Source organism: Caloenas nicobarica, chromosome 15, assembly GCF_036013445.1.
Source record: "Caloenas nicobarica isolate bCalNic1 chromosome 15, bCalNic1.hap1, whole genome shotgun sequence".
Taxonomy (NCBI): domain Eukaryota; kingdom Metazoa; phylum Chordata; class Aves; order Columbiformes; family Columbidae; genus Caloenas; species Caloenas nicobarica.
In genome coordinates, this window is record NC_088259.1 from 15,496,581 (window position 1) to 15,618,476 (window position 121,896).

Consider the following 121,896-nt stretch of genomic DNA (forward strand, 5'->3'; position numbering starts at 1 on the left):
GATACCAATTCTGGCAGTTTCCTCTTCTGGAACTCCAGTGTTTCATGTGTAACACAATGTCAGTCACCAGCAAACTAGGGAAAATTTATGGTACCGTTCCTTCAGGTGTTGCCCAAGATGCGGTAGAATCCATTGCCTACTGCAGAGGACCTACCAGGCAGCTCTTACCCCACTATGAATGGCCAAAATGAACTGACAAGAGTCAAGGTATTATATCCTTATGAAGAACTTTTGAAGAAAATTATGGGAATTGGTTTTGCCCACTTTTCAGGCTAATTTTGGCTTACTGATCCCTGATGGCCTTGAGTGTGTCCCTCTAGAGAACAACTTCGCCCATCTGCTCACAGCCTGAAACCAGGCAGGAGGGCAGCACACAGGATGTGTCCTCCAGTCCAAAATTGTTCTCCAGACAAAAAAGCAGAGGAATTTATGGTGAGGAAAGGCAGAAAGAGAGGAGGATTATGTCTAGGCAGAGGCATCATCATGTTGTAGATACTGTGAGCAGCAAATGTAGCTGCTGAAAGGCATTATGGACCAAAGACCTGGGGAATTACAGCGTATGACAACCAGTGCTCCTCCAGCAAAGCACCTTCTCTCCCATCAGTGCAACACAAGCTGTTACAAGCACATGTACTCGGGGGCAATCAGCCCTTCGTGCTTTCTTTTACACAGCTTTAAATGCTGTTAGAAGTATTTCTGTCGTTTACTGCTACTCAATAAAGTTTTATCTTGTGAAAGTCATGATTTATTTACTCCATCGCACAGAACAGACGTGCACTCTCCCACATCAGCACCCCTTTACCAGATTCATAAAATGTGTTAACAATTCATTTAAAATTCATATACAAGCCGAGTACAGTTCCTTCACAAAGCTGCACCAAGTAATATAAAGCAGCACGTGCCCTGACATATGGCACACTGTCAACTTATGCTCTTAAGGTTTCCCTCAGCTGTACACACTTCAGTGTGCTTTTGTAATTGCTCTCGTGTCCAGACAGCCAAATGGCATCTTTCCATTTTCTAGTTATCACCCAGCTTTTGCTAATTTTCCTGCCCAACTATTAGGAAAACACAGGTGGTGAGAGTAGCTGGTTTAGAGAGGGACTGCCCAAGAGTTTCTCTCCAGCCTTTTAGTTTATCAACTGCCTGTTTAACAGGGAGCCTTCACCTGCTCAGACGAGATGTAGCTTTTCACTGGTCTGTGTGAGCTACACAAGCAAAAAGGTAAGGTAAGAATCAAAATGAGGGTTTCTATCCCTGCGTGCCCCTCTGGGAAAATCATCTTTGCCTGTAGCTCTTCTAACAGTCCTCCTTCTGAAAGGTGCAATCATTGTGTGGCTTCAGTGACCTTTCACTAATGGCTGTGAAATATCTCTGGTTATTCCCTTTCCCCAGTATATTCCGTTTTACTGCGGCGTACCTGCTCACAGCACTGCTCTTTTCATTTTCCAGCATCGAGGGACCCTGGCTCTGAAGCTGAACAAGGAACATCTCACCTCCAGGCTCCTCACAGCAAGATGTGCCACTTTCAACCTCATCCAGGCAAAGAAGACTTGTGGGAACACAACCTCAGACTTTGTCATCCTCTGGTATCTCTTCATATTTGCATAATTTCCAACCCAGCAAGAAGTGAGGGATCTGCAATGTCCCCGCAGTGTGCTTTTTCCTTCTCGTCCTATTTTAAAAGGGCCGTGCACTGGGAAAAACAGCCTGATGTTTGTGAATTCCGGAGGGAAAACTATTGGCAATTTTGTGCCCACCTAAACAGTAATTATACAATTTTGGGGCATCACTTTTAGGTCCCAAGTGTGTGTTTCAGGCCCTAACTGTCCTTGAAAAGAGCCCCCCGCTGGGCAGCTCTGCTCTGTGTGAAGTTAGGAAGAGTCCTTGCTGCATTCCTCACAATGTTGCTACACACATTTGTGCAATATTTGGCTTATTTGTGCAACATAATTAATGAAACATGTCTCATTGGCACCAGCATCCCTAGGGACCCTAAAGCAAATGGGAGCCTTTGTAGCCTTAAAGGGTCTTAAAAGCAGAAAATATTTACCACAAGTTTATTACACCAAGCTTTACTGGTAATAAATTAGCAGCCTGTAGACGTGTCCTTTTCTTGAGGATCTGGCATAAATCTTTTAGAAAAATACAGTAACAATTTACAATTTTCATAGCGCCTTTCAATCTTTCCATTCACAAGCTGCTGATACACTTTGTTGCCAAAACCTCTAAGTTTGGTAAGGTGTCCATTCCTAAGGCAGGGGCTCCTGTCCATATGTAATTCTCAGAAAGTCCATCAAATTCATCAAGTCTCATACAGTGCTTACAGGCACATGTGAGCAAAACCCCACACGTAACACCGTCATGTTATTCCTTTTCCCGTAGCCTCTGATCTGTGACACTGGAAGTATTTTAAAGACATTGACTCAGAGTCTCAGTAATTGAGCTGGGGCTGGCTGATAGGTCCATTCTGTCCCTACATCTGCAGTTTAGGTTATGTGACCTTACCGTGCTGTTTCAAAACCACAAAACACTGCAGGGGGGTGGGGGGTGGTGTTTACAGATTTGCACACCCCTTACACTGCACCATTGTATGGTAAATTATATTGGAGCCTCTCCTGAGCTCATTAACAAAAGCCCATTGTTTGAGGGTGTTATATATCCCACGTGCTCTGCCTGGGAGTTATATTTGTGTCATGAAAGTGTTGGCGAGTTCACGAGAACTGTTTTCTAGTATTTCTGTTTGGATTTTTAATGACATTTGTGCAGGTGCACAGCTTAAAAAAAAAAGGGGGGGGGGGCTCTTTCCTCAGTCTACAGAGTTGTTCCAAAATTCAGCTGTAACAACAGCTATTCCCAGAGATAATTTTTAGCAGTGATCTCAAAATTTTGTGTCGCATCATCTAGTATTATTCAGTTTTATTTATTAAGGATGTGTTTTAATATCTTTCCATTAAATGGCATATATAGGTAGGAGATAGCTTGTACAGTTCAGTGACAGCTAAATCAAGTCCAAGGCAATTGCACTTGAGGATGTGTTTAGATATTAATATGTTCATCTTTTCAGTGTAAATGCTCTCTTAAGTTATTAAATGATTAAGTTTTATTGCAGGATCAAGCCTTATGTGCCAGGCAGTATATTCCTCCCTGTATTTGACATAACCTGATAACTACGCAAAAGGTCTAAAATCTGTGGACCGGCATCATGGCAGAAAGGGCTTAGAGTAAACCCCGTTACACCTTTCCCAGCTCCTACCCCAAGCTGGCTCTCCATCCTTTGGGTTTTGTGTATGTGTGTTTTAAGGCTGGACCAGTTCCCTGAACTGGATGACAGACGGATTTCACAACTAGATGGGCCAGCACAGGAAGGACTGTGGTGCATGGAACAAGCAACGTGGAGGGAGTCCTGGATTGTTGGAAACCACAATTGCCTCAAAACTCGCCGTACCATGAATCCACAGATAAGGTTAGTCATAGACCGAGACGTGCAGCTGATGACCGACCCCATGGGAGGATTGCTTCCCAGCAGCATTGTGCAAGGGGCTGATACTCTGTCTTCCTAAATCCTGGAGGGCTGAAGCTTATTTAGACAACAAACAAGGCCTGGTTGGAGTTCACCATGCAGGATTGTCCCTCTAATATCATTCAGCTGTGTATGTATTTCATTGCAAAGAAAACATATCTATGACTTCTATGAGGTTCCTTCATCAGTGCCCATTATATTAGTGCTAAATATTTGTTTGACTTATACATGTTAAAAGAAGTGCATTGGGCAGGATTCTGAATAAATGCAAATCAGAGGTGGATCATCTAAAATATTTGGAGTTATAGGCACAAGCAGGATCCGAGTCAAGCCACTTGTCCTAATTTCTGTCACAAACACTAACTCTTTATAAATCATTAATTTCCCAGACTGTTTATTATCCAGGGGAAGTAACAAAACAGTAGTATCACATAACACATCCTAAGAATGCCTTATTCGTTTTAAGAGCAAATAAAACTAAATAGCACCAAGTTGTTAGCGATGTAGCCTATGAGACTAAGTAGTAATACAAAAAGGGGACCTTGATCAGGCTAAGGCTGCAAAATAAACAGAGAAATTCATTAGGAAAAAAAAAAAAAACAAGGTTGGAGAAGAGTGACTTCACATAGACTATCTTCACGTAGATATTCTTTGTTTACTACCACGTGGAAATGGCCTTTGTGTATTACATGGTGGGGCTTTCATGGGGACGCCACTGCAGTGCTATTAGAGTGCGAATGGTTTCCACAGCTGCTCCCTCAGCTGCCTTTCTCACAGGAATAATCTAACACCTATCCTCAGGCAGAGAACAGAGCAGAGCCACCGTTTCAAAAAATAATCATCAAAATTAATTACTCCACCGAGAAAGCAAACTTTTTGCTGTTTTGTTAGCACAGCTCCTCCTCTAATGTGTTTGTCATATGTCACCCAGGAGCCTCTTGTGATGAAGTAACAACATTAATTCCCATCTGAAGATGAGGCAGAGTGAGAATGATGTTTCTCTTTGCTGTGACTTCACGGCAGTTCACCTTCCCGCGCAGCACCGGCTCCAGATCCTGCAGATCCTGCCCTGGGGAGAGGATGCTACAGCCAAGGCACGAAAATGCAATCACGCACCTTGTTCCAAAATATCATGGCAGGGTTGCAAGCAGGAAGATGAGGGTTAGATAAAATAGGTGGAAATTCTAATTTATTTGGTAACCTTTCAATGGATAGTACTGACAGCTGAGAAATCTGCAGTTATTTATTCCTTGCAGGTTTGCTAATACAACAGTGCCAGAAACTGGACTGGTTTGGTACTCTTGAACCTCACCAGCACAAAACATTTTGGCTTTTTGTCAATTCAGCCTCAATCAATTTGCAGTTTTGCTAGGAAAAAGTCATTTTCTGGCCAGTATTACTGAGTTTATATTGAGCTGGCATTTTTGCTGGCCTTATTTGTCAGTAAAGTATCGTACTTCTAAAAGTGATGTTAGCAAAACCATAATCCAGGCCTCACACGTTATTTTGGTCCAGATGTTATTTATTTTCATCTCTTAAAGTTCCAAAATACCATATATTTACAGTTGCCTTTAAAGTTATTGTTAGTTACAAAGTATTAGAAACATAGTTTATAAAATGCATAATTAAATTAATCTTTACCATACTTATTTTACATTACACAGGAAACATTTTCATCTGATGAATACCATGGACACATAATTAGTACTTTATATCATCAACTAGATTATAACTTACACTGTCCACCCCGACTCCAAAAATCCTTGCAGATTTTAATTAAAATGCTGCACATTATTTGGATGAAAGCATTTGAATTCAATTATTATTATTCAGTGCGGATTTGTGCCTTTATATAGGTTAGATGTGGTAGCAGTTTTAAAACAGAAGTTTAGTGGAGGTCTCAAATTAGGCATTTGCTTCTATATTTAGGCATCTACCACATTGAAAATGCTGAACATCTGAGTTTTCTAGCTGAGGTTTGCTCAAGGTAGGGTTTAGTGGGAATCAAGACTGGAAGATAAAAGTAAAGGGAAACTAATTCTGAGGTATTTCTGAATTTCAGTGGCAACTGGGCATCTGACCCGCTCAGACTCTATTGAAGGCCTTCTTACGTGCCTATCTGTACCTTTCAATGCCCAAATACCTTTCAAATCTGGCAGGACACTTTGGATAAATGTTTAACAGTAAACCCAATAAAATCCCCTTGTTCTCTTTGATTTGTTCTTTCCACTGCCTGAGAGAATTTTAGATATTTTTGGCACCGAGACATCCCCCGAAGGAGATCTGCCCTTTTTAATTTTAGCTGAAGATCACAGAATCATAGAATCCCAGGATGTCAGGGGTTGGAAGGGACCTCGGAAGCTCATCCAGCCCAATCCCCCGCCGCAGCAGGAACACCCAGCTGAGGTTACACAGAAGGTGTCCAGGCGGGTTGGAATGTCTGCAGAGAAGGAGACTCCACAACCCCCCTGGGCAGCCTGGGCCAATGTTCCATCACCCTCACGGAGAAGAAGTTTCTTCTCAAATTTAAGTGGAACCTCTTGTGCTCCAGCTTGAACCCATTACCCCTTGTCTCACTGTTGGTTGTCACCGAGAAGAGCCTGGCTCCCTCCTCGTGACACCCACCCTTTACGTACTTATAAACAATAATGAGGTCACCCCTCAGTCTCCTCCAAGCTAAAGAGACGCAGCTCCCTCAGCCTTTCAAGCTAGACGTGGTTGCAATTTAAAGGCATTTTGAAAACGGGACCCTGGAATTAGCCATGCGGTTCTATATTTAGGCGTCTCCCAGATTGCAACCCGGAACGGCAGGCCGGGGCACGGATGCGGCGCGGTTCCTGGCTCGGGCCTGCGCAGGGCTGCGGCGGGAGCAGGCAGGCCATCCATTCTCCTATTACAGGCCATTCCTGTGTTTATACCATCTTGTTTAGCTTACTCCTAATGCACATCCTAAGACGTACCTCTAATACACATCCTAAGACATGTTTATGAAAATTCTTTATAAGCAAAATATTTTACTTCCATTGAGTAAGTTCAGATACAGAACAGCCTCAGCACTACGGGCTGGTTCAACTGCTCTCTTGCTCTCTCCCTGTGCATCTTTTATTTAAAAATTCAGTCTTCAGCCCACCCACATTACCACAGCAAGACCCAATAATTGGAACATATAGATTCTCGGCCAATCTTGTGCTGTTCTTGCTAACATCTTTGCAAGCAGTAATTATTCTTCAGAAGATTAAATATTACTTAGAGCTGCAGAAGGTAAGTTGTTAGCTGGAGAATGAGCAACTGGGCTTTGGACTTATTTGGGGTTTAATTCTTTAAATGCTTCTTTAGAGCAGATGCTGGATCCTTTTATGAAGGACATATTCCCAAGGTGTGATCCTCCGCTGCCCGCTAATTGGGAAATCTGTTACATCGAATGGGCTCGAATCAATGGCATCATTGAACCGGCTGAACATTGAAACCATGCCTTGGTCTTCAAAAAATTTTGAACGTTTACAGAACCCCCTGATTCAGTTCGCGGGTGCTCAGCACTTCTGAAAATCAGGCAATAAGCTTTTAAAGATTAAACAATAGCTGGACTCCAGCAGGAAGTAAAATCATTTAAAATTTGAAGAGACACACATAAAAAGGGGACATGACATTCAAGATATATTTTATTATATTAGACAGCAGATTCATAGGAAATGCTTTTTCAGTGCAGTGATTTATTGCACTGTGGGACTCATGGCCACTGAGACAAGGATTTTAAAAGTTTCATGCACAGACTGGATGACAGAACTATCTTTGTTTAACTGTTATTGCTAATGGCGTTTCTGCAAGGGTTGTTTAACCTCAGGCTTCAGGCTCTAATCTATACTCTGATTTTCAGGTTAAGACAAAACCTAATGTGGTGGCTGATTATCTTGCACAATCTTTTACACCATCTTCCCTGAGCATCGAATGATATCCAGTATCTAAAGCAGTTATTGAATGAGATGGGCACCTCCTCCTCCCCCTAGTTTACTCCCACATAGTAATTTCTGCTTTCCTAAAATGAAGTTTTGGTGTTCAGACCCTGCAGGAAGGGTACTGTGCAAATGCCTTGCAGACAGAGTCTGTTTCTAGAAGACAGAGGTGATGAGCTCTACAAGCACAGCAATAACCAGCTACTTAGATAAAAGTTTTCTTCCCTGGATGTTATGATTTGTCCCCAGAGTCTTACTCCACCCAGGCCTGATCCCACATGCCCTAATCTCAGATTTATCAGGATTCAGGTGGGTGCCACTTCCACACCACTGAACTCAGCCTTCTCCTGCATTATTTATGTTTATTATTTCCTGGGAAAAAAAAAAATTACATGCTTTTTAAACTCATAAATGTAATGAATCAAAGGCAATTTGGCAAATCTGGTTTATGGCTAGAGGCCCACCGTGGATCTGCCCACTGAGTTAAAGTCATTCTTGCTGAGGAATCTTTCTGCCTCTGAAGAATCTGTCACTTGGAGCCAATCGATCATGATGACATCTCATATTTCCCCAGCCCCAGAATGCAGGTTTCCTTCTATTTGATCGTTACTTCACTTCCTGCCATCTATCTTCCTTGAGATTTCTTTTCCTTATTTCTAATACCTCTTCCAAATTGTATCTCCACAATATATTTATCTGCTGTGATCATCAGACTAAAAACAGAAAGAGACTGAAGCTTATATTCCCAGCAGGCTGAAATCTGATTTCCCGTGCCTGTTTTATTCACGTATCATTGATAGTATCTGGAAAAATGAATATGCACTGGGTTTGGATGAATAAATTTCATATAAGAGTGAGATAAACACAGCATTATGCCTCATAGGTATTTGGAGAAAAAAAAAATTAGCTTCAATTACTCCAAAAACTCCAAAATCATCTGAAAGTCCTCTGAGATTTATATATATAGACAGAGATATATATATACACATACACACACACACTGGATATATATATATATACTGGAGATATATATATATACTGGAAAAGTTCTGTTTACTTTCTGGGGGTTTGTGACCTTAGGGCGAACCCCACAGAGACCCTACATTTTCAAGCTTTTCTTTATTATTACATGTTTTAAGATTACTTTACAGATCTGCAGAAGAAAGACTTCTCTTACAACCATTTGTTTCTCTAGGAACTTCAGTTCTAAATGAAACATCAAATTTCGTGGGAGTTAGTAACCTGAAGCCAAAGAGTTCGTATCAAGAAACCGCTTGATGTGAACATTGAGTGCTCTGAATAGTAGTCATTCATTTTCAGAAGGGCCATCAGCTGGCTATGTAATAGTAGATTCCCAGAATTATGGAAGTTTGCATAAATATCTCCTCAAACAGGCACTAGTGAATTAAAACTTCTCTTTTCTTGCATATGCATGGATGGAGCTTCCGTAATATTTAACAGATCACATATAATGACTTGTAAGTCTTGGTTAAATAAAATCAGTTTTTCTTGACTAAATGTTGAAAGCAGGGGAGGAGTAGCTGATGGGGCACCAGGGGCCAGAGCCTCAGCTGCGACCTGTTACCCTGCAGCTGTGGGAGCCCATTGACACCCACCCATTGCACCCCAGGAACAAGCCAGAGGCTGGAGGATACAGATGGGAGAAGATGCTGCTCTCTGGTGATGGAGTCATGGCTCAGAGGAAGAGCTGGACACCCTGCTCCTTAGGATTTGTGAAGATTGAACAGGTGAACTTACAGATTATTTTTGTCCTTCCTCTCTTGTATTACAGTAGCATGCTTTGGCTAGGCTGGGTGCTAGTGGGCTAGTAAATCAGCACCTTCAGGATTTTTCACTAGTGCAAGTTCATTGCAGAGTTATGGCAGAAATTGGAGAGAGGCTGCAACACCCCTCCCTGGGACAAGCAAATGTGGTGTTTGTGCTGCGACATGACCAAGCTTTTCCTTGTTCCATGAAGTTTCAAGTCCTTCTTAAGTCTTTATCTGCATGAAGGCTTATTTTGGAGTCACTGCTCCTGATTAATTCTCTGTAAATACCTAAATATTTGAAAAGCTGCTTAACCTTGGGGAAAACCCCCGGTGATTCATTGCAAAGTGGGGAACGGTATTTTTAAAGGCAAAAAAGTTATGCCCATACTATACAAATCCACAACTTGAGCTAAATCCACTCTATCCCAGGAAACTCTATCCTGAGTTACTCATTCAGAGTGTTTATTCCAAGAGGCTGTTTGTTTGTGTATGGCTGCCCCAGGCTATTGCAGCAAAATTCTTTGCGCTGAAGCAACTCCATTCATACAGGTAGGGCCTGAAATAATACACAGTGAGGCAACGTGTGGCTCATCAGTATTAGCCAGTAACTGCAGATGTAAACCCCAACCAATCTGAATTCAGTTATTTTTACACATCACCCTAGTAATGCAATTAAAATTAGAGAGAAACAAAGCTGGAGGGAGAAACTCCCATCGTTTATAGTTACACCATGCATTCAACAGACCTCCCCCTTTTCTGGAAAAGTTACAGAATGTATTAATTGAGCTTTAGGGTGGCTGATAATTACAGAATTGCAGACTAATTTCCCCTTTCCTAGAGGTGAAGATACATTGGTGGCAAATAAAAAAAAAATTAAAAAAAAAACCAAAAAAAACCCAAAACAACCAAACCTGTACAGCCTTCTCAAAAGTAGAAATCACTCCTGCACACACAAGACCTGATCCTGTGCAGGGTTTTATTAGTGAGAACCCGATAAAAGGGAGAAACCTGGCTGGTGCAGGTGTTGCGGACGGCAGGAGGCTGCAGCCCATGGCTGTGTGGTCCAGCCCCACACATTGCCCCTCCTCACCGGATGGACCCACAAGCATTTTTTGTGGCTGTGGTGCGAGAAAATTATCCAGCTGAGCTAGCAACTTTTTTTTTTTTTTCTTACTGGATTATTTTTCAGCCAGCGCAGCATAAAAAGAACAAAAGAGAGGTGGGAGCAGAGGCTGTTTTAGCCATGATGCTGTTTAGTACAGATGCTCAAAGGTCATAAAACTAAACTGGGAGGCTTTGGCTTCGTGAAGATGAAAACCCTATCTAAAGACAGGGTGCCACCATCCTGCCTCTTCCCATTCCTGGCTGGAAATTGGGATGGCAGAAGTAGGTATTTTGGCTCATCCCAAACTGTAACTTCACCCTGAGGGAAAACGCTAGGTCTCCTGATTGTAAACCACTTGGTCTTTGTCATCTTCTGTTTAAACAGTCCTGGGTGTACTGACTGCCCAAAATCAATAGCAAGGGGGGAAATGAGAGTGATAGACTGCTCGTGATTATTGTAGGTGGCGACACTACTTCTGAGAGAAGCATCAGCATTCAAAATACAAGCTGTTCAGCCTTGATTTCACCATTACTCACACTGAGGTCAGACAACCACTCTCTTATGAAGCCAGTCGGGGAGAACCAGCATTCGGTGGGTGAGGTTGCGCCATCTCGGCACCAACTTCTTCTGTCACTGTGTCATACAGAGGTAACACCCTGCACCTTGATGCCGCATGATCAGGTCTTTCAACCCCCAGGCAAAGACTTCATACTTTCCCTGACATGGCTGTAGGGATGATAAATATACATGTGTTGCTAAAGATTACTTGAGATGGTCTCTGAAAACCTGAGTTCTTCCCAACCTTTTGCCTTTCCCAAAATAATAAAAAATATCTCTCAGCCATCTTAAAACCTATTGGGAAGCCTATAGCTTCAGACTCAAATGGCAACTTGAAAAGGTTTGTAGCAAACAAGTCTGCAAATGTATTTAGTGTATGAAAAATGATTTTCTAAAAAACATACAAGATGTTCTATTTCACCTAATTTTCTGTATTGATTTGTGGCATCATCTTCTTCCTTCTCTTTTTCTTCTTTTAATGCATTTCTATTTCTTCCAAACACACAAAAAACCTGTTTCTTTTACAAAACAGAACAAAGAAGTTTTCCGTCCCAATCAGTAATTTTGTTTTCTTTTGTAATTGTAAAAAGAAACTCCTGAAAAATCAATATATTGTTGCCAAGTCATACACAACCGGGAATGGAGCAAGCTTAGTAAATAAAGGAAATTGTGATTTTTTTTCCTCTCTTTGGTCACCTTTAGTACATGCAAGGTGACTGCCAATCTCTTCAGTGCTTCTGGTTTGCTCCCCTGCCCATTCTATCCTTCCTTCTCCCCGAAAATTTAACAGCTAATCTCAGGGATGAAAAGAGAAGTTTCAAAAGAATTGTTCTTGGAGTCAAAATTCCTGATGTCCTAAATTACAGCAACCCCCACCCCGAAGTGATTGGCTCCTTGAAGTAATCTGACCCCGCTCAATTAACTAGCACAGAGATAAAGATTGCTCATGCTAAAGTTGTCACATAACACCAGGCTTAGAAATTGGAAAATCTCAAGTAAGAGACAGATACCTTTTCGGCTGTATCAATACTTTCAACGTACATCAATATTTGGATACAATTTACTTTCTTGATGTGCAAAATTGAGTGAATTTATGCACCTAAACCTAACGAGAAGGGCTTCTTGTCGAATAACCACTTTAATTAAAATGTATAAGGGAGCATTTACCAGCTGAAGCTTTGAGAGAGCTAGGATCTGCTTTTTTGAAGGCACAACTGTCGTCTGCAAAATATACACACAGAGTTTTGAAGCTCAGATGTGAGCTGCTTACAAATCCAAGAGAGGCAGAAAAATATGTTTTACCAACTTGATTTGCACCTGCAATTAAACAGACACACAAGCTAAGCTAATTTACACTGAGACTTAATTGCAAGCATAAATCTTATGTATACAAATGACATATAAATAAAACCTCTCCTAGATATCCGTGATCTGCTACACAAAGGAGCCAAGAGTCCCATATCTCTTTTTTTTTTTTTCATAGTTATAGGTCTGACTTTGGGACACAGAATTACTTTAATGCATTTGTCGTCTTCCCTGAAAACACCTAACTGTGGGATGCCAAAAAAATAAATCAGGATCAAATTTGTCCTGGAGTACCTTTAAACAGAGATGCTGTTAACAATTAATCAGCAAAAAGAGTGTGGGGAAACACAAGCACATGGGCTACAATTTATTAACTGTAATTCCAGCTTGTTTGAACAGCCTGTAAAGGTGCTTTGCTGCTCTTGAGTTTTTGTGGAGGGAGCCAAGATGGAGTGTTACAAGGAATGGATCAAGGGATTATAGATTTGCTGAGGCCATCTTTATCATCTAGACAATATTTCATGTGTGGAAGGTACTTTGAGACCCCAGGGGTGAGCATGTGCCAGTGGACCAGCGTTCTTTACGTGAGTGGCAAGTTTTTGATGAAGAACAAAGGAGAAGGTAAAAAAAAAAGGAACTTCCAAAAATGAAAAAAACAACCCAAATTGGCTGTTTCCCCTGAAAATACCTCTCACATAACAAATTATTTCCATATAAACTTGAATGTGTGGGGGCTTTTGAGAAGCCTAGATAAGGAGATCAAATGAAGCTAAGATGTAGAAGGCTCAAAAGAGCTAAAGTCACTTTATGCCTGGACCAGAACAGAACACCCTCTCAATAACGTTGCTATCTTTATGGAGGCAAACGTTGAAACAGGACTAGGTATTCTGAGGGGTGAATTTTAATTTTCGTTTTGTCACATGGCTGGTCAGTTAAGAGGCTGCTGGATTTTTTTTTCTCTTCCACAAAATGTATTCTCTAGGTTTTTCCTACTTGAGTTATGAGTCTGCTGTTATTCTGATAAGCCTGTTTACGGTGTGACCTACTTAACCAGAGCTCCGGTGGCTGGAGGCTCACAGTGGTGCAAAGACTAAAGGCCACAAACAGGAAAAGATATCATATGAAAAAAAAGAAAAAAAAAAAAGTTTTCAGGCTTTTGTCCTTTATATACTGCAAGGTGTCAAGCACTGAACCAGCACCGAGACCATTGTTCAACCAACTGCCCTTTTCAAATGGAAATGTCTGCAAAAGCCATGTCAGCAAAAGGAATTCTTTGCTTAAACTGTGGCTCCTAGCTTATGTCCTACAATAAAACCTGAGGCCTGTTAGTCCATACTTAGGACTTGTTACTAGGTTTTAAAGCTCCTTTCAGGCACAGTTTTAGCCTAATCTGGCTGTATCGCTACCATGGGCAAGATTATGAAGCTGCAAGGTTATGTTGCCTTTGACTTGTGAATGTATGTCAGAAGTCTGGTTTATAGTTTCCACCAGTGCAATTGTCTTTTAAAAAACATCTTTCTACAGAAGGCACTGGAGCGATACAGGACTATCTACATCCCCACAGGAAACAGGACCAAGGATTTCCAAGGGTCTGTTGATTTTTTTCCAGCTTTCTTGCTCTGAAGATTTATTTCCTTTGAAGTGTCTCAAATAGGGTAGTATCCAATTATATTTGTAATCCCAATCTAATTCAATCAGGGACTCCAATTATAGCTGATCTGTTTCTTAATCTAGTTAAAGTCTGTAAAGCAGACTGCACCTTAGCTAACATAACTAAATTAACATTAAAGTTGTTGAACACTTGTAATCAGGGATAACTAAGTTACAGCCAGAACTAGCTGAAAAGTGGGAGGTTTGCAAGGGAAAGGGGCTGATCTGCATTTAGTGTTGAGACCCTGCATCAGTTCCACTTGCAGCTAACTCTCTGACAAGCTTCTAATTAGACGGGGCCTTTAAAAGTACTTTTGGGCTGAGCTTTATCTAGTTGTGTTCTTCCTGTCAAACGCTTCATCCAAGCTCCTCCAGCAGTGGGCTCAGGACCACTAATGCTGTGCCACTTGCACAACAAGTGCATCATCTTGAAACTTTGGAGCAAGTGGCCCAGAAGCTGCTGGGCATCTTATTGCGTGGCCATGGCACATCTGGAGCAACCGGACACCCAGGTCTTGCACAAATCCACCCTCACTTGTGCACCTCTGTGAAAAAGCCTTCCCCAAAGAGCTTCCATGCAGTCACGGTGAAGGACAGCGGACAGATGACACACATGGTGATCCACTGCGGTTATGGTGCATCGTTTATACTGCTACAGGGAATAATTGCACAGTGTTAAGGGTCTTGTAGGTATAAAAGCAGACAGATTGTAAAAGAGTTGCAAGGAGAACTGTACAGACAGTGATAGCTCTGCTGGCCAGCTGTGCGGCATCAGAGTGACTTTAGAAAACACATCACTCTAGTTAACTAATCAATGTTAAAACCAACAGGTCTTAAAACATTTTGATCAGTGTGGATGAAACAAGTGAGCTTCGCAGGTGGGTTGTGGGCTTTTCTTTTGGTGGTTTGGGCTTTTTTTTAAATTATAGCAGAACGGGCTGGCTGGAGGGACCTTGGCCAAAAAAAACCAGCAAAGGTGTCCGATTGTGTTTAATCATACTTGGGTGAAGTTGTTAAATTTAATTAGTTCTGTCCCAAGTGCGAGTTGCTCAGTTTCAATACATTTACCCACCAATTCCAGGCTCCCTCTTTCAGTTTCTAGGGCTGATGACTTAAGCTGCCTTGATGAAGACTAAAGTCAGTTTTAACTACTTTGGGAGACAATGTATGAACTAACACTCAACAATCATTTCCTTTGTTTGAAGAGAAAATTGAGTAGCAATACTGTCTCTTGCTGAAAGTGGTGTCTGACAGCAGGAACACCTTGTAGAAAATGTCAGTCTGCCCTGGTTTGGCCCGAACTTTCTAATCTGACTTAAGACTTCTTTAGAAAGGCATATGCATTCTCTTAAATACGCTAATATGGCTACATGGCTATACAGCATCCAAACTGAATAAACACCCAGGGTTTTGTAGTATTATAACAGTAGTTCGAATTTTTGGTTATGAATCTTGTTGTGTAAAGAAATTAAAATGTAATTTTTTAGTTGTCCAATCTAAGTAGAGGGACCGAATAATATCAAAAGTGTAGTCTTAACTTCAGTGGGCTCATTCTGTGGTGGCCCTTCAGCATCTGTACGAAAAGCTAGACAAAATCCCTTTAATCATTAATTCAAAAGAATGGTATCGGAAATTTCATCAAAACTGGAGACACGCATTTAAATCAAAGGGTTCCTTTAAAGAATAATACGGCATGCTGCTGTCTTTGAGTCTTGGTCAAGAATTGATCTGTGGGAAAGTTTGAACAAGGAGAAGGAAGGGATCACTTTCTTCCAAACTTTACTTTCAGTACAAGAATCAAAAATTATGAAAATAGGCTACTACTCACAGTAAATTTTTCAGATGTTCCAGAGTGATCATAGCATTATATCCTCTCCATTTCCCTCTTAATTCCTGGCATAAAGAGTAGAGTACTAAGATAATTTAAAATATTTAAGTCATCATTTTGCAACTAAGCTAATATTTTTAAAAAAGACAATTAATAGGTTTCTGTCCTTTTTTCTTTCAGGCTCTCACTGGGATAATTTTGTGTTGACTTCACTCTATTCACAGTTTTAAGTGTTAATGTTTTGGTTTGATTTTTCCTTATCGCCTTCCAACCATAATAGTTGAAGATGGGGGGTTTGGAGATTTTCCATTTGTTAATTTTTGTTATTTTTTTTAACTAAAAGCTGAGCTATCAAAGACCAGATGACACCTCCAAAACCTGCTAGTGCTCTGAATCTCCACTAACAATTGGTTGTCAGTCCTTCATTAGGTATGGCATGAACCAAATTCACCCACGTGGAAACTAGCCAAGTTTAGGAAGGGGATATAACTGATAAAAGTAATTGGAAAAACTGCTGTAGCAAAAGAAAGTTAATTAGGTCTACAATGTAAAAAAATCTTATTAATCATAGTCATGAAAGCAGAAAATGAGAGCTAATTTTGCTAAGTAAAAGACCCCTGCTAAGTGGTATTTTGACATCTGAAAATAATTCAATTTCGATCTCGGTTCTTCACTGACACGAACAAGGAAATTCATAACTCTCTCTCGGAGCTGTTGTTTCAAGCCGTCTCTGCACAGGCTCTTGCAGACCGCTCGAGCCCAGCGAGCAGTTCTGTCGTGCAGCCACCATGAGCAGAGACCTGGGAAGAGACCTTTTGGAACCAAGCTCGGTCCTGTGCTAGGACAGGCAATGTGTTCCATGTGTCTTTCATGAGCTGCCTTTTAGGATAACATAATGGCACACTGTATTGACAAATTGATTATGAAGCAATACTACGTGCAAATAAATTGTGGTTATCTGAGATTATAAAGATAGAGGGGAGGTTGTCCTAACTTGTTACCTACTAAGTCGTATGTAGTATTGCCATCTGATTAAATATTTCACCATCACATTCAGATATGGTTTGGTATTCACTTAAAAAATTATACCTCATTATCAAAACCCATTAGACTAGTTCCTAATTATGAAGGAGATTTCCCATCAGCAGATGTCAGCGCCGATGCTCTGGAGATGGGCTGGGGCTCACAGCAGTGACTCTGAGACTCCGGCACACCACTGCTGGCTCTGTGTCTCCCTTGTAAAAAGGGACAATAATTAGACATCTCCAAAGGCTCCATTACAGCTTAGTGCTAAACAAAAGGTTTGTGTACCTTGTCTGGAAGGAAACGATCTCACAGGATTCCTGTTACTATCTGTGATATATCATTGGGTCATGAAATTCAGTAAAGACAGCACTGCAATGACAAGTGACACCTCTGATCTTATGTTTATTCAGAAGCAAGTAAGTGTTTGAACATGAACAAATATTGCAGAGTAGGGGAATGCTATTCACTTAACACACAGTTAATCCACCCCTTAAGATACTTGGTTTGTATTCTTGGGCAAAGCTGGATTTCTCATTCTCCAGACTGCATCTGCTGTCTAATACCAGATATTACATGAGGACACTTTTCATGCTGGGAGAAATAGAACTGAATAGTGTTTACTCTTGCCTAGATGAAACACTTGGGCATTTTAACAAACCAGAGATTTGTTTGTTTACCTGCCTAGCCCACATGCCTCTCATTCCTCCTGGCTGGGGAGCCAGTTGGTGGTTCTTTCAAAAAGTTACAATTCCTATGTTATTCCTCTGCTCACTTGGGAGAGCTAAGGCTTGAAATTAAGTTGCTTCCTGCATCTTCCATCAGAGGCATCCTTGGTAAAACGCAGCTCAGAATTCATGGGACTCAGAGGTCCATCAGTTGCTTTAGCAGTACCATTATGAAAGTGGTACTTCCATAGCATTTATAAAACCCTAGAATTGGCAGCATTGTCAGCCTCAGTACAAGAGGCTGCGTTTACAAGACGGAGGCTAAATATGACTTTTTACTTGTTACACACCCGTACTGTAATGGAGGTGTGAGGGTCTTGGCACCCCAAAACTCCTCTTCCATTCTTCAGTCCCATCATCAATGGCTAAATATTGTTCTTAAAAACATAATAATGCAAAATAATGTATTTTCTTCACCGTAATCCCTGCTAACAGAGCTGGAGTGAACATTGGGTGTAGGGCAACCAGATGACGAAGCAGAGTCACAACCACTAAAGCAACAGGGCTTGCTCCTGTCAGAAAGATTCAGAACAATAAAAGTGGCTGCTCACACTTAACAGCTAGTTATTAATTAATAACAGTTCTTTGATGTTGTTACATGGACATTGTGTTTGTTTAGAGATGGGAGGAAAATATGAAGTTCTGTTAATAGCTTCATTGCAGCTCATTACTGTTTTGCTTAATATTTTGGTTCTTAAATATTTAGGTCTGAGTGTTCAAGGGAGTTCAGTGTCTAAATCCCTTTAGGAGGTTCAAAAGAATTAGCATCAAATATATAAAACCTAGAAGGAAATTCAGGAGAGTTTCTAAATTTAACCTAAAGCTTACTCATGAACAGGTGTGCCCCTTAATTATATTGGCCAGCAAACACATATGAAGTAGGACCATTGCTCTAGTGAGGGTGGATGTGTTTGCATTAACAATTCCCACACGGAAGGTACTTAAGCTATATTGTGGCTCTATTAACTGCAGTTGTACTAAAAGCATCACTAGGTCAAGATGCAAGTTGTTCCCTGAGCAGTGGGCTGAGGAAGTCTGTTTTAAACATTTGTGCTCCATCATTCTCCCACTCCTTGGTCCAATGTCCGCAGCCTGTTTGGGTGACTGGTGCCAGCGTGTGTGTGCAGATCTGAAGGGTCTGATGGGTCACCAGTGTGAATGTTCTATCTGGCTTGCTGGCTGCCATGTGGGTGAGATTTGAAGCATAATTCTTTCTTTCAATGAGAACATTAGTTCGGATCTTTTTTCCTTACCCAGATGCTGATTTTCACACAATTTGCACGAACTCAAGTATTGGAAACTGCTTTGCTACTATCAGGTTTGACTGAAGTGAGTAGTGGGTTCAAAAGTCATTTGGAAGATGGATGGACAGACCACGTAACCCTTAATTTCTTATAAAGCTGGAAAAAATATGTCCCTTAACAACCATAGTTGTAATGGTATAAGAAAACTGTTTAAAGAGAGTGTCCTGATTATGGATTTAGTTAGAGTCTAGTCTGGAGGAGTCATAAGTACTTACCGACATGAAATTTAACATACTTTTTAACCACTTCTGAATTTGAATGTATGTGTCTTTGCATTCAATCTTGATTAACTGGCCCAACAATTAATGTTAATTACTCTGATTTACATTGCCTACAGAGCTATGGTCCACCTCATATCAACAAAGGTGAGGCTTCCTAAACATGTTCCAATAGGGTAACATTCAAGTCATCCTCCATGTAGTGGAGAGAAGCCCTGAGCGCTGACACTGGGAGATTCATCTTGTGATGAGCTGCAGTAAGGTACAGGGGGAAGAATAAGGAAAGCGAACTGGCGTGCCTCAAAGTTTATTAAGACTTCTTTTCCCTTCTTCAAGCTATAAAGGTGTATGTAGCACAGTGCAACTTGCGAAAAGGTATTTTTATTTACATTTAAATTCTGAATTTAGAAAAGGGATGAACTAAGTTTTAAATTTGTGTGTTTTTTCCAGCAATAAACTGAGTTGGTCAGAGTAGGACAGCACAGGATATAAGATAATGTTCTTTACCTTGTTGAGGGTAAGTGTGCATAGGGGAGATATATACGCATGCATATACAAACACGTATATATACATATTATATATCTCCCCACAAACATGCTTATCAGATTTTCCATAGTCAGAATAATTTTGCAATGACATTCCTGGAGACAGGAATTTCCCAGCCTGGGCAGCGCTGCGGTTCCTGCCGCTGGCAACAGCATCTTGCGGCAATGAGTTCCACGTGCTCCTAACGCACCGCGTTATAAAACTTTCCTTTTATCAGCGTGGAGGGTGGGGCTGGGCCGCTGCTGGAAGGATGCCTATCAAGAGTGATGCCTCGGCTCTGTTGGTGGCAGAAGATTGTTCCTCTGGACTTTTCTTAAAAAAATAAATAAATGTCAAGCCAGAAAAGGAAGCCTGCTATTCTTCAAATCCAGAAGCTGTAATCATGCTAATCCATATGATTGTGCCGAAGCCAAGTAGCATGCCTTTTGCATATGATGTAATCATTCAGGGTAGCCTATTTATAACCACCACGGGCTGGGAACACCTTCCCAGAAAAATAGAATCAGAACAGTTTTCCCTTGGTCACATTCCTCGTCTTCCTCTCTGTATTTTTTGGTCAGTTGTGCTCTTTCTCCTACTTTTGCTGTCTTCACAGCCTTAAATACAGCAATGGCCCTTGCTCTTTTTTTTTTTTTTCATTTTAAACTAACACTTTTCACGTGTTCTATTCTTTCAGTGTGCTAGAGCCATACCGAGTGAAATCCCAGCCTTCTGAAATCAATACAAAAACTTCCATTGATTTCATATAATATATTCTTTTAAATTCAGTACAAATGCTCCACATGAGTTGTCCATTCTAAATATGGATCTGCTGTACAGAGATGTCTGTGTCTCAGCTTGATACGTAAACCAGCATGTTTAATAAATTCGCTGGTGTGGGTTGGTAGCATTATGTGTAATAAATGAAAATCTCTTGGTTATGCTGAGCATTTCAAGTGTAAAAGGAGAAAATTCGTCAATGTAAATATCTATCTGTGGATCAATTGGTATCAATCTTGTTTAACAGTCTATTTCCTCAGGACACACTTTGGAAACAAAGAGCATTTCAAACTGCCAGTTAAACAAACAAAAATAGAGAAGCTCTTTGGGCAACATGGGGGTGGAATAATCACCAGATTAAAATGGTCAGTTATTTTAAATACCCGTTAATCTCTTCTATTTAATATTAGTAAACACAGAGTTGCTCTTGATGTAACATGTCCATTAAAGTGTATCAAGTGTGGGGGTCTGTAAAACCATTATTTGCTTGCAGAGGAAAGGGCAAGGAAAGTGGTCTGAAAAACAAAATTTGTCCCAACTTCTGTGCTCAATAATTGTCCAAGGAGGAGGACGATAGATTCTGCTTGGCAAGATTTTTTTTCTAAGATTTGTATTATCCTTAGCTAAATAAAACCCCTTAAGAGACACTATAAAAACAAAACAAAACCCCAAGAGGATGTATAACTAATTAGATCATGATGCACTGTTTACCTTGGTCTACAATGTTAAAATCTTTCCGTGGCTGTCCCATGCAAACTACAGCTCCCCCATCTTCAAGCATCACACACACACAAAAAAAAAGAAAAGATGATCCTGGGCAGTGCTATGGACACTTGGCATAACTGTCTTTACAGGCATGAACTTTAGAATATAAATGTTGTATAAACCCCAGGGTTTTTGCAAGGTAAAGATGTTAGTAAAGTAACTGATAAAATGAGACTGTGTGTTGTGCAATGTTCTGTGGCAATCACGTGGCCTCATTAGGCACCATCGCTTCCTCCCTCCTGTCTAGTAAGATTTGGGTTTTCCACTCTACATCAGCCTTCCGACACCCCTCTATAATCTCGGCTGGATGTTTATCTTCACAGCAGCTCTGCAGTGAGGGCTATGTCGTCCTCAGTTTACAAGTGGGAAACTGAGGCACAAACCCTGGTAAATTGTTTGCTGACGAATGCAATGGTAAGTGTGTATTGAGTCTGACGTCGGCTGAATCTAGATCTTCTAAATCCTTACTCAGTGCTTTGCTCCTCCAAATCAACAAAATCATCTCTTCACCTTATCAACCTCTCTCTCCAATGTCTTCTAGCAACCCATTTCATTTTTCATAGATAGACCTAGGAGCAGGAGTGTGTTCTACATGAAAACAAAAAGCATTCATGTCTCCCAGAAAGATTTTGCAATCCGCACCTCTACATATGCAAGAAGCCTCACATTTTTGCTTAGGCAATGTCCAGCTGGCTTCAGTAGGGATCGGAGGAGAAGAGGTGACTGCTCTATAACACTCGGGGGGGTTACGGCAAAGTAAATCCAAGCCTGAGCTGGGCTGGGTCCTGCGATCCCATCCAGCCACATGGACTCTACCTCCAGTGTGGCACCAAACGCTACGGGCCACCCAGCTGGGGCTTCTGGAGGAGGATTTAAATGTGGTGCGTTATCACATGGAACCCGACAGCAGAAGAGGGGACTAAAAATGAAAATGATTCCACTATATAGTAACACAGTCAACTTAGTACAGGAAAACACTTTCAAAGTGTTGTTTCTTCACTTGCTTCAAGTTTTTCACATGAACCTTTCACATGTCTAACGTTTTTATTTGCTGTTAAAAATACCATTGGCTCAATTTTGTCGGCTTCCCAGAAAGTGAGACTTAAAAGAAGCCTTTAAACAAATGAACCAACGCCAAACATAATTACGCGCCGTCTGGATCCGCTTTTAAAGCCCCTTAACTTGCCCACACCACCAGGAGACCCCGGGCTCGTCCATTCAGACAATCAGTGCTCTTTCCTTTTCCACCTTATCTAATGACAGAGGGAAGAATTAGCATTGTCCCGGGTTTCTGCTTGCTCTAAGGGAGGGGGGGGAAAAAAAAAAAAAAAGTCTTTAAAGCACAATATAAAAAGCGCAGGTGAGATAACAAAGGTATTGTCCCTCGCCAGCCTGGCAAGTCGGGCTGCTGGCTTGTTTGTTTACTCTCCACACTGGATCGTGCCCCCTGCTGCCCCGGGAGCGCTGCCCGGGGCGGCCCCGGCCCCCGGCGCTCTCGCCTTTGTCGCCCGGGCGGGCGGGCCGGGCCGGGCAGGGACTACATCGCCCAGCGTGCCCCGCTGCGCCCGGATCAATGGACCTTATTTGAATAATCTGTGAGCCCTTGGACTCAGGCCAATCAGCTGTCAGGGACCCATGATAAATCGCAATGCATTATTGATAATCATAATTACTCTGACATGCGCATTCCGCCCAATGGGGGTAATTTCCCAACTCTAGGAATTTGTTGTGAAGAGGAAAATAATTGCTACTATTTTGCTCCCGATGCTGGTGCACCATGTCGCGACGGAAGCAGGCGAAGCCCCAGCACATCAACTCGGAGGAGCAGCCCCCAGATGCTGCAAGTGGTAAGGCGCAGGGGAAGGCGCGGAGCCGCGGCGGGTCCCAACTTTCCTGATGCGCGGAGGAGGCGGCCGGGGCGGCGAGGGGCGCTTGCCGGGGGCTTTTTCCACCCTCGTGCTTCACCCCCCGCTCCTTTCCCACCCCAGAGCCCGACCCCCAGCTCCTCTCAGGCTTTTGGGGGCATTTAAATCCCCGCGCCCCTGCGGAGCCCCAGCGCGGTGTTGTTCCGCGGGGTAGTGGGGGGCACCGGCTCCTCGTTGTTTCTCGGGGGAGTAGGGGGGGTCCCGGCGCGGAGCTGCACGAGGGGTCCCTCGCCCTGCCCGGCTGGCGGCCCCCACCGCCCCGCAGCGCCCCCCCTGCCCTGGTCCCGCGGAACCTGCGCCGGTTCCCGCGTGGGGGGCGCAGGGCTGCGCGGGCCCCGCTGCGCTCGAGGTGCAGCCTCGTGGGAGGTGAACCCCAAAGCCTCCCTGGGGCGGAAGGGATGGGGGGTGGGGGGGCGAACAGAAAGGGGGGGAGAGAGAGGAAGGAATTGCGAATAGGCTTCGCAGGGGTAGGAAGTGCCTCGAGTTTGGTTTTCCCGATCTATTTAGCACTTTCTCGGTAGTTATATGAGGATTTTTGTGGGGCTTTAAAAAAAAAAAAAAAGGCGCTCGGACTATTTTCGTTGGAGATCACAATCGCCCTGGACCTTTTGTAGCTTGACCTCCAGCCATCTTTGATTTCCGACTTCCTAAAATAACTCCGGTGAGCTAATGTGGGGTGTGCGTGAGCGCTTTGTATTTGGGCGATGTGCGAGATTTCGCTACCGCAAATCAGTGTCCCTCGTTTTAGGGAAGTTCGCAGCCCTTTGCCTTGCTTAAGGGACGAGGAAAGTATAAATTTGCGCTCAAATTAGCCCTGGGCTCCCGGTGGGGGTGGGCGTGCAGGGGAAGGGGTGGAGGGGACACTCGTTTGCCGGTGTCGCTCACGGGAGCGAGGAAGGGTCGGGGCTGCCGGGCCGTGCTCCACGGAGCAGCATCTTCCCGCGGGGGCTGCCCGGAGCTGGGCTGCGCGGGGGCTGGCGGCCCCCGGGCTCCGGTGCGGGCTTGCCCCCGCTCTGAGCGCCCTCGGTGCCGCGGAGCGGGGGCAGCTCCCGCGGTGCCCGTCCTGCTCCGAAACGAAAGTGGAGGCGGGAGGGGCACGTCCCGGGTGAGGAAGAGGAGGCTGGTGGGGACCCGACCTGGGCTGCGTTTGTTAGGAGCTGTTGTGGTCCTTGTGCCCAAACGCTTCTATACGGCCCCCAAGAACTTTTTTGGGGGTTCTCTGCCTTCCTAAGGAACTGATTTTGTGTGGGGTTTTTCCACCCCTAGAACTGATCAATACCAATGCACGTTACAGGAGCTGCTTATTCCCAGCACGCAGGAGGTTCGGGCTCTTAATTTTTTCCTCCTCCCCCCTCTCTTCTTTCAGTCGAAATGTGCAATTGTTGGGTCCGGTTAATGGTGACTTAAGAAACAGCAAGCTGGCCAGAAGGCAATAAATCCCATGTTTAATGCATGACTGTTTTCCTTTGTGCATATGGTTAGGTTGGGGGATGGAGGTGATGTTTCCACATGTAAATCTCTGCCCACTGCTGGAAAGCCACCTCCGGCTCTGCGCTGAAACAAAAGGGTTAATAACTCCTGATGCGGCCTGCTTGGGGCGGGGGAGGTGTGCAGGGAGGGGAGGATCGCTACACACCGTGCTCTCCGGGGCAATGGCCAGCTGCTTTTTTGTTGCTGCTGTTGGGGCTTCCCCCCCATTCTAACAAAACCCTGGATGAAAATCCCTCCGGGAGCCGGGGCAGCGATTACACAGGCCGAGGGGGACCTGGCGAAGCTCTGGCCCCGCCGGGGCTTTGGGGGCTTCTCCTGCCACCTTGGATGGGGGGCATCTTTAGTGGGTCGGGGGAGGCCGGTGCTGCCGTGCGCCGCCCCGCGGCCGCGCTCGCCGGGACCCTTCGCTGGGGTGCGGGGACAACGGGGGGTTCGCCCGGAGGCGGCGGCCGGTGCGGGTCCCCGCGCTGAAACCCCTTCCTGCGGGATCTGCCTTTCTGTTTTCAGAAGTAAAAATCGCGGCTGAGGCTCCGATGCCTCTTATCGCCCTCAAAATCTCCAAAATAGTCTCGATATTCACCACTCCAGGTGCGCCCGTAAATAACAAGTGATGAAGCTGCATAACAAAGTCGAAATACCGCAGAGATTTGTCTGGGACATTGAGTATATACATAATCGTAATAATAAAATCAAGCTCTTATCTCCTCTTTTGCAAGTGTTCCTTTTTTTGCAAAGCGATTTGGGACCCACCTCTGTGAACAATGCAGCGTGTTAAGAAACGGTTCTGCTAACCTGGTGATCAATTAACAGGTCAAAAAATCAGCAGGTGGTCACTGGAGAATAATACTACATACTGAAAATTAGCATTTTCACAAAGGGGTTGAAAATGCCCATTGTGCTGGATTGCTGCCATTAAATATCTGATTCATTCCTAAAAAATACAGTATCCAACTGCAACTTTTTTCTTAGGCTAATATTAGAGATTTCCTTTATTTAAATCCCCGGTTCGTGCTTTGAGCTCAGCAGAAGTGGAGAGGGGGGTGTTTAACGAGGAAAGACAAGGGGGTTTTGTGGTTTTCTTTATTTTATTTTTATTTTAGGTTTCCCGAAGCTGCCGTCGGCGGGGAGGGCGGGTGGGGCAGCATCTCCCCGGCCGTGCCCTGGACCGCGCAGCCGGGCTGTTGCAGCGGTGCGCAGGGTGAGAGGGTACCTGGGAGCTGGAGAGGGGGCGATGCCCGGCTTATTTTTCCTTTTACGTAAGTGAAACATTATATTGGTTGTAGTGATGAAGCCCTTTTTCTGGGCTCGGCGGCATGTGACGTTTTGACAGAGCTGCTGCTCTAACCTTTGCCTCCTCCTGCTTGCTGTGGGTGGTAAGTTGATGTCAGGCTTACAATTAGGACTCTCATGCAATTGACCTTGGCAGCGGGGTTTGTGCCGTTTAGCTCGCTCTTAAACACTGTACTAGTGTTAAGTGTGGTCCGGGGCCGCCGCCTTCACAGCTGTGGGAGGACCGGCCGCCGCGGAGGCAGCGCTGCCGCGCAGGTAGGGCCGCGGGCGGGTGGCCCCTGCTGCCGCTGCTGGGGGCAGCCTCTGCTTTTTGGGCGTTATTTCTGGAACCGAGTTCGGGATTTGCTTTAAAAAAAAAAAAAAAAAAATACTACTAATTATGGGTGGTGCGTGGGTTGCTGTTTGGGCTCAGGTGGATGCTGGCCGGGGGGAGGCCGCGCTCCCCGGGGTGGCCCCGCCTGGCAGCACCGCCCGGGGGCGGCCGGTTCCCCGCGGGGCCGGGCCGGGCGGGCAGCAGTGCCCTCCACCGACCGGCGCCGGGACGCGGCCGTGCTGCAGCCTCCGGGGGTGTGTGCGTGTGCGCCTGGGCAGGTAACTCGCAGACATTTTATAAAAGGGGTTTGTCACGGCTGCCCCAACCGCGGGGGGGGGGAGTTTGAAGCGCTTCGGAACGACTCGAGGAGGTCGGTGGAGCGGGGAGGGGGCGCCTGCACCGCGGCCGCCGCCAGCGCCCGTGCCCTCCAGCTCAACCTTGCCTCCGTGTTTTATTTAACACTTTTTGCTCTTCGGATGCGGGGTTTTTTCACAATATTCTGCCCATTCTCTTTGGTAGGTGGATAATCAAAATGGTGACTCAAGGGTATAAAAACAACAACAAAAAAAGAAAGCCTTGAGAGACAACCTGAAAGCACGGGAAAGCCTAATTGTTAGGTGTAACACGTTTCTGGCTCATTCTTGGGTAGAAAAATGCTGCTGATAAATATGGTGTAGAATACACCAAGTGTCTGGGATATTTCCATAAGTAGTTGTGTATTTTGCTTACCTCAAGGAGGTTATTTTTCATGGTTAAAGAAAATGTTTTAATCGGTGTTTTATAGTGGAAGAAGCGAAAAGTTGGACAGTTTATAAAGTCCTAGCTTTTCAGCTGGAAACAGGAAAAAATCGGGGAATCGCCATGCCTGAGAGCAACAGGGAGCTGATGGCAGAAGTTTTCATGACCAGGGCTGGAGTAGATACTTGCTAATCCTTCATGAGTTAATTTTAACTGGAGAAGTTCATGGTTATGTTAATTTTAAAGTTGAAATAGTTTATCAAATGTTGTCTGTGGAAAAAGTAAGCTCACCAAAGGTATTAAACTTTTGGGGGAAAAAAAAAGAGGGGGTAGCTTGAGCTCTCACCATTTCCTGCCAATTCAAGTGAAATATAATTTTATCATAGCTGAAAAAAAGAAGTCACTAATTGCTCAGATGAGTGGTCGATCAGCAGCACCCTTTTTGAAATCACATCAAAACAGACCAGATTTATTTCACTCCTCTTTTACTGGTTCCCTCAAAAAAACCCATTAATTTGAGCTGTGTGGATTTTATCAGCCTTCCTTGTCGATGACCGCCTTGTCCTACACAATAGTGGATTTTTTCCATCCATTTGCCAGTGATTCAATCTAACCCCCCTGCTGGGTTTACTGCATTCTTCTAACTTATTGGATAACTAGATGCTGAGAGATAACATTCCTGAAATTCGGGGGTGGGGAGATTAAAAAAAAAAAAAAAAAAAAAGAAAAAGTAGAAGTCCTATCCCTGGGAAGCCTTTGGAGAGGGGTAAGTGAAGTGCACAAGCAATGGTTGTGGCGGGGCTCTGTGTTTCTCGGTAAATCCTCGTACAGTGTGTGGACAGAGCTGGCCGCACAGGGAGGCTGCCTTGCAGAGAAAACCCCACGTTTTCAGACCGTTAAGTTCACGTCAGTGATAACTGCTGGGGGAGGGCAGCGCAGGGGTTTGGGTGAATGAGGTGCCCTGATTGCAGGGGCTCGGTGCCCCTTCGAGGCTGGAGAGAGGATGTAGCTAGAAATCAAGATGAAGAGTTTCAGAGAAGCTGTTGGGTTGTTTGGTTTTTTTTTTAAAGAAACAGCAAATTGCTCCTGTGTTATTCCAGCTGCTACACAATAATCAAGCATCCTGCTTCTGCTGAATGTATCTTAAAAACATGCTTTTTGAGGTAGGGGAAGCTATTATATTCTTTTCTAAGGTCGAAGGGAAAATAAGGCATGACTCTTCTCTACTTGTCATGCAGGGAATTGCATTTATTTGGAGTCCTGAGCCTTACAGACAGGGGAACTGGAAACTGAACTGTGTGAGTGTGCAGGGGCAGGGCTGCTAACCTGCTGCTGCTGAACACAGGTGCCGTCAATTTGCTGCGGTTTCTTTCTCTGAGGTGGCAACTGGTCCTTAAGACCAGGAACGTTACCCCTGGAGCTCCTCAGAATTGTGAAAATTAGGAGTGTGGAGCCTGCTGGAGTTTGGAGAAGGGAGCTTTGAATTTAGTGCGGTATTATCAGTGGAAAAGTGGGAAAATAAGAAAGTACTATCAAACGAAGGGGAGATAAATGATCAGAGGCTTTGAAAGAAAGAGTTAAAGTTGCAAGACTTGTCTAGGGGTAGTTATCCTGGAATATCTCCTTGGGGGCTGGGGAACAGTCTTTTCATGCAGACATTTCTACTCCACTCAACGTTTTGCATGGCCACCCCAGAGGTGCAAGCTACAGCGTGAAATACATCTGCTGGAGGAGGAGAGATTGTAGAAGGAAGAGCTTTGTGCTACCTAAAGTAAAACCCAAGGGGATTTTGCAACACGTGGAAACTGTATAGTTGAGCCTGGGAGACTGGAGTGTTGAAGCCCTAAATGCTAAAGGATTTGGGAAAAAGGTTTTGATGTTTTAGCCTGTTGGATGGATGGAAGTAATCAGGAAAGTAGTCAAGGAGATACCTTTCAACTCAGTGTACAGTGTAGTTATGGAAGCTTCTTGTCTTTTTTTCGACACTAGTGCTTTCTTTCCCATTGTATCTCCTCAGACTCTTGCAAAGATCGTTTAAAAACATCCATTCTTGACCTCAGATGACCCTATTTATTGACCAAGTTCTGAATCATGTACTTCTTGTCTGCAGACTAGATTGCTCTGTATATTTTTCTATAGAGTTAAATCAACTTTAGAGGCATCAATGATATTTGGGGTGGGAAATGTATGCTAAAACTATGCTTTTACTATTGTTTCCTTGTGGAAGTTGTTTGGGCAGAAGGAGGCGGAAAAAGGTTTAGTTCTCCCCATTTAGATATGAAGGATTGAAACAGTTTTGATCAAAACTGTGCTGAGAAAACCTCTCCTCCCTGTTCAAGGACTTGTAACCCTGAAATATACGTGATTAACAGAATTGCATAAATATAGATTTGGATTTATGGCTCTGGACCATAGCATAACAGGCCTCCAATTCTTAGATTTTTTTTAGTTGATCAAGTTTTGTCTTTTTAAAAAATTAACTTTCACATGCACTCTCCATCACTCAATATTTAACGGTTTAAGTTTGATTTGTTGAATATATATACAAACCCTTGTTAACCTAAGAAACGTCAACGTTTGCAATATCCTCCCTTTCAGAGCTTTTCCGCTACCCTGAAACAGTCAGTCAACAAGCTTGAGTTGTTGCTTGGACATGCTTCCCCTCCACCCTGCCATGTACAGGATATACACGTGTATCAGATGTGTGGTTCAGTTACACCTTTAAAATAAAAGCCACAAGTAGCTCCTGTGCTTGCAGAGTCTTTGGTTCCCCTTGTAAAATGGTATGGGCTAGTAATGTGGAACTGGAGCTGAGCCCCAAATGAATTACTGGACATGCAAGACCTGAAGAGAAGGGATCTTGTAACACGAGTTCTCAGTTGAGGTCTGCAGTGTGTCCCGCTGGGTGTGCGGGAGGTGACGCGCTTGGTTACTGCACCCTTGGCGCCCATCAAAATTGGACCAATTAATGTGAGTTCCAAGGCGTTTCACCTGGTGGGGGCTGTAATGCAGCCACAGTCCTGCCCGCTTCCCCTCAGCCGTATGAGCCGCAAGTTTGACCCCCTGAGCGCTCCCTCCTCCCGCGCCCCGAACGCTTGCCTGCCTCAAGCTGGGCGCGAGTTTGTTGTTTAAAGATGGCTAGACTGAGCAAAAACATCCTGTTTTGGTTTAGAATTTCTCTTAACCTCTCTTCCCGTTCTGATATATCCCTGACTTAGATTTTTTTCTTTCTGTCCGCGTGGAAATTATGCTCAGTCTAATCTGTGGGGCACTGGTGGGGGAAGAGCAGGAGTGGACCTGTAGACCAGCTTTGCTTTCCCTCCCCCTCCCTCAAAGCGGGTGAGTTGCGGATGCAGCTAAACAGGGTGTCCTGAGCCGGCCTGGAACAGCTTTGTGTGTTTTGCAAGCAGGACTTGTTGCTTTGCTCTCTAATAATCATCAGTATCAGTGTAGGCTCATACCTACATGTGGGGTTCTGTAAGTTAATCGTCTTGTCTTTGCTACTGTGGCTTTTTAGAGGTTGCTTTTTTTACGCGAGCGTGCTTTTGAAGTATTTAGAAGCTAATATTGGACTGACTTTTGCTTTTGTCAGCCCTCTTCGGTAGGAATTACTTCCGTAATGGTGGAGTGAAAGTCGTTTAATAGACCAGTGTACAAGTAAGAACTGCTCCGAAGTTCCTGTATTAACAATCTTATATGAATTTATGAGAGATGGTTAGCAAAGAATTATAACCGGAAGTACAAACACAAAATAAGCTTATGTGACGTTTTGCTTAGCGTTACGATGCTTTCTCTGTCTTCCCTTGGGCTGTGTTCCTTCTAAGGGCTTTTGCAGGGGCTATAGCTGCCTTGCTGTACTGTTCCATTTTTACTTGTATAAAGGGATTTGCGATAAACCTCTTTCCATTGAGTCTTGTTGAGATTCCTTTTACGATATTGTCTTTATTGAGAAGAGAACTGAAATGCAGATTTCTTTGGGGCTGAAAATGACTTGGCAGCTAAACAAAGAACAAGACTTCAGATTGATCTGTAAACTTGATTCCAATGTCTTGAATCTTTAACTCGCAATTTAGGTGAAGTTGGTGATCTTAAGAATAGGAAATACTCAAGTCTAAATCTAGCTATTAATAATGTGACTTTCTTTTATTTTAAGGGAGTCCACAAGACGTCCCAGGTGACAGAGATGGTGAAATGAGTTCCAAAAGGTGCCGCATGGAGGAGACTAAAATCTGTGAGAAATGCTGTGCAGAATTCTTTGATCTCTCTGAATTCCTTGAGCATAAGAAAAATTGCACTAAAAATCCACCTGTTCTTATCATGAATGACAGCGAGGGAGCAGTACCCCCTGAAAGCTTCTCTGAAGCTTCTCTAGGGAGCTTTCCAAGTGATCGAATGGATAGCAGGACACGCAAGGACATTCAGGCAAAGAGCTGCACTGGTTCTGTGGAAAAGAGGGAAGGAAAACTGGATGCTGAATCAGTGGGAGGAATGTACCTTAAAATAGAACCCCCCATCACGCCTGCGGCTCCTGGGCTAAGCTATCTACCAAAATCCAAAGTACCAAACACTAATGTGACTTTGCAGACGATACGCGGCACTAAAGTGGCTGTGAACCAGCGGACCTCCGATGCCATCTCTTCTTCGGCAACCAGTTTCAATGCTATCCCCATGATCCTGGAGCAGCTCGTGTGTTTGCAGCAGCAGCAGCTTCAGCAAATTCAGTTGACAGAGCAAATTCGCATTCAGATTGCCATGATGGCTCCCCACGCCCTGCACCCTTCCATAGCAGCTGCTACTGACCCGCTGAAAGCTCTGGGCGCTCACATGTCTCAGCAGCTCTCGGCTGCTGTTGCTTTAATCGGACAAAAAGCTGGAAGCCAGAGCCTATCACTGGAATCCTTGAAGCAAGGAAAACTACCTCATTCTAACGCTGGCGTTGCGGCTGCCGGCTCGCTGGCTGCTGGCCTTTCCTCCTCCTTCCCCTTGAAGCCGGAGGCGAGCAGAACCCTCCCCGGCTCCATTTCTCGGTTCCCAAATCCTTTGCTACCTCAGTCATCCAACTCCGTCATCTTCCAAAATCCGCTTTCTGCTGTTTCTTCTGTAATCGATTCCTCAAAGAAGGGGAAGGGAAAGCCCCCCAACATTAGCGTGTCTGAAAGCAAACCGAATGCAGAAGAGCCGTTCTTCAAACACAAGTGTAAATTCTGTGGCAAGGTCTTTGGCAACGACAGTGCCCTGCAGATTCACCTCCGTTCCCACACTGGTGAAAGACCCTACAAGTGTAACATTTGTGGTAACCGCTTCACAACCAAAGGAAACCTTAAAGTGCATTTTCAGCGCCACAAAGACAAATACCCCCATATAAAGATGAATCCTTACCCGGTTCCTGAGCACCTGGACAATGTTCCCACTAGCACTGGAATCCCGTACGGGATGTCTGTGCCGCTGGATGAGTCTAACCTAATTGTGGATAGCAAACCTGTCCTAACAACTCTGCCTACCTCTGCAGCCACCAGTGCACCTCAGACCATCTCCAGCCTAGCGGGCGTTAAGGAGCCTCTGCCTGGTACGTTCTCAAGTGACCTGCAGTCCAGGCCTTCTCCAGAAAGTGAGGGTGGCTCATCCTCGTCAGGGGTGGTCGGTCATGAATCGGGAACAGAGCAGAGCTTGAGTTCCCCGCAAGCTGCCTGCAGCGTGAGCATCTTCCGTGTCAGCGGGTCAAACGAGCAAGGCTCAGAAACATCGAAGCTCCAGCAGCTGGTTGAAAACATTGAAAAGTCCACTGCTGACCCCAACGAGTGCCTCATCTGCCACAGAGTGCTGAGCTGCCAGAGTTCACTCAAAATGCATTATCGTACTCACACTGGAGAGAGGCCGTTCAAGTGTAAAATCTGTGGCCGTGCCTTCTCCACTAAAGGGAACCTTAAAACTCATTATGGTGTCCACCGGGCCAATACTCCTTTGAAGATGCAACATTCATGTCCCATTTGTCAGAAGAAGTTTACAAATGCAGTTGTGTTGCAGCAGCATATCCGCATGCATATGGGGGGACAAATACCCAATACACCCATCCCGGAAAGCACCTGTGACAGTACCGATGTGGACCCTACTGTGGCTGAGAAGAATGGAGACGTTAGTCGCCCAGATGAGACCATGGAAAGCATAGAGATGGAAGAAGACCTGGACTCTCAGGATGGCCCTAGGAGTTCTTCAAAACCTCCTACCCCGTACGATGCACAATCAGAATCTCCAGCCACGGCAGCCGGCTTCTCTGGTATTGCAGCGCTGGAGAATCAAATGAAGATCGTCAGCTCCGCTTTGAACTTGCAGCGGCAAAGCAGCTTGAAGTCTAGTGACAATGGCTCGGCGGAAAGCGATGGCATGACAAATGATTCGTCTTCTGTGGCAGGAGATCCAGATTACCAGAACGGCAGGAGTCCTGCTGCCTCCGAGTCTGCATCGCTCCAGGCTCTGTCCCCAGCCAACAGCCAAGCTGAGAGCGTAAGGTCGAAGTCACCTAGCTTCAACAATCAAGAAGATACAGGCACGGGAAATAAATCAGAGGGTCCTGAGAATGCACCTGCAGAAATGGAAGGGGTCGTTGGTGCTTTGGATTTAACTTACGGCAATATTGGTCGAAAGGTCATTAAAGAAGAACCCGGGCTACACTTTGCAAATGGAGAATATGGTGAGTAACGTAAAATGCTGGCAGTAACTTTGGATGAGGTAGCAGAATTGGAGGAAAAACCTCCTCAGCTTTCCCCTCTTCCTCCTCCTCAGCTTTCCCCTCTTCCTCCTCCTCCAGTAGGAGAGGGAACACGCCCTGGAAAGTTCTCCTGACTGTCGGACTCCTGTTGTCTGACTGCTGTCATCTCCTGCAAGGGGGAGCATGCAAGGTCCTTAATATAAAAAAAAAAACAAAACCAAAAACCAACCAAAACAAAACACCCAAAAAACCCCCCAAAAACCACCCCAAAAAACTATACGTGCTTACCGTCTTTCATGGCCTCACCTGATGCATCCATGCTTGTGTTGCATGGAAAGCTGCTTAACCCAAGAACATGGCATTACAACTGTGGGATCTTTTGTGGGGTTTTTGAGCTCTTCAGCACTGGGGATGATGTTGATCTAAATTTTACGTGAAAGCGAGACTTTCTAACTCTGAAGCTCACCAGCAAAAGTAGAGATGAACGGACTTCTTTCAGAGCATCTTACCTAGCAAGTGTACTAGCAGCCCTGCCACCTGGCTTTGGTGGCCTTGGCAGGAATGCTCTTCAGGCACGAGCAGCTCCAAAGGCAGGGCCTCTGGTATCTTAGCCAGATTCAAGCTTGGAAGCAGAAGGAGGTTGGGATAAATGTTATCTTTGCTTTCTTTCCAGGTCGAAGTAGTATTCCAGCTGCTTTTGTCAGAGCCCCACCAGCCCTCATAAAGATGGAGATGCCCAGCGAGCGTCCCATCAGCACTAGCCATTTCCTTGGCCCACCAGCCCTTTCCCCTGGTGTCGCCCCTCTCCTCGTGCCACGACCGAAATTCTGCCGTCCCGCCAAACAGCACATCTGCACTACGTGTGGGAAGAACTTCTCCTCTGCCAGCGCCCTTCAGATTCACGAACGGACCCATACTGGTGAAAAGCCGTTTGCCTGCACCATCTGTGGGAGAGCATTCACAACGAAAGGAAACCTGAAGGTAAGTCGTCTCTTAAGTTGTGATCTCCTTTGTCAGGGAAAGTCATAGCAGAGAGGGAAAGACTATTGCTAATCTTCGTCCTGCCTTTGGGGACAAATTTGATTTTCTTTTCGTTCCTCAAATGGTTATCTTTGACTTTTGTCTCTCCTTCCTGAGTTTCTTCACACAACTGGCTAAACAGTGTACCGAGATTACCCACAGGAGTCTTTGCCACTGTCCTTTACTTTCCTTTTTGTATGATAGGAAAGGCTTAGCCCTTACTAAGGAGATTGCTTTATTTTTGTGTGGGTTTGGATGTGTCAAGACATAAACATTTCATTGACCGAATTCTACAAAATGATGCCCACAGAATACATGCGTTATGCTGCACTGCTTGAAACACCGTGCAGGACAAGGAGGGATAAAACTGAGAGGATAATCCTGAGACAGCACGAAGTGCTTGGGGATTTTGCATCTAAGCACTTGCAGAAGAAGTCCTGCAAGTCTTTCCTTATTGTAAGATTAATCCATCTGCCCGTAAGGGGCTTTCAGCTCCCTCACTCACACAGAGGCTTCTCTCTTCCCATGAGATCCTCTTCAAGCTCTTCAGTCCTCTTGCAGAAATGCTGATGGGGAGGGAAAATACTCTGCAGTTGGTGAACAGTCACTTGTAGGAACCATTAGATTACCAGTGTGTTTGTGGTGTGGAAGATTTTTAGCTCAGGTGTAACATCTCTTCCAAATTCCTTGGTGAGGTTTTTTTGGTGTTAACTAAATTTTTTTCAATGTAGTCTGTTCACAGCAAATAACGTAACTTTTCTTTTTTGGAGGGTAGAGAGGCACGTTTGCCAACATCACTGACAATAAGTGTAAAACCACAGTCCTACAAGCACTTCAGTGGTAAACTCTAGAGAGCCACGGTGATGTCAGGCAGTAGAATGACTGTATCTTACACATGCCAGGAAGAGAACAAAGACAAGAACTAGCCAGATTAAATACTTACCTGAGTGCAAGTGGCGTATACGTGACTTCTTTTGAGCAACTTGGCTGTAAGCGGAGTAGAACTTGGGTATACCATATAACGGCAGTAGTAACGATTCCCTACTTTTTTCCCCTCTGGAAGGTCCATGTAGGAACTCACATGTGGAATAACTCTGCCAGGCGGGGAAGAAGGCTTTCAATTGATAACCCCATGGCTCTGCTGGGGAATGATCCCAAGAAAGTATCTGAAATGTTTCCGAAGGATATAATGCCTCCTTCAGTGAGCATTGACCCCACTGTGTGGAATCAGTACGCAGCGGTACTCAGCAATGGCATAGCGATGAAGACTAACGAGATCTCGGTGATCCAGAGCGGCGGCTTACCGACCCTTCCAGTCACCATCGGGGGTAGCTCGTCAGTAAATACTGCTACGGTCTCCAAAACAGATGGAACCCAGTCTGGGACTGGTTCTGATACGGAGAAGGCCAGTGGTGCTGCTGCAGACAATGTGCCAAAACACCAGTTCCCTCACTTCATGGAGGAGAACAAAATTGCTGTTAGTTAAAAACTCTAGTGAAGTTGACGTACAGAAAGAACAAATATATATATACACAAACATATATTTTTAAGAGATTCCACTTCAGCCTCCTATTTTCCTATTGACGTGCAAATGATTTTATGGTTGTCTTTGTAAGAGTTGCCCAGAGTACAATCATGATATTGCTTTGCAAATAGTAAATAATAAATAAATAATAGGATTTCCTTCTATTTGGAAAGATGCGGGTCTTGCAAAGTAGTTCTTACGTGTGACTTTAATGTGTACAGCCTTACAAAAGTTTCTACAACTTGAAATTCCAAAGGTTAGAATATTTACCTCTTTGTTTAGCGTGAAATACTTGGGGGTTTTGAATAGAGTGGAAGTAACCTACTGTTGATGGAAAAGCTTCTATTTACTGATGAGAAATAAAAACTATTAATGCGGGTAAATATCCTAGAATGTCTGCCACCCTCTTAGAAATAGTTTTTCTGTTTGGATTTTTGGCTCTATGGTTTCTGAATGTACTTTTTACTATAATGGCTATTAAAACTACAAAAAAAAAATTTTTTAATTCCTTTTTTGCCTCAGAAGTTCTGTGGCAAGAAAGTTGCTGTTTTTTCTTTGATCACTGCTCGTAAGGAATTAATTCTCTGTTTTGTTGACTGCTGCTTATTTAATACTACTACTAGGACAGTCCTTCAAGTATAGTGCCAAAACTCCTACTTCCAAAGATGTGCAGTTTTTCCTAGATGTTTTATTTCGATACCAAGAGCCCCAAACAAGCATGGGTGGGTATGTATATACTTTTTTTTTTTTTTTTTTCCTCCTCTCTTGAAAGGGAAGACTTGCCTTGGGAAGTCAGGTCTAAAGGCTCTGCAAGGAATCTCAGGTGACTGTTGCAATTAGGCATGGGAACTGGTTTCCTTAGCAAGAGACTTTTTTTTTATTTTTATTTTTTTTCACTTGGGTAATTTAGATCAGTCTGTGTAAACCTGTATTTAAATATGAAGTATTAATGCTTAGGTTAAATGTTTTGTGGGTTTTTGGATGTCATTCCTACTCTGGTCATTAAGTTTCTTGGTGGTCTGTGAAATTGCATTCTACCAAAATGGTAATTAATGATCCATGTGTATTGTATGAAGGTTGCTGGCTGGTCATCTGGATTCTAAGTTATCTACCTCATTTTTTCCTTTTGTAGTTGTAGTGTCTATTTTTCTATTAATGACCACTGTAATGAACTTGAGATTCAAGCAGATGCTTCCATGCACTATCTGAAACCAAAACCTGATGTATTAGTGGAAGCACCTGAAGACTTACTGGACTGCCCTTTCACTATTCCTCTAACGTCTGTTGGAGCTGTCTGTGTGATGGGATCGAAACCGGACTGGAAAGCGAGCATGTGGTATGGAAGGACTGAACGATGGAAAGAAGTCTAGTTGTTGACTGCAGGAAATCTTCAAGTCCAGTCTCCGTTGTGGAAGGCCCCAAAAATGCAGATTACCAAAAGTCTGTGTAATGTCGTTGCACCTAATTCTTGCTTATGATCTCTGTATGCCGAGTTGTGCCTTTCCTGCTGGACTTGTAAGAACATACCAGTACCTGTTTACACTGTAAAATGGATATTGTTACATAGACCATGCAAAAGGCATCCCAGTTGTCAAGTTTCTGCATTGTGAATGTATGACTTTTAAGAACTCTGTAGTTTTGAGTATCTACTGATGCGTTTCTGTTGACATTTTGAGAATAAATTTTGGGATGGCTTTTTCACACTTAGCGCTTACATTTTTGTGGCAAAGCATTCGTCTTCCAAAGAGCAAATTCAATGGAGGCAGCATGCTGTCTCATTCCAGTGACTTTTTAAATCCATGAATCCAGGCTTAAGCTTTAGTTTGTTACTTAAAACAACAGAAAGTAGGTAGCTATGGAGGAGTCTCTAGATGAGTTTGAGAACGGTGGGTGTCTGGTATAGGGATTGGTACTTGCCAGGGATGTTGATTCCCCACACTAAAATAGAATTGCAGCAATAGGTGCAGTAATTCCTGTACTGCAATCACCCTAGAAAGGGAAAGGAATACTAAGTTACCAAATTGCCAGTACCTGATGATGCTGTGTAGAAAAATGATAAATGACTTCCCCTGAAGAGCAAAAGAAAACAGAGTTCTGAAAACAGCCCTGATACAGTGGAAAAGTGTTCAGATTCTGATCAAATAGATTTTGTGCATGGGTGGTAACAGTGGAGGAAAGTGGTGCATCCGTCTGACATCAGTGCTGCCTGCTTGTGGTGCCCCTTGTACAAGGCTCTTGAGAGTGGGAAAAAGGGCAGGAAGGAAACACTTGCTCTCTAGGCTCTACCACAAGCTCAGGAGGAATGAAAAGGGAAAAAGAGGAAAAAAAAAATATGGGGTGGAGGGGGCAGGACCAGATGTGAAGTGGTCCAGGAAGGTGGGCAAAATAGGAACAGAAGGAAAGGTACTAACACATGGTGAGTGTGCAAGAAAGTAGAAAGTTCACAACACTTCCCTTACACAGAGCATGCAGTTGTTTAAAAGCACTATAGTTCCTGGAGGCAAAATATTTGGTGCGAAAGACAACCACCCTTCTCTGCTTTGGGAAACCAAGGGATTATAATCTCAGCCACAATGAAGAGTACAGCAGCAGGTCTCTCAGTGGTGATAAATGCAAATAAACGATATGTTATGCTCACGTGGATACTGTCGCCGGCCACTGAGTTTATAACCTGCTATGAGGTTGCTCTGGGTACCTGGATGGACTTGCTGCCGGAGCTGCTCGTCTGTCTCTGCAAACTTCAGGCTGGGCTCCCGGCTGGTTCCTTACACGGGTGGTGCTGGGCACCCCGTGGAGGATGTGCTGCCCGTGCAGGGCTAACCGCAGCAACACCAGAAGCCGCGTGGTGTGAAAGAGGAGGCGTTGGGTTTACAGGAGAGGTGGACCACATCTGCTCATACTGGGAAACCTGCATTCCAGCATGGGCCAACTGTGGGTATTGTGAAAAAGTGGCCTGGCTTCAAAACCCGTGATAACAAACCTGCTCCCCACTGATAGTTTGATACCAAGCGGTATCATGATGCCATGAAAATGTGTCGGCAGCAGGAGGAAAGGAGCAGTTTTGCAAGCTGGAAGCCAACAAATCCTGCTGTCCTGGGGCTTTGCATCTTGGTGGTATCTGTTGACGTCTCCTCATCCAAAAAGCTCCTAAGGTTTGGGGTGTCTTTCTCTCTTAAACGTAAACTCTGAGCCTGTCCCATATGGGCTGAGCTCACATTACAGCTTTACCTCAAAATGCCAAACTGTAGGGCTCTGCCTGCCTTTTCATGACCACCTATAAGAATGTAATTACGTATTTAGATGTCTGCCGCCTTGAACTGTACTAGTCAGCAGGTTGGAAACCAAGAGCAGATGAGGAGGTAGGAGGAGCTTATTAAAGCATGAGCTCTGGTCTAGAAATCAAGTGACAAGAAACTGCTGGGAAACCAGGTCAACAAGGGGTTTTGGCAAATAGTTGTACAATATCCTGCAGCATAGGGTTGTTGGGGGGAATCGGGTGGGTGCAGCTGGGTCCTGCCTTGGCCGGGGGGGACAGGAGCGAAAACGAAATGGTGTTTGGCACAGAGTCAGGGCGAGGCTTTACTCGCCAGGCCACGGTGACAAGCTCTTGCTGTGCCCAGAGCTGCATCTCACAGCTCAGGGACAAGGCAGCTCCGGGCTGGAGCGCAGCAGGGTCCCCAGCTAATCATGGATCTTACCACAAAACTTGAAGAACAGGCAGGACCTATCTGACCACTGTCCCCACAGCTGTGCCGTAGGGATATTTCTGCTGGAGGCAGCTGGGGGGGACACTGTGTTTCTGCAGCGAGCAGGGCTGGGAATGAGCTGCTCTCCCGTGCGCAGGAGCTGAGCCAAAACCTTCTGAAACTCAGCATGGTGGAACTCAGCACACTGGCGAGTGTGTACAGTTTACAGTAACATTGCATATTAACAATGAAAAAAGACAGCTGATTGTCTTCTTCCCTTTGTTGATGTAAATTAGGACCAAGTTTACTGAAGCTTATATAGCTACACTGGTGTGAGAGCAGAAGCGAGCATGGTATGTGCGCTGTCTCTGCTCATTAGCCTCTCCTCTTGCCTAAAGGACTCTCCTGTTCTTATTTGTTACTGCTTACTTTGCTCATTGCATAGAGGATTCGCCTAGGCTGTTGCCTAAGTAGCATATTTACTTGTATGAGCTAAGCTAAAGGCTGGGTTACTTAAAATGTTACATTTGAACTCGAAAGCTGCACTGCTTTAAAAAAAATAAGTAAAGTACATTAGCTTTACCTTAATGTATTAGCTCTCTTCCTCTAAAGAAATCTTTCTCTTGACCTACCCATTCTGTTAAAAACTTTCCAAAAAGTCAATGGGAACTTTGAGGAGTGAGTTAGTCTGAAAACCATGTAGATAATGAGGTTCCTGGGCTGAGCTCCGTGAGGCTGATTGCCTTCCCAGCACCTGGCAGCGAGGCGGTGGGAGCCGCCCTGAGCCTGCTGATAAATACAACCTGGAGCAAAGCACAAATGACCACTGAGCTTGGATCTGTGGAGGGGAAAGGACCTGGCTGAGGTGCTTGAGCTGATGGCACAGCAGAGGGAGGCTGAAACAATGGAAAAGGGATGAGTATTGCATTATTTATTTTTTTGTGTGTGTGTTGAAAGCCGTTAAGCTTACTGCAGAGCTTGAGCTGCGTTTGGAACCAGGAAGGATGATGTCTTCTGTTTGAAAAATAACAGGCAGAAAGCCACCTTAGTGTCTGTGCGATCCCATGAGGTTACTGCTACAGTGCTGGGGCTTTCTTGGTCTCGTTTTGTCTGGTGTGCTCAGGCGAGCGGGCTCTGCTGCGCTGCGCCTCCCGCCGCCTCCCCGGCGAGTGCTCTGCCCCAGTGCTGCGTGGGTGAGCGCTGGATCCGCGCAAACGGCTTCAGCTCACATCCATCGCTGACCTAGAAAAGCGTCTGTCATTGCACAGCCCCAGCAGGACAGGAAACGGAACTCAGACACAGAGAGAAGAACTGGCAATTACACGCTCCCGCCTATTAGATTATCTATTTCATTATCGTATCTTCTGTTTTCTGCACTTTTGAGTTAATTGCTTATAAAGGGCAGGGGTTTTAGCAACATTTTGATTGCTGTTAATACCACTGATACTTGAAGCTGTGTGATTTATTGGAAATCATGCTTTTTAGTGCCTGTTATAACTGAGTCATGTGCTGGACACCCCAGCCAATCTAAAGCAGCATCCCTTGCCTTTCAAAATCCTTTATTAGCCTCTCTGGTTGTCGCATCTTGGAATCCAAAGATTAACTTCTCTGATTCGATTACTTCATGTAGAAAATGTCTTGTTTCAGAATGAGAACAGGTGGATCTCATTGTGTGCCTTGTTTTCTAGTACTTGGTTTAGGTAAAATCCAGACACTACTAAGGTTTTGTGTAAAAGTGTCTCTGTAAAGAAAACTAAAAAAAATATTCAAATTTAATTCATAGTACCTAATGTTATTTTATATATATATTTAGTCAGACGTAGAATCTAAATATATGGAGGAAAAGCAGAGGTACTGTCCATAATGTCAGCACAACACCTAGAACTACAAGAGCAAAAGGGAAGAACAGGATGAACTATGCAGACCACAACCTTGAGCAGCAATGGGCGTCGGTGCAGGGTCAGGAATACAAATCCGCTCTTGCAGTGTTCGAGTCTCTTTAACCGTGGAGTGTGGTCACTGCTGCTGTACACTCGGAAGCACGAAATCCCATCTCTGAGCTGGAGGAGCTGCAGCCTGCGGTGGGGAGGGATGCGTCCGCGTTCCTTCTCAGCCCGGTTAAGCAGGACACATTGAACAGCGGGAACAAAGCCTTTTTAAAAACAGTCTGATAGTTGTTGTGTGGAGATGTTCCTATGCTTTTGCTTGCGTAAGTTTAGGGGCAAACGTGATTCAAAGCATAAATAAGATACCTTTTTTATTAATAATCTTGTCTGTACTTCAATGAGCTCATTTAAGCTTTCAAATAATAATAATTAAAAAAAAATCTAACAAAACCAAAACAAACTGTGATCTGAGCAAAAGTCAAAGCACTTGGTTTATGAAACCATGAGAATGTGAGGACCAGACTGTGGTGTGTTACGAGCAGAAAGGTGATGCAGGAGGAATCTGTGGGGAAAATAACTGCCTGACAAATAGCTTCTGTTCTTACTGTAGTCATATAGAATCTGTCCTGAAACCTTTTATGCATATTATCTTCCTAGATCCTCAATGGCTTTGCAGTCACATGCACAGGATGGCGGAGATGCTTTTAAATCAAGTTAACTGAATTGGCTTAACAGCTCTTAACAGCCCTTCACAGTCCTGTAGATCCACTTCGAAGTTTGTTCTAGAAAAATTTGTCTCCACTCAGTCTAGATGTTCAGAATACCAAACTTTTTTTTTGACACACCTGTTGTTTTTGTGAAACCAGTTTGATTAGTTAGGTCCTTTAAGTTCATCACATATTCAGATAACTTACTGCTTTGGGGTACCTAAATCTCTGTAAGTATTAAAAGTACTCCAAGCATCTCAACTCCTGATGTTCAGACTTTGAAAAAATCAAATTTCTTCATTATCTGTTCTTCTGTCCCCCAATAAATTCTTACGGTCTTAACTGACAAAATAAGCACTTTATGTAGAGGTTTTTTTGGATAAAATTTGCAAATATAAAATGTGTAACAAATACCAATTTGCTCTCAGTTTATAGCTTTAGACTTTTATTACACGGGATATGTAACACAGAAATAAAAATCAGCACGGCGAGAATGCATAAAACAGCTGCAGCTAATAGCAAAATAATGTCAAGAGCTAACAAAATAAAAATGTGAGTTTGTTTAGAAAGCTGTACGTTTTTCTTTCTTCATTTCTTATATTTGACAGCTGTCCTAGATGAATGACAGTTTGACTGTTATTGTTTTGAAAACTAGGGACTGAAGGGTGGTTTTCTTTCTGATCTGCAGCATATAATTGTGCAAGGAAGAGAAAGATCCTATACAAATAGCACACTTCCTCAGATCAACATGAGAAGTATCTGCTGTGAAACTTCATTATGAGAATGCCAAATGTTCTCTCGATAACAGAGCCTATGGCAGTATGAGCTTTATTGTAGTTTCCCATAGCAAGTGTTGATGGATTTATGGAGGGCTTCATTAAATATAGGCTTAAAGGATATCCGCTATCGCCCACTTGTCAAAAGAAAAAATAATATCAAAGCCATCCGTGCAGATCAGAGATGCAGGTGTTAACAGTGCATTATAATCTGGTAGTGTTTAACTTGCCAATTAATTGCAGTAGTCTTGTCTGAGCTCAGGCGTTTAAAAGATAAATTTAAAAGATGAATGCGTCTTGTGTAGGCTTAGGGCTCATGTACAATGATACCACATTGCTGATGGTTCTTGCTTCGGCATCCCAGCTCACGTTTGCATTTTCTCACTAAAATGCTCCTTCCTGGCAATGACTCTGTGTGTGAGCAGCTGCTAAGCCCCAGGAATGGGCAGCTTTGGTACGTTTGCTCTTATTCTGAGGGGTGGAATGCCACAATCCGAGCCTGTTTCAGTACTGCCTTGAGAAATGGTGATGTTTCACTGCCCCAAGCCCACCTCTTTCCTTGTCGTTTGTGGGAGTGAGTCGGTAGCACGGAGAAATAAGGCGGTGTACAGGGCTGCCTGCTGCACGGTTACTGGGTGACTGTGAGTTTTCAAGCCCTTAGCAACCAAATCCCTACTCCTGCACGCTCGTCTGCCTTACAAATGGTGCAGCTGCAAACACAGCTCTGAAACAAACCTGAAAATACCATGTGCAATGGGCTACATTGGCAGACAAAGAAGGTGCATCCTGGTATTTGTAAAACATGCACTTATGAAATCAGATAATAATAGGTACAAAGAATAACGTCACAACTTTAATTGCCTGTGGAATCACAAACATTTTGTGCAAGCAGTTACATACCTGCAGTCTGAGCTATGTCCTTAGATGTCAGAATTACCTATAATTTGATACTCGTGTTTAGGGGAAAAAAAGTAAATAAACAAGATAAGTAAATGAATTTTAGAAATACATTTAGTTTTGTTCTTCCAACATATAAAAAGTCAGAATATTGTTATTATGGCCTTCTACATTGTTCATAGGGCAAAACCACTGGAGTGTCATGCATTAAAAATATTGGTCATTTATTTAGTAGCACAACTAAAATGGAAGAAAATTTATAGTATATTGTGCTAAATAGCTAATGAGTACAATTTGCAAGTTCATTGTCAAAACCACCATCCATTGTTTGAGTGGGAAACTGGCACTAGGACTTGCTCCGTGGAGGAACATAGGCACACCCCTAAATGCAGTTTATTTACGTGTTCTTTAATCGGTGGAGCTTAGAGACCTGGATGCATTTGGGGGTCAGTGAAACACATTGGAAGGCATCGCCCATGGGTGGGAAGTGGGTGTCACGGGCAGGGAGGGGAGGCAGAGCTGCCGGGACAAGGAGGTGACGCTGCTCTGTGACCTGGAGGTGCTGTGGAGAAGTGGGGGAGAAAGGCAAAATAATTAGACAGGAAGGATCGCTCCCAAAACACTGGGAACCATGACAGTAAAGGCTCATAGACGCAGAAGTTTCTGGTTTGATTTAGGTGTGCCCATAGGCTGGGCTTTGCCAGACTGGACTTTTGCTCGTCTTTGCAGACTTGACTGGCAGGACACAAGAGACTTGGGGCTATTCAGTGCATAAAACATAATCCTACTTGCAAAACAAGTGCGCTTGTGCTGTCTGCTCTGGGACAAGAGATGAAATCATTCCAATCAACAACCTGGTAGTTTTGTACAACTGTTTGCATTAAAAAGGGGAGCTCAACCTTGGACTTGCCAATAAACAATTTCTGGTTTTGAAATGGGATCTATAATGTGCAGTGATGGAAACACTGAGAGCTTTTCCCCCTGCAAGGCAGGGCGGCCTCAGGGGAGGCCAAGTGGTCCAGAATTGGTTCTGTGACAAATCATTTGGGGGGGCGAACAGGCAGGGGAATAAAACTCTGCTTGCTGTGATGTTAATTTAATCATCTGGGCAAAGAAAAGTCCTGGGAGAAAAAACATAGATAATGATTTAAAATTGTAGAAAGTAATTCAGCTCCCTTAATTAGCAGTTGTGCACTATGAATTCTGCAGCTTACAGGGCTTGTTTGTGAGCCTCAAGTTCTGTGCTTGCGAAAATTGAGCATCAGAAGAACCAAAAATGGTTTTCCTTCACTTTATTTAGGAAATCTAATTTCTCAGTCTGAGGCTAGAGGTTTTCCTCTGGGCATTCCTTCTCAATAGGCAAATGAAAATCAAAGGCTTGGAAATTAGGAGAATGCACACCTGCTGTGAACAGTGAGATCACATGTAAAATCTTTATAACAAATCTAATGCTATGCAAGAAACATGTCTAGGAGTAGGTTTAGCTCATTGGGCTACAGCCTAGTCTGGATCTTTCACAGTGATTTTTCCAGCTAAAAATTGAAAGTGTTACAATATAAGGCAGAAAATTAGAGTGCCCATAAGAGAGGCTTTGAAAGTTTTTTTTGAATCCTCAGGTGCTGCAGCATGAAGTCTGCAGTGTCACTGTCACTGGATTTCTATGACTATTTGCTAAACTCATTACCCCTGATGATGCAGATACACGTCAAGCTGGCTGCGCATCCCTCTGCTCCTCTTCCAGGATTACCGGAGCTGAAGGTCACTGTGCGGCAGTCAGTTGTTTCTCCTCCCGTGTTCTTGGATGGTACAGTTGGCCAATGTGCAGAGATGATGTGAAGTTGGTCCGTATAAAGGAGCGATGTCACCTGTTTCTGTCTGAACACAAAGATACAAAGAACCAAAAACTTGGTGCTTAAAAGAGAATGTTGGCTATTTTAAAATCCACTGCCACTTCTACCTCAAAGCAAATAACAGTGATGTTTGATAAGTTTTATTTTAATTACAGATAGAGCCTCGATGCTGGAGGCTAGGATTATCATTTCAGCCAGTTACAGCCTGAGGCCAGTGGTTTTGTGGCAACGGTGTTATCACTTGTGACAGTTTTGGTCAAGTACAACATCCTGTTAGGGTTCTTCAGTTGCTCATTTTATTACATTATCATTTGAAGCTAATTCTATCATCATATCTCTTCTCTCATTAAAAAAAAAAATCTGCAGCTGAATATGAGAAAAAATGGAGTAAATATATTTCATGAGCTGAAATGTTTGTGTGAGGAGAAGTGTTTCTATTTCTACTTCAGTTCTCCCCATAAGTGGTTAAGAACAGTAGATTGAGAAGTAAGAAATTAAAACATGGCATTACTAAATTGAAATACAGTCTAAAAGTCAGTTCTACAAAGATTTTTTGTATTAAGACTGCCCTAGCTAGAATGGCATTGAAAACAGCTGCCTCAACATTCTCAGTGCTGGTGCCTGACGCTGGTGTAACTATTAATTATGTTGCTGAAATGTCCTCATTACAAAATGTCAGGATGACTCTGCTTCAACTGTAAGGAAAAAAAAAAGTGACAATTGCAGTTTTTGTGCTGGTGTAATCCATAGTGTAACCTGAGCTATAACACAGTGAGGGCAGGAAAGAAAAGAGTGCTACCCAGAAACTCTGATGTGACCTGCTCCCGTTTGCTTTTTTTTTTTTAACATATATTCTCTGGGTTTTTTTAATGGTCTTCATTTTTCACTGGGAAAGTATAATGCTAACTATTATTTAAGATTGCCTTGAACTCATGCAAAAACGCCTCATCGTTTTTTTTAAAAAAAAAAGTCAGTTTAGTATATGCTGCTTTTCAGTATGTTAAAACTACAGGTGACTTTGAACTTACACTCAGGCTTACCCACTCATTCTCTTCTCTTGGTCGTTGTGATCACGGTATTTTAGTTCTGCAGAACTGTAGAGCAGTTTAGATTGACTATGCAGGCAGATGAGATCTGGCAGCCCAGGATTGCAGGCAGCTGTAGGGAGCAGCTACAACAACTAAACAAGACACGCGTTGTAAGTGATCTAAGTACGGCTGTGTGTAAGTAGGTATGGTGCGTCTTTGTTTAGTGACCATTCCAAGCAGATTATTGTTGTGAAGGGTTTTGCAAACTGTTTGCAAAGGGATAGGACATAAGCTGGCCATGCACTGGAAAAAGGTTCAAAGTTTGTGGTGACTGGGGCTGCAGTGTAAGGGATGTGTAGACCCAACTATTTTGTATGATCTTTATCTGCACTGGGCATTTCCTCCAACTCTGTAGGTGCACCGGTGTAAGTCGTGGTGGTTTCAAACAGGAAGAAGCTACACTGGCACGAATGACAGCCTGTACAGCAGGTCTGCTGTCCTCACTGCCGTGGCTGGGCGGGTGGTGGGAGCAAACTTAGCCGGGCAGTGCCCACAGCGGCCGGAGTGCTCTGATCAAAGCAGCAACCGTGTCAGCACCCGTGGGCACCTGCCTGCACCAGCCACTGGCACAGTGGTGCGCAGTACAGACATGACTTTGCTTACAGAAAATGTGTAACGCCCACGTTGTGATTCTTCACGATGCAAATCTGGCTGAAGAAGCCCCTGGTCCAAGCCCGTGCGCCCCCGAGGCTCTGGTACTCTCACTGGTGCTGCTTGGCTGTTCGCAGGCTGCGCTCTGCTTCCAGCTCCTGATGGGATTTGACTGAAATAAATGAATAAAGGAACTCTCCCAGACAGATGGTTTTTGTAAAAACAGTCCCTTTGCAGAGCTGATGTAGAGCACAGCCACACAGAGAGGAAAGTGTCCGAGGGGAGCAGCAAAGCAGGAGGAAGTGATTTGAGAGGGGTGGGGGCTGGATCCTCAGTGACCAGCTGTGACACTGTGACACGGGGCCACCGCCTGACTAGTTACACCAGCTGAAGCAATTTTTTCTTTGTTACTATTACTGACATTTTCTCAGTTGCTTGTTGGTTTTCTTCAGTGACTCCAACCAAGGTCCCAACAGGTGATCAGCGCAGTTTCTGGTGGCTGACCAGATACCATTACCCACGTTAGACTTCCCTACTTGTGGTTTTCTAGATGTAATTTAACATTCCACATTTTAAGAAGGATGTGTGACATGAACATTTGTGTTGACCAATTTTTCTCATGATGCTATCACTAGGAAAGTGTACTTCATTTGGACAGGATCATTGCAGTATCAGTTTCTAATCTTCCTTATGAAATACATCTTTGCCACTGGGAATTTTGTTTTTCATGTTTGAACGTCAAATAAGTTTGAGCATGAAAGGTGCATGGGTGAGCAGGGTGTGCAGTTCTTAAAGGATTCCCTTGCTTTTTTGTTTATAGCAAAGGAGAACATGAAGATATGGAGACAGCAGGAGGAAAATGCAATAGAGATAGAACAGTTGGAATGAAGCAAGATGATGATGAAGACAGAATGGCTGTCAAAGACACATTAGGCGGAGTTCAGCTGCGATGGGAATATGAAGTGACTGGTGGGAAAGACTCTGGTGGCATCCAGGAAGCCTACCTGATAAAATATCAAGGTTATCAAGCCTTCTGTAGCCCAGTGCTTTATTGGAATCTGATTTGTATACTTAGTTTTAATGAAAATTTAGTCACGGTTATTGTGAAGAAAAGCTTGAAGTCATAAACAGAAGAAAAACGCTGGAGCAATTTTTGCCTAGATTTGCAGAGGAAATCTGAATCAGGATCCAGAAAAGAGCATTGCCAGGAGTAAGTGAAGGTCACCAAGCAAGAAGGGTGTCAGCAGTGGCACTGAAAAGCACAGCCCTGTGATGTGCTTGGTGCGATGGTATAAAGAGGGAGAGACATAACCTGCACCTCTGCACTGGCTGCAAAAGACTGAGGACACGGGGGATGTGGCGTGGTCCTTTCACCTGAGGTGAAACGCAGGAGGCCATGGGTGTGGAGGTGGTGGGGGTAGGATGCCAGCGGTGCGGTGTGGCGCTGCCGAGCCCCCGGCTCCGGCGCGGCTGGGAGATGGCTGCCGGGGTGCATGGGGCACCGAGAGGAAGGGCAACCCGGCAGGACTCGGCCCGGCGCCCCAGGTGCGGGATTAAGGCAGAGCAGGTGCCGGACGGCGGGGATGCAGCAGCGGGGCCGAACCGGGCCGGGCGCCCCGGGAGGACAGGCGGAGCAGAGCGATGCGGAGCGGGCCGGGGGGCGGAGCGGAGCGCACCGGGGCGGGAGGAGCGGGCGCGGCACCTGCGTGCTGGGAGCCCGGCCCGGCAGAGCCCAGCCCAGCCCAGCCCGGCAGAGCCCGGCCCGGCAGAGCCCAGCCCGGCCCCCTCGGCGCCGCCAGACGGTGGCGGGCCGGGCCGAGCCGAGGCGCTGCTGGGAAGCGCATCCCGCCCCGCTCCGCCCCGGCAGCCGCGGCCATGACCGACAACATCCCGCTGCAGCCGGTCCGGCAGAAGAAGCGGATGGACAGCAAGCACCGCAGCGGGTGAGCTGCTCCGCCGGGCCCGTGGGCTCGGGGCCCCGCTCCTCGCCCGGCCGCTGCCTGTGTTATGGGGGGGGGGGGCGGGCGGGCGGCGCGACCCCCGGTGCCTTCGTCTCGGGGCGGCGGTGGTGGTCCCCGCCCGAGTGCCTTTGCAGGATGCTCGGGCCGGGCGGCAGCCGCGTCGCCGTAGGCTGCGCGGCCGCGGTCCGAGCGCGGCAGGAGGAGGAGGAGGATGAGCAGCGGGAGGCAGGCGGGCAGGCGCTGACAGGTTGTTCCTGACGCCATTGCCGTGGCACGCCCGGGCGGAGGGCAGGACCCTGCCGGGCGGTGCTGCGTTGCGGCTGGGGGAGAGCGGGGCCAGCCGTCAGCTGCCGGCTGGTAGCCCCTTGCGTGGGGAAAAATCAGCCTGGGCGGCCCTTATCCTCATCGTCTTCTCCATTAGAGCCCTTCAGACAAAGCCTGGGCAGCAGCGAGCGCGGCGGGTGGCGGCCGAGCCCGGCCCGCGGGTGCGGAGCAGCGGGAGCGGCCGGGCCGGCCCGGGCGAGGGGCGGGGGTGGCACCGGCCGCCTGGCACCGGCCCTGCGCCGCGTCCTGTTTGTCATCTCGCTGTTGCGCTTGGCGTGGGGCCGGAGAATTGCCGGCTGGTGCTTGAGAGAGCGCTCGGCCTGTGCTTAGGAACAGCCTTGGGCTTGTAGGTCTGTAACAAAGGTCTCTGTCTAAATGCAGGGGGCTGGGTTTAACTGTATCAGTCAAAGCAATACAGTATCTTTAACGAGGGATGTTGCAAAATCCTGAGTGTGGGATGCGTTCCTAAAGGAGATATATGTATATATTTATCCTGATATCCATCCTTGTGCGGGGAGTTAAGTAAGAAAGATAATCCTTTAATACTATTTTGGTAGGAAATTGCACCATTATCCAGACAGGTTGGTTTATACATAGTGGGGTCTACAGGGTATCCAAGTTACCTGGCTGTCAGTTATTGTGATGCTTCTTTTGTCCCTGGATAATTTGTTGTGGGTTTGTTTGGTGGGTTTTTTGTTTTGTTTTGTTTTGTTTTTTTAATGTGGTGAGTTATATAGCAAAATAAACCAAAATATCAAAGGAAATCCTGACTGTTAAAACAAGAGGAAATTGATACTTTTTTTCATTGTTTGTTATGGTTTTGGTTGATAGTTTTGATTGTATTCTTCTAGCAGAAATTGACCTACACAGTTTATTCATTATTGGTATTACTCTTTATTATGAATATTGTTTGTAGCAATATCCATGCCAGTTGATACTAAACTGGGAGGTGTGTGTGATGCAGCAAGTAATTCCCCAGCGCCCGGGTAACATGCATCACTGGGCAGGTTCCACAAGGTGCAGCCACCATGGCATTAAATTTGGTCACGTGGATCGAAAGAGATCAGGCAGAGGTAGATGCCTGAGAAATTTCTTAAAGCTTCTTGAATGATTTATTTTCCTAAAATTCTCTAATCTCCATGAAGACCCTCTTGGGTATTACGATATGGTTAGCAGTGTCTAGCAGAAATTGCCTTCATCTAACCTAAGCTACAGTTTGCTGGTTGTGGACTCTACCTGATTAGCAGTCACAGAGATGATGTTTCCAGTGTTAGCAAGAAATTTTGGCAGCAAGAAGTTGCGAGGGAAGATTGCTTAGGATTTTTCTCTATAGCAGTCTAAATAACTTGTCTTTGGGGTTTTTGTTTGGTGCGGTAACTCTGGGGATGTGACTTATCAGTAAAACAAGAGCTCCCAATATATGATAAGTAGCCTGTGATATGTTAGTAATATGATGGAATGATAGTGTGGATAACAAAGCATTAAAGTCCAGCAAATCCAAAACAATGTTATAAACCAAAGGAGAAATCAGCCAGCAAGTCAGGGAGGGTCCCTGGTGTCACATCCAGGATGGAGTCCTGAGAATCCTAAGCCATAATGAAGACCAAGCCATCTTCCTTAATGCATGTGAAAAGCCAGGGATAAGCAAGTTTTGAAAGACTTCACCTTAGCATAGCCCTATCTGAAACTTCTGCTGTGGAGGTTTCCCCCCAGCAGTGGGGCGAGTTCTCGGCAGAGATTTTTGTCAGTGTGGTGTTCTGGAGCAGGAAACAGATTTCTGTTTGTGAACTGAAGGAGTTCACAGAAATCTTCGTGTATGCTAACAAAAAAAAAAAAGGAGAAATGCCTAATTTGCATCTAGGCAGCAAAGGGCAGGTGTCATCCAAGCAAAGCTTTCGTTACAGCCTCAGCCTGGATCATACTTTGAAGAGAAGCCAGGAAGGAACTCATGCAGTAGCCTTGCGGAGATGAATGATGACACAGACAGCTGAGATCTGTGTCAAAGAGAAACCATGTGTTTAATAAACTGGTGGGAGAAGTGGTTATCTGTTCCTGAGCATAACTTTAGTGTGGATCTTCCTTGCTGCAATCAAAGGCTAAGTTCTAAATTCTGTAGCTGTATGCCTTCAATTCAGCCATATTCTTTCCAATGCTTTGCAGCACTCTGAAAAAAACACGGTGAGATGCATGTCAATGAGGAGGGGGGGACAGCGTTAACTGCAGCGGGACTGCTAGCAGGATGGGGGGGGCTGAGCTCTGTTGGGAAGGGTGCTGCAAGTTCCTGAAGCACCCCGGATGTTCGGTGCCTGATACAAGATTTCCCTATATAGCTTATGGTCTCAGTTCACAATCCTGCAAGGCGTTTTTTGAAACTGGCAAACTGCTGTGCTCACGCTGCCTCCGCAATGTAGAAAGGCCTTGATCCAGAGACGTGGGGGGGGAAAAATGGGGAATGAGCCAGGGAAGGAGGAGCTTTACAGTAACATTTCATTCGGCCATTCCATTGTATGTGTGTAGGTACCCTGGCTCTGTTTAAAATGGCAGATTCCATTTCAAAGTCAACAGAGAGAGATGGGAGCTCCTGCCCTCCGTCCGCCCGCGCGTGCCGAGCGGGGCTGCTTTCCCGCAGGCGCGCTGCTGGGCGCTCGGGCGGGCAGGAGTGGGCTGCGGGAACAGCAGCGCTCCCGGCCCCTTCCCCAGCCACCCCAGCTGCCGTCTGAAATGAAATGGGAGTGTTTGAATCATGTGGAGGTGCATTAAAAGGCTAGGGGGTTGTGCGTGGCTCTGTTTGTTTGTTTGCTTTGTTTGGGTTTTTTTAATCAACGGAAGATTCTTTATATGCTTTTAAAATAGGAAAACGTGGAAGGTTGGTTTGTATATTAAAGGTGCCAAGGACTTAGCAGCACAGCCTGTGAGAAACACAGAAGCATCATCTGAGAAATATGCTGCTTGTAGAAGTGATTTAATATGTTGACTAACTTCAGCACTAATTTGACAAATACTACCCCAGTATTGGACAAATGTGAAACTTTTTTTCCATTAGGTTTGTTTTACATGAAAAATGCTTATGAAAGCTTATGAAAGCATTTTTCATTTTCTCTCTCAAATACTTTTCCATGAAACATGCTGCATTTGTAAATAAAAACTGCTTCTTGGTAATGGCTGTTCATCTGGCATCTGACAGTCAGTCTGTCATATTACTGCTGCTTACATCATCACTAATAATGCGCTTTTGTAAATAAATATCATCCCAAGTGAAGTACACAGTAGACCTTTGTGCCCTTCACCATCTCCCCAGTCATGTAGACCCCTGTGCAGACCAAGGGCCACATCACTTATAGGACTCAAAGTTTTAGACACAGTCACGTTTTTGAGTGGTTGTGATTTTATTTGGGGATTTGTGAGTTCATTTATTATTATTATTATTATTTGCCAAGTTATGATTTCGAATGTGAATAACAGTGCTGTATAAGCTTTCCCGTATAGGCTGTCTTCATACATTTTTCATGTTCTTTCTGTAAGGTAATAAGTTTTAAAAGTTCATGCTGTACAGTGACTTTCTAGTTTGCTGTTCTTCAGGGGCTATTGCAATACTGTTCTTTAATGCTTCAATTGCAAAATGGAGAAGGAGAAATGTTTAGCAATGTGTATTCCTAAACTTTTATAGAAAACTGCTCACGCTTCTTTAACCTTGTGGTTCCCATTCCTGAAAAGTGCATGCTAATTTTATCAGCATCTCTAAGCAGCAATGTAAACTTGCAGCTGTTTTTCCAGACAATCTATCTTTCCCTTTCAAGGATGTAGTCTTCTGATTTCCTGATGGAAAGTATTTTGTTATTCCTAATAACGCCAATAGTTCTCTCCTGCCAGAAACAGCCAACCGCCTCCAGTGATGCCAACCTTGCCCTGAGCAGAAAACTTTGGAGTAATGTGATGGCCTGAGAAACCCCTTCCCTCATCATCCAGGTCTTCAAGCTTGATACCCGAAAACAAGGATGGTATCCAAAGAAACAGTAGATCACAGAACTATGCAATACCTGTAAAATTTTTTAAGGGAGGAATAAGTTAATTGGGAAAAGCTGATAGCCCCAGTCAAAAGGACTTATTTAATGAGCACCAGGATAATCTGGAAATGCATTTGTGCACTTGTTTGTGCTCAGAGTGCTTTGTTTCTGGTAGCCAACTGCATGGATTTGTCATAATTTTTTCTTTTTTTTGGTCAAGGTCAAGATTATTCAGTTTCCAGAGGAGAAGAAAGGGAAAAGGAGACTGTCTGAAATGTTCCTTGTTAGGTTCACCACCCATCTTCCTGCATCTTCTTTCCCTTTTGCTCTCATTACAAGTTGCGTTTTGTCACCCAGAATGTGGGCATTCCGAGTCGGCTATTGAGGGCCATGGCCCAGGACTTTGCACCCTCAGCGTGGCCGTCTCTCCTCGCAGTACAAGTCCTTGGCAGCTTGGAGGGCTTTTGCTTTGGCTCCTGTGAGTGTGCATGAGCCGTCCAGTGCTGGCACATTCTGGGCTTTCACCGGTGTCGCACCACGTGTTGTGCCAATACAAGCTGTTGCAATAATAAAAGCGGCTGTGGAGGTTGGTATTTAATCACATTGCAACATTGGCCCGTGTCAGACAGAAAGGGTTCGGGTAATGAAGCTGTTCTGTCTGCACGTGACCCTGGGTACGTCAATGAAACCTGCCATTAGTCTATTAAAACATGATATGGCATTACAGCCACTCCTGTTTGTGTAAAGCACTTTGTAAGGATCACAGATGTCATATAGAGGATTTTAAAGCAGAACTTATGAGCTTAGTCATGTAGTCTTCCTTAATGAAGTTTAAGACATTATTGAAAAGGTGAAATAAAAAAAAAAAAAAAAGACAATGGAATGTTTGGAGGGGGGGTGATAAACATCTGCCTATAAGAATAAGCACATGGTTCTGTGCTTGAGAAATGTCTGTGTTCTTACCAAAAGCTCCTTTTCTAACTTAATTCAAGAAGCCGTGGGCTGGCACTTGCGTAATTAGTGTGCAGAGATAACCGTCACCACTTAACATTCCCACTAGCCCAGGGCTTGGACTGTGGCATCTGCTCTGTGCCTGCCCGGCAAAGCACAGGCAGCTGCTGGGTGGTTTGTGGGAAAAACAAGGTCACAGAACGGGTGAGTTAAATACCAGCATTGGGGCTGACTGGGTGCCTTTGTAACGAAAACTCGTTGGGGATCTTTGAATGTATATGGGCTAAAGATCAGCATTTGCTGATTTCTCGGGATTTTCAGCCACCCATATGCGAGTTCCTTGCTCAGCACTGCACGTTCCGGGGCAGGATTTCAGACGATGACATAATGGGATTCCTGAGCGCTGATAAAACCTTCCCAGTTAAAGTCTTGCAACATGCGACTCTGTCGTTGCTGGTTGTAGTATTGTGTTCGTTGTTTGGATTTTTTTTTTTTTTTTTACAAATTCCGTTAAGTTTCATAGAAACCTCGTGCTAAAAGGCTGTGTAGCAAACTTGGTAGAAATGCTGGATATTCTTTACTTGAGCATTGATACTACTGATAATCACCTTCAAAACTTGCCAGGCAGGAAGTTTTTCCTTTGTTTGTCTAATTAGGTTTTTGGTTTGCTTTTCCTGTAATTCAGGGGGTTGCGAAATTGCTATGGCTCCAGCCAGGCAGGAATTTCACCAAACTGTTATTTTTACACAGCAGATTCTTCTGTGGCCTTTCTTGCTTATACATGGAACTGCATTATTTTTGATTGATTCTCAAACCTTATAGTAATACGCAGCAACAAGTATCTTTCTGATGGGAATGCTATGAGAGGTCATGGCTTTGATTGCAGAACATGTGCTAAATTTTGGGTAATTTCACTTTTGTGCAATTGCCTTCTACTTCCCAGCCTTTGCAGGTGCTGTCATATCGGGGGCTGCTGCCTCATTTAGAACCACACAAGTGTAAGCAATTTTGCAGTGCTAGGTTTTCACAGACTGAAGGATTCATAGTAATTTGGAAAAGACTAAAAGCAATATAATTGTATGCAAACAGTTGGGCAGAGCATACTCTTCTTAAGATGAAAAGTTCTGAATAGTTTGTGGGGTTCATTTGCCATTTTCTTCTGTATTTATGAAGAAAAAATGCTGATAAGTCATTGAACTTATTAAAATATCTATAAGTCTGCTTTGGAGATTTAGGTATCAGTTTGAAGATCTTTGGAAAGTTCTTTGGAGCTATCGGTGAATTTTACTTTGTAAAAACAATTCCCAGCACAATTTAAAAAGATATTAAATTCTAGTATAACCTCTATGAGCCTTATCCTATTGTAAATATTATGATATATGTGTATAGGTATTTTTGCTGTTGAGTACAATCCCTAGAACAGGCCCAGCCTTAAAAATAAACAAAGGTAACTGGTTTCAGATGTCTAATTACAAGGACCAACTGCCTCTCTCTGTAACTGGGAAACATGTTGTGATGAAACGGGGTGTGTGGACACCAGGTTTGCTCCCTTGGGCAAAGCCTCTTATTTGTAGTCTTATCACAGAGGTCATTCTGAATTCAGAGTCATTAAAACATGAAATCAAGGCTAATCTTGTGTGGTTTTCTTCATTGTGAAAGAAGGAAAACCGCTTTCTTTTTTTTTTTTTTTTTTTTTTTTTAATTCCATAGAGCATATCTCTTTTCTATTGCAATCCCAATACTACCATTTTCACTATTCCCCATTAAAATGTATTTGGGATAAAAGTGACTATTTGTCTTAGGTCTTCATCTGCAAATACAAAAGAAAACTGCAATTCAAAGGTATCAAGCTAATAAAATAAACAAATACTTCTGAAGTAGAGTTTATTAATTTGAGTGCTTAACAGCAACTTTACTGTTTGTCTCATGTTGGTAACTGCCTTTCAGATACGTGTATTATACACAACCATGTGAGGAAGAAAGATCTACTGGTTAGTTTCTCCTAACAAAGAAAAAAGTATGTAAACTTGACAAAAATTGATAGTTTCAGAGGCAAGTGTAACTTTTTGAAGTGGGTTATGTTTAGAGTACTTATGTTAATTATGGTTTTATGGTACTACCTAGGGAATAGTCAAAGGTGGAAGTCCACTGTCTTAGAAATGTTACAAATGCAGAATCACTTTATTCCAGTAATTTGATCTAGGTGTGCATTGCTGTCAGAGTTTTGAACTATTTGCATTACCCACAGTGTTTATTTCTGTCAGATTTTCCTGCATTCTGCTAATTTTCTCCAGCAAATGAACAGTTTGCAAGTCCGCGTTGACAACTACAGCAGCTTTGATTAAGCTGACCTCTACATGGGCAGTGATAAATGTGTGCAGGTGAAAGCAGCGGGATTGTTATTGAAACTGGAGGACTTAAAAGTACTCTGGTTTTGGAACTGGGAGTTTGACTTGCACGGAGCTGATAAGAGACTATTTGGCACCATCCAAAACTTGTGATTTCATGTTCCTTCGGCACGGATGCGTGGGCGCTATGTAGTGCTCTGCTGTCTTGTCAGCATTTTGGTCTGAAAGCTGCTCCGAGCGAGAAAACCTCTCCTGTGTTTGGGTGGCACCTGTATGCTTACGGCTCTGGTTGTTCCTGAGCGCAGACTAGAGAAAAATCCACCTTTTCAGGGCTCATCTGCCACTCTTAATGAAATGTAACAATGTCAAAGTAATTTGATTATGCAAAAATCTTTTTGTCTAGTTTTAAGAGCTTGTGATAAATTATCTTGCAAGGCAGCCTTGTGAAGTTAATGTCTGTGCGTGCCCATGGAGCACTGAATCACATGGTGACAGCTTTAGTTCTGGAAGCAAAGCTGATTCCCCCCCCCCCCATCTTATCTACTGAAGGAACTGACTTAACTGATAACTTTTCTTTCTGTTTATTTGCAGCCAGCAGGGCATAAAACATTAAAAAAAAAATAATTGTATCTTTGTGGGAAACCACCTTCTGTGTGGTGAGTTGTTAACTCGGTTCATCATGCTGTGTGTATCTTCTGACAAGACAGCGAGTTTAAGAGCCGAATGCTTTGTGTACTTCCTTAAATAGTTATTTCTTTCAGTTAGGTACATACTTAACGGAACTTTTGTGGCAGAATGTCGTGACTTAAGAACAGATCTTAGTGGTGGTTTCTGGAAAGACGTTTGTAAGAGCTCTGAAGCTTTTGGTTATCAGTCTAGCTGACACTGGCTTTCCTAAATGTCAATGAAATTCAATAGGGCTGGTTTTAAAGGACCAAGGGGGACTGGGAAGAGATTGGCTTTCAGTAAGAAGCAGTGACAACAGGAAAATAACCCTTTTGGGGTTTGGGAGGGTACAATGCTGCAATTTTGGACAGAGAGGCTTTTTCAAGGTACAGGAGGTGTTGCTGATAAGCCTTGCATCTCCCACGAAGTAACTGACAGCGTTTGATTCATTGCCTCGAGTCGTAAGGATTCATAAGACTGAGCAGTGCCCAGTTTTATTGGCTGGAGTTTCTGTGAGAGCTGAGTTTTCGCGGCGGGAGCAGCCAGGCCGAAGGCCGCACGAGGCACCTCCAGGTGGAGACGAGCGGGCTCCGGCCTGTGGAAGGAAAGTCACACTTCTCCATGCGTCGGTTTCTAGAAAGCAAAACGAGGAGCCTCCCCAGCCCTCGTTGCTGCAGACACGTGCCTGGCGCTGCCGCAGGCCTGCCCGGCTCTGAGCTCGTGGTTGTGTGATGTTTTAGTAACAGCTCCAACGCAGTACGAGACCTTTGCTCGTAGCTCAGCGGACTGTGAGGCAGGTCTGCAGAGGCCGTAGCAGAAGGAACGTCTGTTTTTTGGTAGCAAGTCAAGCTCTGGGTTTTAAGATGCTCATAATATAGCGGATAATTGAGAGATGAGAGGTGGTGAGTGACAGATGAAGAAGTGATGCTCGGTTTTTCTGCCTGGCTGACAGAGAGCGTCTGGGGCGTGTGTGAGTCAAAGAAATTTATTAAAAATTAACTTGTAATGAATTAATTTTCCTTCTATAGGTGTTGTGAGTGCCTAAGATGCTGTGGCAGGAGAGACCCGAGGCCTCGTACTGTTTGGCTTGGCCATCCAGAGAAGAGGGACCAGAGATACCCTCGCAATGTGATCAACAATCAGAAATACAACTTTTTTACATTTCTCCCTGGGGTAAGTGTGGAGAGTCGCTTTTCATCATCTTGCCCCAGTGCTTTCCCCAATTTCAGTGGTTTTACAGTAGGCAGGAGCAGAACCTGGAGCAAATAATGAGTGTTTGGGTTGTGTTTGGTGGGCCTCCTGCAAAGGTGCCTTAGGGCGGCAGCAAACCAGACATGGATCTGTCCCGAGTGTCCAGGGCTACTTTAAGACCGCCCTAAGTTAGCATTTAGACACTAGAGGAGCTTGCAAAAGTCTTTCTGGTGGTTAGATCAATATGCATAACTCCTGAACTCTGTTAATCTCCATCTTTTTTTTCTTTTAGGTGTTGTTTAACCAGTTCAAATACTTCTTCAACCTTTATTTCTTGCTTTTGGCCTGCTCACAATTTGTTGTTGAAATGAGGCTTGGTGCACTTTACACATACTGGGTTCCTCTGGTAGGTCATTTCAGGTTTATTTATTCAAGAAAGTTTCAGTGTTTGACAAAATTTATTGTGCTGCCTTTTCTGTGGGGTTTAAGTTTGCACCTTAAATCATTTTGTTAGCTCACTTCTTCAGGCGTGAGCCATACATGTTGTAGCATATATGCCTGCTCTGGCCTTAAGCTTCATTTTGTAGAGGTTTGATGGGGATGTGAGAGGACTCTGCCCCCAACGTGTTCATCATTACAGGCACAGAGCTCCCGCCACCGACCGTGGTGACTGCAGGAGCAGCGGGGCTTTGTGAAAAACGTGAGAAAACAAATGGAGACCAGAGCAAATATATTTCCCTGGCAAGTTGTGTGTTGTTCACAGCTGCGTCTGGACGTAGGGTGTGCACATGAGGGGTCTGCATGGGGCCTCGCACCCTCCTGGGCTGGTCACACAAGGGCCAGCGCTTGCAGGAGCCCGAACCAGCCTGGCAACTGCAGTGAAGGACCGAAGGACACCTTTCAACAGTGACCTTAAGGAGCGGCCATATGCAAAATGACGGCAAATTATATTCCCCTGCCAAACAGTTTGACCTGTGCGCTTGGGGTAGCTCAGCAGGCTCCTTCGTAGTTAACCACATTCTAAAAAGCAAATTAAAAAGCCGAGAACCGCCACCCTCTACAAAACTCTCACATATAAAAATAAATATATAGGCACATATTCAAACTTGGTCAGAGTGCAGATACTCTTTCCTTCCTGTAAACTATCTGCCCTTTTGATAGCCATGTGTTTCACCTGCAATCGAAGGAAATTTATAATAATCAGTTTTGAAGCAGAAACTCCAGTGGTGTCAAAGGACAGAAGGAGGCTTAGAAGCCTAAGAAGCCATAGAATGGGCTTCTTAAATCTCTAAAATGTAGTGCATGAGCCAGTTACAACCGCTTGAATGCATAAATATAGGTACCTGTATATTTTTCTTTTACTGCGGTAAAACTATTATTTCTCTATGTGAATAACTTCTTTGCTGCATTTCAGCTCATAGCGTTGTAGAATAATTTTGGTTCAGAGTGACATCTGGTCCAACCGATCAAAGCAGTGCTGTCTTTAAACTTAGGTTGGTTTAACTCATCTACTGGAGTTTTGAAAATCTCCAAGGATAGGCATACTTTTTACTTTAAAGAAATTACACAAAACTAATGGAAAACTGATTTTTAAAAGCGCACAGGGCTCTTTCTAAGACAATACTTGTGCACTGATTTGAGAAATGGTGGTGGTAAAAATATGTGACTCTATTGAGAGAGCTGAGGAAGAGCAAAGGAAAATTTTCCTGCCTTTTAGAATTGCAGTACTGTGAAATCCCTGGCAAAATCCAGAAAGAAGTGAAGGGGCAGCTTTGGGACATCGCTGCTGAAATTCTGTTTATATTAAAGCCTGGATCTCACTGAATTCTCTCTTCAGCATGTGCTGTGTTGCCTCTCCTGTATGAACCTAATGCTAGTTTCATAAGATCCTGTCGTATAAATGAAGTATACATGCGCACAGAGGAGCTCTCTTTCTGGGTTTTGTGTAGGCAGTTGTGACTTGTCTGTGCCAGGTGAGCAATTAGAATTTGGCCTATGAGCTGCCAGAAAGCAGGAAAGGTCTTTGTTCATTACTGGTGGCTAATACGAGTGGTGCAGATGGAATGACATACGAGATGACACAGTGAGTTAGCACATGTGGGAATATTTGGGGCAATTATTTGAAGACTCTTCAAACAGCCGAAACATAAGTTGAAAATAACTGATGCTTTTTTAAATTTTGTTTTGAAAAGCAGAAAGGAATTTCTAGCTAAACATACAAATGCAACTTGTACATAGAAATGTTCATTCTGTTAGTTATGAAAATGAGAGATCTTCCATGGTGGTGCAAAACAGATGATTGTGGTCCCAAACACGTGGGGGTGAAACACTTCTCTGAAAATATAGTGTTAATAGCTTGTTACTTTCAATGTTTGTAAATATAGGATTGAATACAGAAAATTTTTAAAAACCCCATCCTTGTGTCTCTTCATGTGTCTGCATTTTTAAATACTGAAGAAACATACGACATTGTTTTGCATTAATTTAATTATTTTTTATATAGTGAAGGATGTGATGTGGGCCTTTTCCTCATGACAAGAGGAAAAGAAATAATGGCTCGTATCCACAGAAAAGCAGCACTGAAACCCTAATCAGACAAATGTGTAATTATACTATGAGTAGTTCACATTAATATGTTTAGAGTGCTTATTTGTGTAGGCTGTGTGTATACATACACATGAATACACATTACGTAAGCGTATCTCTATATATGTATATATAAAAAGGGGGCTATATAAAATTTTTATATAGATTTCCATAATAAAAAAATCTTTCAGATTAAGCGAGCTGACTTTGGCTCTGTGGTGAAGGGAGTGCTGAGATTTGAGGGATCCTTTCTTACACTTGATTTGTGTGTAACCCCTCTCAGTCTTGGTTACTCACCTGTGAAGTGAGATGAAATATGTTATTTGCATTCTTCAGATAAACTTCAAAAATATTTCTTTTGAGGGTACTAACAGAGCATCATGATAAAGCTGAGAAACAACTGTATTTTTTTTAAGCAACGAGTCTGTTGTCGGTTTGCTGTTGGGAGTTCTGGACAGCAGCACGTAATATCACTATAATGATTTAGTGAGAGAAGACAGAATACAGAAATGCAGATTGTTGGCATTGATACTGATAAATATTGCTCTGATTAGGGGCAGATGTGATTTTTTCTGACCTTTTCATCCATTCTGTTTCCCCCCACCATGCTCCTTTTTAGGGGTTTGTGCTTGCCGTTACCGTCATCCGAGAGGCCGCGGAGGAGATCAGATGTTACATGCGCGACAAGGAAGTGAACTCGCAGATCTACAGCAAGCTCACAGCGAGAGGTCGGCTCGGCGGCTCCAACGCCGCATCCCGGCACGGCCGCAGCAGCGCCGGGGTTGCAACTCAATCACGGGCTGCTGACAGTCGGGGAAGCAGAGTTCAAGGAGCGGGGAGGGGGTTATGGGCTCGCAGGCACGTGGCCACGCTGCCGAGGCCTCGGGGGTCCGGGGGGCTTTCTGGTGGACGGCTCCTCCCTGGGCTGCGCTGGATGCTGGGCTGCGCTGAGGGTTTCCCAGGGAGATGCACGGCTAATGCAGGAGGAGGTGGGAGGAGGTTAGTTGCCTCAAATAACTTCAGAGCATCATCTCGGCGACCTGAGGTGTGGGGAGCGGGCGGTCAGTGCGTTGTCACGCGTGGGAGCCTGTGTGGTGTGCTGGGGGTTCACTGCAGCCACCACCAGGCAGGGGTTAACTTCCAGGCAACTGATGTGATGTTTTTAAACCCTCGTTGCTCCTAAGCCCCAGCATAGGCCATAGCTTCTTTCCCAGTTATTGTCCCTTCTTGGTCGATTGGAGTCACCAAAGAAAATGAAACTGGATCTGAGTTGCTCTAGGTTGTGGAGGTGGATGTTTCCAGAAGGGAAATGTGTTTTTCTTCCTGCAAAGCTCTGATGTGAGAGGAGGTCTCTGTAATGCTGCATGGATGAAGGAAGGGAGAGGCAAATACAGCAAACAGCATAGCAGGAAGAAAACAAGAATGGAACTGTAGTAAATGTGATATGTTGTCTAGGGTTTTTGTTTGTTTTTCTTCCAGTTTTGGTCATGGTGCATGTGTCTTCCCCCTGCATGTGTGTTTTGCTTGTTCACCCTGTCAGTAAGAGAGATGGATGTAAGAAGGATTCCTATAAGCAACCAATTTAAACTCTTTAATGGAAACAACAAATGTGTACTTAAAACAGGGAGGAGGATCCACGTAGGCAGGTAATTTGCAAAAGCGCTTTTATAGAAGAATTAAACCTAGGTCTGTGAAGTTGTCAGAAGATGGTTCTGCAGAGGTAGATTCAACCAGCGAGGTGAAGGTGAGCTGTGTGTCTCGGGCTGGGGACCCTTCCAGCACAGGTACCACAAACCGGAGTTAGTACAAGTGCTCTGTGTACTGAAGGAGCTTGCGAGTGCATGTATTAAATTTAAGGTGACTTGTTTGAAGTACCGATGTGTTCCACTACTTATTGAACGTGCAATACTGGTTGAGTTTCATGGTTTTTTGTGGGCTGTAAGAGGGACTTAGATCATGGAAGTCCTTTGCTGAAAGCGACTGTGTGATATGTTATCACGCCTTTTGTGTGTTTCTGTTTGCAGTGACTCTAGTTCCCCAACATGGGCGATATCTTCTCCTGTGATTTTTTTTGTGTACATCATTTTTAGCTCCTTCAACTGTGAGGAGTTTGGAGACCCCGTTTGTAAATGAGCCCAGGCTGCAGCTCAGCTGTGTCTGATCCCTGGCGCTGGCCGTTGTTTACAGCTGTGGCGTACCTAACAAAGACATTTGAATTCTTGTTTGAAGAATCAAATGCTGCCTCACTGTGGAGTTACTCCTAATACCATTACAATGGCAGTGAGGCCAGGTTTTGCTTTTAAAAAGGGAACTGAGTTTAAGCAACTTCTTTTTTTTCAGTTCCAGTTTCTTTGTTATAAAAGTTTATACCCCTGAATTAAGATGCAGTGATCTAGGTGTAGTAAAAAATATGCTGCTTTCAACACTTATACTTTTAAGAATAAGGCTGCTTTTTAAACATAATTGCTTAGGGCTGTATATATTTACCGAGAATTATGAAGCACCTCTGAACTAGGGAGTTTGAGTTTCTGAATATTAAATCCCCTTTTAATAACGTGTTCTTACTACAACGCTTAAAATGCTTGGCAACCAACAAAAGCCTCATCCAAGAGGGGTGTACTACATCTGTTTAAAGATATAAAAGAGTTGCTTTCTGGATTCTATTCAGTGATCTATAAGGGGCCTGACCTCTCCTTTAGTTCTTTTCATATTGCTATTACGTTTCCCATGAATGACTTCCCTCCCCCCAGTCCTTTAACTTTTCTAATTTTGTGAAAGAAAATCTTAAGCCACTTTATTTAACATGAATTTGGCGCAGAAACAGGAATGAGACTCTCTAGCAGTATAGTTTGGAGTAGGAAAAACACAGAAAATGATTTATGGTTGTCTTGTGGTTTGGGGAGAAAAGTCATTTTCTGTCTCTCTCCAAATCTCAGTACTCGAGCTTTTCACATCTATTATACTTTTCCATTGATTAAAACCTTAGCACCTCTGAGAATCACTTGGGAGCAGGAAAGTACCTTGTGAGGCCACTATAGATGGGGGATGGAAGATTGCTGGGTTTGGGTTTCTGTATCTATTAGTACAGTTAGAAAAAGTAGACAAGCTTTCAACGAAGCCCTTCATCAGCTTAGAAGTAAGCAGCAGCAAATATCAAAATCAGCTGAGAACAGCTGATCTTAACCATTAATTTTCAGTGTAGCTGACAAAACTCCAGGTGGGACTTGCCTTGGACGGTTTACAGGCTGGTTTTTGGTTTTGTTTTTTAATTGAATAGCACCAGTTCATGCTTCAGGATATTGGCACAGCCCTGTATTGGAAATGGGCAGTGCGGAAGGGTACTGGTGCACAAAAGCCCTCTGAAGAGTTCCTGTGCAATTTTTTTAATAGTTTTGCCTCTAATGCCAGTGTTTTGGGGGAGGGGGGATTAGGTGAGGCTCAACACTGAGCACTGCTGTTCTTGAAGATTGGCTATAATGGACCTAATGGAGCGCTGGAGCTTTCTCCAAGCTGTTTTGATTTCCCCAGAGTATTTGTGCTAAGCCACTGCTAAGGTGGCTGCAGAATAGTTTTTCCCATCTCCAACCTTGGCCTCCTCAGCCCAACCCCACGGATGTAAATACATTCTCAGGTCTGAATGAAGTCAGGGAGACTCAAGCACACGCCTAGAGGAAGTTCTGCGTAGGAACAGAAGTAAGCAGAGGTTTAAGGGCTTTCCCGTTTGGGATCCCCGTGCCCCCTGCGCTGCCTGGCCTGGGCACAGCTCTCCAGCTCCAGCCTGGCCCCCAGCCCAGGGGGGTCATTCCAAGTTGCAGCTTTGCTGCTGTACGTGAAGCTTTTTTTTCCATGCACTGTTCTTGCGTAAAGCTATTTAAGATTCGCTAAGCTACTTGTTTTGTAGAGAAAAAGGGAGAATCCTCTTCGGATCACATTTTATTTTGAATATGGTTGCTGAATCCCAGGGACTAATCTTTTTGGAGGGCAGCATGAGGCAGAGTAGACAGTAGTGTAGATTGTATGTTCCTTTGTTTTACATAACATAAAAAAACCCCTCTAGCCTGAACTTCTTTTCTCTTTCTACCGACATGATCCATTTATGTTCCAAACCGATGAAACCAGAAGACTTCTGGAAGGCATTTTTTTTTAATAGAAAGCTCTCTATTTAAAGGACAGTTGTTTGGATTGTAATAAAAAATAATCAAATTTCAATCCCCTATTCATAAACCTACAAGCCTCCTTGTGTTCAGAAGTCTGTGTGCTGACTTTCTGCTTGATAGAAAGCTAGAACTGTGCTTGCAAATTCTTGGTTTGTTTTTCTTCTCTCGCAGCCGCCCTCCCCAGTAACACTACATAATAGAGAGAAACTTCACAGAATGGAATGGGAAGAGACCTCCTACTGAGGGGTGCTGCTTAAGATACAGATCATTGGCATTTACCAGCCATATAAAAACAATATTTTCCCAAACCCTCTGAGTCCTTCTCCACAGTTTATATAGCATAAGGCTGCAAAAGTAGCAAGTTTGGTGCAGCACATCCAAACAAGTCGTTTGGGTTTTTTTTTTTTTGATGCATTTCACTTGTTTTAATAAATGTCTGGCTTCAGCTTTAATTCCAAATTAAGTGTTTTGATCAGCGCCTTAATGAACTCTGCAGATCTGTTGTGAAATCTTGACGTAAGTGCTCACGTGGTAGAAAAAGGCATCTCTTCCGGCTAATATATTTGATACTCTAAGTAATCTGTTTTATGGTACATCCATCAGATTTGGTGGTAATTCCAAAGGCCATAGCTGAAGTGGGAACAAACTGCATTTTGTTTACTTTTTGATCTTTAAAAAAAATTAAAATCAGGATACAGCAAAGAATGAAACAAGTATCAATCAAATATTAAGAATTTTTTAAAAAATAAGATATCAAGACTAGTTGCTTTATAAAATTGTGCTAATCACTGACTTTCGTTCTGATTAACTTCAGAAAATATGAACTGGAAGCATAGTAAATGCTAAATAAACTTATGTGTATTTAGAGAAAGCACTTCTAGAAGCAGTAATTTATTAGTACAAAAATACTTTAACAGTACACCAATATTGGTAAATGAAGCAGTTGTGTTGTTAGCTTATTAGTTCTTAAACATGCGTGAGAAAACATCTAATGCTTAGGAGGTAGTTTCCCCGCAGAAAGAAAAAGGAATTACAAAATTCCCAAGATCAAAATAAAACTAATTCAAGTAAGTTTCTTTATGGGAGTCCTGAGTCAAAGGAAACATCTGGTCCCGCGCCTTCTTAGCAGGACATATGGTACATACTGCAGAGATGTCATCCGTGAGAGGCCAGGAGTGCGGCTGGAAACGCAGAATTAGCTTTGCTACCTAAAAAGGGCACCTCATTTATACAGGAGTTATAAAAATGTGTATTGGTTAGAAAGGTCCTCTCTTTCTTGTACCTTAAAACAGCTGGGGCTGGGAGGGTTATTGAACAAGACAAATCTGCTCCAGCTGCGTTGATTTTTTTCTTGTATTGAAAGAAATTTAAAAGCAGATATTGTTTTCTGAATAATGATCCAAAAAGCCTTTTATGTGCATAATGGTAGGAAATCATCACATTGTAGCTTTGTCCAGGCATTAATTTTTCTTTTCCAGTGTGCAGTGTGAATTTACATCATTAAGGAAAGCACTAGAGAAATAAGTTTTCATTCTTGAACCTTGCAGGTAGTGCTTCCTATACTGATAGTCACCAAATAAATCCTTGTGATCTTTAAGAGAAAGACATAAAATATGGTTAAACATATCCGCCTCTTCTTCCAGGAGCTTTTTTGCACAGCGGCTGCAGAATCGCTATCCCTGTGTGGGGAGAGCACGCAGGGTTTTTTCTTTTCCTCCTTTACACAGGAGAATATTCAAAAGCACTTTTTGTTGTTTTGTGAATAACCGTATTAAAAGGGGAGGAAGAGATGTTATCTGTCAGACCCTTTTAGTGTCATAGTACCTAACTTTGTATAGCCCATACAGAAGGCTGCCAGGGATGCTTTTTTGGATGCTCTTGGAGTGCGGCTTTTCTTTTCAAGCCTCTGCGTAATGGACTCTTAATCCCCGGTATGCTTCCTGCCCCGGCAGAGATGTCTTTTGCCCAGCATTTGTTTTGTTTACCCCTTTTTTTTTTTTTTAAAAAAAAAAAGAACACCCTAAAAATGTTGCAAGTCAAAACCCAGAATCCACGGAAGACCTATGAGATATTTGTGAAATGGGCCATGACTGCTTATAATTTGTAGGTATAATTACGGCATGTAAGGAAGTCTGCATTTATTAGCAGCAGTGATGAAGCATGTTGTTAAGCACACAGTGTGTCACCAAAGCAGCAGGCTGCCGGGAGCCCAGAATGGCTTTCATTGTTAATTTGGAGCAGAAACACTGAAGCATATCCTGAGAAGGATGCTAATGAAGGGACTGCCAGTAGTAAAATCCTAGTGACCTTTGTGCTTTGTGCTAATTTCTATTCCCGCTCCCTTCCCCCTTCTCATTTCCCCCGGAGCTGCTATCTGGCCAGTTAGCCCATGAATTTCGAGGTACAGTAGGAGTGTTGTCTGTGCTGGGGGGAGCTCCACGTGCCTCCCCCACTTCAACTCAAATCACGGCAGATTAAAGAGGCTTTTGTTGAAAAATAACAGACAGACACATAGAGGCAGGGTTCAAATTAACTGATTATAAATCACTAGTGAGTCTGAGAAGCCAAATCTAGAGCTGGCTAATGATTTGAAATTACTAGCCAATTGTTAAATTAATCCCCTGTTTTAAAGCAACTGGGAAATGTTTGACAGCTGTAAAGAAATAAATATTTATGCGTTTTCTGTAGGACTCACAATCTGCAGGGCTTGGTCAGGCTCTGTCTGCTGAGAGGCAAAGCAGAGCTGGTAGAGCTGGGCCAGAGACAAGAGCTGCGGCACAGAAAGAAATGAGCCTGGTTTTTAACATGGGCCCATTTTACTTATGGATCCCAGGTCTCGGCGTGAGAGTTGAGCGTTAAATTTTCAGCCGCCTAGGGAAGAGGAGTCAACAGATGGTAATTTTCCTGTTCTTGCTCTGTTGTCTGCCTGATGCCAAAAGTATTTTCAAACTCCTGGGTAAAACTGTGTGGGGAAAAAAAAAAAAAAATAGTTCAAGGGCTTGTTTCAGAGCTATTGCCAGGGACTGACCAGTGGGTTTCTGCAGCCAGGGCTGAGGTCTGGAGCTGTCAGACGAGAGGCTGTCAGCCCTTTTCACGGATCCAGAACCACTGTGTTACCCAGTGGGACCAGTGGGCTTGGAGGGTCTTTACAGGGCAGCACTGACTAATTCTTGTGACAGAAACGTTACCCGTTTTCCCCAGAACAACGAAGTGGGAGGGAGGTAAGGAGCATCGCACAGCACCCACAGACCCTGTCTCGCTGCTGTTCTGATGCACCGATATCTTTCCTTTGCAGGGACTGTGAAGGTGAAGAGCTCCAATATACAAGTAGGCGACCTCATCATTGTTGAAAAGGTTAGCTTTTACGTGTATCTCTTCTGTGTGAAGTACTTTTTTTTGCAAGACCATAGAAAATGATATATTTTTGAAGTCACATTTGTTTTACAATAGGCTCAGAATGTCAAGTGTTGAACACTAGTTACAATATTTAATCACTTTTCATGGTTCCCCCACCTGACCAAGATAGCATCATCAGCTTTACAAAAGGGAGCAAATCTGTAGAAATGCACCTATAACTTAATTTTTGCAGTTGTACTATAGTAAGATTAAAAGCCTCCCTGGTCCTATCTCTGATGGTTGGACACAGGTTAAATACCTGATAGAAATGCAACATCCAAATGTTGCTTTGGGTGTAAACAACACAAGTATTGAGAGACAGTGATCTGTTTGCTGGCACTGGTATGTACAGGTATATTTCCCCCTTTATACAAGTTTGTGTGTATTTTTTACCCACCGATTTTTTTTTTTTTTTTTTTTTTTTTAATTTTCATACAGTCTCTGTGCAAGCAGCTATGTCCTCTAAAACTATTAGTCTGAAAATATTCAGTACCCAAAAAAAAAAAAAGAAAAATGGTAGCTGTAGACTCCAGATACATGCTTTCTTCTAGCATGGGACTCCTTGAAAGGAAACCAGCATTAGTTTAAAATTTCTTCCTACTTCTAGAGTTACTCACTAGCTCTTTTGTAAACCTATCCGTTGGTTGATCTGGTCAGTGGGAGCTGGCACCAGTTATTATTCTTGCACTTGGAATTCTGCAGGGAAGCCAGTTTAAGATTCAAAGCAAAATGAATACCAAGCTTCAGATTGACAAAGAAATCCCCTTTCTCCTCCATAGCCCCTTTGCTGGTCTCGGTGGGGCTGTGGAAGGCGGCTGCACACGCGTGCAGGGGTGTATGCACAATAATGGCCTTTCTTCTCCTAACAGAACCAGCGGGTCCCTGCTGACATGATCTTCCTGAGGACGTCGGAGAAGAATGGTAAACATCTGGAACCAATTGTCAAAATAGCCATTAACCTTTCACTGGTTGTTTAGAGAAAATTATCTTTTGGAAATGTGAAAGAAATAGATAATAGTAAAATTTTAGAGTGATAGAATTCAAATGCTTTTATGGACTGCCACTTCTCGGGGTGTTATATTCTGCTAATCAAAGAATGTAGGTGGGTGAATTCAGGATAAATGAATCTTGCTGCACAAGTTTGTTTTGTAGATGTAAATCATTTTACTTGCCCTTCAGGTTTGTTTCGTTAAGTGTAAGATAAGGAAATGTTTAATCAGAAGTATTAGAAAACATAAAGACTAATGAGAACATTTCAAATGTCTTAAAGTTACTGTGCAGAGTCTCACTGTATTTGGGACTAGAGGAAGGAAATGAATGTGTGATGCAAGAATATAGTTCTTTTGACTCTTACATTATTGAGAAATGTTACTTTAAATGAGATACTGTTTCCAAAGAAAGAAGGGTGCCCTAGATATGGAGCTGTGTCATGAACTATAGGTGTACCCAAGGAAAGGGCACTGACTGGTGTTGGAAATCCACAGGGTCTTGTTTCCTTCGCACTGACCAGCTGGATGGTGAGACAGACTGGAAACTGCGGCTGCCTGTTACCTGTACTCAGAGACTGCCAACTGCTTCTGTAAGCTGCCTTCGTACAAAATATTCTCCTTGGTAGACACGAGTTATCTGTTCTACCTGAAAAACATTCAGGTGCTTCAGTTAATGGGCTGTTTTGACAAACAGGTTAATGCAGCGTTGCTCTGCACAGTGCTCAGTGCATGCTACAGGTTGGCTTTGGCAACAACGATTATAGGGGTAAACCAGCTCTTCCTGAGCTCCAGGCAAGATTTCGGGTAAGGTGACGCAGGTCTGTGCCGCACGGCTGTCACCACAAAGCTGTGCAGGAGCCGGCGGGGTTGGCAGACAGAGGATGCCCCTGCAGCGGGAGGTGGCTGCTGGTAGGATGCTCCTGGTTGCTGTTTCCTCTCCAGGGACCACTGCAGTATCTTAGTGCAGGGTAGCTCTTGTTGCAGGATACTTGTTGGTGGCACTTCTCAAATGTTCCCTTTCATTCCTTGCACTGCAGTGTGTTCAGAGGCACGATTCAAGCATTTTCATGAAATGGCTTCAGAGGCAGTTCAGTTTTCATTGCTTGCCTTTATGAAGGAGGAGTATCACCATGGAAGCTCCACTGTATGATCTGAAATACGCATATAACCTCCAACAAACATACTGGGTTTTTTTCCAGAATCTCTAGCTAAAGTAGCTCATGTTTCTGTTGTTTGTTTGTTTTATAAAGAAAACAAGAAAAAGACGGGGGAACCCGAGTAGCTATTTTATTGATGTACTCTCTGTAAAAAGTGCAAGAAGTTTATTTTATACAGAGGCTTTAAAGCAAGGCATTTTCTTCCTGGAGTGAAAAGTTTGTGCATGCGTAGGAGCCAGCAGTGAAAACACTGTGCAGAACTGGCGTACCTGTCCCTAGTGGCACTGGCATCTTGAGCAAAATATTGAGTTCCTTGCTTTGGAAGACTAGTCCAAACTTTCTTTGCTACAAAGTAAGAAGTGTCTTAGGCTGTCTTGATTATTCAGGCTGAAATATCTTTTATGGGGCACCGATGTCCAAGTCACTCCCAGGAGTCTCTCAGGTATCACTTCAAGAAATACTCTTCGGTGAAGCCGGTACAATTGCATTTTCTCTTAGACAGTTGGTCTCCAGTAAGTCATATAATTTAGCAATTATCTTAACTTGATAAGTAAACCTTGCTCAAAGTTTTTTGGTAGAAATATTTGTAAATTATTAAAATGTGGTTGTCTAACTTTCTGCCAAAACATATCTGTTTTATAGGATCTACTGCAAATCCGATCCTATGTGTACGCAGAAGAACCCAATATTGATATACATAATTTTGTTGGGACCTTCACAAGGGTGAGTCTTGCTGATATATGCTTGAAATAACATATGTAGTGTTTGCTGTGCAACCTATGTGAACTCAGTTATATTTGCCCGCTATTTCAGAGAGCAGCATCTCAGAGCCACTGTGAAATATCATAATTTTAAAAAAATAGTTATATATTTTGACTTACTGGGAAGATGCTTTGCCTGGTTGGGGCAAAAGTTGTTGGGTTTTTTTTTCTCAGTGGGATTATGAAAATTTTGAGAGATTCATCTAATACCCTTGAGCAGTTTACAGAGGACAAATGGTTTTGTAGCAAATAGGAGACGGTTACAACTTTTTAGAAGTTGTTCGCTGGTAATTTAGTTATAGGTTTTGCCCTTTTGTCTTTATGTGGCAAAGTTTAATCTGGTCTAATAGCGCTGGCACAGAATAGGAGTTTGAGTGGCTCAGGGAGGCAGTTCTTGTATAAACTCAGCACAGACTTTACTTTCTCATGCAAAGGTACAATTGTATAGAATTAATCTTTTGGTGCCTTAGAGGAATTGCACTTTCTTGTAGCTGTTTTCTGCTGCATATCAGACAATTTTCCAGGCATCACTGAGCAGTCCAAACAGGTTCTCAGTGAGATCTTACAGTAGCAGGAGAAATGCTATTAATCCACATGAGCCAAGTGAGGAAACGTTTTCCTATAGTCCCTGGAGAGCTGCTGACAAATCCCTTTCTCATTTATGATTCCTGGGGGACTTCAGCAGGCAGAGGTATTCTAATAGATTTTTTTTTTTTTCCCCAACCCTTCTGCTCCACTGCAACGAAGCGCTCATGTTCTTAACCCAACCAGAGATTTACCTGGGTGTGTGAAAATCCTTCATCTCTAGAAGTGTCCCTTTCCAAACACCTCTCTCTAACTCTGTCATCCACTGGCCTTGTACATTACTGACATGTTTGTTTGGTTTTATCCTGTTGTAGGAGGACAGTGACCCTCCAGTGAATGAAAGTTTAAGCATAGAAAACACCTTATGGGCCAGCACAGTGATTGCATCAGGTAAGATGGAGGCATGTGTGATTTTTCTTTTTTCTTTTTTAAGGGAATATGTTAACAATTTTTAAAGGTCTTTTTGTAATGGAATAATAATCTCTGTCAGTTGGAGAAATTAGCAGTTTTAATGAGGTTTCCCACTTGTCCTAACACCTCTGGGGAGCTGAGCTGATGTCTAATTGCCTCTTGGACATTCCTAGATGAGAAAGAATTGGAGTGGCCTTTGGGCACTTCTTTAGGATCTAGGACCAGAATAGCACTTAATTGCTCTCTGCTTTGACATCCTAATCTGTAACAGAAACGGTGTCAAATAGATTCTGGTAACAGAAGCTTAAGATGAAAGATTTCCAGGTAAGTGCTTCCATTGAGCTCATTTTACATACTTTCAAAAAGGAAAAAAATAAATTCTTTGACAGAGTTCGGTTTATAGAGAATTGATAAGCTCTCAAGGCCTGAGATTAATCAATGCCCTCTTGTAGAGGCTTGTCAAATTAAAGCCTTGTTCCTCTCTTGCCCAGCATGCTTACACAGTTTGCAGGGTGGTAGCTGGAGAAGGGTGAAATTCTCTTCTGGAATTAAAGTTGTTGAATGGAGAGACTTCACAGTGCAGTACATAAGTGTATGTGGAATTAATAATAATGGGAAGGAACATGAACTTCAAAAGATTTTTTCTGAAGCACTGAAAATATTTTGATTTGTTTGCTCTTTTCAAAGCAGAAAATTGAAAAAAATTTATTCCTTTATGTTTCTATTTGATCCTGCTCAGACTCTTTCTTGAAATGTATTACAGTGGTGTCGCAGTGCTGTGACCAAGGGATTGTAAAAAAACCAGTCATCCAAATACAATTGAATAAAGTAAATTATGTTTATAGATTAGTAATTGTCATGCAGTAGGTAACTACCTTCCTCCCCTCTGAGTGTAGACAGAAATCATCAGCCTGACAGCTTCAAATACCCACCAGGCTGCTTATGCATGAGTCTCAGCTCATCCCACTTTGGAACAAAACAGATGGAGAAATGGAACGCTGTTTTTCTTGTGATTCTGACCTGCATGGCTACTTTCCCTGCAGCACCCTTTCCCAGGGGAGCTTTCTTACCTCTTGTACCGAAGCTTCAATTGGTACCAGCTCTTGAACCGCTGCAGATCTCGCGCTGCCGTGGCTGAGCCTGACGGGGGGTGTTACAGTGAAGGCGCGTAACGAACTCTGCCCAAACGAACTTACTGTTTGCATCCAGTCCGCCCTGCTGAGTATGAACAAAGTTATTTGTAGGGAGACATCTTTGAGTTCACTTAATAGGAATAACGTTTGCAAATATTTTCGTCATTTCAAATGGTTTATGCAGTTGAGTCTGTTTTGAATGGCCGTAAAACAACTGGAAATGTTGTTTTTATATGTACCAGTGTGCCTTCAAGCCATTCTCTAGTCCTGGCAGGTTTTCCCCCTCATTTTGACTGACTTGATCAATAATAATACTGATTTTTTTTCTTTCTCCTATGGCAATAAATAGCACGTGGTGGGTTATTTCTGACAGGAAAAAAAAATGGGGATATTATTTTTCTTCTGTAAGTGAAAGCTGTCAAGTTGTGGTGATGCCATCTCACTGGGGCAGCCTTTGCTCGTAAGGCGAAGCAGAGCTATGTGGCTTTCTCCATCTGCTGCAGTAGGAATGAGTCTGACTCTGACTGTTCGCAGTCGATTTGGAGTAGCTGTGCCGTCTGCTGATTTGAATTGTGATGATCTTACCACCATCTGCCATCTGGCTCCAGTTGATTTGTTGCTTTTGTTTGGTTGGTTTTGTTGTGTTTTTAAAGGAATGTTTCCCAGCATATTTTTAGAAAACACCTCTTTTGAATCAGTCTTATTTAAAAATAATTCACTTGCAGCTTGTTAAAACTTTGATCGTTAATGGTAGTAGGGGCATAGCAGGGTATAAAGTGACAATGTATTTCTGAAAAAAAGCAGTGCTTTTTTTTTTTTCCCCAGTGTTGTGGGGTTTTTTTCCATTTTCACAGACCCCTAAAATTTCCTGATAAAAAAATTAGGCTTTTAAACTCTTGACAGTATAGAGATTTTTTTTCTTTATGGCTTTTTGCAAAGTCTTCAAGAGAAATCTGTAGAAACCCAGTAATTTATGGTGCTAAACTGTATTATGTTTCTGTGAGAAGAAAAGCTCTCTAGCAACTGCGGGACATAGAATTAAAATACACTGATAGACTCCCGGCAGCTCCATCTGTTACAATAAGGTAGGAGTTGGTATCGTTCGCCTTTCAATGGGAACAGCAACTAGACAAATACTGAAAGTAAACTGTAGATTTTAAAATAAGGTAATCCTGTCTTCGAAAGCTGTTGGAATTCATTGGTTTTACTCTGATTGAGGCAACCTTCACCAATAAAGAAGAATCATAGCCCAGAGCACTGATTTAATTTTGGCACACAATGAAGGACCGCTATCTGGTGTAACGCAAGCTTACCCACACCTAAGCGGGATTCAAAGCGGTAGGAGAAAAATCAATAAATCCTCTGGCCTTAGCAACTTTTATTTATAGTGAGGAGACTTGACATCAGAAGAGGGTCAGGGAAAGTCGAGAAAGCAAAGCAGTTGATGACTTCTCATTCCACGCACATTCGCTGATGCAGTCTGTGATGTTGCATCCATTTACTGACTTTTTGTAGGATGTCTCCTGTTCAGTCTGTGTTTCCATAGGTTTTGTATCTCCGGTACCATCTTTTCTAATTTCTGGTTGCTGTTGCTTCTGAAACTAGCCTGCTAAAAAACCTTTCCAGCTGTCAAGTCTTTGGATCCAACAAATATTTTTATAGAGAAAACAAACGGAGGTTGTTTTTCTTCAGCTGACGCTGCTCTGTTTTGTTTAGGTACTGTTGTGGGAGTTGTCCTCTACACTGGAAGGGAGCTGCGCAGCGTGATGAATACTTCAAACCCAAGAAGTAAGGTATGGTAAGGAAACAGTCTTATAATTAAAAAAAAAAAAAGGACAGAAATTTATCATCTTTAAAGAAAATCCTTCCAAGTGCCATCCGTACACACTATAGAGACAAACTCATAGGAATAATGATACATATCTTCCAGCCTACGACTGAAGATAGCTACCATAGCAAAATCTATTTCTCCTTTTTCTTTTGATCCTATAATAAAAATAGTGAGAAGATGCATGTAAGATTACTAAAACGATTGTTTTATATGCTTATAATGTGATAGTCCCAGTTAGAATAGGAAAGCTTGTTTTACTGCATTCTTCTATTATAGCAAAGCTAAGACAAGGTGCAGGGGTGTTTTTATAGTCTGCAGCTTGGGCAGCATGAGTCCTCTCACACCTCTTCATGCATTGCTTGGCTTCCAAGGGGTAGAAGTCTTATTTAGTAAGCTGGCAACAATATTGCTTGTAAATTTAATTATGTTTGTAGTGTTTTAAAAGAGAAGTTGACTAGTGGAGAATGGCTCTTTGGATATGGCAGTTTATTCGCTTTGTGAAGATTACATTGAGTTAATGTCTTGTCTTGTGTGTTTGAATGTTTTTATTTTCTTTAGATCGGTCTTTTTGACTTGGAAGTGAACTGTCTTACCAAGATCCTGTTTGGGGCTCTTGTGGTGGTCTCACTTGTCATGGTGGCCCTTCAGCACTTTGCTGGCCGTTGGTATCTTCAGATTATAAGATTTCTCCTCCTGTTCTCAAACATCATTCCCATTAGGTAAGGTGATTGCTAGTTCTTCCCAGCAAAATACTGTTTCCTTTGCATCCTTCTCCATGCCTCTAGTATGAATAAGCACATGAACTCGTACCTATTATTCATTTGACAAGTAAGCAAATCTAGAAATAGAGATCAAATTACTCTTCAAACATAAGAATTGCTTTGTTATTTCTGCTGAATTTGTTCAGCATGTTCACCCGCTCACTGACTAACTCAGGCTGTGGATTAGTCATTCAAGGCCCTTTCTCTCAGTGTTCCAGCCGAGAATCTCACTTTGATAAGAGCAGAGCAAAAAATGGAAAAGGAGAGATATTTATACAGCATGTAGTGTAGCAGGAGCCAGTTGCCTTTTAGAGGGGACTGAAACTTGGATATTTAATTACACTGTATTAATAAATAGATTCTTACTTTCGATGTAGGTTTGGGATTCATTTTGGTTCCATTTTTAACCTGCTGTCTGCATATCAATCCCACTGGCCTTACTCGTCTGTGTCCATCTTCCCCTCAAATTATATCTGTTCTTCTCAACATAATTTCATCACCTATCTTTGACTTACAGTACCAGTGCAGCAATGCACAGTCCTTCTCCGCATTTGCCACCCAACCACTGACTTTGAATATACTTCTCCCAAAACACCCTCTTCGGCAGCTCAAATTCTGCATGGAAAACATGTCCTTTTGTTGCACTGTAGGAGTTCACAACAATTTTTTTCCAGAGTTTAACTGCAGATACATTTTCTTTTTCTTTTTCCCCTTCCTCCTGCATAGTTTACGGGTGAATCTGGACATGGGGAAAATTGTCTACAGCTGGGTGATCCGCAGAGATTCCAAAATCCCTGGGACTGTGGTTCGGTCCAGCACTATTCCTGAGCAGCTGGGGAGGATATCCTACTTGCTTACAGACAAAACAGGTATCTATGTAGAAAATACAGTTTTGAGTCACTGTATGTTGTTGTTTGGATTTTGTTACATTTTTCACCAGCCAGAGAGTATAATGTAAGATTTCTTAGGACTAGAAGAAATATGCATTTCCTGTCGCATTGACAATATGATTTATTCAGTTTTTGAAAAAAAAAAAACTTGCCCATTTTTTTTCTGAATGCACTTTAAGTAACATAGGACAGGAATATTACGCTACTTCAAAGAACACTTTAAGTGTTCTGTTAAACCAAAAGCTGAGCATAAAAATAAAATTAAAAGCAATGTACCATCAATCTGTCTGGTGCTGTCCTCGCACTTCTAAAGTTGAGCTTGAATTCGGAAGACCTAAACTTTAATGAAAAGCTTGGTCCAACATAAAATCCTGGTCCCATTGAAGTTGTTCCCAGAAGTTTTCTTTGGTTCCAGCAGAACCAGAATTACGCCTGCAGCTCTTGCTGGCATTGACTTTGGGGTAAATCTCGTTCTTATTTACTGGCACAGCGATGTGCACCACTACTTCCCAGGAGAATCAGCCCTCAGGTTTGTTAATATTGTCTTTTTTGCTGGCCTCAGCCTGTACTGAGAGCCTGGTGCAGTGGCTGATTCAGCTTCCAGCCCAATTTCTCTTGAATTTGGGGTACAGTGTGGATGAGAATGTGTGCTGGGGAATAGACATGTTGGTTCCTGCTCCATGTCTGGTGCTGCCTCTGTTACAGGAACTCTTACGCAGAATGAGATGGTCTTCAAGCGACTTCACCTGGGAACTGTAGCTTACGGCCTGGACTCCATGGATGAAGTGCAGAGCCACATATTCAGTATATACACACAGGTAGAATTCAATTGCATTACTTCGCTCTTTGTTCACGAAACAGTTTTCTGGGTCACTGGGCTAATGTGAATTAATATAGCAGGGATCTGCCTATTAACTATTACTTTTTGGAAAAGTCTGAAAGTCATTGGATACTTAATACATCAATATTATCACGATTGCTTATTACATTTGTAGATTGTTTCACATCCACTGATCTTTAACTGCCACCGCACATTCATGGATCTGTAAGAGTAAGCACCTGTGTCTTGCTACCAAGGTCTGATTGTAAAATAGCATAATTTTATTTAGATATGCACCACTTAAGCAAGCACAGAGATTGCTTCATTGAAAAGTTGTTTCTGGGTAATATTTAGTGGATTAAATTGTTGTTTGAAATGCTGTGTACTGGGGCAATAATAAATAAAGAGGAACCATAGGTACTTGGTAAGCAGTAATAGGGAACAGTGTGCTCGTGCTGCTGCTTTAGGCCTAATTGTTAAAAAATAAAATGTTACAAGTGGGATTCTTTCACTAATGCACCAGTGATCTTATATGGTGCATAACTGACATCTGCTTTGAGAAATGTCTACAGCTAAAGAATGCAGCAAGGTCAGCATGTAAAGTATAAAACAGGAAAATCCCAGTTTGGGAAGTCTCTCCCTTGCATTCCTCTTCCAGTATTGCTGGGTGAGCCAGCATCTAAAAGCCTTAATCTCTATTCATAGACTTCTATTTCAGTTTTGTATGATAACCAGGTAATGCTATGGGGCTTGTCTGGGTCAGCAAACTGTATTCCTTAGCGTGTTACAGCAGATAAGATGCTTTTCAATTGAAACTTCATATAGATACACACGCTTCTTTCTTAAAACAAGGCATGAGGTTTTACTTGAGAATATTACTACCTTTTTAAAAAAATAATCGGCTGTTGGTGGCTTATGTTCCAGCTACTAGTACTTATGAAGATTTAAGAATTGTCACTAATTATGTAATCATGGAAGCATTATTTTTCATTTTCTGTTGATAACTGTTCTTTCAACTACGGCTAGAAATAACTTCTTTGTGGCTTAATGACAATTAGATTTTTCTCCATTCATAAAATGTGATTCCACAGACACAATCTGCAGACGTTAGTGATGAATTACTACTCCCATGTCATATGTCAAGCGTTTTAATTTCTCAATAGTTGTGGAATTGCTTCATTCCTACAGAAACCACAGAAGTAATTTTCAAAGTGCTCATGCTTTTCCCTGAGCGTGCACACCCAATGCAGTGCATTAGGTTTTTCACGTCACATTGGTTTTGCTTTGCTCTAGAGATTTTAGACTGAAGTGTGCCTTCTATACCCCTCACAAAGTGAAACATGAAGCCAGCATTCTTGCCTGGAAAAAGGCACCTTGTACTGTAAATAGGATTTTTATTTTTGGATTTGGTTCATGGTGGTAAAGACACACAGCCGGTTTCCGTGACCTCCGTGGTCCGTTTGGTGGCACAGCTTTTCCCCGGGCAGACCGTCAGGCTGCAGTGTGCTTTTACCTAAGCATATGACAGTTGACAAATACCTGGTATTTTGAGTAATTCTCTTTTTCACTGGCATGTATCTAAGGTAGCTTGTAACTCCTCTAGTCATTTCACTCGCTTTCCCTCCTCTGCTTTCACAGCCTTCTTAGCATCTGGTTCTTCTCTTGGTGTTCAGACCCTTAAATTACTGAACTGTACTTTAAAAAAAAAAAAGAACAAAAAACCAAAAAAACCCCACCACCAACTTCAGATCTATTAGCTCTTATTTTGTACTAAATCTGCTGGTTAATTATTTGCCGAAGTATTCAATATTTGTCAAGAACATTTGGGTAACTCTGACGAGTCCAGTATGTAACTAGTGCTTTAAGTCAATCCAAATGCACTTCAGCTGAGGGTTTGCTGCTGTTTGATTTGGTTAAAGCCTGTTGCAACAGTGCTGATGAGCAGCAATATTAAATTTGAAGCTCTTATATGTTCTAATCACCAGAGTGTGGAAAATAGCATGTGGAATTACACTGGTAAAGCATGTGTCTCATCAAACGTTTATCATTACCAAGAGAGATTCCCTATAATGAGAAGCATTTGCTGGCAATGATTCATTTTGAACTGTAGTTCTTATTCTTTGCTCTTATTTTTACCATGTTGTGGCCTTTGACCTGGAAGTGAAACTTTTGTCCTCTTGACACTAAAGGTTAACAGAGCAGGAAACTAGATCACTGTGTGTCCCTTCTTCAACCAGGATAATTTAGTAATTGTGCAATTATCCAAAGACTCCTGTTCTGATACTAAAAATAGTATTAAAATTTAAATGAATGTAATTAAGATTTTCTAGGTCCAAACGAGTCATCTGTTTTCTGGTTTTGGCAATTATATTCTCTTGCACATGGAACCAAATTGACTCTAAAGTTTCAGAGCCACTGGTCTTTTGTGGAGGAAAAAGTGTTTTCACTGCATCGTCTGACCTTGGTCTTTCACCAGTCGATGTTTGGTGGATCTGCAATGAAGGGTCTTTTTCTCAGTGTACTGTTCCAAAAACTTAGATCTTTTGGGGCACTTTACTCCACCGGTGACAATGATAAAGAAATTGCGTTATGCTGGGGTATGTTGCCAGTGATAGTCTGAGTTAAGGTGTATGAAGAGTGATGCTCGTGCCTGGGGACATAAGTGTGCACAACTGCGACATATATGGTCTTCACTGATGTAGAAACTATTTTTTGTTTTCCACCGCAATAAGACTTTATTCTGCTTTTCTTTTTATAAGCAATCTCAGGACCCGCCTGCTATGAAGGGCCTGACCTTGGCCACCAAGGTGCGTAAAACCATGAGCAGCCGCGTGCACGAGGCGGTGAAGGCCATCGCGCTGTGCCACAACGTGACACCCGTGTACGAGTCCAACGGGGTGACGGACCAGGCTGAAGCCGAGAGACACTACGAGGACTCGTGCAGGGTGTACCAGGCCTCCAGTCCTGATGAGGTCAGTATCTGTTTGAGTGTATAAAAGTGTAAATATGACCTTGCTTGCTACTGAAAACAAACAAACCCCACAAAAACAAACAAAACCCCACAAACAAACAAACAAAACCCAAACCAAACACACACAAACCAACCAAGCAAAAAACATAAACAAAACCAAAACAAACAAACAAGACCCACACAAAAAAACCCACCACAATCTTTGGTGAAAGTACTCCATTCCAGTGAAGGTGATAATATCTTAATGCATTTGTGCACTGATAACCCAGGAACAGACAATAAGAGCCCTCTCAGCTGGTATACTTCAGCCAAATCTGCCTCTCTGCATGAAGCTACAGAGCTACATGGTGGCTAATATCTGGCTGTTGTGTCAACCTCTGCATCACAGAATTTTGCTCGTATTTCTGCACCTTTCGTCCAAGGTATAGTTTGCATTTCAACATCGTGAGTCCCTTTGCCCCCATTTTGTAAATTATAGGCAGTCATGTCTTGTTGGGCAGGAGGGTGACTTGTGGGAGGGGGTTAGAGCCCTCCAGAAGTCAGCTCGTTCCTGATCTGCAGAGTGTTTGAACTTCCAGGCCAAGTGAAAAGTTGTAAATCACGTTGAGCCACATCCCTTCCCATGCAGACGGGACAGAGCTGGAGCACGCGTTAATTCTGCAAAGCAAAGTGCACAAGAATTTGTCCCAGGGCAAAGCTGTGCCCGGCCAGTTCTCTGCCGGCACCTGGTCCAGCCAGGGCTACACAGGGTGGTACAGTAATGACAAACTTTGCAGCTTTCTAGAGACTCGCTGGAGACTTTTACCGAACACTTGAGAGAGCAGGTTTGATACAGGACTTCCAATTAAAGTGCTCTTTGCCACTGTCTGCAAAATTTGGAAAATCTAATTAGTGTTGTTTCCTTCTGTGCAAAGACGGGGAATGAAATACGCTTTTGTGTATTCGTTGTGCTTCTTAGATACATCATCTTTAGTGCAACCAGGGTAAAGCAATTTTTCTATTAATTGGTACAATTACACTTGCTGTATACTGTTGCAAGAAACTGAAGTTTAAAATTTCCCATAAGAATCCTACTGATGGTATGAGATCATATCGCCCATTTGACTGCACTCAAAGGGTTCTTCCACTTACTGCCCCAAATAGAGGCAGATTTGCCTCTGATAATCACCTTTTTACCTTTGACATCAGAAGAGAAGCTGGCTTTCCTCATTGGTAGAGGTGAGAAATTGTTTGCGTAGAAATGAATTTATTTGTTAGGAGCCAAGCTATGTGAGGATTTTGAGATTGTTGCATGTATTACTGAAAAACTGGTACACAGAGTTAATTTCCACGTTTTGTGTACATTCAAAATATTTCGTATCGTGTTTTTATTTCCAAGTAGGCAATTCATTCATTTCCTATAATGTGTTCTGGTATTATACAAAAGCCGCATGCTTGCTTTTTACCCCCCCTTCTTCATTGATGTGCCTATGGTGACAATAAGCACTGACTCCTCCCTAGCTCTGGAGCTGGTGAGCAGTGTGCGTGTGTGTCCTCTCACCATATCATCTGGGGCGGTGTTTTGCTTACATGCTTTTCTCTTCTAATGTATTGCTTTCCCTCATAAAGAGAGCTTCCAGAAATCAACTGCCTTTCGATTGAAACAAGTTCTGAATGATTTCCAGATGGTAATTTTTGTGATCTACATTTAAGTGGGTGTGGGGGATTTTGTTGTTGGTTGGTTGGGTTTTTGGGGGGGTTTATTTGTTTTTTTCTAAAGCATTTACTGGTGATTTTTGCACAGACCGTCTCTTTATTTACATATATATAGTGGTATATAGTGAAATCAGTGATTTTTTTTTTTTTTTTTCTTTTCACTTTATACTATTCTGTCTTTAGTATATTTATGCAGCAATTTGTCTCAAATGCCCAAGGGATTATTGTTTATTTGTTTTACTATAGCGTGATAACTAAGCCTTCCAAGATTATTGTTTAAATTCGTTTTTCCTTCCTTTCTTGTGGTGTCTTAAGTACAGAATTACAGCGGGTTCAGAAATCAGACATGCTTTGCTGCACTGAGGAAATCTTGTCTGTAGGTCTTAGATGTACAAATATTGTTTAGACATGCTCTGTGTATGTCATACTAGATGGTACAAAATGCAGGATCAGCACAAGTCGAGTCCTTGGGAAGAGAGCGATGCTGTTAAATAACATTCCCTGTAGGGGAATGACTTTGGACTCCTATTAAAGCCAGCCTTTGAAATCCTATATCAATAAAATATGGCCATGGCAGGGAAGGTCAGTTTATGAAATGAGTACAAAAACTTGTATTCTCTTTAACAGCAAGGGTAATTTCTACCAGTTGGCATAGGATTCATTTCCTGTAACAGAAAGCAGGATTTCCTAAATTTGTTTCCTGTGCACGCTGCCATTTAGAAGTCTTGAAGTATCTTTATTCAGGTATCTGTTACAGCCTTGGGGCTCTGCAAGCGTGTCAGTTGTAGCCATACAGTAACTAACAGGGGAAATGAAATAGATATAATCTGATCAGAGATAAGAGTGCCTGGGATTCCTGGGCAAACAGTCTTTAACCCTGACAACCCACCGCAGCTGCCAGGACATGAAAGGGTGCACGATCAATTGGTTTCTGCCTGTTGTCTGTCTGCCTAGGCAACCCTAAAGGGGACATTTGTAGAGCAACCCATGGCACAGAAGGATCAATTTGTCTCTTTAGAATGAAATTTATTAGTCAATATCCACTTCAGTGGTAGCTTGGGTAATTTAATTGTGGGAAAGAGCAAAGTTTGGGGGATAGTGTGCTGAGCTGCTGTAGCTGCTCCACTTTATAATGCTCAGATCTGTATCTGACTTGGCCTGGATGGGGCTGCAACTCCTGGAGTGTGGTCAGGGACTTTACTGATTTCCTCTCATCAGTGAGCATGGGCTCTCTTGAAGCTGTTTGAGGGATTTCAGGCCTGCTTTTAAATCTCCTCAGTTTAAGCCGTAAACATATTTTTGCATCCTGAATGTTTCTCATCTTTTCCCTGGGACTGAGAGCACCTTATCTGTTTGCTCGGCGCAGAGTAAACCTCTTCTGTCTCGCACCGAGCTGGGAACGTGCTGCCCGGACCCCGCCAGAAGAGCCATTAGCGCTTTTGTTGCTGTTGGTGTTGTCACCGGTGCCGTGGCACTTCCCCGAGTCCGGGCCCATTGCGTTGCCTGTTGAATGGGAACGGTAATTTCAATGTGTTTTGTACAACTGATAGGAACACTTCAAATTTACATTACTTTTTCAGTAATTATTCATTAAGTACTATAGAGGCTGGGAAATGGCGTGTTCAAAGGGGTCAGCCCCACGTCCCCTCCGGTGCTGAATGCAGTTCGCCTGGAGGGTCGTTGAGGGCTGACAGGACCCACGCCTGCTCCGGACCAGCATGGGAAAGGAGATTTCTATCATTATTCTTCCCCTTCCGTTGACGTACGTACCTTTTCGTGGCCTGAGGGCCATCCGAGGCGGCCGGCACTGTGCGATGCAACGCAGTCAGTTTGAAGCGTGTTGCGTGCGCAACGTAGCATCTGATGTGCTGCTCTTCTATTTGTTCCTCTGCACAAGGGTTTTCTTTTGGGAGGTTTAAATGCTTCCTGGCATAGGATTTAAATGAGGCGCTGGCAGGGAAGGAGGGCGGACGTGTCTGTGACAGAAAGTAGCAAAGGAGATGCTTTAATGGGCTGAGCTGCAAGCAGAGATTTCCATCTCCAGACATTTGCAGCTTACCAACATGGATATATCAATAGGCAGTGCTGTGCACGCTGAACATCACGTAACATCATGCTGTGAAAAGTTCTCAATTATTTATTAACCAGAGTATTAGAAACCCAAGCTCCATCTCTGCTCTGGGAGACTGTTAGGAGGATTGTCTAACTGCACACTTTAATGCACTAAGGAAGGCTCGAAGAAACTTCTGAAAAAGATAAGCTTGAAAGAGCCTTTGATTTGTTGTAATCTTTGTGAATAAGCCTGCGAAAACTTGCTAATATTAAAACAAATATTGATTCAAATTGATTTAAAGGTGTTTCAAGGCAAAGCCAGCTCAACTATTTTTTTTTTAAATCTGGCGATTTAAGACTACTTTATTAAAGGAAAAGTTTATTTAAAGTTGTCTTTTAAGCCTAATTGTGGATGAAAGGGAGCTGAGTTCACAAGAGATTCTCCAATTAGACCCAACTGTATCAATTCATCTAGTAAAATCTTGACTCAATGCAGTGATTTATAGATTCCATTTTTATCTGTGTTTCATATATGTGATTTCCCAAAATAAATGCCACTGTTGTCTAAGGTATTTGTGGTCACTTAAGGCAATAAAGGCAGAACCTGAAAGGCACAAGGGGTAATTAACCTTCCAAGTCAGCAGCAGCCATGCGCCCAGCACTGTCATGCCTTTGAAAATGTCACTGTAACATACTTCCAGTATTTTGTGTCTGTTTGGAGAGAGTATCCCTTGATCCTTTCTTGAAAGTCAGTGTATATGGGCTCATCTCAGCTGCTGCTCCCATCTGTTACTGCCAGGACAGCTTCTAGAGTTAAACCCCCGTATCTCAGCAGGCTCAATCTTGGATGTGTCAGCTGAGGTGGGGAATCTAGAGCGATCATCGGGGACGCAAAATAAAGGCTATGGTCTCTGTCATGATTCTGATTGTAATCTGGTGAAAGCTTGTAAAGAATTCAGTGTTGCAGGTCCTTAAATACTAGAAGCTGCAATCAAAATGATAGCCACATAAGCTCAATTGAATGAGTTCTGGTGTGTGTGCCTTGAAGAATCTGTTTGGGTTTTTGTTTGGTTTGGTTTTGGTTTTTTTCTAATATTTGGGTAGAAAGGGTTCTCTGCTGAGAAGTGTCTGTGAGCCAGCCTTCAGCTGTCTTGCTGCTCAGTACAGATGTTGAAAGCTGTTGATGAATTGTCACTACCAAACAAATAGAGTATAACGCAGAGCTCATTTTGCTCGTTTGCTTTTTTAATATCAGTTTTTAATGTGCTCTGCATTAGTGTTTCTGGCTTTGATGCTGTAAATCCAGGGTGAACGTATCATTTTGAATTCTTGATTTCATACACAGCAAGCTGGGAAATAGCACGTTCAAAAAGTGTTTGTGAAGAGATGTACCTGATGTGCCCAAGCACAGGTTTGAGCACCCCAGGCCCGGATGGAGGGTTCCTGGGCCTGCCCTGGCTGAAGTGTTGTCCTTCGGGATGTGGCAATCCAAAATACTGTTAGTAAGCTTCTGATTTCAGGAAAGAGCCATACGGGAGCACCTGGGTATATGAGCAGATCCATTCTATAGCACCACTAAAGACTAATGAACTTCTTTGCAGCCCCCACCCGCTGTCCCCTCAGGGGAGGTATGGGGTGGGTTGGCCAACCTCACCATGGCCTTCTCCTCCCAGGTGGCCCTGGTACAGTGGACGGAGAGCGTGGGTTTAACGCTGGTGGGCAGAGACCAGTCCTCTGTGCAGCTGAGGACACCGGGTGGCCACATCCTGAACTTCACCATCCTCCAGATCTTCCCCTTCACTTATGAGAGCAAGCGCATGGGGATAATCGTTCGGGTAAGTAGCTTCGAGTAAGCTCTCGTGTCTTCGTGAATCTCCTGCTAACACATAAACCACTTGCTCTCAGGTGTGTTGTTCTTCCTGGCTGAGTTTCGCAGTCTCTTCTACCTCAGGCTATAAGCCGGTTCTCTGTTTTGAGTTGATAGCATCTCACTGCTGGGTTTGTTTAGTGATACCTCCCTTTCCTTGGCCGTTTTTGGCAGTAGGTGCTGTAGTGCCTTGGAACATCTTTAGTTTATTGATGGTTGGTCCCTTGCTCAAGGAAGGAAGGAGGGGATCCTGAACAGATGCCACAACAAATAACTTTAGGATATGGTTAATGGGTTTGTAGAAGTGCTCCCTAGATCTTTGCCAGGCGTTGGAACTCATCTCAGACCCTGTGGAAGTGGAGCGCGGCAGGAGGAGGAGGCACTTGTGGCTGCAGGGAACTGGCGAGATTTTATTCTTTTTGAGCTATTTAACAGAGTCTGAAGCCATGCTGAGGACACGGTGTCATGAGCAGGGTTTGAAAATAGCTGAGTTTAGGTAAAAGGGTGCATTTGTGCAAGTACCTTTATCAGCAGCAGGCACTGCGCACGCTACCTATGTGCCCAGCCCAAATTGTACGCATAATTTGCTGGGTTTATAGACAAATACAATGCAAGATCAAACTCTCAGAAAAATAAATGCCTTAAAAAGAAAGAAGAAGAAAGTGCAAGTTTTAAAAACAGTTGAGATCAGTTGTCACCATTATCATAATGAGTTTTCAAGATAGTGCTGGAAAATCAATGTTAGTAAGATAAACAAACCCAGCTGTGGCAAGGCACTTCCATCTGCCTGCAAAGCAAACAAGGTGAAGCAGTTTGAATATTTCTTGTGGAGATAATTAAAACATCCTTGTTACTTTTTACTGAGAGTACAGACAGATAATTGGTACCAGGAATCTAAAACATGAATATGAAACCTGTAATCCAGGGAAAGATATTATTTGTTGTATCACTTCATGGGATCTGCAGCTTTGTTATTTAGAGTGGGGAGAATATGCAAGATTGGTGGGGGTTTTGCGTTGGAGTTTGGTGTTTTTCTTCTTCTTTTTTTCCTTCTTTTTTCTCCTTTTTTTTTTTTCTTCTTCTTCTTTCCCTCCCCTCTGTTTACTTGGTGGCAAAACTGGGTTGCTGCATGTTTATTTTGGGGTTTCTGGAAATAGGCTGTAAAAATATCTTTTGCCTCATGTATTTTAAGTTACAAGAGTAGGAAGGGTAGCCTTTGTTCTTAGTTAGAAACAGTCAGGATCAGTATTATAGAGAACTTCAGTATTCCTGTTACCAAGAGATTTGGTGATAAAGGTGGAAATGTAATATGTGCCTATAATTATTTTTGCAAACCTATGAAGGATAAGCTGCGTTTTGTGCAGATTGAAAATCGTTAAAGCTCATGCAAGTGGCTGTGCTTGTGTTATCCAACCTGAGGATTTTGGACCCGCATCTCCTGTTGCTCAAGGAACTGCTTTTAAGTTCTGAATCACACCTCATGGTACAGTGTAGGGAGGAAAAATTTATATTTCAAGTTACTCCAGGCTTTGGAATATTTAAACATGCCCAAGGGCAGGAATATTAGTTGAAGTGGGCTAATAGGCTGAGCCTGTACAAAGTAATCAGTGTGTTAAATCTGTGAATCTAGAGTTCCGACTGAATGTGTTTGCACATGTAGTCATCGGTGTTCCCACAAATGTCTCATGCTGCATGGGACAGCTGCAACGAGTGTAGTGCATATCCACTTAAATACAGTGAGTGTAAATTCTTCAGATTAATTATTTTCATAGTGAAAATGATGTGAAGAATTCAGGCAAGCTTTTCAAGATCTAGAATAAAAATATTAGCAATAAAAGCAGGGGGACCCTCCTCATTGCTTACCTTTGGTGAGGTGCTGTTTTATCCAAGGTGTAAGAAAGTGGGCTAACCATCAAAGGCAGAGTATGCTTCATTAAATTGTGTTTATATGCTCAGCAGAGAAGTGGATGCTCTTAATTTTTCTCATCTAAGCGGAAAGGAGTCTTTTCCTCTTTGATTTGAGGCTTATTCCTTTTAAATTGTCTATGATCTATATTCTCCCCATTTAGGAAGAAAAGGGTTTCTGTTGTGCATTTCTGTATTTAGAATATTACTGCTGCCAGAACCAGCAAAACTCCTATTTGTGGTCAGTGGGAGCAAGATCAGGCCCGGATCCTGACGGTAAATACTGTTCATACAAGCACTGGCCCCTCGCTGCTGTGTTTGTTAATGGAGTGTCTTTATTTTGTAGCTATTGAGCTGCTGCTAAGCCACTAAAATCAGCTCCCTGTACACCCTGTGCAGGAGCAGGTTTTGAGTAGCAGATGTTGGCTGCCAAAATAATATTTTCAAGCAGCGTTTTCATTTTCATTTAAAAAAAAAAAAAAAAAAGAGTTCATAAATAGGTAGTTGTCAAGTAAATTTTTCTTTTATTAAACATTCATGTATGCATGTGTAGACACTCTGTTTGGGTTTGATCCACAACTTGCAAGGTGTTTACTTCTTGTATCTTCTAGAGCTGTGCTGTTTAAAAAACAGAAATAAGGGGAGGGAAAGTAGCGTGAAGTATCCAGAAGACAACAGCCACAGCAAGCGGCTGGGGAGGGGAGGGAGAAGCTGCAAAATGAAACTGCACTTGGGATTGTAGTGAGCAGAATTCAAACGGTAATATTTTCTGCTCAACTATACAGATATTGCCCATTTTTATAAACTGCAGTTTTGGGGGCTGGCGGGAGCCATTGCGATGGTCTTGTCAGGCTTCCTGTGCAGTCTGGGGATAGAGTTTCAGGCAGCGATTCACGCGTCCAGCCCAGTAACGCTGTTGCTGAAATCCTTGGCAGAGGTGCCTGTCTCCCCTGCTGGTCCTGCCCGCTCTGGCTCCTATAAAAAGATTTCCTTCAACACGTAACTTTTAGTAAATAAAGTAGTAGTTAATACTGAAAATAAGTAGCAGATGGTACCTCGTTTGGGATATTTTTGCAATACCTGCTTGTGTACTTGTGATCAGCTGTCATTTCTGTGGCTGATTATTTCAGTTCTAAGAAGTCTTGTTCTACCAAAGCAGCCGCTCTTCACCATGCTGTGTACTGATTTATCTTCTTCTTGAAAGAAGGCCTGTTTGTTTGACCACAATATTTTCCATTCTTCTTTTTCTTTGCATTATTTTTCCCCTTACCCATGTGGAATGATCTTTGTTGTAAAGCAAAGATAGTGCTATTGTCATATCTGGAATTGAAAGAAGCCTTTGAACTGTAGCCAGAGTCAGACCACGGTGGAAAAAGATGCCTCTCCAAAACAATATAACGGGCAAATCTCTGTGTAGATTTATAGTGTGATCTTACCATAATATGAGAACGCACTAACCTCCTATTGAACTCAGTGAGAGGAAATGACTAATGCAAGGAGATAGCTGATACAGTATTTATATTGGACAAAAAATCTAAACTATCTTAAGCCAGTTCTGCAGCACGGGAAGTGGAGTCTTTATTCAGTTTCCTGCAGAGATGTTGTTAGACACTTTTTAATCAAATAATTTAATAGATAAACCTTTACCTTTGGCTACCGCCAAAAGCATTGTCTTTTATTTAAGCAGATTCTCGTTGTTTTGGTACAGTGACACGCATTTTGCTTTGGGCGTGTGGGATGTGTGGGTATCAGTATGTGAAGGCTGGATGTTTCAGGGCATTGCAGACCATGCTTAAGCTTAACTGTAAACGTCTTCCTTGTGAATATCTCTATGAGCTTGGCAAAAACGCTCAGTACGGGAGCTTTGTTATCCTTGACTACTTCTTAATTTCACTAGCAAAGATACTTGGGTACTTCTTTGCGCTTTTATTACCCACATCAGGTAGATGTAAACTCTATTTCACCAGTGCCACAGGATTTGGGGCTTTCACCAATCTCTTCACACGTGAGAACCTTCACCACTAGTTTCTGTAATGATGGGACAGACTGATATGTATGTTCAATAGTGTGAGAAGGAAAAAGTGTCCACTGTGCTTTTCTTTCATTTCTTTTTTCCCTAAAGTGCTTTCCCCCCGTTGTTCACGGCTGTCTATTTCCAGATCTTCCTGGGCTTTTTGGTTTTGCGTGTTGAGTTTATTTTCTTCCTATCCCTGGTGGCTATCTTGGTTTACAGAGCAGTTTGTTCCTTACTCATTGTTTTGTCTCCTTTGAGGAAATTGCCAGGGTTTCCATTAGCTTGTAATACTAATAGCTGTGACCCCCTTAGGTATCAGCCTGGTTAGAAGGGATTTTTTAATTTGTGGTAATGTAAATATGCTTTGCTTGCAGCCTACAAATTACTTGGATCAGATAAGGCAGGCAGCAATCTAACCTTTCTGCAGCAAGCATAAACTTTAATTATGCTTGTGCCATATAATGTAACGGGCTAAATTAGAGTAAATTTTACCCTGTTAAGCTTCACGCGTCTGTTTTATTGTTTCAGGTAAGTATGAAATAAATTTTCAAGATGAGGAATAGAATTTATTCCAAAGGCACATGCAGTCAGGACTGAAAGGTATCTGCATGGAAATCATGTGTTGCTGATTAAAAGCGGATCATCCTTGTCTAAAGCATTAATTCCTTCTGCGAGTAACCAAGTTGCAATTGAATAGGCAACTCGTTTTGGCCTCGAGATGAGACGGTGAGCCAGATGGACCTTCAGCCTGACCCTGTGCAGACATTTTTGTGACTGATGTGCAGAATACTTGTCACTTAGCTTGCTGAGGCCACTCCAAATACACTGATATTGGCCCAGCTTAGACTCTTCTGTTTCTTATCTGCAGGATGAATCAACAGGGGAGATCACCTTCTACATGAAGGGGGCTGATGTGGTGATGGCTGGGATCGTGCAGTACAACGACTGGCTGGAAGAGGAGGTATGGGGCCGTCTCTCCTATGTATGGAGGGTTTCTCATGCAAGTGCTTTTTTCCACTCTGGGCAACCCAGGACAAAGCTTGTCAGTGTGGTAGAGTGCACATAACCACTAAAACATCTGCAAGCCAGAAGGTCGCTGATCTTGGCAATTCATTGGATTAGTCTTCTGCCAAATATATATGCAGTGGCAGGGAAGTCAGGTGGCGAGTTCAACGTATTTAGTGCAGAATAAGTCCTGTAAATAAAATGGATTTTGCTCAAAACTGGTTGCCACTCAAGATCACCAGATTTGTCCTGGGCTTGATCCTGTGTTTAGATTTATTTTAGATTGAAAGGTCTAGTTTCAAAACTGTATTTGGCAGCTTTGTATTGGGACATGTTTGTCAGGTTAGTAGTAATGTTGGCACGGAGTTCATAGCAGTAACTTCAGTTACGGATTCTCCGCAGCCCCAACACCTAGTGTTCAAAGAAGTAATACTGTGGTGTTATTTTAAGAGCTTGTAGCCAGAGATGTAAAGTCGACAAATCAAAGGGTTGTGTTCTTTTCCTTCGAGACAGTGAAAATGAAATCAATGGGCTTGTTTTTGCCACACTGGTGTAGCAGAGGACATTTTTTGTTTCTGATCACTGGGATAGATTACAAACCATTGCAGATCTCCTTTTTTCCTCTCAGGTTTATCATGCACTTTATCAGATGTTGCAGACTCACTGGGGTTGCTCAAATGGGATGGTCATTTTCTTAACCTGCTCTCTTATACTGCCGTCTCTGCACTGCTGTGCATAAGTCATCTTACTTGAGATGTATTTTATGGTTTACAATGTGTTCCTTCTTTCCAGTGTGGTAACATGGCTCGGGAAGGCCTGAGGGTTCTTGTTGTAGCCAAGAAGTCTCTGACGGAAGAGCAGTATCAAGACTTTGAAGTATGTTTTTATTTGTGTTTTTTTCTTTGTTTTTAAACAAACAATTGCTGAAGTAATTCTGGCAGACCTCTCCTGATAATCCCACCTCTCATCTCCTTATGCTTTCCGCTAGAATTGTCATTCTTCAATGTCTTGCTGTTCTTTTAATCAAAGTGGCTTTAAGTGATATGTATTTAAACTGGATCCCAGCCAGGATCCTCCAAAACAGTTCCTGAATCCTGCCTTACAATCTTTTGTGTTTATAAATCCATTTGTTCAACAAGTTGTGTTTGTGCGAGGAAATGTGTTGGCTTTTAATTTTCATTGATGCGTTTTGACATCCAGGAAAACTACAAACAACCAGAATATAACCCAGCCGGGCTGCATGGGAACACAGGCTTCACGCGTGGGGTTTTGTTAGATGGGTCTCTACGCACGGCACTCATTTGCTTGCCCCAGGCAGGCAAAACATGAAGAACTGTTCAGTTAAATGAAGAGATGAGATGGTGGAAATGTTTTGGATTCTCTGTTGCCCTTGTTTGCCTGTCGCAGAAGCCGTGGTTAGAGCTGTGGTGCGAGGGTTTCTGCAGGTGTCACCTGAGCAGCGGCTCCGCGCGTGCGTGCCCGAGGACGCGCTGTGCACCGCGCTGCCTGGCCGGCCCAGGGCACGAACAAAATCACAAAAGCTTCCTGAAATATTTTCCGCCTTACTCTGTAACGTGTTAGCAAGCCATTACGTGTGCCATCCCTGAATGACAGTTAGCGGAGGTGAACTAGTTAATCCTCATGCTGGTTAACTCTGTATTCCACAAAAGTGCAGGCTGGCCGTGTGAGTGACCGTGGCTGTCTGCTCTGTCCTCAGGCACGCTATGTCCAGGCCAAGCTGAGCGTGCACGACCGCTCCCTGAAGGTAGCCACCGTCATCGAGAGCCTGGAAATGGAGATGGAGCTGCTGTGTCTCACCGGAGTGGAAGATCAGCTGCAGACAGACGTCAGGCCCACTCTGGAGACGCTGAGAAATGCTGGCATTAAGGTCTGCCTAACCCGATGCTACTCCTAGCAGGAGCACTTAAACCCTCTGGAGTATGTGGCACCGTCTGTAGACAGTAAATTTAGACAGTAAATTTAGAAGTTTGAGGGTCCTGTCAATGTGAACATCTCACCAGATGCCCTTTGTGAGTGGGAACAGCGGGGCTGGCTGATTTGTTTTAAACATCACTTCAGGAACATGCTAGAAATAGTAAATATTAACTGAACACATGAAAGCACATCACCTGTTGTGCTTTTCTTCCCCTAACATGCTCTAGCTCCTTCTGCAGAGAACCGGGTGCGTAGGCAGGAGGGCGGCTACAGGACACTTTTGGGCAGTTGTTTCTTTCAGGTGGGTGGATGAAGCAAGGCCGGCTGGGATGTGTTTGGGGCACCAGCTCCCGTGCTGGGGTTGAAGCCCTGGGCTGTGTCTGTACGTGTTTTCAGTAGCCACTAGAGGGGGTCTGAACCAAGAGAATCAGGGGCTGGGTTCTCTTTTCCAGCTTTCTGGGCTCCGGCACCTAAGAGTTAGTGCGGCCTGAGCTGTGCTCGGCGGTGATGGAACCGGAGCGATGCCTGCTTAGTTTTTCTCTCTGAAAACTTGTCAGTAACATCCTGGACTTGCAAAACAAAAAAAAAAAAAAAAAAAGGACTAAACGTTCAGATTTGGGCAAGAAAAGTAGGTGAAAGATTCTGGTTGTGGCTTCTCTGCTTCAAGTAAAGCGACCAAAATGTTGAACCGTGCTGTGAATCCAAAGCAGGGCTGCGTGTTTGAGATTGAGGTAGGAAGTGGGATTCAAGGCTTGGGACAGACTTCAAAAAGCGCTTTCTGTTTTGGAACCGTCCCTGTAAACAGCAGGGACTTGAGTAGAGAAGTGGGATGTGCAGATTCAAAGCTCCTTAGCAGCACTCTGGCTTTTTCCCCCCGTGACATAGTCCAGGCCAGTTTGTTCCGAAGCAGTTTAAGGGTTTTTTTCTCTTCACTTTGGCTGGAGTTGGTGTCAGGGTGTGGAGCGTGTCATCGCACAGCGAGTGCAGCACTTCTGAGCACTCCTTGCAATGGTATGTTCGTTACAGAATTGCATGCAAGAAGTACATCAAGAGTGAAGGCAGTCTTGAAATTCATTACAGAGACCATCTTGTTAAGATCAAGTCTTTTTCCAGCCCCAGATTATTAAACAAATAAATGAGTCTTTGTGTGTTGTTTGGTTTTGTTTGTGTTTTTTGGTGGTTTTTGGAGGTTTTTTTAAAGTTTTGTTAAATATTCTTGGGTGGTGTCTTGAAAGAATAAAAAAAGTGGAAAAATACAACAACCAAAAAACGCTGTTGAGGGAATTCCCTGCCAGATTATAGCAGGGTATTGCTGCTGACGTTGCTTTCTAACGTTCCCCTCTCACCAGCACAAAATAAAAACAGCAGTGTATATTTAAAAAAAAAAAAGTCTAAAAAAACCCCTCCAACCAGCTTAGTCTGTTCCAGACGCACACATCAGCAGTGAGCTAACCCCAGTTGCATCATCTACATTTCAGGCAGGGCCATAAGGGATCTTTCTGCAGCGAGATCCGCTTATTTCAGCATACGAGCAATAGCTGGGGTGGGACACATTAACACACGCATATACATTCTTTAGCTTGCGTTTTGTGGGTTTATCAGCAGAATCTTGAAATATGGCAGGTGGGCAAAGTGTTATACATAGCTTGTAACTTCTTTTGTGTTTCAGCCTCTGTAAAAGTTTTGTTTTCAATCGTCTGTGAGAATTTTCTTGTATGTTTTAAAATAGGGCTTTTTTAGAAAAATAATTTGTGTATATATTTTAACAGTCCTTTTCTATGCCTGAACTGGCAGATGGTACTTCTAGATGTCCTGCAGATGTGGTTGTTAAGATTTGTATTTAATACATTAAATATTTGGATTTTAGGTGTGGATGCTGACAGGGGATAAGTTAGAGACAGCCACATGTACAGCCAAGAACGCACACTTGGTGACGCGGACACAGGATATCCATATATTCAGACTAGTGAGTAACACCCACCTTCCCCTCTCTGCAGACTTGTTTGGGCCCCGAATTCTGGGACAGGAGGGGTGCTGAGATCACAACTGTTTTCCAACGGTAGACCCAGAATATTTTTAGTCTTTTGACTCAGCTTTCTGTCACCTGAGCTTTTGTTTATCTGCCCGTGTGTGCTCTGAATAACTCCACGTGCTGCCTGTCTATATTAGTTTTGCTCCCTTTGAGACTTGTTTGTTTTTTTCACCCCAATGAAGAAAACCCTTCCTCACTTGCCACCTTTTTCCCCAGGTGACTAACCGTGGAGAAGCCCATCTGGAGCTGAACGCCTTCCGTCGGAAACACGACTGTGCTCTGGTTATTTCTGGTGACTCGCTGGAGGTGGGCTGCAAACGCCTGGGGCTGGTCAGCAACAGCCCCAAATCACTGTGGCTGAACTGGGATTTTTTTTTTTTTTTTTTTTTAAGATACTTTCATAGCACAAACATCAGTGACGCTTCTGATCTCTGTAAATTAGGTGTGTCTGAAATACTACGAGTATGAGTTCATGGAGCTGGCTTGCCAGTGCCCTGCCGTCGTGTGCTGCAGATGCGCCCCGACGCAGAAGGCCCAGATCGTGCGGTTGCTCCAGGAAAGGACCGGCAAACTCACCTGTGCAGTAGGTAGGGGACTAGTTAGGGAGGAGTTACCAGATAGGATGGTGTCTTTATCGTTTCTTCTTTTGAGTGAACGGTCCCGTGTCATAAGACCTGGAAGTGCTGAGTTAGGGAACAGTGGTTTCGTGAGGTGATTGATAAGGTGAAGTTTTGCATATGGGAACTTCGGTGACGAACTACTCGTAAATATTTAAGGTGGTATCTTTGCAAAACAGGGCTTGAACATGATCAAATAAAGTGCCATTGTTGATCTGTGAGCTTTATTCCAGCATTGTAGGTATAATAGTACACCATAAAGTGACCGGTGGCCTTGAATTCGTGTGCGTCTATTAAAAAAACCTCTTAAAAATCTAAATTTCCAATTTCTATTTAAAATCCTGCTTTTGTTGATAGAGTTAAGTGTTTCTTCTGATATTACAGTCTGTTGCAGATGCCTTTGGTGGGGTTGCAAGTTGCCTCTGTTGCTTAACTACCAATGTCATTTGTGCTCTGACCTGCAGGTGATGGAGGGAATGACGTTAGCATGATTCAGGAGGCGGACTGTGGTGTTGGAGTTGAAGGAAAGGTGAGATTGCCACGTGTTAATAAGACTTCTGATGGCAATTCAGGAGCTAGTTCACAAGTAACTCTTAAACGGATCCTCAGAAATTTGTGCAAGAAAGTGAAAAGCTTCCACACAAATAATCATCAGACCAATAGCTGTATCATGAAAAATAAATTGGCTGTAAAGGAGACTGCTGTTTTCCAGAGTTCAAGTTCATTATTTTGTTCTTGGCAGATTGCCTGAATTTGGACCATTGTGGTTAGTTTGGGGGTTTTTAATCGCACATAGATGCTCCAAATGCTGGAGTTATAATTACTCTGATAACATGTACCCTACATATACAATTAAACCCTGTTTATTTTAGTTTAGAAAGCACACTCTGGGTTAGAGCTCTGGTTCCTGCTTGTGGAGCTGCTTGGAGTGACAAGACTGGATTTGGCGGCAGTGTAAAGACTCCGCTTGCAGCGAGCCAAAACCTTAACATTGTGCGAACTTTTGAGACTGAAAATTTATGTTTAAAGCTGACTTGATATGAGTGTCATGTTAGCATGCGTGTTGTGAATCATAATCCAGAGAGTTGCTTAGAGTTGGAGGCCAAGGTTCAAATGGGAATTCTCCTCATATTTTTGCTCTTTGCTTAAAAGCCACAGTGAAAGGCAGAAGTGCTCAGGTAATATTCTCCCCCACCTAATATATTGGAAATTTTCTTGGACATTCTACCAGTGATAACTAAATAATAATATGATATTTCTTTTCAATAATGAAATAATCTCACTGTGCTTTTACTTGGTGGTGTACACAGGAAGGAAAACAGGCATCACTTGCAGCTGATTTCTCTATCACTCAGTTTAAACACCTGGGTCGTTTGCTAATGGTGCATGGAAGGAACAGTTACAAACGGTCTGCAGCTCTCAGTCAGTTTGTAATCCACAGGAGCTTGTGCATCAGTACAATGCAGGTAAGTGGACTGTCACAAGGGCTTTTCCAATGGAGAGGTGAAAAAGTAAAATCAAGAAGTAAAGTTCTGCGCTTCATTTTGGGTGCAACTATTTCTTCTTCTGAGAATTTTCCTGGGTTAGAAATCGAGGTTGTTACTTGGGTGTGAAAACACCTAAGAAAGTTCCTGGTATTGAACAAACATCAGCAACTTCTCCAAAATTAGACAAACAATAATCTGCTTTACAAAACACTGCTGTGATGCAGCATGTCTTTGCTGTCATTTAGTAATTCTAGGAAATACTGAAAATCTGAAGCAGGGCAATGCTCTTTAGGTCTCTGCTGAGTAAGTGCGCTTCTTTTCAGGTGTGTTTTAAGTAAGGCCATAAAATAGTGTGGCCCAAGTTAAGCAACTGAGGAGGACGTGGCTCAGGCCCTGACGAGGTTACCGAAAGCTCGGCCAGATGTGCTGCGGCGTGTGTGCAGGAGCTGTGCCAGAGGCTGCCGAAGCACGTATTGACCTTCCCAATTGCTCGGCAGCTTGCTGCGGGACCAGAGAGCTGTCTGCTCCTCTTCGTTTCAATGGGAACCTTAGAAATATATTTGGTATTCACAAGATGTACATTGTTCATGTGTGCCGAGCCTCGGTGCAACAAAAATGCAATTGCCAGTTGGCAGAGAGAGTTGAAAGAGATTTTAAGAGTTCATGAGCCAAATTTCATTCTTAGCTGTGGTGACTTGAGTGAAAGTTACAGTTAAGGACAGAGGTTACTCTTTGGGAGTTGCATTTCCGTGCCATAGTGTACGGATGTATTTCTTAAAAGTGCTAAGCTTTTCTTTGAGTAAAATACTTGATATTTTTGAGAAGGCTGGTGCTGCCCTCTCCCCTTTTTAGAATAAACACATTGGAGAAGGATGCATAGAGACAAAAGGCTCAAACTCGTGTAACAGTCTAGCTTACTCTGCAGCTGAAAACCAGAACACAAACCCATAACTTCTGACTAAAAAAAAAAAAGAAAGTAAGCTTGAACTCTTTGGAGTTTGCATTAGTGAATGCTAACATGCTAACTCTTTGTTGTGAAGGCATCATCTAGGCATAAATTAAGTATGCACCTGTTCTTCTACAACATCTGGACATTTTTGATCAAACCAGCAGGCTTTGGAGGAAACTCTTTTATGTTCTTCTGTGTGGAATTACATTAGAAAAAGTTTTCCAAGTCCAGCTCTCTGGTGTTTGCTATTAAACATAGCTTTCATCCAAGTATTGCATAGGAATAGAAAGGGTTGATATCACATTCTTCTGTCTTCATTTCAGGAATTTAGAGAACCCACTGCAAGTACATTCCAGTTTGAACAGAATCTATTTTTAAGCTGTTACTTTTACTTCAGGATCTTAACACCTGAAAAGCTTATTTCTTTTCTTTTCTAGGCTGTTTTCTCATCAGTATTTTACTTTGCTTCAGTTCCTCTCTACCAAGGCTTTCTCATCATTGGGTAAGAGCTCACTTTTTACTAATAGTACCTAAAACCTGTGCACAGTGAATAGATTTGGGCTAATGAGCATGCAAGGCATGCACATCTCCACCCTGCGTGTTTCACAGCACTGCTCCAGAAGGTGGATGTGGTCCTTGCCCCTTTCAGCTCCTCTGTGCTGAGCAAAGCCACTGAGGCAGTGCAGACACTTCTAGAAACCTTTCCAGAAGGACAGCTTGTCACATGTGGAATGTGAGGAGCGAGCAATCCTCCAGAAGCGCTCCTTTGAGCCCAATAAAAAGCAGAGGGATGGTTGTTACCCTCTGGTGCCTGCGGAGCAGAGAGAGCCAGTGCCAAGCTCCGCATGGGTCAGAACGGGGACATAACCCAACCTCCAATAGGAGGAATCAGTTCCTGTCTAAAACATAATGAGATTACACTTGTAATCCCATGAGTTTATAGACTTTCAAGTACGTAATTTAAAAACTAAGAGCAAATTCATCTCCTTTGTCTTCTGATGCAAACAGGATCAAGGCTGAACTGTAGAGCAAACTTTGGGGTGGGCACAGGTCTGTCCTTGGCTCCATTAGTAATCCTGTAATAGCAGTTGCAATACTTGAACCAATCATCTGTGTATGAGTGTTTCTAATCAAAGGCCATTCAAAAAGCAAAGTCTGCAGGTTTTTCCTACATGCAAAACTCTGGTGCATTCCATTTGCAAGTTTTCATAACATGTACGTCATTTGTCACTTCAAGAACACTGTGTTTCGTTTCCGAAAACTGGCATTTCTGTTTGCTTATCTGCACCTTAGAGAATTTACAGATTTTTCTACCTTCTTCCCAGATACTCCACAATTTACACGATGTTTCCAGTGTTTTCTCTAGTCCTGGACAAAGATGTTAAATCTGAAGTTGCAATGTTGTACCCAGAGCTCTACAAAGATCTTCTTAAGGTGCGAGAGACTCCTGTTTGTCTGTTTTTGGTTTTAAGGCGATATCTCTGTCTTGATTTGAAACTCTCTAAAAGTGTAAAGTCAAATATGTTATCAGCAGACACAGAACTTTATCATGCGTTTTCAAGCAAAATTGTTTTAAAGGCAAATTGGAATTAACAGATACAACCAGATTTCCTGGCAGTTTGTTATTGAATGCTACGTAAAATACAATTTATTAAAAACGGCTGGGGAAATTTAAGTTCCATTCTGTGGGAAATTCTAAGGATTTAATATTACCAATTTGTTCCAAAATAAAGGGGAAAGATAAATTGTCGGGGATTTGGCACTATCCTGAAGCCAGAAAAGGGGATGGGGGAAGGGATGTGCTCATTTGATGGAGGGAGGAGGTTAGCATATAGTTTCTTGAAGTTTGCCTTCAGGATGATCTAAAGGGACCTAAGGATTTGGTTGCTGTGCCATTTTTGTAGCTTTAGCATGAAAGTCAGGTCCTTCTCTTTAGACAAAGGAAACTTTATTTGATATTTACCATAGAAATGTCAGGAAGGTAAATCTTGTCTTGAGTTTCTTTTTTTTTCTTCGTGGAGAATTTTTTGAATAACTGGAGTATGCAAACTGGGAACATCTTTCTTAATTGAAGGAAAGGGTGGACTGAGTCTTCAACAGATCCTTTCCCTCAAGGATTTCTGTTAAACAGATACTCTTAGAAGCAAAGCCTGTTTTTCCAACAGCCTGAATAAGCCTCCATCTGGTTTCACTTGTATGTTGTCTCTTATGTCATAAACCACTAATTCTCCAACTATCCTTAGGCCTGGTCTAAACATAGGGGTTTTTTATACTGGTGTAGCTGTGTTGGCTGGAGATGCTTTTTTAAAAACTATCTGTCTTCAATATGATGGTGATTTGTGTGTGTGTGTGTCTAGAAATATAATATTAATGTATTCGTATATATGTGTATACACATCTTATATTTCACAGTACAATGACTAAACTCATGAGACCTCTTTGCATTGAATTAATCATGTGTGCAGTAAGGAAGAGGTTGTACTGTACTGTGCAAGCAATGAGCTTCCACAGTCCCAGGCTCCTTTGTGCATTGTGAAGAATGAGAATAAAGAGACAGGAACTCAGGGTTGGTTGATTTGTTTTGTTTTCTTTCCAAATCACCTTCAAATTCTCTTTTATTAATTGCTGGGCTAATCTGTAAGTGAATGTTCATGAAAGAAAACCTAACAGAGCTTTGTCTTTTTTTTTTTTTTTCCTGCCCCCCCCCAGGGACGACCATTATCCTACAAAACGTTTTTAATATGGGTCCTAATAAGCATCTATCAAGGTAAGAAATCAACTTCTACTTGTGCTTTTAGATGTTTTAGTGAGTACAGAATATCTAATTTTTTGTAGTGCAGGAAGTTAAGTAAGACGTGATTTTAGCAGTGCATCCTTGGGCTAATGAATAAATATATTTTTTTTTGTCTCAGAGAATGTTGGCAGCATTACCAAAGGAAGAAATTATCTAAAACTGAATATTGGCAGCAAATTGTCAACCCTGTTGTAGGCAATGATGTAGGAGTTCAAAGTGTTATGGCTCTTCTGACTGGGCCCATCCTTTGTAGTTTTGTGCAAGTTCCTTTTAGTGCTTTAATTGTTCTATCTGTAAAGTAGAGCTTGTGTCTCTCACCTTCTTTTGAAGAAGGTTTTCAAACCTATAGTTTATACCGATTACTGAGTCAGCGTGCAAAATAGAGAATCTCTAGCTTTGCGTGTTTTATCTGAACCCTGTCTATTAGAAGTGGCAATAGTTCTGGTTACTTCACAGCCATCTGCATTGAAGAACTACAGTAGAGCTCAGGTTTTGCATCATATCTCATACACTCTAATTAGGCTGCTAAAACAGTTAAGCAAATGCCTTAATTACAATGCATTTGTTTTCCAAAAGTAGATGTAGTAATTGGCATATATGGCTAACAAGACCTTTTCTTTTAGTTTGTCTTTTTTTATAAAGTGACCTCGAACTCAAATACTTTCTCTAAGTGTTAATCAGGGAAGCATGGAAAACGTGTAAATAACATGGAGCTACAAAGCTCAATGGCCATATGATTCTGTGAGAAAATTTCTTGTTTTCCAAAACTCCTTTATCAACAAGAATCAGAATAAATGTGCCAAAATAAGCAGCTAATTCTCACTGGTTTAATTGATATTACTGTCATCAGGAGGGAGTAAAACCAAGAATATAAAAGCTCTCTTGCTGTTATCTTCCAAAATCTAATGTGGTAGAACCCTACAACAGGGATAATGGTCTTCTGATGCTGTACAAATATGATGACAAAGCCAAGGCATTTATAGAAATCTCATAAGTGGTGAAAAGCTAAAGCCAGAGGGTGATGCACTGAGGGAAAGATTTCTTCTTGAGCTAAGACCACTAAGACAATATTTGGTTAAAGTGACTTCACTTCTGATGTGCTGAACAACTAGAAGACAGCAGGCCAAACAATTGGGCTAGTTGCTAGCAGAGATGAGCCTGACCAAAAACTTGAACTTGGAAGTTCACAGCTGGATTTGAACTTTGTGGCTCGAGCTCTAGTCGCTCACAGGTTTTCCCTTCCGAAACTGGCCTGGTGTGATGGATGTTGGTGTGGATTACTCATGCTGCTAACATGAGTTATTTGTGCAGGTGGCTGCGCGAGGCGTTGTGAGCATTCCCTGGCCAGCCAGAATAGCAGCACAAAACAATGCATCGTTACCAGCGCTTTAACATGTACTCCCTTTTCGGGGGAAGCGTAATGGGGAGAAATCTTGGCCAAAGTAGTGCAAGGAGAGGTTAGCTTTTCAACACCCTGCTTCTGTCTGGGCACTGAGGCAATGCAGGAGGTTTTCGAAGTATTTGATATCTTTTAGCTTCTGAGTAGTGACCAGCTGCTTTTCTGGGAGGATAGAGTTTCGTGACGTTAGAAATCTCCGGTTGCCAAAATAGCATGTATTAATTTCCTATCTCCATGTGTCTATGAATATGATAGACTGTTATAAAAGTCTGGCCACCTCTGCTGTAACTTTTCCCTGTCTTCTCATCAGTTCTGTCTCCTAAATAGCAACTGTTTCATTGTCATTACATTCATCAGGTTTCATGAAAAACAGTCTCAAGACATAACTATGTTTCAGCCTTTCCAAGACCTAGCAGTGGGTTTTAGAGCTTAGACTGGTGTTTGAATAAAATACCCACATGTTCCATTCCCTTGCAGGTAGCATCATCATGTATGGAGCACTCCTCCTCTTTGAATCTGAATTTGTGCACATTGTCGCCATTTCCTTCACGTCCTTGATTCTCACCGAGTTACTGATGGTGGCATTGACGATCCAGACCTGGCACTGGCTCATGATAGTGGCTGAGCTGCTTAGTCTCTCCTGCTATATAGCTTCTCTGGTCTTCTTACATGAGTTTATTGGTAAGGTTAAATGCCTTTTCTCCAATCAGTTGGTCTATGACCTGAACGGTAACAAGACTGTAGGGCCACAAATTCAATGTAAAAACTGTTGATGAAGCCAATATAATTACAATGTTAGTGGTTCTGATCAAGGTAAGCTCTGTTTGGTATGAAAGCACCTGAAAGACATTTTATGGTTTCTTCTCATAGTGAAATGGTAAAGGAGATAAAGGTGGTTGGTAAATTGTGTGCTGCACAGAGAATCTCATCCTTGCTTTCAGAGCTCTACCATGCATCAGCTGTCATGTAATAGTGGTTTTTATTTCCTGAGCTGAACTTGAGACTAGAAATTTGAGCCTCTGTTGTTGGATTGAAAGATTTAATGTTTTAACTGCGTGAAGTAGGTGCCTCCTAAAACTTAACTTATTTTAGCTGCTTCACTGGGGCCCTTTTCTTGTGCATTTGGCATTTTTTTGTTTGTTTTGGGAGGGTTGTTGCTTCTTTTTTTTTTTTCCTTTCCTTGCAACAGAGCTAATCTTTTTCCCTGGCTAAAGGAAAAAAGGTAAGGAACTCCAGATTCCGCCAGTAGCTATCTAGTTGCAAATTTCAGATCCATAGAGTTTGTTCCAGTGTTTGTTCAGGAACCACAAGATGTCACTACTTCTTCCGTAAAGCTCTTTGCTAACTCTGAAGGCGATGAGGATAACTTCCCAATGGGCCACATCTGTATCTCTTGCATATGGGTATACCAGCTCCATTTTGAACGATGCTTCAGCTATTTTTGCAGCGATTCTGAGGTTTTGTAACTGAGTCAAGAGATGCGTTTGCTGGACGACCAGCAAAGTAGCAGCGGGCAGCTCCAGAGTCAGAAGACAAGTGGTCCATTTAAAGGAAACTTAGTGTTGCCAGGAGATGGAACCCCCTGTTTTGGATGGGGTATATTTGGGCACTTGTCTGTGGAGAGTTGCGTGTCTTGCTGAACTGTGCTGTGCACAAAGCTGTGTCTTCTGTGGAAGAGAAGGGCAGACGAGTGAGGAACCAGGGATCCTATAAGGTTTGAACTTGCATGTGAAGAAGGTGAGGCTGTTTAAGTATTGGTAGATTGAATTGCTTTTCTGCACCTCTTCCCAGAGCGTACTTCCCATCTTCACTGACTCTGTGCTCTTTTCTTTGTACAGATGTTTACTTCATTGCAACTTTGTCGTTCTTGTGGAAAGTCACCGTCATCACTCTGGTGAGCTGCCTTCCCCTCTACGTCCTGAAGTACCTGAGACGAAGGTTTTCTCCCCCGAGCTATTCGAAGCTCACGTCCTAGGGCTGCTCTCCTTGCACACCAGAGACAAATATTGCACATGGCTGAGAGACAAAATCATGTAGTTGTTACTATAACGAATACGTCTGATATTTGCGTAAGGATCATGTGGTAATCTTTATTACATGCTGCTTTATTGAAAAAAAGACTTCACAACTGCCGTGAACAGAAACCTAAGGATAAAAGGGAAGTTTTTTGAGGGCGGAGGCACTTGTTAGTTCATCCAGTTTTTGTCTGTCATTTTTGTTCAACTTATCTGGGGTCAAATGCACGTAACTGCAATGATGATGGGTTTCTCATGCATGGTTAAACGTATCTGAAAGCTGCTAACTGACCTTGCAATTTACATTTGACAAATTTAAGTTCCTTTTTAAGTGTCTGTGCTGTTCCTTGGATCGTGTTATGTTGTTTTGTATTATTTATCTTTTTTATTCAAGTAGTTACATTCTTTTTACATCTTGGAAATACCTTAATGTAGGTGATGCACTATACTGCTGACAGCTGATTCCCGATTTATGGCATGCTGTTTCCGTAATGGGGCTCCAGCATGTCGGATCTACACACACTTGAGAATCTGAGCTTGTTTGAGATTTCCCTTCAGTTGAAATGTGGTCACCCTAGTGATTTTGGATGTATCCAGCCATTGATAAATACAGAGAAATGTAGTCCAAAGTGAAAAAATTCGGTTTTGTTTAGCTTTTGTGCTTCCTGTTAGAAGGAGTTGCTGACATGATAGCTTTCCTCTGTATTTATTTGTATAGGAGAAAATTATCTAAACTAAAGCAAATCCTCTTTGGAAAAGAAATTTGCAGTTGATCAGTCTTGAAATGTGTCGACAACGTGAGAAGAGACTCGTACTGTTCCGCAGACAATGTGGCAGACGTGTCTTGAATCCTTGGAGACTGAAAGGAAAGGTCGCAGAGCTGCTGCTCCTCACAGCTACACGAAATCTGTTTCCTGTTAGGACAAAGCTGTGAAGATGAGCTGCAAATAAGCTGAGGCACTCCTAGGTGGATGTTGTTCATGATACGCTCCCTGCAGAACGGCGGTTTTTGAGAACCTTGCACTTGCGTTGCTCTAAAAGCCAAACTTGAATCACAGAGGCAGGAGTGGGGTTTGTATGAAGGCGTTAGGCTCGTGTGCAGGGCAAATTTTCTTACTGTTCTTTAATTTTCAAAAATTAAACTCAATGAGTTCTGGTTTTAAATAAGCATTGGCCTATGCTGTAACACCACGAGGAGAGCAACACCTACATAGGCTGCTGAGGAGAGTGACAGAGTTACGGGAACCTTTTGCTGTTGGGTCTGTGCATCAGACATGCATGAGCTTTTAGTGGCAGCCGTCCTCAACTAATGGCTGTTTAGTCTGTGCTAAATTAGTTGCTTACTGTCTCATTCCCACATCATAAAAACTGCCGTCGGAGCTGGCACCGCTTGGCGCCGTCGCTTGGCTGCGTGGAGGGACCAGGAGCGGCAGAGCCCGGAGTCTGAGCTCCCTTCTCCTCTCCAAGGAACCCTTCCAGGTCAGGACGGCCGCACCGGTGTGAGGAGCAGAAGCTCCCTGGTCGTCTCTGTGCGATGCTGAAACTCTTTAATGGACTGCCAGTTTCTGTTGCCATTGCTCCAGGCGTTCCGCTGTCGCAAGGAGCACAATGCTGCGTTAAAAGGTCTGGTGCGAACTTCAGTGGAAAATGGGAGGGTTGTTTTAAAAGGGGAGCTGGAGTCTGTGTTGACCCATAGTGGTACTGAATTTTCAGATCTAAGATAGCTGTGGCGTGTGTGGCTGATGTGTGGTGATTGCTCCGGGGAATGTTTTGCACAACCTGACCTGCCTTCCTTACTCTCAGTTCCTGTGAGTAAATATCAAAGAGGAGAGGAAGCAAGTTCCAGAAGATTTAGAGAAAAATTGGATGCGCTTCATAATGTGTGTGGCTCAGGGTGAGAGGAAGGTGCAAGTCCATATGACCTTGTTATTTCATGTGGGGGAAACTCTTAATTTAGAAAATTATGTTTCAAAATCCTTCAGGAATAAGAGCAGCAAACACTCTTTAATCTAACTTGCTGTTTTTTCTTTTGTGTGAGTCTTCTGATTAGGCTCTTGTCTGAACTCTACATAGAAATTGCCTTCAGAAACAACCTACTGGCTAAGAAAGGGTAATCCCTAGTATCCACCTTTTCATAATATTTTGAAAATCGGCCTTTTTTTCCCCCCTTCTATTTTTTTTTCCCTAAAAATAATCACGTATGTTTCTACCTATTTGACGTGCCTGTTCATGTTGGGAAGGGCCCTAGAAGTCCAACACTTCTTGGTGCTTTGTCTTACGGAGGAAAAGTGGTGCCTGAACAGCCCGTCTATGGAGGAGTTGGCCTAACAGCCTCTTGGGAGCTATGCTACTTTGCCAAAAAGATGCTTAATGTTGTCTTTATCGTGACTTGCTACGGCTCCTGGATAGTGTTGGCCATGCAGGTGTTCTGGAGTCCCCAGTCAGCATTTGATTTAAGTAGATTTAAATACAAGAATCAATAATTTCTTTTTGCAACTTCTTGTTATTGAGGAGTCCCTCTTGTCTGTTGGCAAACACATCACATTCTGCATCTTCCCTGTCCCTATCTAGTGTGAATTAGTAGTAAAATGTCCTGCAAGAATAACAGTGCCATGCTAATGTATGTAAATATTTGAGACGTGTACATGGTAGAATTCACTGTTTCCTGAAGTCAATACAGTTTACACTGAGTGGACCATATTTGCAAAATATTAGCTTACACCAAGAAAGGGAGTGAATTGTGATTTCGGCTATATTTATTGAATCATAACTTTAGTAAGGAACACATATTTAGTGGAATTTGTGGTAATCTGTAGCTGTGTTTTGGGTGTGAATTATATTCCTTTGCAGCTAGTTTTTTTGCACAAGGTTGTAAATCCAGGAAGTAATTTCTGTCTGGGTATACACTGCATTTCTTTAAAGCAATCAGAACATTAAAACTGCCAGCTAACAAGCAGCAGGAGAGGGGAAGGATTGTTGTATTTTTCAAGTTTAGCACTTTATGTCTGCAATCTATTTCTCTTAAGTTATTTTAAAAAAATGTTTTTAAAAGCAAAATTGAATACATATGTTCATCCTTACTGTACATTTGAATAAATGAATTCTCTGCTGGAAATTTAATTTAATCTTCTTCATCTAGTATGCTCATAATTTGTGCTTATTGGGAGTGAAGCATTGTTTTCTTCTTCTATGTAGTATCTTGTTTGTAGCCTTACTTACTGTGCTTTCTATTCTTTTTTTTTTCGCTCTGGTTTATGTGCTGTAGTGATTCATATAACTCGTGTGCTTAGGGACTGTGCTCCCAGCGACGCTGCGGGGTCCGTGTGTCTCTGTGGCCGACGCTCCGTCCTGTGCTGCTGCCGTGGTTCGTTAACGTGCGGTTTTGTGACATGCACTGTTCTTGCATCTCTGCAGTAATTCCAGGTGTGTCGCAACCCTCTTCGTTGTTTTTTCTTTATATTTGTTTCCTCCACAGAGCTTGTCCTGTTTATCTTTGCGAACATTTGTTTTGCTCAGCTCATAGTGCAATTGAAATGCAACATTCTTTATTCGACAGCAGCAGCTTAAATCTGTGCAGGGTCGTATCAGAACTGGGCTGGGGGAGTGACGAGTGACATCCCTGGTGTCCCCTCGGTGTTGAGAACTACGTGCTGAGAGCTACAGCTGTGGCTGGACCAAACTGAGCAGCACCAAAGGCGTTTTTCTGTGGTCTAGTGAACTATCGCAATTAAACGCTGTGACGGCCTCTCTCGTCCTCTGCAACTGCTGAGGAAAGATTTGTTATAGTTGAGCCGAGTTTGTCAGGGAGCCCCAGAGAGTGAGATGTGTGAGTCCCTAAAGCTTGTCTTTTGGCTTTATCTTTTGTTGAAAGCTGCTGCACCATCTGACGCATCAGAAATCCTTGATTTGCACGAGCAGCGCTCTGACCCAGGTCTGTGAACTGCCCTGGCGTGCAGCTCACCATCGCAAGTGCTTTCCACACAACTGTTTGGATGGGGTTTGGCTCATCTCCACAGTTGCTGGGGCCAGTCCAGTTGCCCACTAAAATCTTCAGTGTGAGCTGGACGGGCTCTTTTTTTTTTATTTATTGTTCATTATTTCATAATGAATAAACTCTTTCGTTTGCATGAAGTCCTGGATTCTACAGCTTTGCCAATATGGTCCATTACTACTGCCGACTACAACTTGTGTACTTATATGCCTTTGAGAACATTTTTAATTGTTAAAATTGTTAAAAAATAAATGTTAATTTAATTTTTAATTGGGGAGATGGATTCTGGTGTCAAAATGATATTTACTGTGATGCCGATGTTTTGTACCTGTCATCTAGTTAAATAACCTGTAAATACTCGATTCAAGAGAAATATGAATGCCAATTATTTATTGTTCTGTGGAGTTACATGTTTCAGATGTGTAAAAACTTAAAAGGGAATGTTGTAAAACAAGGTGGAGAAAATAAATTTTATGCAACTTCTTTACTTCATCCATATACACCGTGTGTGATACCCCTGAATTAGTCCTGGCGTGATCAGTCCAAGATGTATTTTGACAGAATTTTAAGTATATAGCTTAAGTTGCATTGTGGCCCTTTAACTTGTCTCTGAGGGAAATGCATATCCAAGAAATGATCGGTGCTTTTTGCTGACCAGTGTAGACCTGCTACGTTAAATTCTTTGCTATAAACAGTTTTCGAACTGTCTTAACAGGAAGGGCTTTTGGGGGTAGATGTTGCTTGGTGTTTTGTGGAGTTTTTTTGCGTTTGTTTTTGGTTGGTTTGTTTTTTAATATTGGTGTAAAACTTTTTCCGCCCTTCGCTTTATTAGTGACTTCTTTCCAGATTGCTTTCTGCAAGCCGTCGTTGCAGTTCGATGGTGTGGAACAGTCCGCTGTGGAGCACAGAAGCTGCTGCTGGTCAAATCGTCCTCACGATTTTTAGTGCAACCCCAACTGGGGAGAAGATGCTCGTTCCTGCTGGTGCGCACTGCTCTGTATTTCAGGAGCAAGTCTTCTGTTTAAAACATACATATGCTGCTTTTGGAAAAGCAATGATGCAATAGCATTAGGAACAGCCGTTTTTGGAATGCTCTCATCACTTGAGCGTTCTGTTAAGAGCAGTCCCGGGGCTGGGGCTGGCTGTCCCGCTTCTGGGTCAGGAACGGGAGGGAGAGGCAGGACTTGAACACTGAATATTCCCTGCAGGGAAAACTCCAATAACACACTACGATGATTTTCTACCAAAAATGTAATAGAACTATAAATGCCCGCTCAAAAAAAAAAAAAAAAAAAAAGTAAATCTATAACTCGGGAGACTATTCAGCTAAAGCAGTGATAAACTATCCCTTAGATCATTAAACATAATTAAAGTTTTTATTTTAGATTCTATAGGATGCAGATGCCAGCATCTTACCCTTTATTAACTTTTTTGTATAAAATAGTTAATGCAGATATTAAAAAGACACTTTTGCGATGTTTGCACACATCAAATGAATGCTGTAGACTCCAGAAATTACAGCAACAGACTTCACTCCCAAGTGTTACCAATTTCCCACTCCAAATGGGTTACATAAGCCCTAGTTGGTGGTTCTTTTAATTTATGGATGGTTTCTTTTTAATGGTGAAATGTGTAATTAAAAAAAGCTAGAAATAGTTTTTCTAAACTCACTCTGGAAAGGGAAGGAGAATTTCTGCAATGTTTTTTTTCACCCAAACATTGCATAATAGTAGAAATGTCAAAGATTTCCATGGGGTTTAATTTCATTCTTCATGTGGCTGTGGTCAAACAAGAAGTTTGAACACTGCAGGGGTTGGCAGATTTTTGGAGGATCATGCATCCCGGGATAAGTTTTCAGCCGAGGCTTTACCGGAGAATGCCAGTGGCCTTGTTTTTCAAATTGTGGTTGTATTACACATTTGTGTGTCTTTTTTTTCCTTTTTTTCTTCTTAAAAAAAAAAAAAAAAATAGGCGCTACCTGGTAATTGTCTATCTTACTGTGGCGTTGGGTGTTGTGTGAAGATGTACAGAAGTTCCCTTTACCTTAAACCATTTGGAGAGAAGAAAACCTTGTCACTACGTCCTCTGTCTTTGCCTCGCGATGGCTCAAGTCACAGCAGCTGTGCACCTCCTCTGCCTCTTCTCCCTTGCATTACCGTGGCGTTAGATACCGTTGTCATCATAAATCCTCACTAGAGGAAGGTAACTGCTCATGTCACAGGTAGGAGATGAGGGCAGAGCATCCCTGATCTCTGGGCTGCACCCAAAGTCTGGGGCAGAGTGCAGAGTGCTCAGCAATATTCTTGTTTTGATTAATAGACTTTCTCCCCACCTTAAACATCGGAGTCAATCTTATGGGAAAGTTACTTATTCCACAGAGCATTCAGATGTCTTTTCAAGCGTGCAACCATATTCCTAATTTTAAAAAACTGGCCTTATTGTATGGGGTGCTGATAAAACCCCAATCCAAAAATTTTGAGGGTACTTCCATCTTAAAGCTAGAACTGCAAATCCAGGTTGTATCTGTGCTAGATGTTTTGCAACTGCATGTGAAAACGGCAAGTTTCAGAGAGTGTGAGCAGCAGTTGGCTGCAGAAACAGTATCACTGCAACTGCAAAAAGGTAATGCAAGGAGAAGCTTTGCTAGCAGCTCTTAATCCTGGTCCAGCACCTATTTAAAGTCAGTATCAAAACTGATGCTGTGGTTTCCTTGGGCCAAGAGCTGGTATTTCCTGGCCCTAAAACTGTCTGGGAGGTGTGAGGCTCTCTAGGTTACACGGTGAATCTCTGAATTTTTGCTGCTTGTAATTAGAGATGATCAGCACCTTGCAGGATCTGCCCTTCAGAAGAATGTCCTTCCTTCTGCTGTTCTTCCTCCCTTTGTGGCCTAATACCAAACTGTTATTGAATGAGTGGGTTGCAGAAAAGGGCTTTAAAATCATTGCATTCCCACTTTAAAGCCTCCTTCTCTTGGCTTGCTGTAATTATGCACGTAAGGAGGAATATTTTGTGCTGTTCAGATTGTCTCACAGAAAGAAGTAGTAACAAGAACAATCTGTGCAAAAGAATTTAGCGCATTAAAGCTGGGGGTAATAGTCATTCTCATTTGTCCTTTTATGTGAAACAGATTTTATTTTAAATGTACACTCTGAGTAGCTTAACCATATCCAGAAACTTGTTTGCCAGGGCAAAAGTAGAGTTATCCACAATATAAATTAAGAGCATAAGTAGAGGTGAAGTGACTGTGCTGTGTGACTCTGCGCGGTCAGCTCAGAGCTCCTGGAGCACACACCTTGGTGGGCACGTGGGAAGCGGGTATCTCCTCTGCTTGAGATTTCACCAGGCAGCATATTTTTTACTCATGTGTTTCACATCTGCTCCAAAAAAGCTGCAGTGCAGCTCTGCTGTGGGCGTTACATTTCTCTGCCGTGAGACACAGATCTGTCCTCTGCTGGCTCTTGTGTTTTTAAGACATGTCCCTTCGGATTCATTTGGTACAGTGGCAGATTCCACCGACGTGTGACTTGTCAAAAAGTGAAGCAAACTGCTATTGAACAGGATTCCTATTTAAAATGAGAACAAACCATTTGTCAGCGATGCCATTATATAAAATGCCATGTAATGGTCTCGATGAACCGTGTTCCAGCAGCATTGGTATAACTGCCACGGAAAGAAACGCCGTTCGCGCCAACCCTATGGGAGAGACAGGGATACCGCCCGCAGAGGCAGAATTGCTCTGCACCCTTTGTAAATTTGAGACTAAGATTTTGAATTAAAGGCACATCTATGAGGACTGGCATTTCCGCTGTCAGCATCTCTGCCCCAACGCAGCGCTTTCCAGTGAATCGCTGTGTCCTGCGTCGTTGCTGTGACCGTGTCCTGAGCAGCACGGCCAGAGCCGTCCCTGTCTCTCTGGACAGGAAGGTCCCACGTGTGAACTGGCTCTCCTGGGCAGGCCAGGGTGCCCATTTGGGAGCTGGAACGGGTCGTGTTCATAATGGTTTTGTTACTTTTGGCTTCGGTCTTGTTCTGGGAGTTAAAGGACAGGACCTTTGAGGAGGGCCCTCTGGGCCGCAGCAGATGCTGAAGCAGGTCGTCACCTTGCTGTGGGGGCAGTGGCACCGCCAGCGGTCCCTTGAGCCCTGCGAGGTAGGATCGCTGCCCTGGAAATGTTTATCGCTCTCCAGCTGCACCTCTGCCAGGCTCCATCCTGTTCTCCCGATGTCTGACAACCGGCACCCCACGAGCTGTAAAGCTTCAGAGCCCGGTGACGAGCAGCCAGCGTTTTAACCGCGCTCTTGCCGAGGCGTCCCTGGCGTCAGCCCGCGGCGAGGGCACGGGCAGCGCTCGCTGTCGGAGCTGCGCGGGTGCTTGGGCAGCCCGGGGAGAGCCCAGCGCAGCCTGTCCGGCCCGGGTTCACCTCCCGAATCCCCGGGCGGCACCGCGGGCGTCAGCCCTCGCAGTGCCCCCGCCCGGTTTCCACGCGTGTCTTGGCGTTGCCTTTGCCTGTGGGTGTAGTTACAAATCACTTGATTTGCACGTCAGATCCTTTCTGTAGTTTAATTTTTCAACATAACTGGAGCAGTTACATCCTGCTGTTTATTAATGTAGCTTTAATTATTTAGTATGTCATCTTGGCTTCATTCTAGCCTGGAACAATTAGTTTAAGCCCAGTGACAAACAGAAAAGTTATTTTAGCATTGAACGTGAATAAAATTAAACAAGGGCAATGGAATTTTTTCACCTAAAGTGTGAGCTGGAAACTAACACTGGTTCTTCCCTTTATCTCTATTTGCCTGTATCCAAGCTAAGTAAAATACCTGCAGAAGCGGACGACCAGTTTTAAACAGGATGTACACTACTGTTGATTCTGTGATTGTCCGCTGTGAGTTACTCCAAAGAAACACTGGTCAATCACGCGCCATGCGACACAGGGACTTGGAGCTTCTCCACCCTGACAGCTGAGCTGTAAGATGAAAAAGAAATTTCTGAAAGACCAAGGTTACACGTTATCAATCCCTCATCTATTTTGCTTTCTCCAGTTGTGCCTCTTTCCAATCTTCGGTATCCTTTTATTTATTTGTCAAGATGCATGGATGCCTTCTAGCTGGATCCAGATGAATTAACCAGTGACAGTTTCCTTTTTAGATTGAAACTAGTGTCGGAATTTCTCAGGCAACTGTCTATAGACTGAAGTTTGATTCAAAGCTGCCCATTTTGCTTCCAGGAAGTCTCGAGCCTCCTGCTGATCAGATTTTGATACCTGATCTTTCCTACATACAAGGAGAAATGAGCCAGAAACCCAATTTTCTGAGAGAAATTGGTATTTGCAACACTTAACCCATCAAGAGAAAATCCTTCCAAAATCAGACGGAAAGACGCGCACTGTGTTGGTATCTTGGTGGAAGATCCGCGGCTGGTGTAAGCGAGCGGGTCACGCGTTCATCCACACCCTCGCACAATCCTCAGGTTTGGTCCAAGTTCGAGCTTAATTCTTGCGAGTTCTCGCTACTGAAGTGTGGAACTGATTTTTACAGGTGCAGTGTTCACCATAAATAGCCTTCAACAGAAAGAAACATCTTGTATTTCACGTGTGAATGGCACCTATTTCCTTCAGCAGCCTACGTGTCTTTTGTGATCTTTCACCGTCAGGACGCCGTGCAGGGCAGTGATTTATACAGGTTCCCGCTTTTCTTTCAGCTCCTGTTGCCATTCCAGCTCCGAAGGACATAATGCCACAAAGCCTTCAGTAAAACCAGAGCCTGGAGGAAATATCAGGTGTTAACATCCAATAAAAAGCTAACACGCTTGAACGAACTGGAATTGCAAGGTACCTCTTGTATGGCCCAAGCAAGAACTGACCTAATGCAGCAGTTTTATGGTGGTAGCAGGTAAGGACTAATTATAGACCCTGGACTCCATCACAAACTGACTTGTCAAGTTAACTTACCGACTAAAGTACCTACAATTACATTGCGGGGGCTTTCTGCTCCTTTGTATAACTGGATGCAGTTGCTCCTGAAGAAACGTAGCAAGTAAATCTGAGGTGCTGAAAGAAATACTGCACTAGAAATTGCGCTGTAGGGAACGTTTTATATGCTTTGGGGTAAATTAATGACCAGGTTTGAGTTTTTTAGAAAAAGAAAATACAACAACAAAACTTTGTGCACAAATACATACTTTAAAATATATTTTCTTTCAAACACCAACTATTTTAACAACAGTGTAAATCAGATTTTACAGACCACATATTTCAAGTATGAAGTTCATTAAATGTGTGAAATTCTAGATTAGCTGCCGGGTGTGGCTAGATCCCCAGTAATGAATCATAAACTGTGTTCAGGATATAATATCAGATTCCCTTGCCCTGGTGGTGATATTAAAGGGATAAAACCACCTTTCCAAAACAGTCGTAACCTTTCTTTATTATCTTTATTTAGTTTAGCCATCATATGGTATATCAAATGACTGCATCAGTGTTTCCATCCTGAACCTAATGTACAGGTGTCTAACCGGATTGGTTCATGTTTTTATTATTAATAAACCAGCTTATGTGCTAATGTAACTGAAACAAATACTATCTATTTATGCATGCATTTTTGTGATAGTGGATAGCAGTCTGTCTTTAGATTCAAGAATATGACTTTAAACTGCAATTCACTCTGAACTTGCGTGGAAAAAAATCACTTTGCCGTGTTCTCCAGCTGAGCCAGGAGTCGACAGGCGGGAGCGTTTGAGTCCAGGTAGTCTGCGAGCGTGGTGGGTTTCATAGCCGCCTTCTTGGTCTGGGTTTGCTAAGTCCGTTCCGGACTAGCTTTCGGCCAGGGATGCTTTCCCTTCCCAAAAGCTTTGCAAACACCCACCCAGCCCCCGAGAGAGGCACTTGCTGCTGTGTGGGACTTGGAGGAAGGTCCGTGCTGAGAACTGTGAAGCCACTGGGGCCTGAGCACGGACCTGGGGGATGTTGAACCCACTCCCTGAAAGGAACGGCTGCGGAAACATGCTCATAATCACCTGCATCAGAAGCACCTCTTCCAGTTCCTGCCTTGGTTCTCTACAGTAATTCCTTGGAAGGGGAAGGTGACTTGAATATCTGGGAATAGCAATTAATTAATGATGCTGTTCTCATTCCACAAACTTTTCAGGGAGCTGGAAGCAAGGTGCCAAAGTGACCAGCTATTCCCTTGTACTGTCCTAACAGCTCTAATTCAGGGGACAGGCGCTCTGCGTCCAGCCTCACCGAGCAGAGCGGGCAGGACGGGGCTCCCAGCGCCGCTCTGCCCGGGAAGGGCAGGGCTGGAGCAGCGCGGGGCTGCGGGTGCCTGGGGACGCGCACAGCCTGCTCGGGGCCAGCACACGCTGCTGCTTCCTCTCCCTGTTTTCCTGCGCTATCCAAAGCAGGTTCATAAGCCAGCTCTAACCCTGGTATGGCCAATAATGAGAACTTCCCAGGTAGCAACTTTTGATGGGGCTAAAAATCCAGGGTTAAGAAATTAAGGAACTGGCATTTCTCATGCGTGGCTCTGTTGGATATCTCTTCCCCAAGTGTGGCCTGGTGACTCCAGTTACTTCAGTTCTACAAGAAGCAGTGAAATGGTAACATGTTGCTTGCTTGCCCACCCTCTCCAACACTCCAGTATGACTAATGGTCCTCCTAATAATTCCAGAGAGTAATTGCTCTGTTTAGCTGTTTCTCCTTTTTTTTTTTCTTCTGAGCCTCCACTTAAAATATCAGAAAACAAAACAAAACCCTATGGTTTTATAATCTTAAAGAGAGAGTATCTTTGGCAAGAAACTTCACGTCTTTATAGCCTCATCCAAAGTTCTTATTTGTTTAATTAGTCTTGCTTTTAACAAAATATTATAGTTCAATTTTATTCTACATGCTAGTCTGCAAAAAGCCTCGGAGCTGCTAACTTAGTCATTGGTAGTAGTTTGTAAGGCAGTGCCAATCTGGAGGGCTTAAGTGTTCCCTGAAAACAACGTTTGATGTTTGGGTAAAAGCATAAATCACGGCGTATAAACATCCCTCTTCGCACGAGTTTGCTCAATCAGGGCGCACTAAGAGAATTTCGGTTTTGAAGTAGATCTAGCACCACTTGCAATCCAGAAAATCAATGTATTGCAGTGCTGCCTCGGCCCTTCCTGCCCCAGATGGACACGGGGAATAGATGCAAACTCTGGGTTGAGTTTGCCTTCTCCTCTGGTGTGAAAAAAACCCTCCTGGGAAGACTGATCCCTTCCATGGTACCCAACAGGCCATCCTGCCTCATTTTCTCTCTCTGATGCAAATGAATTTCTGCGCCTCTGAAATTCCCTATCCAAGAATTAATATGGGCTCTTGGCAAATTGAAGGGGCCAGGGTAAAACCAAGCTGTGATTTCGATCCCAGGGTCCCAGGGTAGAACTGAGCGGTGGTTTCGGTCCAGAGGTGAGAGCTGCGGTGGGACGCTGGGCCATTGCGGGGATGTTTGGGGATGCCGGTGGGGCTGGAGGATGCCGAGGGGCCGGGCAGGTCCCAGGTGGACTGAGCTTCTACTGGGCTTTTCCCTGGATAATAAAACAAAGCAAACACACAAACAAAACACACACACAAAACAAAACACACCACCAGACCATCAGCAGGTCGGGTTTTTCAGGAGTCTGAGGCTCAGAATAGGTTTTCCTGCAGGTGCAGCTCTGGTACTTCTTTCACATGTAACCCGACATGAGGGTGTTGGACATTTCCCTGTACAAGTGGTCATGAACTCGTGCGACTGCTTTGCAAGTGTGCTTCACAGTCTGTCTGCAACCCTGCAGAACTCCAGGAGACAGGCACAGTAATAGGTAAAATGGGAAATTACAGCCTGCGATGGTAGCGTATCGGGCCAGCTGAATTAATTACATCCTCCTGGTCCCGTAAGAGGACACTAATTCAAGAGCTGCCTGACTAAAGCCAGCGAGAGTGGGGCCCTATTGTTCTATGAGGGAGTTGAAAGACATTTTTTTTCCTTTACAGGAAATTTTCGAGAAGAGGGGGGAGAAAGAATGTTCCCTACACTTTCTTCAATGTATTGCTATTTGTGGGTTTGTCTTCTGAGGTTGCCTTTGTTGAGGAAAAAGTAAAATAAAAAAATATAAAAATTATTTTTAATGTTCACAAACAGAATCCGCTTACTAAAAGTCAGTTCATAAGGGAGAAAAAAAATGAAAGAAAAAAACCCTCAAAAAAACAGTCTTTCAGTTTATTGAGTTTTGTTGAAAAAAACCAGAAAATTTCAAGCAATTTTCATTGTAGATGAAAAGCTATTTCTCATTTGGAAAAAATGTTTTGATGGGAAAAATTCAAGGAGTTTTAGTGCCAATCTCGGAGAGCTGTATGTGGGCGGATTCCCCGGGCCACGGGGAGCTCATTACAGGATCAGACACTCCGTTTGTAACTTAATTAAGTGAGTGAATATGTTATTTAGACAAGTGCATTGTCAGAAATAAGCTTGAGTTGGTTACATGTAGTCATGATGCTCTAAGACTGTTATGAAAGCGGCGAGAGGTGCCAATTGGCATCACTTAAGCCGGGCCGAGCTGCAGATGTTGAATTGTTTGGTTCTTGTCGGGCTCACTTCGGGAGCCCTTCTCAGGTGCAGTGAACACACACCCGGGGTGTGTACATCTGGAGTTTAGGCACGGCTCTGCTTAACGGCTTAAACCTGTCGACGTTGCGCTGGGGAGAACAGTATTTACTTCGTAAGAGTGAGGAGCTTTTGTCCAAAATACTTATTGTTGCTGTGAGCCCGAAATACCTTTTGCAAGTGGAAAACAGAGATGTCTCCGTGAAGTCTATGATGATGATAAACTCGGGGCAGCGGCCCCAATGGCCTGAGAGCACATCCTTGGGAAGCCTTGATGTCTTATCTCCTGAAGAGCACGAGATTAAAAAAAACCCCAACAACAACAAAAACCACAAACAAACAAAACCAACCAACCAAAAACCCAAAACGAACAAACAAACACCAAAAAGAACCAAACCACAAACTATTTCGTTTTTATTGCCGGTTCACCGCGCGGAGCCCGCCGGGGAGCGCTCATTCTGCGCGGAGGCGGGGAGTCAGGGACCCCTCGGGGCCAACCCCCCACACACTGGCTCCCCGGAGCCCGCCGGCCCGGGCTGCTCACGGGGAGATCATCGCTTTCCAAACCTACCCCGAGGCAGGGAGCGGGCCAGAGCCGGGACTCGAACCCTCTCCCCATCCCCAAAAGCCGGGCATCCTCTTGGCAAATCCCGCAGGGTGCCGTGGCATGGTGGGGAGGTGGGTCTGTTGTGGGGGGGTTAGGGATACAGTCCAGAATGTGCCCCTGAAAGGAAGAGGAAGTATTCTCCTAAAGAGGGAATAACTAGCTAAAAATATTAGCTATTAATAGCTCCTTACCTCCAAAAATAAAATCCCTTAGTGATACCAAAATAAGAAAGCAAAGGAAAGTCGGAGGTATTTGGCCTTCCTTTGAAAAGTGAAGCTAAAAATAACTATATATATATAAAAATTTCTCGTTTCTAGGGAAAGTCTCTGCCCCCGCATCCAGCTTGCAGAGTTATATAAGACTTGAACTACATCCCCTTCTCCGCGGCCGCTCGCAACGCTCTGGGAGCCGGAGCCAGATGGAGAAAGGTTCCGTCAGGAAAGTTTAACTCAGCGGGGAAGCTGCAGCCAGTGGAGGACACGATTCTCTCGCTGAACTCTCCAAAAGCCTTGGAAATCTTACAGTTGTGTCATATGCTGGTTTGGGGAATACTAGCAGTCCGGAGGCAGCCGCCAGCCCTCTTTCACTTCTTTATTTATTTTTTTTTTTCGCTTTGCACTGAGTTTAATTTGGGTAGCAGGATTCAGCATTTTCAAGTTGGAAAAAACTTTGTGGAAGAAGATATTTTAGGAAAACCCTGTCATGTGAACTAGCGGGAGCCGATCAAACTGAGCTATTAAAAGAAAGACATTGTATTTTTAAACGGTCCAGACTAGGGAAGCCAACCTGTGTGCCATAACCGCTGAGCTGTGACTGCTCCCCCGATTATAGCTCAGCGTGGGAGGAGGCGAAGCTTTCCGCCGGGGTCGCCCATTCTCCGCTCGCTCCGGGATACCCTTTGGCAGAGCCCGGTGCCCTCGGCCCCCCCAGGTTGTGTGTGTCCCCCCCGAACCCCGCTGCTCCCCTGTTCGCCCCCCGCCAGCTCGCCCCTTCCCAGCTCTGCTTTAGCGCTCCTCCTCAGCTAAAGCCCCTTCCCCAGCCCCTCTCCTCTGCAATTATAACGAGTGGTGCTGGGGTGACAAGTTAGTGCCACAGTAAGGAGTGTGGGTGGTGGGGGAGGAATAATAATAACGATTAATTAACAATCGCTTTGCTCTCCAAGCAAAGCAACAACCTCGGTTTCCCCTGAATGTTTCGAAACAGAAATCAAACGGTTTCGACCACACTTGATGCCAATAATGGGTCTAATCCAACACGGCAATTAACTCAGGTGTGACACCCCTGCAAAGGAGCCGATAATTGCGTGGTGCGGCTCTGTCCACGGGATCTCTCGCACCCGCCGCTCCCGCCGGTTTTTTTTTTTTTCGCGCGATCTCGCTCGTGAACATCGTGGCTTCGAAGTGTCCCGGCGAGATGGATGTTAAAGGGCAAAGCCCCCGGGCCGCGTCCAGGTGCCAGGCGCAGTTTGTCGGTGTTTCTCTGCCAACCCGCTGCCGTGCGCGCCTGGGGCTCAGGTGAGAAAATCTCGGTCGGAGCGCAGCCGAAGAGCGATGTTTGCAAACGGCATCGCTGCTGGGAGAGCACAGGGGTCCCGGGGCTCAGCCTCTGCGGGGACGAGGCGAAAAAGGCTTCTCTAACAGCCGGAGGGGCGAGGGGGGTACGGGCTGCGGGGGAGCTGAGGGGTGCGGGGTTACCGGGACGGGGCTCCCTAGCACTTTGGGGGGGGCGGTGGAAGCCGATTTTATAATGGGCCCGAGGAGTTGGGGAAGGTATTTCCGCCTCAGCATGTCCAAAAATGACAAAGGGTAGGAAAGTGAGGTGCGCTGAGTTTCCCTGGCCTGCCTGCAGTTGCTAGCCTGCAGGACAACAAACCCGAGAAGCAGAAAGTTTGATTGTGATACCTCCTTCGAGTCGATTTTGGGACTCAGGGAGTGAAGAATGGAAACGCGGTGCGGGTGCCAGCCAGCCCTCCGCGCAGCTCCGGGCCAAGTCCAAACGCACTGAGTCACTCCCGCTGCTGCCCGGGGCTCCGGCTGACCCCGGCTCCCCATGCACAGCGTTCGGTGGGTTATACACGAACACCGAGGGACTGCAGAGCTGTTACGATCCCCAAAAGAGCATTTTATGGATGTGAACCTTTGATCTCTTCTTCTGGAAAAAAATATATGTAAGTCCAGTTGCGCGGAGGTACTGAGCCCAGCGTGGTATCAATAGGCTCGTTAACACACTAGTGAAAACTATACGTTGTAAGACAACACACGGTTCACGACATCTTTGACTTTATTTTCCTGTTTTCTTTTTGCTTTATTTTCCTGTTTATACATAGTATGTGTAAACACACACGGGTTGTCTTGGTTTCGGAGGCTTCCTTGGCTATTTCATTCTTGCTGAGCTCCACGTGTATCAATGGAAATCCATGGGGTTGCTCCTCTCCTAAATGGATCTAAAAATAGAAATAGAGAAAGGTCTGTGAAATGCCACTAAACAAATTAACTTTTTTTTTTCTTTTA

The 121,896-nt window shown here is 43.4% G+C and overlaps 2 protein-coding genes across 2 annotated transcripts; both read left to right on the forward strand.

The window, feature by feature from the left end:
• The first annotated feature begins 22,809 nt into the window (after window positions 1–22,809).
• SALL4 (spalt like transcription factor 4) lies at window positions 22,810–36,001 on the forward strand. The gene is made up of 4 exons (XM_065645736.1): window positions 22,810–22,879; window positions 30,943–33,477; window positions 34,169–34,476; window positions 35,579–36,001. The coding sequence occupies exons 1-4, from the start codon at window positions 22,810–22,812 to the stop codon at window positions 35,999–36,001; spliced, it is 3,336 nt and encodes a 1,111-aa protein (XP_065501808.1).
• Window positions 36,002–49,242: 13,241 nt separating this feature from the next.
• ATP9A (ATPase phospholipid transporting 9A (putative)) lies at window positions 49,243–109,663 on the forward strand. The gene is made up of 28 exons (XM_065645500.1): window positions 49,243–49,464; window positions 58,804–58,948; window positions 59,259–59,372; window positions 62,172–62,280; window positions 69,005–69,063; window positions 69,975–70,026; window positions 70,590–70,684; window positions 71,894–71,974; window positions 72,912–72,987; window positions 75,858–75,934; window positions 76,531–76,691; window positions 77,460–77,602; window positions 78,329–78,441; window positions 81,203–81,415; window positions 86,835–86,996; window positions 91,816–91,908; window positions 92,745–92,828; window positions 93,670–93,840; window positions 95,755–95,853; window positions 96,136–96,225; window positions 96,362–96,506; window positions 97,001–97,065; window positions 97,847–98,002; window positions 99,410–99,474; window positions 100,298–100,406; window positions 101,682–101,739; window positions 103,643–103,846; window positions 105,004–109,663. Exons 1-28 carry the CDS (start codon window positions 49,397–49,399, stop codon window positions 105,138–105,140), a joined length of 3,144 nt encoding a protein of 1,047 aa, XP_065501572.1. The 5' UTR covers window positions 49,243–49,396; the 3' UTR covers window positions 105,141–109,663.
• The last annotated feature ends 12,233 nt before the right edge of the window (window positions 109,664–121,896 follow it).

Excerpts from the sequence above, each read along its gene's own strand:
- ATP9A (XM_065645500.1), top strand. The coding sequence starts at position 49,397 with ATGACCGACAACATCCCGCTGCAGCCGGTCCGGCAGAAGAAGCGGATG. Across the intron at positions 75,935-76,530 it reads CTTCAAACCCAAGAAGTAAG|ATCGGTCTTTTTGACTTGGA; the intron begins GTATGGTAAGGA and ends TATTTTCTTTAG. Across the intron at positions 96,507-97,000 it reads CAAACTCACCTGTGCAGTAG|GTGATGGAGGGAATGACGTT; the intron begins GTAGGGGACTAG and ends TCTGACCTGCAG.
- SALL4 (XM_065645736.1), top strand. The coding sequence starts at position 22,810 with ATGTCGCGACGGAAGCAGGCGAAGCCCCAGCACATCAACTCGGAGGAG. Across the intron at positions 22,880-30,942 it reads GCCCCCAGATGCTGCAAGTG|GGAGTCCACAAGACGTCCCA; the intron begins GTAAGGCGCAGG and ends TTTTATTTTAAG. Across the intron at positions 34,477-35,578 it reads CAACGAAAGGAAACCTGAAG|GTCCATGTAGGAACTCACAT; the intron begins GTAAGTCGTCTC and ends CCCCTCTGGAAG.